The 144,179-nt window shown below is 44.5% G+C and overlaps 1 protein-coding gene and 1 long non-coding RNA gene across 2 annotated transcripts; one reads left to right on the forward strand and one right to left on the reverse strand.

Moving 5' to 3' along the window:
* Positions 1–3,509: 3,509 nt before the first annotated feature.
* LOC123651524 lies at positions 3,510–7,850 on the reverse strand. The gene is made up of 2 exons (XR_006740305.1): positions 7,714–7,850; positions 3,510–4,514 (listed from the first exon to the last, which is right to left on the reverse strand). It is a non-coding gene; the product is annotated as an uncharacterized LOC123651524 (long non-coding RNA).
* Positions 4,550–92,016, forward strand: KLHL14 (kelch like family member 14). Its single transcript, XM_036419316.2, has 9 exons — positions 4,550–5,214; positions 7,263–8,237; positions 36,213–36,334; positions 70,977–71,066; positions 75,019–75,097; positions 83,806–83,996; positions 84,078–84,236; positions 87,509–87,666; positions 89,933–92,016. The coding sequence occupies exons 2-9, from the start codon at positions 7,306–7,308 to the stop codon at positions 90,071–90,073; spliced, it is 1,872 nt and encodes a 623-aa protein (XP_036275209.1). The 5' UTR covers positions 4,550–5,214; positions 7,263–7,305; the 3' UTR covers positions 90,074–92,016.
* Positions 92,017–144,179: the final 52,163 nt, after the last annotated feature.

A 144,179-nucleotide genomic window follows, 5' to 3' on the forward strand; every position in this document is an offset into this window, starting at 1 on the left:
CTTCATTTTGCTCATTGGTGAAATTACACTTGTGCCAATCTTTATCAGCTTATTTTACTATGGAACAACTCACCCTCAAAACAAATGGCTTGAAACAGTAGGCATCTATTTAGCTCCGAGTTCTGTGGGTCAGTAATTCAAACTATGTTGGTTCTCCTGTCGGGGCCGGGCTCATTCAGACAACTGAGTACAGCTATGAGGTTAGCTGGGGAAGGGCTAACCTGGGCTTCCTCACACAGCAGCTGGCAGGGTCCAACGAGGGATAGTTGAATTGTCACGGCCTCTTGAGGCTCAGACTTGGAGTGGACACAAAGCCACTATTGGCACCTTCTATTGGTCCAAGCAAGTCACGGACCAGCTCACACTGGTAGGTTTGGGAAACAAGACTGTACTTTTGATGAGGAACATCAGCAAAACCATGTTACACTGGGGTGTTATCCCAAGAGGGATCGTTGACCATAATCTCACATAGGATTAGCAAGAGCACTAAGAAAATAAAACATCTAGCCCTAGCCGGTTTGGCTCAGAGGATAGAGCATCGGCCTGCAGACAGAAAGGTGCCAGGTTTGATTCTGGTCAAGGGCACATGAGCCCCGAGTTGTGGGCTCGATCCCCAGTGTAGGGTCTGCAGGAGGCAGACAATGTTTCTCTCTTATTATTGATGTCTCTATTTCTTTCTTCCTCTCTGAAATCAACAATATATTAAACACACACACACACACACACACACACACAAATAAATAAAATAAAACATCTAAAGGCTTTAGACCAGTGTCCACCACACAAGTAATGAGCTCAGAAAGGATTAACTAGTAATGTTCTGCTCGAGGCCGCCAGGGAAACTTTCTCAATGGAAATGGAAAGAAATCTTGAGAGACTGGTGGGGTTTTTATCTGTAGAGAAGCTAGGCCTCTCGAAAGGACACAACGGAAGCACAGACACTTGGGTGTGAACGTGGGTGCGGTTAGAAAACAGCTAACAACAGACTCCCCAGAAGAGCCAGAACCAGATCCCGCGAACCCAGACGTTTGCCACGAAACTTGGGCAACAGTAAACCACTGGCTTTTAACAAAAGGCTAGTTGATAGTTCCACTTCTTCTCTGTTATTGTTAGCTCAGATGTTTGTTCTTCAGTAAGCTCCTTGATGCTGACAGCTTTGTGATTGCTCTGGCCATGCCCCCCGAGATTTAAAATAAAACACTAGAAACTAGGAGTTTTGTCTGGGTTGGCCCACTCCCTGGATGTGAAGATGCTAGGAGGTCCTTCTTTACTTAAGTTTATTCCATCAGTAAAATGGGATCATGTTTCTCTTTATTCACCCATTTTATTTTATTTTTAAATATATTTTTATTGATTTCAGAGAGGAAGAGAGAGATAGAAACATCAATGATGAGAGGAAATCATTGATTGGCTGCCTCCTGCAGGCCCTACACTGAGGATGGAGCCCGCAACCTGGGTATGTGCCCTTGGCCGGAATTGAATCTGGGACCTTTCAGTTCGCAGGCCAATGCTCTATCTACTGAGCCAAACCAGTTAGGGCACATTCACCCTTTTTACATTGTTAACTATCCTAATGATTGGGCCACAAAGAGTAGGATTTACACAAGAAAAGAAACCCAGAGGAGGCCAGGCCCCTTCGTTTATGCTCCTGGGTCTTAAGCAGGCCAGTGCGGGATGGGGAAAATAAATTTTAAGGTGGCTGTCCTTACATGGTAGGCAACAAACACTGTAGAGCTTCCCTGAAGACCATCTCCAGTCCATCCAGACCAGTGGGATGGTCCTGAGCTCCTGAGCCACTGACCCGCCTGGTCCCTGCCCCCCGAAGGCGGAGCATACTGATCAGCCAGTGGCAGCCCTAGGTGTCTGCTCAGTGACCACTGTTTCAGCACCTTCCCACCGTCCACAGTTCAGATGCAGATTCACCAATGTGTCATTCTGATCGCCCCGCCCACAGAGGAAGGCTGCAGATTTAGATGACTACATGGGTGTATTTAATTTTTTGTGAGATAATTCTGGCTTCTCTCTGACAATGTGAGAGCCATCCTGCGGCAGGCCCTGGCCTACTTCACGTCCCTTCTGCCATTTTAAAAACAATCGCAGCCCAGAGGCGAGCTGCTGGCAGTGCTCAGCAGGACAGATCAAACGAGCGGATGCAATTTCTGTAGACGTGAAACAGCCAAGTAGGATAAAATTCAGACACTTACAATCGCTTAGGCGCTAGCATCTGATTCCTGCAAACGGGATTTATTATTGTAAACAGCGCCATGTCGTTTGTAAGTTCTGTAATAATTTCAGTCAAAACCAGTGCAAGATGTTGGACCTGTGTGAGATTTACGTGATATATATGCTAGCTTATGCACCGTTTATGTAGAGATTTTTTTTTTCAACTATCAATTTTTCTTTCATTGTTTTCAACATGGCCATAACTGTAATTTTTTTTTCCTCTGGAATTTTAAATATCCTCAAAAATGCAACTTTAAACCTCAGAAAAAAACAGTCCAGACACTTCATTCCTGCAGCTGTTTTGGAATTGCAAGGCCCTAGGCCCCTTTTCATCCCCATGAGGTTGTTAAATAAGCATTCAAGGGATAGGTACTGGTAGTCACATTTTTTGAAATGGGACTTTTTTATATTATTTGGAAACAACAAAGATCCTAATAGTCATAATCAGTGTTCGATATATCCTATTAGAAAAAAAAATTCAAAACTGGGACATTTTGAAGTCTACAAAACATACCTAAATTCCTTTACTATGAAAAGATGGTGATAATTTAAGAGATCAAAACTCTCATCCCCCTTTGGATTTAGTTCCAAATACTTCATTGGAAGCTCATACAAGATCAGCCTCAAAGCATACAATACAGACTGTGCTTTGCGTGTGTGAGAATGTGGTGACCTTCCTTCCACATACTTGGTAGCTTCAATTGCTGATGAACTGGAACCCCCAAACGGTGCTATATTATAGTTACACAATCTTCCTATTTAAGACCTGCATAAGGGCTTCAAAAAAGAAAAATCAAAACAAAGAGTGGGGCCTGTAGACTTGGTCTATACAAACAAACAAACAAACAAAAAATCCCTTTTTTTTTTAATTTCACCATATATTGGGGCCTTTCTACTGTCGATATGAATATGAGGATGTAGCATCTCAGCAAGATCTGAACCAAGAAGTCTGACTCTCAGATAATCTAGGACTTCATAGAAAAAGGCCTTTGTGAGGGGGAAATGCTTCAGAAGGATCGTTTCCATAAGAGGAAATATCCCATACGCATGTCGAGGCCTACCATTCTCAATGGGGAATTCCCTGGTTCTGAACCAAAGAATCTCAGTTCTCCCCGCCCTTCAGCAGGTGACTTTCCATCGCTCAAAACCACAGGGGAGGTGAAAAGCTGGCCTTTCGGGGTGCCCTGATGAGTACTTCAATCAGTTTACTAATCAGAGCACGTATGACTTAGAACGAGCTATGCTCATATATTTCATAGCAAACAGAACTCCACATTACTCCTGTCTAGCTTTCTTCCACGTTTATTTTGTTCAAGGGCGTACCTTCCTGTTTCTGCTTTTTTTCTTTCTTTCTTTCTTTCTTGGACACCTCCAACCCCCATTGACAGCCAAAATGCAGGGCCATAAACATAATGGCGCAGTACATCAGGGGGTAAGTCTAGGGAGCAGGGAGCCTGTCCTCCACCCACTGCACAGGAGCCTCTGGCCCAGCTGGGCCTGGGCCTCCCGCTGGGGTCGCTCTGCATGCTAAGCAGGGTCAGGAATGTGAGCCCTCCGCGGTTGACCTTATTTATCAGATGAACCTCAGAGTTGAAAGGTTACCTTTGTGAAATTGCAGCTGAGTTTCCTAGGGCTTGGTTCCAGCCCTTGTAAATCAAAAGACTCCTAATGGGAAGACAAATCTGACACTAAGATAATCTTCCAATAATAATTAAAAAAAAAAATGTGCCTTCTGAACCCTTATCTGTGGAGCTGACAGCGAAGTTCAGAGAGGGTTGTTGAATCACACAAAATGATGGAGGGAATGTTTCCCCAGGAGCTCCCAGGGCTTGGATGGTGCAGAGAAACAAATGGGAGCCAGTGCTGCCTCCCATCCCCCACCCCCTCAGGCAAGGGCCAGTGTCTTCAGACTCACACCCCAAATATGGGAGACATTGTCAAGTGGCACCTTGGCACCCTCTGAGCCAGGCAGTTTCTGCATTTCATGGTGTGTGTGTGTGGTGGGTGTGTGTGTGTGTGGGGGGGGGGGGGGGCGGCGAGCAGCCTACCACTACAGTGAAATCTGGAGACAACAGCTTACATACGGATACACAAAAAAAAGTTTGCATATTGCACGGAGCGCTTGAAGATCATAAATCTATGCATGAGAAAGATGTGGTGGAAATTTTGGGGGGGATTAGAGTTTATTTTTGTCATCTCTGTGAGACAGCTACTCATTCATCCAGATCACAGCTAAGAAAAAAGCTGGTCACAGAAATTAGCAGTTTCAGCTCAGCAGCGAAGTCGCCAGCCTGTGAAGGCAGAGAGAAATTGACTAATTAGCAATGCGCACTAAAACTTGACGGTTCTTTATAGAGAGAGGGAGAGAGAGAGAAAGAGAGGGAGAGGGAGGGAGGGAGGGGGCCCGCTTTCCCCCCCTTCTTTCTTCCAAAGATGTTTGAAATCGCAGTCATTTACGCTCGACAATTTTTACAATAGCCTTGAGCCATAATTTTGCGAGTCTCTCCAGCATCCATCCCCCTGTATGGTCTCTCTCCACCGGCCAAGCACGACCGTTTCTCTCCCCAACCGTGGATTTCCTATTACTCTCGTTACGACTCACTGAGCCCCAGGCCCAAGGATAATGATGTGTTGTTTCTTGGTAGCATAATTTGTCACACGTACATTTTTTCTTCTTCTTCTCTTGCAGAAAGCTCTGCACCCTCTCTCTCTCTCTCCCCCTCTCCTTCTCTCTCCCTCTCTCCCTCTCTCCTTCTCTCCCTCTCTCTTTCTCTCTTTTCTCCCTCTCCTACATTTTCTTGCTGTTGCTAATTCATGGTGATCAAATGATGTACGACAAAATAAATTGTAAAGAGTGACGGCCTGGAGTTGGGAGGCAGAAGGGTTTCTCCCCTCCCAAGGAGAGAGCAAACCTTTAAAAAGGAAGGACAATTGATTTTTTTTGGGGGGGAAGCTTAAGTGAGCCTTGACTTTGCAGCTGGTGGAAAGCAGGTAAGTTCTGGCCTGTGTCTGTCTGTGCCTGGCTGTGTGTGTGGCTGTCTTTGGGGCTGTTGGCAGGGGAAGGGGTGGGGAGGGAGTTTGGGGGCGGGGGGCGGGTAGTTGTGTGGCCAGCGCTCATAAAGATGAAAAGTATTGCAAGAAATAAGCAGACGAGGGGTGGGGGGCAGGCGAGGGAGAAGCAGAAGGGGAGCAGCAAAAGATGGGGGGGAGAGAGGGGAGAGACGACGAAGCGGAGAGAGGAGAGAGGTCTGACCAGGTCCACTTACACAGGAGGTTCTGGGGGACTGGTCAGGGGAGCCAGCGCTGTGGGGGCGAGTGTGAGGGGGTACGGGGGGGGGGAGCGAGCTCCGGGGAGAGGGGGCTAGGGTCCCCCTGGAACGGGATGGCGAAGTGCCTGCCCAGGAGCCCAGTCCGGTTCCAGCGGGAAGCCGGCGATCCGGGACCGCGCCGGGCGGCGGGCGGGCGGGCGGGCGGCGCCGGAGCCGCAGTGGAAGGGGCCGGACCGCGGGTCCCGCGGAGCCGGGGCCGGGGCGGCGGAGGCGGAGGAGGCTGAGGTCCCCGCGGGCAGCGGGCGGGCGCGGGCGGAGGTGGGGACAGAGAGGGTCCCCTTCCTTCCTTCCGCTCAGCCCTGGAAGGTGCAATTACAGGTTAAGGACCCGGCGTATCGATCCGCCTAGCCACCCCCCCCCCCCCCCCCCCACCCCCCGCCCCCTGCCTGCCTCGGCCGGGCTGCGGGAGGCTCAGACTTTGCAGAAGTCGTCCCAGGGCCGGGGAAGTGGGGTCCCCCCCCCAGTGTGTGTGTGCGTTGGAGGGGGGCGCTGGGGGGGTGCACGGGGGGGGGGCTCGAAGGGGACCCGAGGCTGTGGCGCCGAGAGGGGTGGTAGGCAGAGACCCCCCTGAGAGGCACGGCGCCCCCCACCCCCCTTTGCCCAGCCCCCGCCCCTCCCCCACACCTGCCGGTTCCCTTGAACTTCGCTCAGTTGCTGGAGTTAAAGCCCTCGCGCCCGGGGTCCCGGAAGGGGGCCATTGCCCGCCCCCCCATGCCTCCCGGTTCTGGTTCTACACCCACCCCAGTCACCCCACTTCCTCCCTCTCTTCCCCCTCCCTCTCCTCCCCCTCCTCCCCCTCCTCCCCCTCCTCGGTGCTGCCCCGCGGGGAAGGGGGACACCCCGTAGGAACTTCCGAGCCTTGAGCTGCGGGGGGCGGAGGAGGGGCCGGGGTGGGGGGCCGGCGGGGGTCTCCTGCCAGGTGGGGGGGCTCCTCTGGGCGGTCGGGACAGCCGAGCGGCCCGGGGAAGCCCGGGGTGCGGGGCGGGAGGCTGCGGGCCGGGCCGGGGGCCGGGATTGAGGGCAGCCCCCGCTGTGCGCGTCCGCTGCACCGCCCCGTGCCCCGCCCCGCACTTTCCGGGAGGAGAACGGGCCGCCCCTGCTCCCCGCACCATGCGCCCCGGAGTTTCTCGGGGCGGCACGGATCGCCGGGAGGGCTCCCCGCTTTCGGAAGGCGAAGACTCCTCGCCCACCCGCACGCTGGTCGGAGTCCCTTCCCGCCTCCCCCTGCCCCTGCCCCCCTAAAAAAGGGGGGGGGGACCAACTGCGAGACACAGAGCGTCCGGCACACGCTGACCTGGAAGCTCCGTCGGCGGCCCCTGCGCCCTGGGGGCTCCCCCTCCCGGCCCCCCACCCCCGGCTTTCCCGCGCCCGGCCCGGCATGGACCCCGGCCCCCGAGGCGCCCGGCCGGGGCGGGTGTAGGCCAGTGAGCGGCCTCGCGCGGGGGCAGCGGACCAGGGAGGGGCAGGAGCCGACGGGCGCCCGGACCCCGCGCCTTGGGGACCTTGGGGCGGCGCTCACGGGTCCCCCCCGGGAGTTGGGGGTCCGAGGCGCGCGGGGCAGGAACCGGGCGGAGCCCTGATCGCTGTTTTTTCGCCCTCCCCTCTCCTCCCCTCCCCTCCGCACCCATCCCCACCCCACCCCGCCACACCCCACCCCACCCCTCCGCTCCCCGCGCCTCTCCCTCCCCCGCCCCCGCCCCTGACTGCCAGGCTGGAGGAGGGTTTAAAGCCAGGTGCGCCCAGCCCGCTCGCCATGTCCAGATCAGGGGACCGGACCTCCACTTTCGACCCCAGCCACAGCGACAACCTGCTGCACGGCCTCAACCTGCTGTGGAGGAAGCAGCTGTTCTGCGACGTGACCCTGACGGCGCAGGGCCAGCAGTTCCACTGCCACAAGGCCGTGCTGGCCTCCTGCTCGCAGTACTTCCGCTCGCTCTTCTCCAGCCCCCCGCCTCTCGGGGGAGGGGGCGTCGGCCAGGACGGCCCGGGGGCCCCTAAGGACCCGCCGCAGCCGCCGCAGCAGCCGCCGCCGCCGCCGCAGGAGGAGCCCGGGACGCCCGCGTCCTCGCCCGACGACAAGCTGCTGGCCGGCCCGCGGGCCATCAACAACCTGGTGCTGCAGGGCTGCTCGTCCGTCGGGCTGCGCCTGGTGCTCGAGTACCTCTACACGGCCAACGTGACCCTGTCCCTGGACACGGCGGAGGAGGTGCTGTCGGTGAGCAAGATCCTGCACATCCCGCAGGTCACCAGGCTCTGCGTGCAGTTCCTCAACGACCAGATCTCGGTGCAGAACTACAAGCAGGTGTGCCGCATCGCCGCGCTGCACGGCCTGGAGGAGACCAAGAAGCTGGCCAACAAGTACCTGGTGGAGGACGTGCTGCTGCTCAACTTCGAGGAGCTGCGCGCCCTGCTGGACGCGCTGCCGCCGCCCGTGGAGTCGGAGCTGGCGCTCTTCCAGATGGCCGTGCTGTGGCTGGAGCACGACCGCGAGGCCCGCATGCCGCACGCGCCCGACCTCATGAAGCGCCTCCGCTTCGCGCTCATCCCCGCGCCCGAGCTGGTGGAGCGCGTGCAGCCGGTGGACTTCATGCGCAGCGACCCCGTCTGCCAGAAGCTGCTGCTGGACGCCATGAACTACCACCTGATGCCCTTCCGGCAGCACTGCCGGCAGAGCCTGGCCAGCAGGTAGGCGGCGGAGGGGAGAGTTGGGGAGGTGGGGGAGGAGAGGGAGGAAGAGGGTGAGAGGGATGCGCTGGCTGGGGGGCTCAGGCAGGCTGCAAACAGAGCAAACAAACAATCCAGAAGGCGGCGGGGAAAGTTGACTTCAGGGTGCCTAGAAGGTCCACAGGGGCGGGCCTGGAACAGCCTCCCCAGCCTCTGGGTGGCCAGGTCCTCCGCACACCCCCAGAGCGGGAAAACTGGGGCTCATGGACCCAAATGGGCAGGCAGGTGGGGCCAAGGCCAGGGCAGTGAGAGCGCAGCCTTGCAGCCCTCTCCATCCATCTCCATCCGGGAGGCACCTGGACCCAAATTGTCTTGGACCAGAAGTTCCCTCCGGGCTGCACCTCAGCGTCGCCCCGGCCCTGAGCCATGGGAAGCACCTGGCAGCTGGGGAGGGAAGCTAGCCTTCTTTCATCAGATGCTCAGGGGGGTTCCTGGTGTTGAGCGCCTTGGGGCTGCTCCCTGAGGAGGGGGGAGCCTCCAGGTGCTGTGTCTGTGAGGGTGGCTCCTGGAAACGCAGGCATGCCTGGCCCAGGCAAACTTTTCTGTCTTGTGGGGAGCCTTTCCCTGTCACTTTGAAAGGAGGGCAAAGCCAGAGATTTCGGGGTGTTGGTGGATCTTGCCCAGTGGCCCCTATCTCAAAGGGGGGTTAGTTGAGGATGGAGAGGTAGGCAGTCATCTGGCCCTGGCCGGTCTGTGTGCTGCCCAGGAGCCGCGGAGAGCCCGGGGAGCTGATGAGGCGGTTCTGCTCTCTGCAATCTGTCCCTGGCGTGTATTCCAATCGGATTTCGTGTCCAAGGGGAGAGAGAAAGGATGCCTTTGCACAGTGCTGCTGAGATGAAAACAAACAAAAACAGAAAAATACCCCGTAGGATCTGACAGTCATTTTTTACCGCCTCCTATTGTAAACCCTTTCTAATGAGCCCCAGACTAGAGACGCTGCCTCTTTTTTTCGAAAAGCGGCAGCAGTATCTGTTCTGTTTCCTGTGATGAAACATCAGGATCCCCGATGCCAGGCTACCCGAGTCTGATCCACCGAGGTGTTCCATGAGGGAACGCGGGGCGCAGGCGCCCATGAGGACACTTTCCCATTCAGAAGGATGTCCGGGGGCCGGGGTCCACTCCGAGCAGCCTGGGTGGGGCAACTCAGGGTTTGTTCTTCCCGGCTGGTGTTTCTGCCAGACACAGGTGACTGAAGTTTTAAGAAATGGAAGGTGTTCTCCGCAGATGCTGAGGCAGCCCCGGTGCTCGGGGAGGCCCACGGGAGGGATGGGAAACCTTGACGTTAGGAGCCTTGTAAGTCGATTTTTCTAGTATTTGTGAGAGATGAGTTAATAATCTGGGGTGGCAAGAGATGACAGGAAGACAATAACACAGGCAAGACTCCAAAGCCCTGTGCTTAAGCAGTGAACACGGCACCCACGTGAGACTAAGTCGATGCAATGGACATTTATTTTGTAGGGTTTTTTCCACGTGTTTAACGATCCAAATGGTAAGCTTAGTGTGATGGGCAAGTGTCATCGCACCGTGGGCACTGCTGATTAACATTATGTTATTTACGCTTTATAACTTCCTGCAGCATACTTAATTTAGCTTACATCATACAGATTCAAGGTTCACACGGCACAGCGGTAGTCCTGAATATACATGTGCCCATATTTAAAATAAAATAAAAAATGTACTCTCTAGTATACATTCAGAAAGCCAGAAGGATAATCAACTTAAGAGTTAGCTTGTCCGAAGAGGAATTTTTGGAAATGAGCTTTATACATTTGACCCAATAAATAATCTGTGAGGCCCTCCATGCACTTGTACCGAATAAGTATGTCCCAGGAGTCCGTGTTACAAGGGTTGACTTTCAAAATGCAAAATCCATCTCCCACTTTAGTCTGGCTGCAGCGCGCCAGCCAGGCCTGCCGGCTCTGTCCTGGTGGATGGCTGAGATACCGGGCTGCCGGCTCCATGGTGACAGGTCCCGGCTCCGCTGGGCCATGTCATTTGAAGGATATGTAGTGGTGTCTGACCACAGAATGCTTACAAGTGACATGGATGCTGCAAGCATCTAATACTTGTGCAGAGTGAGAAACTGTGTTTTCCTTTAAAAGAGAAAGATGCAGAAAATAGTTCATGGGAATCTATTGTTGATCTGCAAGAAATGTAATTGAGAGTCTGTTACATTATTGCTAACTATAACATTTTAATTTTAGGGACTAATGGCATTGTTCTCATTTTAATTCACTAAAAAAAAAGAAAGCAAGAATAAGCATCAGGTTACTAACTTTAATGTAGAAAATGCTCTGAGTTGCAGCCAATAGCATTATATCAGCCCATTTATTATAGTATCAACATAATATAAAAATGTTCTTTCAGCCTTGTGTGTGGGTTAACAGGGAAATAAATGCGTTAAACCATTGTTTTTGCAATTGCATCACTTTTATGGAAGAGGACTGAATGGAAGGGCATTCATTGTATTTATTAGTTTTTGTCCACCTGTAGTTCTTAGAGTCTAAATAGTTCCTTAAATTCAGAGCAGGTGGAAAATGGAAATTGACCAGTCTGTTGAAATAAGAACAAAATAGAATAACTTTAAAGAGAACTTACTTGTTAAGAATGTGTTATCTATAGAAAATAGGTCTATTAAAATAACAAATTTTAAACATGTTTGTAAATATTAAGTAATTTTGCATTTTTATTATGTCTAGAAAAATAAAGCAACCCAAGCTTAAATTTTTAAATTAAAAATTAACTTTTAATTTTTGCTCTAGTTGATTTGTTTTTTGAGTATGTCATTTATGGTCAGATTCATATTTTAGCAAACTAAGCATTTAGGGCAATAAATTTAAAAAATAAGAGATTTACTTTCTTTTTTTTTTAATATATTTTTATTGATTTTATACAGAGAGGAAGGGAGAAAGATAGAGAGTTAGAAACATCGATGAGAGAGAGTCATCAATCAGCTGCCTCTTGCACACCTCCTACTGGGGATATGCCCGCAACCAAGGTACATGCCCTTGACCGGAATTGAACCCAGGACCCTTCAGTCCCCAAGCCGACACTCTAACCATTGAGCCAAACCTGTCCCGGCAAGATTTATTTTCTTATATTCAAATATATACATAAGTAATTTAAGACAAGAAGTGAGTAGACAAAAATTAAAATACTTTGAAGTCTTCTTTCTTCACTATTTTGTTTTGTTTTCTTGCAAGGAATATAAAACTTAAGAAATAAGTTCTTGAAAAGTTTTGGAAAAGTCATTATTGAAGATTTCTAAAGCATAAAAATTTAATTTCGTAAAGGGACATGACATGTAATGTTTAGAACCATTAAGAAGTAAACAACAGGAGACTTATAATCTAAGTCTGTCTTAAGCAACCCAAAATTTCTTTTTTATTTTTTACATTTTAATGCAGAATTTAGCCATTGTCCCAAATAAATCCAATTGGGCTGGATTAATTGCTTTCTCTTTTGCATTTTCATTGCTCCTCCCACAATGGAAGCGTTAAATAAATGCTGATTGAAAGTTGGAGGAATAAGGTAATAGAATTAAAAAGCCTCAGCATTGCTCTTCACCAATACCATTCTCAGTGGATGTCACTATTGTACGTGACGAAAGCCACTTGACTTCCTCCAGAAACACCTGTAGCGGAAATGCGTTCGTGGGAATGGTCACATTTTTTAAACACTTGACCACCAGCAGGTGTTGCAGTCCCGTGTAGAGTTCTGTGTTAGTGTATAGTTTTCAAGATATTATATTTTATAGAAGATAGAAGACTACCCTATAAAGATTTCACTTCCTACAAAACATAGTCTATTTAAAGATTTCACATCAATGAATATAAAGCTCTAAACACCAGACGGACCATTTGCTATGATGACCTGCAATTATGAAAAAGCTGTGGATTTCCTAACCCCCAGTTTTGGTTCCTGGCGTGGTGTTGAGGATGTGTTTCTCTAAATGTGAGACACTGTTTTCTGTTGGCTCTCTTCTGAGAACTGATCACAACCTTCGCCAAACAAGCTAAGCTTGTCACTAGGCTTTCCACAAATTGTGCCTCTGCTTTATGCCAATTTGATATCCCCAGATTAGGAGTTGTTAAGTAGTTAGATTTTTGTATCAGAATTTACTCAACCATTCAGCATACAATTTGTTTATTATCTGAAACAAGGCCATTGATTGCAAAATTATGCCCCTGGTTTGGGAGACAAATAGTTACATCCTCCAATCAAAAAGCAATTAGAGGAGATATTAATGCATGTCATTGGCTTAGAGTGCATCCCGACAAAAGGGCGCATGTCCACGTTCTAATTCCTGCTTATCTTTTTTCCCATATTCAGAAACATGATGAGGTTTACATATGATCTTAACTACTTTCTAAGTATCTCCATTCTCTTGGCATAAACATGCAGTAAAAAATATGTTTATTTATAACACTCCTTCCTACCACGTTAATTGATGTAATGCTCATCATAGCCCTAAGTGATGGGTGCCATCATTAGCCTCGTTTTATAGGTAGGAGACGGATGCACAGAGAAGGTAAGCGTTTTGCTGATGGTTGCACAGCTGGTGGCGGGCGGAGCCCGTCTGAGTCCAGGTAATGGGGCCTTGGCGTCCGTGTCTCATCCAGGGTGTCTGCTTCTGCCGTGATCCTCAATGCCAGGATACGATCTGGCGATTGTTCTCAGAGGTTTACATAGACTAGACTTCCTTTCCAAAAAGAAATTTGTGAGGGTTAAATATTAATGTATCTGCCTTTAAAACAAGTTGAGAGGTCTTGTTCTAGTCCTGGGCCTGCATTCCCCCCTCCACCTCCCCCTCCACCCCCCTTCCCCCCCCCCCCTCCACCTCCCCCCCCCCACCTCCCTTTCCCCCCACCCCCTGCCCTCCTGTAAAAGGCCAAATAGTACTTATTTTTGGCTTGAAGGTTGGGGGGTGAGGCAAGTTGAAACCACTCCCCTCTTCTTTTGTGGCACAAAAACAGCCATAGACAACCCATCAATGAATGGGCGTGGCTGTGGGACAATAGCACTTCACTTGTAGACATGAAATTTCATGTTTCACATGTCATGCAATATTATTCTCCTTTTGATTTTTAAAAACCATTAACGACGGTAAAGCCCATGCTGTCTGCAGGGGCTGCACACTAACGGGAGGGAGGCTGGAGTTTCTCTGAGTCACCGCTGGCCAGTCCCCGCTCTGAGCACCTGGGAGCCATCGCTGAACAAAATGGACCCAGAATTCTGTCCTTATTCCAGTGGGAAGGTTCCCAGAGGTCTTTCTCCCTCCACTTGGAGATAATTCAAGTCTAAATAAATCCACCGTGCTAAGTTAAAATTTCAACTTTCCGTAGTAAGGCTTAAGAATTTCAATAGTGATTCCAGGGAGGTAGATAGTAATTAGTTAATCCATTTTGAAATGATATTTTGGTGTGTATTGTGTAAGGTAAGAGTTCAATTTTATTCTTATGCATTGGATATTCATTTTTTCCATCATCCTATATTAAAGAGACTATGCTTTTCCCATTGTACATTCTTGGCACCCTTGTTGAAAAACAGTTTTTTATATATGGCTGAATTTATTTCTGGGCTTTCTATATTGTTCCATTAGATTATATGTCTGTTTTTGTGCCAATGCCATTCTCTCTTGATTACAATAACTTTGTAGTATAATTTGAAATCAGGAAATGTGATGCCTAAAAACAAAAACAAAAAACAAAAAACAACAGTGAATGAGGTTCTCATTTTTTTCCCCCCAAACATATCTAAGGATAGTGAACCGACCACCATAAATTGGGCACTATTCAGAAGAGAGTTACATGTTATTTCTAAGGTATTTTAATAACTTCCACTTGGAAATTCAGGGACATTTAACCCTCTGCTCTCTGAGATTGACATGCGCGTATTCAGCCAACGAATCTAGGCACAGAAGTGAGCATGTGAACAGTTATTTTTCCAAATGCCAACCTGTATGTCCCCCTGCGTGGCGGAGGGCACGTGTGTTCAGCACTCCTGACTCTGTGTGAAGGAGCTGTATCCAGTACCATGTGCCTGTGGCAGCTCCGGCCTCGTCCGAAGTGGGCGACCTCTGGAGGGGCACGTGTGTCGTAGGTTCGGCCTCTGCGTCTGTCTCCCCCATTAGAGACGGTTCTGAGTATTTGTAATCAAAGCCCTTCACTCACCATCTGACCTCCATCCAAAAGCAGAAGTTCCAGATGAAATGGCATTTGTCTTCAACACAATTGGGGTCCACATTTAGGGTCAAGCTGGGTTTGGTGGGAGAGAAGAGCCGACTCCTTCCCCCCGGGGCCACCGCGCTTGGCCAGCAGTTCCCAGTGAACGGGCTCAAGAAGGAGCTGCTGAGAGGTGTCCCTGTGATGGAGACTTACTGACAAATGGGGGCGGGAGGTAACATATTGTACGCAAATCTATAAAAATGAGAACTTTTCATTAACCACGAGAACATGGCTGTGGAAGCAAAACAAACTAAAACAAGGCCTATGTTGCTTGGGTTTGGACCCAGAGGCCCCCGCCCCAGACGTCTGTGCATTGAGGTACCAGTGACCTCAGCCTCGTTTCCATGGGGACCAGGGAAAGCTATGCAGGTGAGGGATCCGTACAGGTGAGGAGTACAACGGGTAGCAGCCAGAAGGACTGAAGCACCTGTGTATTTTAATAACATGAAGCAAGATCACCCTAATTGGAAATGTATGCTGCTCATGTTTTGTTTCCAAGAAAACCAGTTGAACAATTGTTGTGCCATAAATGTTTATGCCTCCTGTTGTTCATGTAGAATTTCAGAAAATACATGTATTGCAATGTCCTTTCCATTCACTTCCCAGATGGCTCATGATGCATGAATTAGTACTGTTGAGTGCTTTAAAGCAAGCAAACAAGCAAAAACAACAAACACGTTCCGAAATGGGCAGGAGACTGAGTTAACCAGGGAAAGGACGCTCCGTTGTAACAGATGATACAGTGAATATGTCCGTTTTACTGTAAACAGTAGAAGGGCTTCCATATTCACCGTTGATATTAATGACAATAGGTTTAGGACTATTTACAACATTAAAAGCAGAAAGATAATCTTATAATAGTAAAAACAATGAAAATAGCAACTATTTATGATGTGAAGAAAGAAAGTAAATCACAGAGAAGAGAAAGAAGAAAAAGAGGTGTAAGGAAAATGCAAGAAAATAGGGAAAAACAAATTATGAAGAGATGTGTCGATGTAGATTCATCGATTGTAGCAGAAGTCCCACTCCCGTGGGGGGTTGAGGCTATGCATGGGTGGGAGCAGGGGTAGATGGGAAATCTCTGTGCCATCCTCTCAGTTTTGCTGTGAACCTAAAACTGCTCTAAAAAAAATAAAAGCCTTTAAAAAATAAATTAACATCATTATAAAAGGAGAGAGAAAGAGATAAGCCATCTGAAAAAGAAAGAAAAAAAATAAAACTTGCAGCAGAGAAGGATGGGCAAGGAAATTCTAGAATGTGGAGAGCAGCTGTTCAATATTTGTTGGACAAATAATTACCAATTCAGAAGCATTTAAATCACTGCATACCCAACTTATGTAACTTAAAGAGTTAAGTATGGAGTTCCATTAAAAAGCGAAAACGTCAGTCCTCCAAAAAAAAAAAAAAAAAAAAAAAAGTATTTCCCAAAGAAAAAAGGTCAATTGTGGTAACTTGACTCCCATAATCTGACTCAGTACAATTATTACATATTTGTAATTGAGGTTCATCAAGATGTGTAATAAGCAGCTCTTTGCTGCTGTGCTAAATGCAGGATTCTCAGAAGTGTCAGGGTTCAACAGAGGAGATGTGAAATATTACTGTGTTCTTTGTGACAATCTGAGTTCCCAGTGGAACTGGGACGGACAGCAGACGGATAAGCAAGGGGCCCTTCGCCGCCGCGAGCAGCTTTTCTGGGCCCGCGCCCATGACCCCGCCACACCCACGGATGCATTGCATTGACCACCCACAGGAAGTTCCGCTATGGAACAGCTCCCAGATTTGTACTGAGCATGTTGTGCTCCACACTCTGTGCTAGGGTGAGAGATCCATGGCTGAATAAGACAGACACGTTCCTGACTTCGTGTCGTTTACAGTATAAGGAGAAAGAGGAAATGATTACACAGGCGCCTTGTGCTGGGAGACCGGGTATCGGGGCTGCAGCCTTGACCCAATGGCCCAAGAAGACATTGTCCACAGAAGAGGGTAAGATGAGCCTTGGAAGTTTCCCTCTCCAGGTGAGGGGGAGCCGGGGGAAGACAGACAGCGTCCCACCTGCGTGAGCATCTGGCAGAAGAGTCCGGTGCCTTCCAGGAGCCGAGAGAAGGTGCCTGTGGCTAGAGATTGCGCAGGAAGTGTCCAGGTGGCAGAGCAAGCTGTGGGCTCTGCTCAGGATTAGCCAAGCCAGGGGCGACTTCCATAGTGGGACCCCAGCGCGTTTCCCACCGGAACCAAGAAAGCAGGCAGCACGGTCGTGGGAACGCTGCTGCCTTCGAAACCATGACCCTGCAGGTGTGTCTCCCTCCCTCCGCTGTAGCTGAGTCCCACACCAGCAAATGGGTTAATAATTACAGTGACACACACCGGCGTCTTGGTAACAATCAGCTGAGATGAGGAAGAAAGCTATGTAAACAGAAAATGCTCTTTGAAATTCAGTGATTATCGGTCCTAGGAGATCCATGAAGCAGAATGTACCTGGATGCATGTTTGGCAATCAGGAAAACCCTTGGACATGTCTGTGGTCCCACGGACGGCACAGAATTAATTCGTCAGGGACCTTTAACACAAGGAGAATGAGGTCCGAGGGGCCCCGAAGGCGAACACAAGGGCATCGGAGGGAAGTGGGGAGATCAGCATTTCTGATGGCTCTCCGCAGTGCATCCCATTTCACCCCTGAGAGGGGAAATGGGGCCTTTTTTAGCTACAGAAGTCTTTCTTTCCCTCTTCCTTTTCACCTCATGAACTCAAGCTCAGAGGCCCCCCTTTCTGCCGCCCTCCCACCCCCCTGGGCCTGGCTCTTGGCTCCCAGGGCGCTGCCTGCCTGCCTGCCAGGCCTGGTCCATTGCACCTGCGCAGGGACCGGAGCTTCCAGCTCAGCTGGGCCACCGTATGGAGCCTGGCTCACTGGAGGCCGCAGGGAAGTGAACTGGAGAATTACAGGCGGTTTCACTTCCCCGCCTTATGTGCCTTCAGGTGCCTCTGAGACAGGCGAGGCCAGTGAGATGGAGAGGAGGAGGAAGGGAGAAAGCACCAACGTTAGAGAATGAAAGAAGGAAGAGTCCTTTATGGAGAGGCATTGTTGGAACATGTGGGTAGATGTGTGTGTGTGTGTGTGTGTGTGTCGGAATATGTGAGTAGATGTGTGTGTGTGTGTCTGTTGGAACGTGGGTAGATGTGTGTGTGTGCAGTCAGCATGCACAGAATTAGGTTCCAGCTTTAAATATTCTGTCCAGTGACTTCTGAGGTGTGTGTTTTTTTGGTTTTTTGTTTTTGTTTTGTTGTGTTTTTTTTTTTATCAGATAAAGGTTTATTTTGAACATGAAGATGGGGGTGGGACAGTCAATTTTCTGTTCTGGCACTGAGTGAGGAATCCTTGGGTTTGGGAGAGCCATTTTTTGCCCAAAGAGAACGTAGTCACATTTATAAATCCTGCTTAGATGTCCCCGCCAGAATATCACGGGCAAAGGAAAGGGGTGAGGAGAGGGGTGTGCAATCTGTGAGGCAGAGTGGGAGACGTGGAAGGGAAAATGTAACGCTTTGAAGATGCACAGTAGGCCCGCAGCACTTTCTGTCTCATCTGCATTAACAAGGGCTCACTGAGACTGTGAGGGATCCCAGCCAACATTGGTGTATCCTAGAGGCAGAAGTGTGTGCCTCAGAGCACAGACCAATTTGGTGGATTGGTTACTATGACAACTGTACCACTACTGTCAGTGGCAATTCCTGTAGTCTCCCTGTTTTCACAAGTGTTCACTCCAAAATGATGTTTGTAGATAGAAACTGCAAAGAAACGCTAGAAAATATAGATATAGATGAGGATAGACATAAATGTAGATATAGATGTAGAGATAGAGATAGAGATATGAATGAGAGATAATATGGCATAGCAGGAGGAACAAATAAGAAGATTAGGTTATAATGCAAATATCTTAAATAGGTCCATTGCATGGTAATTAAGACCTAAAAGTCAGACAGATGCAGGTCAAACCCCACCTTGACAACTTATGAACTGGCTTGGTAATTCTCTTATTTTCAGATTGCTTATCTATAAAATGTACATAATAATATCCACTTTGTTAGGGCACTTCGGACTGTTGGGAGAATATGTGTATAACAGAACATAGTGTCTGGCTGTGAATGCTTAATAGCTTTTATTTTTATAGGCGTAGTTCTATTTATATCTAATTGCCTTCCTATTTGCCTGTTAAGACTTCCAATTCCATAGCATGCGTTCCTCCTAGAGCTGGATTCTCACAGCCTGAGTCCCCAGTGCTGCTCTGGATAGATAGTGTTTCTGCTGACTGCGTCCCTTCCACCCACCTTTGTCCCACAGCCTGGGCCACTGGCTTGATCCTCCATGTCAGAAACTGGAAAGGTTAGAAAGACTGTGCTGGATTCATATGAAACTTTTCATTGAGATGTAATTTATATATCATTCAATTCACCCAATTAAAGAGTAAAATCTGATGATTTTAATATATTCACAGTTATGCAGCCATCACCACAATTAATTTTAGACCATTTTACCACCCCCCAAAAGACCCGATACCTGTTAGCAATAAGCCTCCATTCTGTCCAACCCCACCCCCACAGCCTAGGCGAACACTAGCCTACTCTCTATCTCCATAGACGTATAGATTTGCTTATTCTGGACATTTTATATGAATGGAATCATACCACATGTGGTATTCTGATTGGCTTCTTTCATGTAGCATAATGTTTTCATAGTCCATCCATGTTGTAGCATGTAGTACTTCATTCCTTTTTATGGCTAAACAGTATTCCATTGTATGGATAGACCACATTTTATTTATTCATCGGTTGATGGACATTTGGGTTGTTCCCACTTTTTGCTATCTACACTAATAAAAGATAAATATGCAAATTGACTATACCTCCTCGATGCCCACCAGCCAATCAGGAATGAGTATGCAAATTAACACAACAAAGATGGTGGGTTGATTTGCATATGCAGGTGCAAGCTGCTGGGGGCAGAACGCTTGTGTCCTCATGTTCTACACTGCGCCACCCACCCAGGGGCTCTGGGCAGCATGGGAAGGCAAAAAGGTGGATCCAGCAGTCGGGGGAAAGAAAGCCCATTCTTGCATGAATCTTTGTGCATCGGGTTTCTAGTTATAAATAATACTGCCATGAGCATTCATGAGTTTTTGCATGGACATATGCTTTCATTTCTCTTGAGTATAGACCTAGGAGAGGAATTGCTGAGTCACGTAGTTCATGTTAACATTGTATACAGGTCTGACCTTTTGAGGAACTGACAGATTATTTTCCAAAGCAGCCACACCATTTGGAATTCTCACCAGCAGTATATAATGATTCTCATTTCTCCACATCCTTACCAACACTTGCTATCAGTCTTTTTTTTTTTTTTTTTTTTTTTTTTTTTACCATAGCCATTCTGATGGGAATGAGGTTACCACTCATTGTTATTGGTATGTCACTAATGGCAGATGTTATTGAGAGCATCTCTTCATGTGCTTATTGGCCACTTGTACTTTTCTTAAATGTCTAGTCAAATTCTTTGGTCATTTTTTTGTTGTGTTTTTTTCTTATTGAGTGGTGAGAGTCCTAAAGCATGTTTAGTAGGGCTTCTTGTGGTTCCTAGATCACAGCTGGCCCACCTTCTGTAGGAATTAGGGATTCTGTTTGACAAAAGTGAAAAGAAAATGCACCCAGATGGAAAGTGGAAAATTCTCAGATACTTCTAATTGACACATGTGTCTAGTATTTTAACATCTTGGTGTTTGCTGGTTGATTTTGGTGTCCTGTGACTGTGTGGGCCTTACGTTGACTTAGGCATGATATTTCTTAAGTGATAGTCTGGACTTGGTTTAGCAAATATTTTACTCAAAGAAAAAATAATCATTACTAAATTTATTTGCTTACATTTTCTCATAGGTATAAAAGGAATTTCTTATTTAAACTATATTTTTACAGCAATGTGTTTAGGGATATGAGTTAAAATTCTTTGACTGCCAAGACAGTGATAACTCATAAGATCCACTGCAGAAGAAGAACATGTTTTAAAAAGGCAAATCTATAAACCAGACACTCTCGGTTGAAAGAGAATGACAGTTCCTTATGAGATCAGCAGGAAACAGCCATCTTGGGATTGTCAGTGGAGGCTGAGATTCAACTGAGGGCTTCACTTCCTATATCATCCAGTCTTTCCTGACATGGGAAAGTTAATCATGATAATAACCAGTTCGGTTTCATCTTCCTTTGTTACAACCTCCCTGCAGTTCTCCTTAGCAACAACAACAACAACAACAACAAAATATGTGCTGCTCTTGCAAAGAAATTCCTTTTACCAATCTTAGTGGGACAGGTACTATTACTTCACTAACTGTTGGTTTGAGTGTGTGGATTTAGCAAACCTTTTTCCAAGCTTAATGTTTATGTTTCTGGATGGAACAATTACTATTTTGATTACGACCCTCTTTGAACAATCAAAGTCTGGATTTCTGTTAAAAGATTTACTTTTCTATTATATAACAAAAATGACTTCGGGCCGCCATCATAGATCCAAGTGAAAAAATGGTAGGAATTTGAACATGGATTTCTTTATGTGGATATTCAAGGGGTCAAAGTGTTATCAAAGGTATCTGGTAACTTTATGCCCAGGCGGCGTGGCTCAGTGGTTGAGCAGCAACCTATGAACCAGAAGGTCACAGTCTGATTCCCGGCCAGGGCACATGATCAGGTTGTGGGCTCCATCCCCAGTATGAGGTGTGCAGGAGGCAGCCAGTCAATGATTCTCTCTCATCATTGATGTTTCTCTCTTTCTCTCCCTCTCCCTTCATCTCTGAAATCAATAAATAAGGTATCTGATAATTTTATAGTTTTTAGTATGAACTACCAGTAGACGCCAAGAAAGCAGATAACCTCTCTAAATTGTGTGTGAGTGTGTGTGTGTAGAAGGCAAGCATCTTCCTCTTTTGGCAGAAGTCTCAGTGCCATAGGCAGTCACTTCAGAACCCCTGGAAGCCTAACAAACATCAGCTGTCACTCATTCTTATGTTCAAAATTTGGAAAGCGAAAAAGCAGACAAAGCAAAACTGAAATATTAACCACTGCTCAAATGCACTCAAATAAATCCAAGGCTTGCACTTTCTCCAGTTGGGGAGCAGCCGCCCTAACCAGCAGCTAGTGGTGCCGTTGAATCCATCCCACAGGGAATGCACAGAGGCACCCGGGCAGGAGGGATATGAGTTAAAATTATTTGACTGCCAAGATAGTGATAACTCATAAGATCCACTGGATGATAACTCATCAGATGCACAGAGCCCCCACCAGCCTTATCCCACTGAGCCCAGGTTCCAGGAAGATACAGTCTTGTTGACCTAGAAAGAATATCCTCACCTCAGAAAGATGTTTCTGCAGAAAGCTTCACACTTTCTATGACAAGGAAACTTTAGAGTGTCAGAGCATAAGAAGCACTGAAAATTTCTGGAAGCAGGAGGAGATTTATGGCTTTATGGCTGTAGCTTTAGAGACACTAATTAAAGTCTGCCACACAAGCTTCTGCAGAACTCTTCTCTCCACTTGGCCGTGTCTGTGCTGACCCCTCTGCTGCCCTTCCTCCACTGGACCATTGCTGTCATTAGCGTTCACCGCAGGTGGACAGTAGCTGGCCCCACCCAGCAGGTCAGGAGCTGCTCCCAGGTTCCACGTTCTCATTCCTGAGGCTGCTTTGACGTGCAACTGCTGTGGAGTGGAAACGAAGCGGCCCTGCAACTTGCACCATAGCAGCCTCCTTCCCAAGTGGCAATGCCCGAAAGTGGGTGTGAGACTCACTGGCCTTTTTCTGCCCTCGGTCCCTGTCCTTTCTGCCCTATGTTTCTTGTCAGTGGGATAGTTTTGGGAAGGAGGGCTGTATTCGTCAGCTGGAGCTGCCTTACTGGAATAACACAGACTGGGAGGCCTGGATAGCAGAAACGGGCTTTGTCACAGCTCTGGAGGCTGGAAGTCAGAGTGCCACCAGAGTTGGGTTTTGGTGATGGCTTTCTTCCTGGTTTGCAGACAGCCACCTTCCCCCGCTGTCCTCACACGGCCTCGCCTCTGTGTGCTCAGGGGGAGAAAGAGAGACAGAGAGAGACCCGGTGTCTCTTCCTCTTCTTATAAGGACTCTATAAATTGGTTTCCGCCTTATAAGACCCCATCCTTATAACCTCATTTAACCTTAATAACCTCCTAGTGGCCCTGTCTCCAAACATAGAGCGGGGGCTTAAGGCTTCCCCATGTGAATTGGGGGGAGACCCAATTCAATTCATAACAAGGGTCAAGAATAGGACACAAGGAATCAGAAAATAAGTTAGGGAAATTAACCGAGACACAAAGAATTAGAAACTAAGCTAGGGAAATTAACTGAGATGTTACTTTTCAACTGGATTTATACAGGCAAACTTATACAGGCAGTGGAGCAATTACCCGTCAGCAACCTATCAATAGCTCCTCCGGTAACACAGAGCTGGAAGAGAAAGAAAGGAAAGAAAGCATGGGGGCCTGCTTCCTAGCCCCCAAGAATCATGCCTAACTCGATTATTCTCTTGAGGATCAACCTTAGAGCTGGTGTGTGTGTGTGTGTGTGTGTGTGTGTGTGTGTGTGTGTTAAACAAAATAGATTTTCCCCAGCTCTCCCCCAGAGATTCTATGACCTGTAATGTGTGCCCAGGAACCTGCATATTTAGCTATGTCCCAGGAGGGTTTGCTGCCATTGGTTTTTAAACCACACTTTGGAAATCCTGGGACTAAGCAAACAATGGCTTGTTTTCCAATTTGCTACATACCAGTAGAAGATGGGGGGGAAACACTGATAGTGACTTACGGAAAGGTAAGTTTGTAGAAAATGCATCATAAAATTAAAAGAAATCTGACTAACTGACATGAAGGAGAAAAAAAGAAATGAGACGTAGGGAAAGTGATTGGAATTTCCAGACTTCACGATGATGGAATTTGGGAACCTAGAGAATTTTCAGGACGAGTCAAGCCACACAACATCGGGGTCACCATTCAGCTTCAGAGGATGCAGGACATTTCCCCACAATAATCATGGGAAGCTGATCATGGGAAGGGTGCTGTCACGGATTGGCTGAGTGTGCGGGGCTTGGTGGCCTTCGCACTGTCCTTTGGGTGATGGGTATTGGAGGTTATAGACCCTGCGGAGCCCGGAGCCAAGGTTTCCTTCAGCGCTTAGCCCCTCAGGGGTGGCGAAGCAGCGAAGAACAGAGAGGACTCCCGCCCCGCCCCGGGAGGGAGAGGAAGGGGCGGGCAGAGGGCTTCTCATTCCTCCCATAGCAGCAGGGTGGCCATGAGCAGGATCCCACAGGCCACACCTCATTGTCCCCTCTGCATGCCCCAGCCCTGCCTCAGTCCCTCTTCGATTATCTACCCAAAATAAGGAACCTTCCTCATTGGTCCTCACCCCGGGATGATGCCATAGACTTCTTCCCTAAAAGCAACCCTGGCCCATTTAGAAGCTGTCAGCTGAAACTCCCTTTTCTTGAAGACGGGAACCTATACTGGCCAGGAATCTTCCCAGCGGAGCCAGGAGTCATAGATGTGGTTACTGACTAGCTGTTCTCGCCGTGTCCGTGCATGGCCCCTCCTGCAGGGACTCCACCGGGAAACAGCCTGTGTGGCAGGGCCCGGCTGAGTCCCTCAGGACCTGTCTCCTGGTTTACCCCCCAGAAATCTCTCCCCAGAGCTAGAGTAATGGATAGACCCAGTCTCCAGGTGATCAGGATGGGATCTGGCCTGGGTTCCGGTCGGTCAGCGTCGTCATCCTGAATGGCTGAACTGCTTTCCTGGGATGTGGCTTCGTAAACATTCATTGTTACCATTACGTCCTAGGCATGAGGCAAGTCCTGTTGGGGGGATGTGCTGTCCTACACTTGACCTTTCAAAACTGTTCTGCATTCCTGTCTTTCTGTGTCTTTTCTTGGCAGCAGGGACCAAGGTTTCTTAGGTCAGGAAGTCACTCATCTCTTCCCAAAGCCAGCCAGATGGGAGGCAGAGAGAGAGGGGCCTCGGTAGTGAGGCTGGTTCTCAGGGGGCAGCACAGTCTAATAATCGGGCTTCATTGGGAATTGACACGCAGACGTCATGAGTTTATCACTTACACGGGAGGGACGCTGTGCCTCCTCTTGTCACGAGGCGAACGGCTGGGATGGCGCCTTCCGACCGGCTGCACAGAACGCCTGGGCCCTCTTGAATAGGAGAAGAAGGGCTTGCTCCCATCACACAGACATGGCTGGTCCCCGCCAGCTGGGTGGGCAGCGGGCTTATGTGCTCCTGAGCAGTGAGAGCCTGCATCCCACTTGCAGGAGGATTAGTCCAAGAGGTAATACTTGCCACGCAACTTCCTCCCAGGGATGTGGGGAGGGTTAGAGAGATGCTATTTCCACTGCAGTTTATGCTCCTCAGAAGAAAGGCACTAAGCACTAGGCATTGGAATTAGGGATTATGTAAGCAATCAAGCAAAGAAGATATTCCCCTGCTTTGTAGTTCCTAAAGGGAGTTTGAACCTGGGAGGTGGGGGAGGAGGGCAGCGCAGTGAGTGTGAGGTTGGCTGGGTGCCGTGGTCCCTCATGAAGCAAAGGACCAGGAATGACATGTGAAGGGCTTTGTCCAACATAGAGATAGTTCCGCTCTGGCCCTTGAGACTTAGGAGCGAAGTCTTGGGAAAGCTCACATGACATAGATGAAGGCTATTTTGTTATTTCTATCTCTGCCATCATTAGCCAGCCTACAGGCATGGCATCCAGAGGAATGTAGCAAAAGCATACATGAACTCCATATATGTACTGGAGGACACAGTAATATCCTGGATTAGTATATGTCAGGGAAGACCCTGGTGTGCTGTGAGGGGGTGGGGGAGGGGAGGTTGAGGAGCAAAGGGGCAGGAAGATGGTTAATTACAATTACAGCATGCAAAGCTGCAGTCAATAAAGATATGGATCTCGTAGTCAAACATAGAAGTGGCAGAATTGTAATGAACGAGGTTTTCAGGGGTTCAGATATTAAAATCCTGGTGTATTACAGGGGGCCCTACACTATGGTTTACCTCCCACTGGTAGGTTGTGAGACAATTTCAGATGGTGCACAAGAAGCCAGTTTTTAAATTTATGTAAATAGTTAGGTATTACTATATTGTACTGTAGTACTAGATTTTAACATGCATTAGAAATAAAACACAATTAACGCAGGAGGCCCATGATTCATAAACAAAGTTGCTCCGAACAGGGATTCTCAGATCAGTTGCCCATGAAAATCACACAGAAAGCTTTTTGCAAAGCCCACCAATGGTCAGACTCCCCCGACATCCTTAAATCAGGACCTTTGACAGCTGTCCTTATCCTCGATACATTTCATCAAGGCTCTCCCCGGTGACTCTAAAGAGAAGCCAGTAGAGGGAACCACAAGGATGGATTGGGATTAATCTTGTCTAGAGTGAGCAATTTTAAATAAAATGTTAAGTAATATAACACGTGGATATGGCAGATACTGTGAAGGTCCTATATCGTGCTAATCACTGAAATTCGGTAAACTTCCCTCTCTCAGGTATAGCTCCCCTTCATCCCAGGAAACAGCTCTGATCCTGAAGAACAAAGAGAAAAACAGAGATATCCGATAAAAACAAGGGGTGTGGTGGCATAGCAACAGCAAGGCTGACGGTCTGGGCTGCTCCTGTAGGGATGGAAGGCAGAGAGAGGGCTGGGGGCAGAGGAAAGGGAGCAGGTTAGATGGGGGTGAGGCAATAGGACTGTCCATGCCCCCCAGTTCAGAAAGGTGCCTGTTCCTTGTTCCCTTTTGCCTCCTCACACTTCCACGCTCACTGTTGTACCTTAAAACAGATTGGGGGGCGGAGGGAGAAAGATTATAAGAATTTCCAGTGACATGTTCCTGAATAATTCCTAAGATGATCAGTGACTTTGACTCTTTTTCACCCATTCATTTTTTTTTTTTTAATTTATCACTTCTCCATCACACAGAAAGCATTTACTGAGCACCTACCATACTGCATTTAAGTATAGTCAGAATTGCTCTAACCAGTTTGGCTTCGTGGATAGAGCGTTAGCCAGTGGACTCAAGGGTCCTAGGTTCGATTCCAGTCAAGGCATCTATCTTGGTTGTAGGCACATCCCCAGTAGGGAGTGTTCAGGAGGCAGCTGATTAATGTTTCTCTCTCATCAGTGTTTCTAACTCTCCCTCTCCCTTCCTCTCTATAAAAAAAAAAAAAAATCAATAAAATATATATATTTTTTAAAAGTATAGTCAGAATATTTCTCAGTGACCATGCATTGTCCTTATAACATGATCAAACCAATCTTAAAGTTACTTCCATTTTAGAAAAATTAAATAGTGCACGTGGCTGACCATTCTCCAGCCACAACACAGCCAGACTCAGAGCTGGAGAAGGGATGACTCCGATGTCAGGAGACAAGCAGCGAGGCTCTCCGTCACACCCAGGGGTCACAGAAAGGCCCCAGGGGTAGGTCCTCTGTGGCACGGAGGAGACAAACCTCATCCTGAGACACTGGGACGGGTGCCCGAGCCCCCTTCCCTTTCTTCTCTCACCTGTTAAATGGGGATAATGATGCTCTGTGCTTCCCTACCTCAGAGAGGCACTTCAGGGCTGTTTATAGGCTCTTGCCAGGAAAGCCGCTGTGTAATTACCAAGAACAGCTATGATAAAGAAACCCAAACACAACAGCCAGTCAGCTGCAACGGATTCTCAAGGGAGTTTGCTTCTCTGGAAAGGTTTAAGAAAAGGGGAGCAGTTCTCCTGCGGAGCCTTTGGGTACCATTTTGGCTGGGATTCAGGGGAGGTTGCCCGCTCTTCATAGTCTCCTCCTGGCTGATCACTTGGGAGCTTCTTTGCTTACTTCCCCCTGGTCAAGGTCAAGGTTGTTTCCATCTGAAGTTCCTCTCTCACATTTTTTCAGACCTTAACTCAGAAGCTCTCAAACCTGAAAAGATTCTCAAGTAAGGCATCTATCTATGAGAGAGCAAGAGACAGACAGAGGCAGAGAGAAAAGGAAGATTATAAATCTACTATATTCCCTATCTCCTACCATTTTATAAATGGTAGGGAATTCTTGAATTGTCTTGAAAAAGAAGATTGAATTCATTGATCACTGTTTTGCTGAAATTCATTAGGCAAGGTAGGTAGGTTAGAGGGAGCAGGATCCCAGATGGCCAGGACAGACCTGCTGGAACAGTCCGGGGCTAATGGCATGTGGTTGGGATGAAGAGATAGATCAATGGATCAAAGACACATCACAGGCCAGAATTCACAGGACTGGGCAAACATGAAATATAGCAAGAAAATGGGAGAAGAGTCAAGATTACCACCATAGCCCTAACTGGTTTGGCTTAGTGGATAGAGCATTAGCCTGCAGACTGAAGGGTCCCAGGTTCAATTCCAGTCAAGGACATATACCTTGGTTGCAGGCACATCCCCAGTATAGAGTGTGCAGGAGGCAGCTGATCGATGTTTCTCTCTCATCTATGTTTCTAACTCTCTATCCCTCTCCCTTCCTCTCTGTAAAAAAAAAAAAATCAATAAAATATATATTTTTAAAAAATGATTACCACCATAACACTCAGTGGCTTGGATATCATAAGGTCCAAGCAAGGACTTCCATAACAGAGAGAGAGATGGCAGTCAAGAGAGTGAATAAGTTGAATTTGTGAATGAGATCTGGGCCAGTACCACTGTAGGAAGTCTGGTGGGTTTATATTTTTGTGAAGCTTGTTTATGCTGTGACTACAGGGTGGGGCACAAAGAGGTTTACAGTCGTTCCTATGGAAAATAATACAATAGTTAATAAATAATAATACAAGACTAAACTCTGTTTTGAGTACTCACAATGGAAACCTCCTGTTGTCCCACCCTGTGTCCTGGCTATTTATAAAACAGTGCTGCGTATGGGACCTGCAAGGCTGCCAAGCAGAAAAAGAGAATGCCAAAATCCCAAAGACTGGTCTTCAAATGAGTGATTTTGTAAGGTTCATAGTTATCATGTGTCAATTGATTACTATGGTTAACTACATAAATGTTGTTCAGCCGGTGGTAACCATTGATTACTATGGTCTACTACATAAATAGATGTCAGCTGGTGGTTTTCCAGATCTGGTAAAGCTCTGAAAAATTTGTTATAAAACTCTACAACCACGTGGCCTATGGCAGTGCTCGGCAAACTCAGTCAACAGAGCCAAATATCAACAGCACAACGATTGAAATTTCTTTTGAGAGCTAAATTTTTTAAACAACTTCTAACACCACTTCTTCAAAATAGACTCACCCAGGCCGTGGTATTTTGTGGAAGAGCCACACTCAAGGGACCATAGAGCCACATGTGGCTCGCGAGCCGCAGTTTGCCGACCATGGGCCTATGGGAATCCCAAACCCATCTCTATTTCTGGGTGTCCCTGGGGTTTGATCTTCCTGGTGGTTCCTGCCTCCCATGTCACCCCTGTACCTCACTGCTGTCCCACCAGATGTGAAATCGCCCATCTGCTCACTGCGTGCATGAAACACTGAGCCTTCACAGGCTGAGTCAAGTCCGGTGGAATTGGGAAGTCGTAGGAAATAAGCATCACTTCTCCCAGTCTCCAGCCTCTCCCTGCTGGGGACATTGGGAGCCTAGCTTTTTCTCTCCCTCCGTTATGCAGGGAGGAACCATGGCTTTTTTTTTTTTTTTTAATATATTTTATTGATTTTTTACAGAGAGGAAAGGAGAGAGATAGAGGGCTAGAAACGTTGATGAGAGAGAACATCGACCAGCTGCCTCTTGCGCACCCCCTACCAGGGATGTGTCCGCAACCAAGGTACATGCCCCTGACCGGAATCGAACCAGGGACCTTTCAGTCCGCAGACCAACGCTGTACCACTGAGCCAAACCGGTTTCGGCAACCAGTGACTTTTATTTGTTGAAGAAGGTGGTTTACAAGTAGCCCATTTATTTTCCAATTACACTTAGGTGACTTCATGTAACATTCCCACTTTATGGAGAAGGCAACCGAGGCTTAATAAGGTTGACTGCTAGCCCAAAGATAAATGTCTGAAGTGGTAGGAAGAGAATTTTAATCCAGTTCTGGCTGACCCTTAACATGAACGTGGCCTTGGAAGGGTGGGATGACAATTATCCACCCCAGTTTTCTTTGCCACTTGAAAACTGCTTAGTTTTTTTCATCAAATCTTTATGTTTAAAAAAAAAAGGGGGGGGGGGGCCTATGCTTCTGCAGACCAGGTATGGGGGATTAGAGAGTAAAATCTTGGTGATTAAAGATTATTTCAGAGAGAAAGAGTTAGGATAATTAAACTATCTGAATAATAGAAATACAGTTGTATTATTTTTAAGTCATAAAACTTGGGTGGGGAGAGAGGCCACTTGATTGTCAAACCTGCAATCACACAAATGAATAATGTTGATGATGGTGGTAAGGATAGGGAGGAGGGTAGTGGTTATTTAGCCCTGTTATAAATGCTTTACATATACTTTTTCCTTTAATCCTGAAAGTTGGAAAAGCCTATGCCTTAGGTCTGTTGTTATTCCTATTTTACAAATGAGGTCAGAGAGGCTATGTCAAGGTCACTCGGTTCAGAAAAGCTGGAGCCGGCGTGTCCATTAGGTGTGTGGACAGCCAGGCTGTCCTACCTCAAGAATCGTGGTGTTTTCAATAGATTTGCCCAGCAGGATGGACGTGCCACCAGGAACAAGGAATTTATTTCTCTTGTTTCCACCAATACCTCCGGTGCTTAGCACAGTACCTGGCATACAGTAGGAACTTAATAATTGCTAAGGAATAAATGAATGAAAACAAAGTGTCTCAATCAGTAGAGAACATAAAACATTAAAAATAGTCATGCATTTGACATCTAAAAACTTTAGGAGAAAGATAGGCTAGGAAAACCTGGCTTAAAAACACTTGGGGTTTTATTTTTGTTTTTTAATTGGTATTTGTAGTGAGCTGGAAGCTAACAGAACCCAGCTCTGCCTCTGCACTGTGACTGATAAAAGACGATGGTGATTTAAAAAAAGCCAACCTTTAAAAATCACATGTCATATCACGTGTCACGTTTGTTATATTGTGTGCAGTTCTGGCCTTCGCATTTTTAGAGGGATAGATAGTGTAGAGAAGCTCAAAGGAGGTGAACTGTGTGATAAGGAAAGCGGAAGGGTTTTCAGAAAAAAAGTGGGGATTTGCAACCTGGGAAAGAGAAGGCATATGGCAGCTTCCCCAGTGTTTGAAGAGCTCCCGTGCCACAGAGATGGGACCTGCTCTTTTTCTCTGGAAGTTTTAGATACATGTTCAGCTCAGCATAAGGAGAAAGAGAGAAAAAAAAAAAAGAAAAAAATATATATATAATACACACACACACACACACACACACCCGTCCAACAACTTTCTTCAGTGGAGTGGATTTAAAAAACGGTGTATCTCATTATAAATTTTTAACGGATAAGAATAATTATTTTTGAAAAAAAAAACTTTTAAAAGGATTTCTACATTAAACAGAAAACCAGACTGAGGCTGGCCTTGTGTTCGAATCAGTGGGTAGGCTGTGCCACTGATGATTTTTAAGGCCTCATCCCCTTGGATCATCATCTCTGGAAATGGGGCCCCAAAATTGACACTAAGAATCTAAATGTTGTGATTCCCTCTGGGACCCTGGTGACCAGACTTGGGGTCCCTGAATGAGGTACTCCAAAGTTCTCTCCTAAGTCTCTGATTCCATGATGCTTAGAACATGGCAGGATATATTCTTTAATAAATGAGAATTACGTATAATTTGTCCAATGAATTTAGTCCAAATGTGTATTCGTGCCAGCAGGCCACCTGATTTCTTAAATAGCTTCAGAACATTTTCCTTTCCATCTGGTCAGTGAAAACTTACTTGTGTATCACGGAAAGAAAAACTTTATCTGGCTGTTTCCCAATTATCAAGGTTCCAAATCACTGAAATAAAAATAAATGAGACTTTGCTGCATTTAGAAAACCAGTACGATGAAAAATTTGTTTACACCAGGAGGTTTTAGGTCATCCTTCAGTCACTCAGCCAGGGAACCCAAGTGCGTGTGCGCAGGGTACACACACATACATATGCACGCACACACGCGCAGATGTGACACATGCTAAATGTTGGGCAATTACTGAGCCGGAATAAAGGAAGCTCAGGTTCCCTCTCCTTTTTAACCTTATATCTGTCTCTGCAAGAATCTAGGAACTCAAATCAAAGGCATCCAAATATTATTATTCATCATGACATACTCAGCTATTTAATTTTATCTAATTGCTTATCTTTCAATACATTACTTTGGTCAAAGTGGTACTAAGATACTGAGCAAAGAGAATTATTTTTAAAATATTAATATATTTGACGAGACCATACTAATCTTGGCTAAATTTTTCCCTATATAAAGAACTTCTAAAAAGCATTCTATGTTGCCATATGAAGGAACCCTATGGCAGTAGTGCTATTAATATGTTCGTAGATTTTGCCGAGTCTAAAATTAAACCTGCAAGGCTCTGCTGGAATTATTTAGGGAAGAATAACTGAAACCCACTTTAGCAAGTTAATTCGGATTCTCCTAATTTTACTTTTCTAGTTCACAAGGTACCTTTTATTTTTTTTCATGGTGTTTTCACATTGAAGCTCACATACATCATACAAATAGCATGATAATTAGAGTTTTCGATGTCCAATACACATCATTATTATCTGTCATTATTGTCATTGTCACTATTGTAATTGCAATTGTAAAAAGAATGGGAGCTTCTCTACAGGAATTATTCACATGCATTACTTTCTAGGAGTAATTGAATAGTTGACATTGCACTTATATCAATGTAAAATATGTTATGGTTTTTCTCATTTGTTTTGTTCTTAAGAAATGTGGAGTAATCTTTATTAGGTTCCATTATTTGGATCCAGGAAGGTTCATAGTTTTATATAATGCCCAAATGCATACTTTCTTGTAACAAGGTTCAAAAGATAGCCAATATAATTAAAGTAATAATTTTCTAAGAACATAATTATAAGATAACAACTGGTAATGAAGTCCTCTTAATTAGCTTGTATTTCTACACATAAACTCAATAAGAATCTCAGTGAAAAATATTACTTTTCTTTTTTAACTATTTAATAAAATTTGGCTTGTTGAAATAAAGCCCACATTATATTGTCAATATCTAAAGACTGGTTAATAATAATTTACTTTAGAGTTTACACAGAATTTTTCAGTTAATTGTTTTATACAGTCCTCATGACAATCTTTTGAGCGGGAGGGCTAGATATTATTTGTCTACTTAAAGCTAAGAAAACATGGTCTCTAAGAAGCCAGGTAATTTATATAAAGTCACTCTGATAAATAGCAAAATTAACACAGGAAGTTGGGTCTAAATTAGAAACTATAGTAAAGTAAATTTTAAAGAATAAATTTGAATTTTTAAAAAATGTTTTTATTGATTTTTAGAGAGGAAGGGAGCGGGATAGGGAGATAGAAACATTGATGGAAGAGAAATATTGATTGGATGCCTCCTGTATGCCCCCCGCTAGGGATCCAGCCTGCAAGGGGGCATGCGTCCTGACTGGGAATCGAACCGGTGACCTCTTAGTTCATGGGTTGACGCTTAGCCACTGACCACACTGGCTGGGCATAAATTTGAATTTTAAAAAGACATTGGCCCAGTAAAGGATCTGGACATTGTTTCTGCCTCTTGGTTTGACTATGGGAACTTTCTTGACTCTCTGTAGAATGGAGTTTTAATACCTACCACATAGGGCTGTCTTGAGAGTCTACAGAGAAAATAGTGAGAAAAACACCCAAATCTGTTTTGTTATTTTATGTGTTGCTTCTTCTGTACTGTGCTGCTTCTCCTGTGCTATCCTGTTTTTTGTTTTCTATGTGATCACCTTCACAAGGTAGAGTTTTAGACTTTAGAGTTAAATAACATCAAGAGTGGGTGACAAGCTTTAGAAACAAAATTCTCTCCTCGTAAAATGCCATAAGAGATTGAATGAATGCTGATATAAAAACAATGCAGAAGATGCAGTGTGTGTCATCCACCATGAAGAAGGCCACACATAATGCACTCACAGTCCTGGTCCTTCACAGACAACACAGCAGGAGGGCAGGTGGGACTTTCCTTCCTTACTCCATGCAATTCCCCATCGCACTCCCGGGGGGCCTGGATGGTTTAGAGATTTAACCTGGTTTGTGTAGAGCGTTTCCTTGCTGCTATGCTAGCTCACCCTTTGAAGCAGGTCATTATTGGTGGGCTAGGCGTTAGATTTGCCAACTGCTCGGTGGCTTTCATATTGGTAGTCTCAGTCCAGTTCTTAGAGGTCAGGTGGTAATGACTTGGGGCGGAGAAGACCAAGACTCTAGATTCTGTCTTCAGAGATGGTCCAGGTAAGTCAGGGTTGGAAATCACCAGAGGATTGGTCCAGGGAAGTTGGCCTGATCAATGAATAAAATGACCTTACACACACACTTGAGCCATGAAGTTATCTGCCTTTGTCACTGGTGAACCAAATTTTACAAGCAGCATATTAATTTAAATATTAAGATAAGGATTAAATGTTATTGCTCTGGTGGCACCATCACTTCGATGAGTCCTTTCCTTCATGTCTAACTGGCAGATATTGATCCATCTGCTCCTACCCATGTCTGGCAGCACATACATGTGTCATGCCATAGAATCATAACTTCCCATTGAACAGGTCTGTCTACACATGGCAACTGACAGCAACCTAAAAAAAGTATTCCTTGTCATCTTGGCTTCTCTTGTACTCACAGAGTGGCTGCTTATTTGAGCTAAAACTACAGTGATAAAAATAAAAAATAAAAATAAAAGTCTTATGTTAGTTCTGTAACCAAGCATTTAGATTATATGATACATCAATCATGTATGTATCACTTCAAAGTAAGTGATAATACTTACTACAATGAGTTTTCTTAACCCCTCTTGACAAGCCACCCCAATCATTGAAGCCCTCAAAATACGGCCCTCTTTGCTATTGAATTCTGTGTTCACCTCCCAACTACTGGTCTATAAGGGCACAAATCCAAAATACTTTAAATTCAAAGAAATTGAGGTGGTTTTTGTCTGTGGCCAAATTAACATTGCAAGCTGGCCCTCTGTTAGGCATTCTTCTGTAAGCGTGGCCCCTCCTACCCGTGAGTTCCTAATAGGAGTTTCTTCAGAGGTATTTTTCCTGCTGAGGCATCCGCGATGCGTTCAATGGCACCAGAGTTTCACTAAAGGAATTCTCTTGTTCCCTTCCTTCCCATGGGAACAGCATTAACTGTTTTAAGTTAACTCTCAGAATGTTAGGTTCTTAACCAACAAACAGTGCTTCTCCACAAGGGCATCCTTCTCCGAGCATCCTTGAATCTGAAGGACCTGCCGAACAGGGAACAATAGAATCGGAGCCACCCTGCAGGCTGGGGCTGGGATCTTACTTACCAGGAGCCCTTTTGTATTTGTTGACTTTTTCCTTCCATCATAGCTGTTCCCTTTCTTTCACGAACACCTTCAGCCTTTCAGGTGAATGAAAAGGTCAATTGTATGTAAAGCGCCCGTTAAACCAGCAGGCCCCTTGTAGGGGTCCAGGCTTCCCCTCCCAACTCCCCTGGCAAGTGTGCTCAGCCCATCCCTGCTCCCGAGGATGTACATCCATCCATCAGGCCTCGCTTGCCGGCCAGGGTGCCTCTTACAGCTTTTACTGCATATGAGACGTGGCAGGCCTGCTCCCAGGAACTGCCGGGCAGCCTGGGAATCACAGTCACGGCTAATAGCAGCGAATTGCCAGCTCTTGATGGGTGGGTAGTCACTCCTTTCGGTGGTTGCCCCCTGGGGGAGAAGGTAGAAAAACAGAGGGAGGGAATTAGAGTGACTTTGCACAGCTGAGCAGGTTCATGCGCTGGAGCAGTGGCAGGCACTGGCAGGGCTCCACCCTGGGGAGGCTCCAAACAGCCTCGCAGGCTCCTTTCTACCAATGGGGGCTGCTGTGTCACCAGCGGTGCCCAGGGATGGTGATGGCGGGGTGGCAGGCGGGGCAGAGAAGGGAGGGGCGCTGGGAAGGGGTAAAGAAAGGCTCAGCTAAGTTAAACAAATAAGAAGTCCCCATCCTACTGGTTAACCCACCCCAGGGAGCCCCATGCCGCTAATTGTACCAAACTTGTATTTTAAGTTCCCCCGGGGTGATTAAAGAGTTGGCTCACAAAGTCTCTGCATAACCTTAATTTTTTCAAGGTTCTTTGAGTGGAGAATGGCTTATCATAATGATTTTGACTAATACGATTTTTTGACATGCAACTCGAATGCTTAACCTTAGTACAACTCCGGAGCATTTCATGTGTACTCGGCTGTAAAGAGTGATGATTTAAAGGGATAATATAAGAAAAAGGTCGTTCTAGAATGAACTTCTAACAAATTGCATAAAGGGAGCTTATTATTCTGTGAGTATGGGGATATGGGTCTCTCCTGATCATTTTTCTGCTTGGTTCAAAAAAAAAAAAAAATCGTGGAGACATGAATGAGAGAAGAAACAGGAAAAAAATGAAATAGAAATCTTGCAGGCAGGGAACATCCTTCTGATGGTTATGATCCCGCTGCCACTCAGAAGGCTCTACGATAACCTAGTTCTTCCTCTCCTCTTTTGTTTTGGGTGAAGAATTCGCTCCAACAAGAAGATGCTGCTCTTGGTTGGAGGCTTGCCTCCCGGGCCGGACCGCCTCCCCAGCAACCTGGTTCAGTACTACGACGACGAAAAGAAGACTTGGAAAATTCTCACAAGTGAGTGCCCTTCTTTATCTGCTTACCCGCCTGCTTGTGTCGAGTTAGAGCTGTCTTGAGACTTGGAAACCCTGGCTAATCAAATTAGACATGTTATTGATTTGTTACCCTTCGGACGTCTGCTTGTGTGCATTAGGGCTTTGGCGTCAGAGACTAGATTAACACCGCGCGGGTGGCCACGGAGGTGGTCTGTGGTTGAGGGGCCCAGGTTAAACCCGGCCTCCCACCCTCGCGAGCATGTGTGCCCCTGTCTGTGCCCAGGCACCAGGGGAGGTGACCCCGATCTTCCAAAAAGTAGTTCTTCAGTGACGTTTTGCTCATCGGGAGGTGAAAGGTTGGCAGTAGCACTAGGAAACTTTCTCATTCCGTTTGTTGTCTCAGTCACTGGCATTCCTTTTGCTTTTTAGGCATTTTGCTCATTAATCTTTAGTTTGGGGCACTAGGTCTTTAGGAAAACACGCCTACCTCCCCCCTCCTGTCGCTCCCCAGTTTCGATGGACTGATATGGATGCAGCCCAAAGCCCATCCAATTGCGCCTTCAAACTTCCACCCAAGGTCCTGCCCCTCCCCCATCAAAGCACGATTGTGTGGTACCGCAGACCTCTCGCCTTGGGCACTGGGATCTGGAACTTATTGTTCAATTGGTTGCGATTCCCAATCTGACTCAGTCACGGAATCAAACTCATCGCTTCCGCGGGCAGCAGGCTGTGGGCACAGTCCCTCGTGGGCACATTGGCTGCGCTGGTCAATAAAACCACATTCTAACTGTCAGCGTGGCCTGGAGCCGGGGAGATAAAATAATGAAGGGGCGGTTGTGATCCATAAATCAAAGCCATACATTGAAAACCAACAAAAGTGAACGGTAGGCTTTGTTGCTGCTTGTATCTTTTAAGTAGCTGTATATTTTATCAGCTTTTTAAAAATAATTTCCTTTTACTGCAACTCCTTTAAAGTAGCAGAAACAGCACAGAAGATGAGGATCAAAGACATGTGAGATGGGGCTTGAAATAATGCATTTTGGAGCCGGCCTCCCCCCTGAGTCCGTGGTGGCCTTGTCCCGAGTCTGCAATGGGAAGGCCCCCCAACACCCAGCCACACGGTTGCCGTCAAGAAGTGGTGGAATAGCAGCAGTGAGATTAAGGGGAAGAGAGAAAGAAAACTAAGAGATGCCTTAAAATGGTCTTTCATCTCTTTTTTGACCAAAACAGTGACTTACATATGTATAAACGCATGGCCAAAGTCAGGCTAAAGTAAAACTGAATTCATTCGGTAACACTTGATCAACAGAGAAAGCCACACACAAGGAGACAGGACTATTAGGAGGAGGGGTGAGGAAGGGCCAAGGGGTCTCAAGGAGAGCTGACAGAGAGACAGGTGAGGGCTGGGGAAGATCAGGCCCTCGCAGTAAAGGGCACCTGTTTCCGCACACGTGCCTGGCCAGGTCCAATGTGCTCTTTGTTCGAAGGCCTTTGTTAAAGGAGTGAAGAGAGCTGAGTACCTGCTGGCTCATTGCGCCAATCTGAAATGGAAGGACACAGACATTCACGTGCAGGAAAGTTCTTGCCATGTGAACAGATTCAAAGATCTTGAACTTTCTCCTAGACGCAGGCACCATAGCTTTGAAATAAATGTCTGCTCTAGTCAGGTTCTTTATTGCCCTGTGACTTCTACTTGAAAAAATAGAGTTTATTACTTGCTGGGCTGTGACTGTGGGCCCACGCAAGGGCATAGTTTCCAGGTTTGTTGGAAAATATAGACGGTTTATCTGGGTGATTTCTGCTGTGGGCTTGAGGGTTTTTTGTGTGTGTGTGTTTTTTAATTAAGGCACTGCATTTGGCTACATTGACTAAATATTGAAAGATTTCCACACTATTTGGACCAGCTAGTGATAAATGAAGAAATACCTCTCATTGGAATAAGAAAATAGCCCAAATTCTCCCCAAATCCAGAGACGTACTATGTTGGCAGAGCTTCCAGTTGTCTCACCTTTGACCTGGAACAGCACTTCGCTAATTGGCAGGGAGGTAAGGGAGCCAGGTCCTGGTTTGGAGTCGGCTGAGTGGTTGAATGACCGGCTCCATAAAAAACTAAAAAATATGCTAACAAGCAAAATCCCCAATCCCGAGGTTAGCTAGAGCCTCAGAATCTTAGGGTCCTCTACCCACTTGTCCTGAGCATGCATTTCGCAGCCTGTCGCACAGACATGCTCCCTTAGAAAGAGGCGGGCCAGGCCCCCTATGGGACTGTGCTGTCCACACACAGGACAGAATTAAAAGGAAGGCCAGCCATCATTTCTTTCCCTTAAGTCTGATTCCATTTTGTTCCTTATATTTTAGAAACACTGTGATAATAATAAATGGTTAGATAACAATCAAGAATGGAGTAGAGGGGAATAGAAATGGGGGGAAAAAAATAGGTTTATATAATAGAAAGAAAGCAAAATTCAACCGTCAGCTAACCAGTGGTGTGATCCACCCGCACAGCGAGAGGAGCAGTCACTCACATGGAAAGGACTGCGTTGATAACATGCTGGCGCCGGCTGCATTGCTGTCCTCCTCTTAGGAAAAATCATTTAATAAAACATTATAAAATTAATCTCAAGAAGAGTGACAAAGCTCCCCAGTGTCTGTCAGAAAACACCATTGAAAAATACCATGGACAAGCGACTGGAAAGTCCTTTTGTAAAGGGAGTGCTGAGGGGTGACAAGGAAGTCGACGTTGTTGTTCCCTCGCCTGTCGAGAACAGACGGGAAGGAATGCCCTTCCATTCATTTCTCTCTCACAGGACGCTTCTCCTGTGTTTCCCACTCCTGCACGCAGACTCCGTTTCATTCCTAACTTAATAGAAAGCAGTGCGGGAGACAGGAATACTACAATGGCCAATGCAGGAAGCACGCCTCCTGCACGCTGCAGGCCCTACGTTCTTGATGCAAATATCAAGCCCAACCTCCCCCGCTCCTGCGCACTCTCTGTCCTGTGTTTCTTACGTAGCAAAGTTTCTAGGAAGCCCTCGTATGGGGGCAGCTTACCTTCCTCCCAAGGAGAGCACTACGAAGCTGTCATTTCGATTTGCTTTCTGAGTGTTTCCCAGGATCTGGATTCCTTTGTCCTGCATTTCAGATCAGAGACCTTACTTATTAGGCAGTGCTTCTTGCTTTCTGTGAGGCATGACAGGAAAAGAGATTTCAAAATAGAGGCTTATCCTTCCATGTGCCCATGATGTCCTCCCACTAACAACGTTGGGATGAAAATTGGGAGAGCTGTTAGAAGGGCATGGTCCTCCTTTGGACCTCGGTAAGTTCCCTCTGCTAGAGGCAGGGGAAATGCCTTCCCCTCTCCACCCCCCCCACTTCCTTTCCTTTGGTTTGTAATTCTGTCTTCTGTGGATGTGCAAGGACTTGACAACTGGTATTTTTAAGTCATAGAAAATAAAGGAGCCCAGCTGATGTGACTCAGTGGGTGAGCATCAACTTATAAATTAAGAGGTCACGGGTTCAACTCCTGGTCAGGGCAGGTGCCTGAGCTTTGAGCTCGATCCCTAGTAGGGGGTGTGCAGGAGGCAGCCAATCAATGATGTTTCTCTCACATGGAGGTTTCTATATCTCAATCTCTCTCCCTTCCTCTCTATCTCTAAAATAAATTAATAAAAACATTTTTTAAAGAAAATAAAGGAAACCAATTTTTATTTTATTTGTATCCTCTAACTCGGGGAGGACCTTTAACTTGATCACCTCCGTTTAGGAAAGGTCCTGGAGCTGGGGGGTCATTGATTGGTTGTAAGAGAGTCACAAAGATCAGAGGCTGGCCCTAGCTGGTTTGGCTCAGTGGATAGAACATCGGCCTGCAGACAGAAGGGTCCCAGGTTTGGTTCTGGCCAAGGGCACATGCCTGGGGTGAGGGCTCGATATCCAGTAGAGGATGTGCAGGGAGACAGCTGATCAATGATTCTCTGTCATCATTGATGTTTCTAACTCTCTCTCCCTTCCTCTGTGATACACACACACACACACACACACACACACACACACACAGATATATATATATATCTCAGAGGCTGGTGGGCTTTTCACATTTTTTAAAAAATATACTTTCCATAAGTTTTAAATGAAAAACACAGAGAAAGCAAATCTTACATAAGAAATTGAGCTTCAGTTCCAAAAGCTAAGAATAGGTTTTATCATATCCAATATTTGAGCGATGGAGAATGTTTTAACTGCTGCTGACTCAGGGTATAAAAACCTGCACATTAACACGTTCACCTGGACTTCTTTTCTTGGTCCTTCTGTTTCTTGATTTCATTTGCTGTTCTTTGAGGTTATATTAGGGGACAAGTCAAGTTCATCAAAAATTAATAATCCTCTCTCATGATTATTTGTTTAGAAGGAAATAAAAAGTAAGTTCAATAGAGGTTTTTATACCTGTGGGTTTCCTTTGCTCATATTATCTTAATTAACAAGAACCAAAACCCACAAATCATTTGATTTCATTTAATTTCTAGGCAGATGGATATAGCCCATAAGCAGTGTATTTCTCTTTGCAGAAGAACCTCAGGAAGCAGGAAGGCTCTTCCAGAATGACTCTGAACATGCCTGGGCAGGATTCCACCTTATTGACAGGCCGCATTCCTGCACGTAGCAAACAGTTACTGAATACCCCGCTGTGCGGGAGGGTAGAGCATGCATATGATCATCTCTCTTCTTAGGAACCTAACAAGTCCATTGCAATGCAGTGTGCTAAGGGATAGATGGGGTGGGGGTGGGGGAGGGTTCATACTAAAGGAATATGTAAAGGGGCCCTTATCTGGGAGGGCAGGGAACTTTCCTAGCAGTGACCTCCTGTAAAGCTAAAAATAAAAAATAAAAATGGATAGGAATTGTCGAGGTGAAGAGGTGGCTGAGAAAGTATTTTAGTTACAGAGACTGGTACTAGGAATGCCAAAAGGCAAGAGAAAACTGTTGCCTTCTAGAAACTAAAGTGAAATTGTGCATCAATACTCAGAGGTTGGGGAAGTATGTGGTGGGGCTGGAGAGTTAACCAAGAACCATGTTTATGGGACTTTTTAAAGGAATTGTTAGGATAGGTTCAAGGATTAAGAATTGAAAGTGGAGATTACCCATCTGCTAGTGAAAACACAGCGATCAAAAGAACTGTTCGCAACAGCATGATAGTTGCTCTCTCTTAGCTTGGAACTTTTTATTTTAGTTCCTGGAGTAATTGTTTTCATGACTTTGGACAAAGAAAAAGGAGAAAGAAGTGTGTTTGGACTTTTTAAGCATGTTAGCATCTAATTTTACCTTCAATGAGCTCAGTTCTAATTTGAGATACATGGCTACACATTGCTATATTTCTTGAATTATTTGCTGCTATGTATTCATGCACCAGTGCATTAGTGGATTCTTCATAGATTTTTTTTAAATATGTGTGCTGGTCATTCCAAATACTGTATTTTAAATAGTTTGGTACCTAGAAAAACCAGTTGACTTTATTTCTGATTTTCATCTCCCTTGAATATAGCAATTTCCTTTTCTCCAAAGGAAAGCATGTCTACAAATAATTGTGATGCCTCCTTTATACACAAGCTGTGTTATTTGCTACTGAGTCTGGTGTGAAGGAGATATGAGTTATATGGGCTGCTTAAATATGCTCCGTGTCATTCTTAGGTAAATTGCAGACTAAGTCTGGCAAATCATTCAATGTAAGTACTGAAAGATTAAATTATTTCCTTGCCCAACCTTCTCACTTTACAGATTTCATTCATTCAACAAATATAATTGATATATTCTAGGTAACAGGCATTGTTCTAATTATAGATAATTTAGTGCTGAGTCAAAGCAAATATTATATCTCTATTAAGCTCAAAGTTTATGAAGGAACCAGCATTAATAAACAATTCCAGATAGCAATTCTATATAATAAAAGGCTAATATGCAAATAGTCATTATGATGTGCACTGACCACCAGGGTCTGCCCCCACTACAGGCCTAAGCCATCAATCAGACATCTCCTGAGGGCTCTCAGACTGCAAGAGGGTACAGGCTGGGCTGTGGTACCCTCCCCCTCCCCTGCTGAGTGCATGAATTTTGTGCACCAGGCCTCTAGTATATAATAACAAAATCCAATAGTACTCTGAAGAAGGGATACAGAATATATAAGATATTGAAATGAAGGAACCTGCCCTAGTTTAGGAGTCATGGAGAACATCACCAATGCATGACATTTAAGCTGAGAACTTAAGGTTGAGAAGGAGTTAGCCAGGTGCATGTGTCCTGCCTGGGAATTGAACTGTGGACCTCTTGGTTCATGGGTTGACATTCATCCACTGAGTCACACCAGCTGAGCAGAAGATTGAATCTTATCATCAGTAGTTTGAGAAAGAAGACATACTTTTGATTCAGAATGAAATTTCTATTTCTGGCATGGAGTTTATGTGTATTAGGATGGGTTAGGTTATGCTATGGTAACAAACAACTCCAAAATCCCAAGGGCTTAAACCAACAAAAGATGGATCTCTCCTTCATGCTACAGGTCCAGGGCAGGTTGTCAGAGGGCGTCTGTTTGTCAGAGTCATTCAGGAATCCAGGCCAATGAAGTGCTATCTTCACCTGTATTTCACCTGTCATGAAACTGGGATAAGACTGTGCGGCGGCATCTTGCACTGGCAATTATAAGTGACATGTGTCAGTACTGCTCAATTACAGGACCACACCCCATTTCAAGGGGGCTGGGAACTATACACTTACCAGGTTCAGGGGGAAGAGAATGGCGAGTATTTGGTGGACAACACGCCGTGCCTGCCGTAATCTGTCCCACTGGACGTCAGATGTTCCCAGTCCTCTCGAGGCCATGCTCAAAGGACACTCCCTCCTACTCCTGTGGGGAGCTCATCCCTAATCATTGGGCTCCATGTCCATCTCTGGGTGATGGATCATTATCCCAGTATCAGGTCCATTTGATCTAGAAACAAGCTAAAACACATATTGTCTGGTCCCCTCACACGGGCTGCACAGTGGCGGGTTGAGGGCAGGATCAGCACAATAAACACTTTAATTTGGAAAGAACATAGCAATTTAGCAATTCCTCTCCACTTTGAAGAGTGCCCGTGCAAGGTTGGCTGGGACCCTCCGTAGTTCTGCTCACTGCCCTTGGTCCGCCATAGTTCCTGGTTCCACCTTGCAGGACATTCTTCTGCCGTTAGCCTCCTTGGCTGTATCTGGAGTGAACCTGGAACTTCATTCTTCCTGGGAGTAGGAGGGTTTTCTAAGAACATGTCATGTCTGTAGACACTGTGGGGACAATGGTTAAGTCTATTAGTCCAGGCTAGGGGGTCTTTTGGCAGTTAAACCTCTGCTTTTCAGGACACTCTGGCCAGTTAGAAATGATGGCTTTGTTCCTCACCCCCAAACCTGAGTCCATTCCTGGGGAATGGCCACGCTCTGACCACACCTTCCTGTGTATTCATCATATTGCTCCGGACGGACCAAACAGTTGTGCTTCACTAAAGATGCCTTAAGAGCCTGGCCACGTTAGCTGGCCTTCAGGAGGCTTTGGGAAAGGGCAGTGCCGAGCAGACTCTTCTTATTCTCTGTCCGGATGTCAAGGCCAACTACCGCTTCTTACAGGGTGTGCTAATTATTAGTCCTCCTGGCACGCTTTCTTTGCTCATTAAGTCCTCATTTAAAAAAAAAAAAATATATATATATATATATATATATATATATATATATATATGACATTGAATTCCAGTTATTTAGCTAGAACAATAACCATTGTGAGCTTCAAAGACCGAAATCTTCCCACATTTTTATGTGGAGAAGGCAAAGCGCTTTCCGAAAACCCCACTGCTAAGGCAATGATGTATCCCTTTCACTTTCATTATATGTTTTTAATCAGAGCGTGACTTCACACTAGACAAAGCGATGCTTTATGCATGGTCTCCCTTGTTTTTGCTAAAATCCTTTGACATGATTAATTTTACTTTAATGCTTTTGTCTTGTTGTAATGGTAAGGATGATGGGTATAAACCAGGCAAAAATACATGCTTTTCCATTATAATGCCTCTGAGCATTAAAAATATCTCAGATGAAAAGGGAAAAAAATCACAGGAGACTGGTCCGACTGGAATTAAATTTCTTGCTACCTGAACACAGAGTACATGAGATTAAGAAAAAAATGATTCAGTCATTGTTTTTAGTTTTATTTTTGGTATTTTTTATAGCAATTTATTCATCTGTATGATTAGATCTGAAGAGGAGGAGAGACTGTAGCTCACGGATTTCTTGATCTCATTTGTCGCTTTGTAGCGTTTACCTCCTTCTCTGTATTAAGGGACCAAAGTATTAACCAATTCCATCCGGGCTGTATCTCAGCCAGATCAAGGTAAAGCCAGCCACACCTCTCCACGGCAGTGCCTGGCATTGGATATAGGTTAGTTTTCAGCGGTTCTAATTCTCAGTCTACGAGATTTGAATGCAATACCCTTTGTCCAACGGACAGAAAAGCAGTGATGGAGGTGATGTGAAGAAGAAAATAATGACCACTCAACAAGTGAGACCTGCCATGGGAGCAGCTGTCGAGGGTCAGTTCTCCTATAATTCGCTCTTTCTTTTTCTTTAAATAAATGATGGAGCTGCTTGCCCACGTCACAAGAGTAGGAGACCTTCCTATTGTCTACACCACCTGTCTGTCTGTTTCACTTGCCTCCTGAATAAACCCTTTCACAATGAGAAGGTCCCCTAGCACCGCCCAGTTGATCCGCAAGCAGTGATGGGGTGTTCTGTATCTGCACCTCGCAGTGGGCCAGGTGTGGCTTGTAGGAGAGAAGTGGATTCCTAATTTTATTTCATTGCCATAAATTTACATGTCAACAGCCCTCTATGACAAGTGGCTTCTGATTTAACAGCACAGCTCTCCATCGCACAAAGCTGTGGTGTGTACATGATCGCTTATGTCCTAAGTCTTAGGAGGACCATCTGCCACCCCAACCCTTCTGCCCAGACCCGGCCCCACATCAGCCAGGAAGAAAATAGGTGACCCCGTGAAATAATTAAACTCCAAGAACACCCCATGAGCCACTCGGAAGGCCTCTCATAGGTTCTAGGGTTTCTCCTTTTGCTTTCTCATTCTCTCCTTCCACAAATCCCCATAGTTGACCCGATGTGTGCATTTTCTGTGGCTGCCATGACAAAGTAGCAAAGACTTGGTGGCTTAAAACAAGAAAAATGTACTCTCTCACAGTTCTGGAGGCTGGATGTTCAAAACCAACGTGTCAGCAGGGCCACTAGCCCTCCCAAGACCCCGAGGGGGAATGCCTCCTTCGTCTCCCTCGCTTCTGTGGACCCCTGGCCACCCCCGGGCTTCCTTGGCTCGGATCTTCATCACTCCAGTCTCTGACTTGTCTGCACTGCATCTGTTTCAAAATCTTCCTCTCGTTTCTGTTATAAAGACATCCGCCACTGGCGTTAGAACCCACCCTAATCCGATAGGATGTCATCTTAATTTGAGTCCATCTGCAAAGATCCCGTTTCCAAATAAATTCCCATTCACGGGACCTGGGGGTGAGGATTTAAACAATTTTTTTTGGGGGGGGGCGGGCACAGTTCAGCTCACCACACCTAGCACATGGGACACACAAGGGGAAGGAACATAATAAAACCAACAGCTCTGAGACACTGTATGGGGCACACATTCAAGGCCCTTTGCTTGCATTTATTCATTTAATTATTATAACAACACTCTGTGGTATTAGGGACTCTGGTTATTTCTACCCCAGATGAAGAAATGGAGACACAGAGACATTAAGTAATTTGCTCAAGGTCACACAGATGGTAAACGACAGAGCCAAAATGTGCACCCAAATGAAGCGCCAGAGCCTGCCACCCTATCTGCATCTCATGACCACATTAACAGCGCATGCATTGTAAGCGGAGTCAAAAGTAGAGCAGGACTAGGCAGACTCCTTCAGCTTTTTATGCAGAATAAATGGAATATTCTCTGCACAGACGGAATGTATTCATGTCTTACTATGCGTAGTTTTTGGTTGCACCTTGAGCTAGCCCCTTTGTTATTAATTGAAGATGAAAGGAAGAGTATTGTATTGGGTTATATGTAGATGAAAATTATTTTAGAATGATGGTTCTTGCAAATCCTGCCACTGCTTTCTGTGTGTGCCTCCTTACTTACAAAAAAAATCATAATTGTAAAATCTGTGGGCCAAGACGCGATGTTTTTAAAGGGGGAAAAGCCGAGTATTTATGTCCTCCTGGTCGCCTGTTTTCTCTTGTACTGATACTGCCAAGGTAACTCCTCTGTCTGTGGTGTCTGGGTGAACCTCACACCTCTGTTCCCTGTTCATTCATAAATTCACCTGAAGCTTCTCATTACCATAACCATTGACTTTACCGAACATCACTGGCTGCTCTGGTGTGTGCTTAACCATTTCCTGGGATTCAATCATTTCTTCCACTTTACAGCTTTCATGTTTAAAGTGATAAAGCATTCTTTTTGTCTTTTTTCTTGTCACACACCCATCATTTTCCCACCTGATTAATAATCAAAAAGCGTATGTGCAGATGAGTTAAAGTTTCATTTCTGGAAGGAGGGGGAGGGCTGGATTGACCTGTGGTTTTAGGCTGTGGTTTGCCAACCCTCGCACTCTCACCTAAGGGCACATCCATTTTCTTCACAAGTCGCGCCCTCTGGTAGTAAAACACGACTTATTTTGGTCATCATGCTAACACTTAGGACGCTGGCTAAGCCCCGGGCAGGTGTTTGCTCACTTAATCCGCACAGCGATCATCTGTTGCAAGTTCTACAGGAACCCCGTTTTAGAGAAGAAGGACCGAGGCACCAAGAGCTAAAGCTACGAGTCCAAGGCCCAGAGGCAGAAGCAAAGCCAAGATGCCAACTCAGGGGGTCTCACTTTAGGGATCCGATCTCGGGGTGCTTTGTGACCTGTCCTCTTTGACATGAGACAGGCTCTGTCCTAACATAAACGCACGCTTTCTCTGCCAGCAGCAAGGGCCAGGCGTCCTATCTCCCCGCTGACTAACCACACCCGCCAGCCTGACTCACAGGACACACCCCGCAGACGCTGGACACATACCAGAGCAGGGGTTTGCTTACAGGCCTGCCAGAGCCAACAGGCCAGTACCCAAGGGAACACCCTTAGCCATGGGATCCTACAAGAGGCTAGCTACTGCTTGTGCTGAGACAGTGTCATCCTTGCAAAGACAGGCCCAGCCCTTAAATGGGTGTAGCTCGATTTTTCTGCTTATCCTACTTTTCTGTCTTTGAACTTGCAAATATCTTTACCATAAACCAGCCTCTTGGCAGACGATGCATTGCAAAAGAAGTGAGGGAGAAAAGACAAAGAAGGGAGCTTTTGCGTTTAGCAACACCAAATGGCAATGACATCTTAAGTGAGTGGTTATTGTGTGACCAGCATTGTGTTTAACATGTTATACGTGTCTTATTTAATGCTTACAATATCCTATCTTGTATTTTAACTCACGTGTAACTACACTGATTTTTAAAACTAAGGCTTAGGGCCATCTGGTGTGGCACAGTGGTTGAGCATCGACTTATGAATCAGGAGGTCTCGGTTCCATTCCCCATGGGGACACATGCCCAGGTTGCGGGCTCGATCCCCAGTAGGGGGCATGCAAGAGGCAGCTGATCAATGATTCTCTCTCATCATTGATGTTTCTATCTCTCCCTCTCCTTTCCTCTCTGAAATCAATAAAAATATATATTTTTAAAAACAAAGACTCAGGAAAACTTATAGTTAGTAAATATGTGAGTCTTTGATTCCAAGGCATGAGTCTTTGACTCCCAAAGCCACATGTTGAGCCCCTGCACACCAGTGTCTTCCTGGAGGTGCTCTCTCCCCTTCTAGGGCTGGAGGCGAACACAGATGGAGAACTCTTCTATGTACGGACACTGTCTGTGAACCTTACCCGGCTCAGCTCATTAAGGACGGAGCGTCGCAGTGTGAGGTTGAGATCAGTATTATCTCCGTTCTGTTGTTAACCAAGGTCAGGAAGTGTTTCCAAACTAGTTTGTGGTGGAGCCAGATGGCAAACCCAAGCAGTTGGCTTCAGCGCCTTCCTCTTAAACTTGACATTGCACTGCTTGCATTTGTCCCTGCGATTGTCAGGAAAAGAGTGGATGTGCACTGAGGGCTCTCTAGGATAATGGGGCCTCACATGTTTGTTTACTGGGTACATTTTAGCCTCATGACCATGCTGGGTAATATCCTTATCTACTGCTTGCAACTTTCAAGTCCATCATTCACTGGGTCCCCCCCGAATAGCCCCGTGAGATAAATAGGTCAGCTATTACGATCTCTCTGACATATGAGGACACTAAAGTTCAGAGCGGTTAAGTGACTTGTCAAGGTCATGCAATAATTGATGAATTTGTGACTCACGCCGGTGCCTTCTGACCTAATGTAGCTCCGTGTTCTTTCTATTAAGCCGTGTTCTGTGGAACCTTATTAGGAATTCTTTGACCTGTAACTGACATTATTTGATCTCTTTCTAATATGGTATTTTTTTTTCCCCCAACTGGATTATTTAGAGAAGTGTGCATTAGAAGCTTCCAATTCACCTGAGCCATTTGGAGGGGGAAATCATCAGCTCTTTGTTTTCCTGTCACACAGAGGTGAGAACTCACAAGGTGCCACATGAAAGCCGGAGTATATTCAGTGAGCAACGCAGGATTGCAACAGCAAACAGATGACCCTCCTTAATAAGAAAGTCACCTACAGAGATGTGGGCAAGGGCTGAGGACACCCCCAGAACAAGGCACCGCCCTTCCCCGTCCCCCAGGGCTGATCACAGTGGCACTGTTACCACCCCTAGGCCTGCAAAGGGAGGGACCAAAGACAGAGAAGGCTGTTATTGAGGGAACCATTTTGAAAGGACCTTACTCAAACAGGAAAGGCAGCCCACACTGACCCAGGAGAAGGAAGCCAGGTCAGGAAATACCTTGACCTTCCTCTCCTGAAACCAAACCCAGCCAGAACCCAGAAGAAAGGGAACCCTCGATGTTTTGATTAGTGACACTAGTGCCAGAGGACCGAGCAGGGCTGCTGGGGGTAGAGAGTGGGTCTGTGGGGCCATCGGCAGATGCCTAGCATTCACCACTCATGCAGCTGCCTTTTATTAGAGACCCCAAATCTATGACTAAACATGTCCAAATCCAGGTACCCTTTCAGTTCTTTGGGAGTGGAGTATCTACTTTGGCTTACCCGAGCTCCTTGATACCTGACCTATTTTCTATTTTCTGTTGGGTCCAACTGGCCCACTACCAAGTAAACAAAGTGGAGGGGAGGCAGATAGGAAGGACACAGTGGCATTGATGCCATTAGGCCTGCCCACCAGTTACAAGTCAAGTCTGTATTCAGTATTATCCTGAACCCTGAGTGAATGTTGGTTTGACTTTTAAAAATGAATTACTTTTCTTCTTCCTCATGATTCTCTTGACAACTGAAGACCGTCTCCATGGGGCAGCATTGTGCTTTGCACACATTGATATTACAGAGTAAAAGCCAGTAGTCTGGCTCCCCTTTATCAGAAAACACAAGGGGGTTTGTGCTGAGAAGTTAGACCACTGTCTTCCATCCAGTAGATCCATGTTGGTCTCTGGAAGTTCCTTCTCCATTTTCCCAGGTCCCTTTTGAGTCTCTTTCTCTCTCTCTCTCTGTCTCTGTCTCTCTCTCATTGTTCAGATCACATGAGACTTGAGGCTCTATTTTTGATACAGAAGAGGCCCCAATATCTGAGAGATGGTGTGCTGGTAGTTGGGCTGGGGGTCTCCAGTGAATGCTGAAGGAAAAGCCATTGCTGTGACGGTCCTGTGGGAGGGTCACCCTGTCTTTTCTTCAAGGTCAAAAGGATATTTGTGGATTTCAATGGGTTGACTTGGGCAAATGGATTCACTGTGCTTGAGACTATTGGAGAAGGCTTCCTAGCGCTGTGTATGTGTAAGAATTAATTTTTCTAACTTTTTTTTTTTTTTTTTTTTACCACATAAAGGTCTTCAGATTGGTAACTGAGGAAGGCCAGTCATGTGCAAATGAAGTTTGATTAATTAGCATTTTAAAAGGAATGTTTCAATGTTGTGGTAAAGCAGGGATGGGAGCCTTTTTCTGCCAAGGGCCATTTGGATATTTATAACATCATTCACAGGCCATACAAAATTATCAACTTAAAAATTAACCTGCTGTATTTGGTCAAACATTTAATTAACACTAATGCCTTGGCAGGGCCAGACTGAATGATTTCTCAGGCCTTACATGGCCCTCGGGTTGGACATTCCCACCCCTGAGGTAGAGGAACCCTTCTCTTGAGGGAACAGAGTGCAGGTAAACATGTAAATTTCATGAGAATCAAGCCTGAGCAAATGCTCCACGAATGTAGTGTCCATAGTGAATCTTTTTTAATAGGTATTATTATCAATAGAAATCTAGTTTGAAAATCATTGTTTTCCTTATTTAAAAAAAAAATTCCCATTAAAAGGAGTTTACATCTTATCTCCACAAGTTATTGTGACCCGTGGCACCAGGGCAGCAGGCTGGCAGACACACTCCCCTCTGCCTCTCTAAGCTGCCCAAGGTATGTCACTGCAAACTATGAAGAAGTGCCCAGGTCTCCTCTCAGCAGGATTTGAAATGTGCACTTTGCCACTTTTGTTGTCACCTGCCTCTGAATGTTATCAAAGGCCCAGAGGCATGGAATTGAGGGTATAATTGTTGGAGTGGCTTAAAAATTGCCAGCCTCGGAGCACTAGCCCACTCCTGGCCCACGTTCGAGTCAAGAGCCTTGTCTTTGGAGAACATACTTTGTTCTCAGCTGCACTTTTCATCTGGCCCCTGTGCCATCTCACCACCTTCTCCCATTTTCATTTGAGAAGAGCAATGTGAAGAGGATAATCTTCAAATTCTTGCGCTTTCAAGACAGGAAAACTTGAGGAAGAGGAGAGGGATGATGATGTTTACAACCTGTGAGGCAATTTGGTGGGTCTGGTCATGAAATCATGTGGAACGTAGAGTTTTATTTGGTAATGGTTTCTGATCCAGAGAGAATCCGTTCTGTATAACTAGTATTTCTTATATATTCTTCATCTCAATAAAAGTTGTATTTATCTGGCTAAGTCATCTTCTTACTACGAAAATGTAGCTATGCAGAAACATTCTTTCTTAGGTACCCTCCTGGACATCTCATTCAGGACCAGCATCTGGCAGAAGGTTATCCATGGTTCTTTCCTCATCCTAAACACCTGTAGCATCCATGCAGTTGATGATGGACCACTGATCGGTGCTTCCCTCCCTGACCTCTCTCTTAAAACCTACTTCTCTGTATTTCTAATGATCTCCTGAGCATCTCCATTTGGCCTTAAATTTCTTATTTTGCCTTCAAATCCATTGCCTTTGCTCTCTATTCCAGCAAATGGCATCTCTATCCCCCTAGCTTGAAAACCTGACTGTCATCCCAGACTTGTTCCTGTCCTCTGAGCCCTCTGCAACCTGTCAGCAGTGCTGTCATCATTACTTCTGTATCCATGTCAATCATTTCTTCATCTCCACTCACACTGTCCATCCCTCGCATACAATCTCCAGTGAGTCCCCAAACCACACAAGATGAAATCCAGCTTCTCCACACACTTCTAATGTTGCCTCTCAGGTTCACTTTTTGCTGTTTCCTTCATTCCATTCCTTTCCCCCATCTTTTCCAAATTATATACATGCAGATCTCTGAAATGTGGTCCCGTTACCTAGGCCATTGCTCAGGTACTTCCTTCTGCATGGAATGCTCTTCAATTCTGTCTAATTCCACACTCCATTGTGTAACACTTGCTGGATTTCAGGCTTTGTGCTAGGAAATTGAGATACAAGTAAGACGTGGCCCATATTATTAAGGCCTACGCAGTTTTCACAGGAAACAGAAATGAATCAGTTCTGTAGAAAGGGATAGGCCAAGATGAAAGTAGGTGCAGGTTGCTAAGGGAGCACATGGCGTTACACCCACCTGGTCATGAACCTCCTCCTGACCCAGCTCTAGCAAAGGCTGGCGGCCCCCTCTGTGTTGTCAAAGTGGCCTTCCCACACTTACCTTGGGAAGTCTATCATTTCATAATGTATTTGTGTAAGTCTGCCTTCCTATACTGAAAGCAAGAATAATGTGCTAATGTGCCTTCGTTATCTTTAGAGCCACTGTGTCAAACACACGTAGTAATTATTGAAGAACTGAAGGAGTAGTACCTAAACCACAATAGCAGCTTTGGGAACCTTGGCAATCAATAAACTAACATATCACAGCCAGTTTACCTTCACATTTTATTTATACAGTGATCAGTGTGGATGAGCATTGCATCAAACTGTTTGTTATCTATAATAATAAAAGCATAATATGCTAATTAATTGGTCGTCCTTCCAGATGAAGAAGGAGCTGTGAGGGAAGCCCGGGTCCTAGGTGCTGGAGGGAAGGAAGCTGGTGCTGGCAGCAGGTGGCGGGGAGGGGAGGCCTACTCTTGCACGAATTCCATGCATTGGGCTTCTAGTACGCATATAAAAGGTTATGTAGTGAGGTCCCAAAGTTGTTAAAGAAAAAAAATCTCCAATTCATCTTGATTTTTGAATCATGGATTTATGGGCTATGAACATACCTTATTTAGAGTCCAAGTTAAAAAATTGTGGGAAAGCTTTGAAAATGTATTCTCTCATGAACTTTTATGAAGTACCTAATATAGTTGCACAAAATAGATACTAGCTAAATGTCTGTTGAAATGGTGTATTTCTATCAAATTGTAACACAGCATACTATAAATTTTGATGACACTAGCAGGTTTTATTTTTACAAAATGTTCATGAATTCTTGACTACCAATATTGTGAGTATATGTATATTACTAAAGATACACAAAGATTAAAAACAGGATGGAGTTTATCACAGTGACTATAAAATATTGAAATTATTTTCAAACTAGGATTAGTGCTATAAACTCAAAGATATGTGGAATTTAAGATTTGCCTTTCTGAATACTGATAAATTATGAGTACTGATAGAAACCTACCTTCCAAATTCATTTTATTCTCTAAAAATGCTACCCTTCAATCTAATTTGGTTTTTCATTTGTTTGTGGGGGGGTTTTTTGGAGCTAGTGCCCATTGATGTTCAGTATCTAGGCTCTTTTACTAATCATAAGACCCTCTGTAAATCATTTACATGTTCAGAGCCTTGGTTCTTTTTATTTTTATTCTGGGGAATAATCCTTGCCTACCTCACAGAAGGAGAATGGGAAAGTTCCTTGTAATCTGGTAAATAACCTACAAACGTGATGAGTTCTTATTATTCCAGGCAGAGAGAGAACAACGTGAACAAACGTAGAGTGTGACATTGCATCTTAAATTTAGGAAATTGCACGAGCTGGGGACTGCCCAAAGGTGGGTTGAGATTTATATTTGATTCTATAGTCAGTGGGGAGTCACCAAAAATCTTTGAGCAGGGAAACAACATAATTAAATCTAGGGTTTAAAAGCTAACTAAGGGTGAGTTGGTACAGGAGATATTGGCGACAGGGTAACCATGTATTACATAATCTAGGCAGGGGATAATAGGACCTGATTTACAGCCATAGCTGTGAAAACAAGGAAGAAATGGCAAAATGAAAACTCATTTGATAAATGGAATTAAACATCTGGGTAGTAGGAGGTAAGGAATAGTCAGGCTAGTTGGTCAACTTGAGCTGAAGCCTTTGCTCAAAAGAGGAAACAAAGAAGAAGATGCAAATGTAGAAAAGGATGAAATACATTTAGTCTGAAAGATGCCAAGTTGTGGTATGTATAGGCGTTATGTCCTGCCTTGTGCCTGGCCAATTGTAAGTGTTCAATAAATATTTGATGAATGCATCAGTGGGGAATGAAGAATTAAAGGTTGGGAGACATTTAAGGGGAGCTATTCAGAAAGGATTGGAAAAATATTGTTCTACAGAGAGGAAAAGAGTCTAGAAATAGAAATTCTGAAGTCAGCAGGTAAGCAAACAGTGTCTTTGAGATCTGTAAAAAGATTAAATGAAAGAGAACTGACTCAACTCTAAGAGAATAAGATTATGTATATGGCACAGAGTAGAGCTCAATAAATAAATATTTGTTGAATACATGAATGAAGGAATGCCATTTTCAGGAGTAGACGAAGAACAGCTGGGCATCTTGTAATAGCTCTTTGTTTTGTCCCAAGTGTTTTATCTGAATCACAGACTAAGTCTGCAATTCATCATCTGGCTCCCAGGAGAAGAGTGAGTTATGTGGCTTAAATGTAAAGCAACCCCAAGGATTTCTTCCCCTTGTCACTCTCACTTCCATGCGTTTCTTTGTCCAGTTCAGTTTTCTCACTTAAACCTATCATAAAACTGCAGTTATAACAAATCACTCTTCCTTTAAGACTGCCTATACTATGCCCAGGTAATGTGGCTCAGTGGTTGAGCATCAACCTATGAACCAGGAGGTCATAGTTTGTTTACTGATCAGGGCACATGCCCAGGTTGTGGGCTTGATCCCCAGAAGCGGGCATGCTGGAGGCAGCCAATCAATGATTCTCTCTCATCATTAATGTTTTTTTTTTCTCTCTCTCTCCCTCCCTTCCTCTCCAGAAAAAAAAAAAAAAAAAATGTCCAGAAGATGGCCAGTCAACCTGGCCTAATTAGCATATTACCTTTTTATTAGTATTGGTAGGATCTAGGTGAATATGACAAGAAAAAAGTAAAAGAAATTCTTGAATTGGCTTAATAAAAAAAGATCATCCATAGTTTAAATGCATTTGTTATTTGTAAAAATCTGGGAGGTAAGGAAGAGGACTCTTTATTCTCTCAACTTCTTCAGTAAAACATTATTTTATGAAAGTAGTTTACTGTTTTAAAAGTGGATTCAGTGAAGAGTAAAATATGTGTTAAAGCTTCTAAATAAAATGTCATTCATAGTTAAGTGCCTTTGTATTTATAAAAACCTAAGAGAAAATCTTAAGGAAAGGAAGAGAACTTTATTTTTTCAACTTTTCTAAAATGTTTGCTTATTAATGCAACTTTCAATTTAAAAATGTTTGGAATAATTGATGTGTGGAATTAGTCCCTAAAAAGCAAAGAAAATCGGGCCTACATGGTATATGGAAATAGAGTTTACATTGATGCATGGGTCAAAGTTGCGTATAGACAAAAAGAAGCAGTAAATTCTAGTGCATTACATCTCTGCCACAGATAATGTAGAACTTCAAGTTTTTAGGAAATCTGGCCTATTGTAAAACTCTGTCTTTAATAATATTAGCACATTGCATATGCAATATTAGCAAACTCAGCATTTGTCCATCTGAGTTTCTAAAAGAGGAAATAAACTATTTATGTGGCCTTCTGCACTGAGGTATGAAATTCAAAAGAGGTTAACGTGAATAACTAAGAATCAGAGATAGATTTTGGTCCAGCTCAAATATTTGGAATTCCCTAGGAATTGAGTAAAGAAAATAATATCGATATTATCCTCCAACTCGGCATTATCTGCTTCCAAAAGAAACAAAACAAAAAACATCAGAGTTTTAAAGAGGCCCTCCCTCCTCCAATGTGTGTCTTCCTGTTGCAGTTTTCCTCTTTGCTTTTGTTGGCCTTCCTTAGGCAGGAACCCCATCTCTAAGCTTAGTTCTTGATGTTTTTTTCTGGGGGGCCAGCAAAGGACAGTGTACACCATCTAGTGGCTCTTCTAGGAACTGCAGCTGCCCCGGCAAGGCGCCTTGGACCAGGATGTAGCCTGGGCCTCTGCACCCCCAGCAATGAACAGACTCAGTTCTCCCTTCAGCCCTTCTTCACGTGCCTGAGCGGCGCTGAAGTGGTTGCCACAAATTCCAGAGGGAAGGCCTCACAGCACATAGGAGATTCCATCTAGGAGGTTGATTTCAATAGCTCACCGTTAGAACCCCACTTTGTCCTGACTACGTGTCTATAATTACTCAGCTTTAATGAGAAGGGGTTACGTGCCTGCTTAGTACCAGAAATAATATGAATGCTGTAACAGTTGGTTATGTCATGAAGTGAGCGACTATGATGGAGGAGGAAGTAGGTTCCATATGCTAAGGGCATCGCTTCTCTACATCGTCATGGACAGTCCTCTGCCAGGCTGAGAAAGCGAGGAGAGCCGGGGGCTGTGGCTAAGGGTCCCTGAATCCCCTGTCACCAGGCACATCCTCTGTGAACTGAATATATGATGTCTTCTATATACATTGGATTCGTAACTACCATTCAGATGTCATTAGTAAAAGAAAATTACTAAATTATCGGTAGTTTATTTGTTGTATAATGTTCAACTAACAAATATTAATATATCCCTGTCCTCTTGGAATCTGGGAAAATGTATTTATATTATAGATTTATATGTAAATTACATAAAAATATATGTTTAAGAAACATAAGGATCCAGATTTCAGCAGTTCTCTCTTATAGAAATTTGCTGTAAGATGGTAATCTTTCATATTTTTTTAAGATAACTATCCTTACAGAGACAATAAAGCAACAAACAGACTGTCAAATTACAGCAGGAAGGTTAGGGAGATATGAAGGAGATAAGAAATCAACTGAAGGACTTGTATGCATGCATATAAGCATAACCAATGGACACAAAACTCTGGGGGGGGGGGTGAGGGCATGTACAGGAATGGGGGGGCAATGGTAAGATATGTACACATATAATACCCTAATTAAAAAATGGGGGGAAAAATAAAGATATCTATCTTGGTATTGTTTACCACAATAATTAATTGGAACCAAATTTGTGTTTGACAATTAGGGATTGTTGAACAAGTTTTAGTTTGCCCATAGTGGAAAAAAAAAAAAAAAGGCATACCACTATTTTAAAAAATTAATCAATATCTGTATTTATTGAAATGGAAGTAGGTTATCACATATTTACAGGTAAAAAGAGCAGGTTGGAAAAGCATATATATTATAATCCATTTTTATATATGTATGTGTGTAGACACAGAAAAAGTCTAAAAGCATATCTTTCATCCTGAGAGGGTAAAATAAAAAAATTTTACCAAGCATACTAGAAGAGAAAGTGCAAGGATAGATAGCGTTGGCACTGACTTAGGTGGGAAGGTGTTTGGGGGAAAGCGGGACTCTCTCTGGGGGCATGTGGAGCTGGAGAGCCCACCTGATGTCCAGGTGGACCTGGCAAGTCATGTGACTGGAAGATCACTGGGAGGGAGTGTGGGTAGAGGTGAAAGGGGGCAAGCACGTGGGACAGGCTGAGTTTACAGACTGAGGTGATGGCAAGCAACCAGCAAGTGTGCAGACCAGGGAACAGCCAGGCAGGCTGGAGGAGGGCCCAGAGAGCTTGGTCCCCCGGAAGGACACCGGTGAAGGAGAGAGCTGTGGACTATGTCAGTGATGGACCCGGTGAGCACACACTGAGAAGGACATCCTGCTTAGCAATGTGGACGTCAACAACAGCTGTGTCAGTGGAAGGAGGAAGCTAAAGTACAATGAGAAAGGGCTTAGGTGACCACGGAAGGGGAAAATCGGACATTTTGAGTGGAGACAACTTTTTCAAGGATTATTTATGGAAAAGAAACAAAGAAATGGAATAGGTGGGAAGAAGAGTATAGTGAGCCAAGATTTTTTTTTTTTTTAAGGTGGCAATGTAACAGCTTGTTTCTCTGCTGATGGGAGCCATCTGATATGGGGGAGGGGGGGAGAATTAATGATGCAAGATGTGATAACATTTCTGGAAAAAATATCCTTGAGTAGTACAGAGGAAATGGAACCCAGCACACAGATGGAGGTCTTGACTTTGGAAATAAGCATGGACAGTCATCTGTCCTTGGTAACAAAAGAAAACAGAAAGAAAGGCCGAGAATGGCTAAGTATGCCGGTGAAGGTAGTTTGGTACATACATTCGGGAAGCCTGGAGGGGTTCTTTTTTAAATGTTCCTATTTTCTTCATGAAATAGGAAACAAGGTTATAAGCTAAAAGTACACCGGAAAAGCAGATGTTAGAGAGTGGAGAAGAGGATGTAAAATGGTCATTTAGGACAGGTCAGGAAACGTTCTGTAAAGGTCAAGATAGTGCATATTCTGCCCTTTGCGTCTGTCACAACTATTCAACTCTGTCCTTATAGCAAGAAAGCAGCCACATAGCTCATGCAACGCGACTCAGTGATTGAGCATTGACTTATGAACCAGGAGGTCGCAGTTCGATTCTCAGGCCACATGCCTGTGTTTTGGGCTAAATCCCCAGTGTGGGGCATGCAGGAGGCAGCCAATTAAGGATTCTCTCTCATCGTTGATGATGTTTCTCCCTCTCCCTTCCTCTCTTAAATCAATAAAAATATACTTTTTTTTTTTTTTTTAAAGAAAGTAGCCACATAGATGGTGCATAAGCTGATGAATGTGACTGTGTGTATGTGACTATGTTTCAGTGGAACTTTATTTACAAAAACAGGTGGTAGGCCAGATTTAGTCCACGGGCCATAGTGTGTTAACCCTTGATCTAGAACAATAGGATAATGAGTGGTGTAGGGAAACACAGTGGAAATTTCAGGCAACAATAACATGAATTTCATTCACACGACCTAGCCACATTCAAGTTGCCTTGGTGCTGATATGGGGCTGGATACAACCAAGATTTGGTTTTGTTGTGCAGGCAGGAAGAATAGAGAAAAGAGCAGGAGAGATGAAGTGTATGCCAGGCAATTGTTGCAAAGATGGGCATTACAATCTAAGCTGAGTCAAGAGGGGCATAAGAACATGAGGGGTGGGGGTGTAAGGGAGAGTGAAAGGAGGTGTTAATGGATTCAGACCTTGTTACTAGCCTTTGATGCTCACATCCTTTTTTTGGAGGAAAAAGGACAATTCATTAGCTAATTTATTGAAGAGTAAGAGCCAACTAGTGACTGCAATGATGTCACTTTGTTGAGTGACAATGTATGGAGTGGCCATCCTTGTGTGGGAGAGAGATAATGTGACTCCCCATTTTGTCAACCTGAAGGGAAAGAGAATCCACATTCAAGTGGAAATGGTGTTTGAATGATAGTCTTGCTCACAACAATGTCTAGATTCTGGCTTAGGAGGATGAAACTTAACTCCCTCTCTTCATCCCCTCTATTATATTTTAAATTTTTTCTTGTCTCCTCTCTCTCCACAAATAATACATATACACATTGTCATTTTTAGTTAATGGACTTTCTGTTTTTCTTTTGATGTCTCCCTCTAACCCCCTTTATTTTATTTTATTTTATTTTATTTTATTTTATTTTATTTTATTTTTTCTTTTCTTTGCCTCTTAGGCTTTATATGTATCCATGTTTTTCTGGAGTTGACTCTTGATGGAGTTTATATTTTTCACATTTTCCCCATATGGATCTTTCCTCTTTTGTTGGATTATTGGTCTGTAAGATGATGGCTTTTAATTTTAGCCTAAACATGCCCATGTGATGAGAGGATGTTAGCAAGATCAAAGGACAGGCTCTATGCCCTGGTCAGACCATTCATGCTCTACTCCACTTCTTAAACCTTCAAGGCCTCTCCGCTGAGAGCAATAGACGCTTTCGTATTCAGGGACCTCCATGACCTCATCTCCTACTATTTTTCCAGTTTTACATCCCATTGCTCCTTAAGCCTTACTTCACTCTCCAGCCCCACAGAGCTGCTCACAGTTCCCCAGCCACCGAGCCATTGTGCACACAGATGCATTGACGAGAACTCCCTGAGCCCCTCTCCAGCGGTCCATTTCCCACCCTCCCTTCAAGGACCAACACAAATCCACCTGGAGCTATTATTTTTGAGACAACTAAAACAAAATTACTCTTCATTTGCCTCACCTTCCTCTACCCTTTGGATTTCTATCCCATCATAACCTTCCATCTGCTTAGCATTTCATTTTTGTGTGCATGTAAATCCACACCCCCCCCACCCTTGCTCTGGCTGGTGTTGCTCAGTGGTGTGGCTCTCTCTCTAAAAAATTCAATAAAAATATATTTTTAGTTTCCTCTATTGGATGTGAGCCATTTAGTCAGGCACTATGCTTATAGTCATCCTTCTTTCATACACAGCACATAGTAGATGTCTAATATATATGAACTAAATATGAAATGAAATAACATCCTTCTCATGCAATGTGCATTGTTAGAATCTGAGTTTATGCCACTAAGCATCACCAATATAACTCTTGAAAATTTGGGGGCCTGTCACTTCATTCTATCCACATATCCAGATGTAATCACCTTTTGAGAACCATAAATTCCTATTCAACTAAGCAAAAACTGTGTTTTAAGTTAATTCTATATCAAATCCATGCCTTAACAATGTCATGCTTTTATTAATTAGTTAGCTGTTCACGTGAAGGAAAGTGACTTGTTTAGAGATGTTTTCTTCTTAGTAAAATTAAACAATGTAAGAATATTTGGTGGAGGAACTAAAGAGGACAATAAAAGAATTAACTTTTATAGTTTGCCTGTAATAAGCCTGGTGTTTTATGTAAGTTATGCAATTTAATCAAATTCTCACAATAACCCTGTGAGATGGATAGTATAATCCACATCTTACTGATGAAGGAAATCGAGGCTTCTAAACTCACACAGTTAAGTGATCAAAAATGTAGACCTGTATGACACTATCTTCCATTTTAAATGGTAAATTGCAGTAAGTCTCCAATATTGAACAAAGTAGCTAAAACCATATGCTTTTTATATTATTGTTTCAGTTTAACCAAATAATTTTTGCCATCTGAAATTTCAAAGTATTGCTTACAAGTTACAGAACTCAACATTACAAACTATTTTGCCATTAATTTAACACATATTTATCAGGTGCCTACTGTGTGCAAGACATTTCTCTGAGCACTCAGAGTTCATTGGTGAGCCAGATAGTCAATCATACATCTACACAGCTAACCTATTATTATCGCCTACTTATGTAGCTAATATGCTAATAGAGAAATAGTGTATAAACAAATAAAAACCTGAATAATGATAGACATCATTAAGTGCATTAAGAACTCCGAAGTGGGGCACCGGATGGTGAATGACAGGGGAGGCCTTTTGAAGCGGGATTGTCAGACAAAGTCTCTCTTTCTAGCAGACACCTGAAGGAAGGGACGGAGCGAGCCGTGAGAATGCACAAAGGAAGAACGAATGCACGTGGGAATGTGTTTGTGGTGCTGGGGAGATGGAGAGGAAGCCAGCATGGCTTGAATTCGAGTGGAGGCCTGGCTTCTGGATTGTCTGAGGGGAGCGAGCTCCAAAGGGAAATGGGGTTGGGGAGTGGGCCAGCTCCTTCCTTTTACCAGCGCCCATGCTCCCCAAACGCATTTTCTCTGGCTCCCACAAAATGGTTAACATCGCAATCATCCGATTATGAGGTGGAGAATGTTTTGGAAAGGAACCTAATTTTAATCATCAATGTTTATAAGATAATTAAAATAATGTCACTAGGGCCTAGCCCAAGCTTTGGCACAGAGTCATAGTAGGAACTCAGGATTTGTTAAATCCATGTTTCTTTTACTGACCGTGACTTTTGCGGCTGGGACTATCTGGAAAACATTCTTTTAGTCTTATGATTTAGCTTAGGCCTTTCTTTCTCTCGGAAGTTTTAGTGACTCCCTGCCTGGTGCTTCTGGCGCTTGCCCTATAGCATTGCCTGTCCTGCCTGCGGTTCATGGATCCTCTGTCTTTCTGTGCTGTGAGCTCTGGACGGCAAGAACAGCGCCCAAGTGATCTTTCTATGCTCAGAGCTTAGTACAATAACCAGTAGTTCCTCAAATGCATATTTGTGAATGGAATGAGTGAATGAAGAATGAATGAGTTGGTAGACAGATGCTTCCTCAATGTACCTTTCGCTATCTCATGGGTTATAAAGCATAACTAGAGTTTACATTTCCACATCGAGTGTGTGTGATCTTTATCAGAATCCACTTCCTAATGAATTCCCATGAGGTAGACCTCACCCGTTTCCTTCCTCCTCCCCTCAATAAGTTGGAACAACTGTGGGGCCAGCCTCTAAGGGAGCGGAAGCGATTTCACAGACGTTGGTGCTGTCCTCTTGCTAGTTCATCCACAGTTTCCATAGCGCTGGCTCCCCCGACCTTTGCCAAGGATTTTATATTCACGAGTTTAAATAACATGTGTTGCTTTACTAGGTTAACCCATTTACAGAGTTGACTGGAATAGATTGTAGCTTTTATTCCCAAAGGTGGTTTTACTTTCCAAAAGTGAAAATAAAACTATTTTTAATGTCTAAACTAACATACCAGGAAGTACCCAAAATAAAATAGCTGATGTTATCATGACAACCACAATTTAGGGTTGGTCAGTGAAAATATCCTAATTAAAATAAAAATGAGCTGTTTTTGCTTTAATAGCGAACAGAAGGGCTATTTTATTTAAGTCTCACTGGTTGTTGGCTCCCCACCCCACATACAGGGCTCAGACTCTAACTGTAAGTCAATGAGGACCTGTTAGAAAGCTTGGCTGGCACAAGCAGGCCTGGGATAGTTCCTAATGAAATATATCACAGCCTTTGGAGAACTTGCAAGTCCCCCTGCGTTTAAAGCTAACATGTGCACTGCACAGAGGGTGACATCTATCCCAGAAGCCCAGGAATCCTGATCTAAGGCACCCCTTCCTCCTCTCTCCCCTTTTCTTCATTCAGTTCTTCCCTCAGGCATATTTCCGGTTCCCATCACATGTTCTTCAAATTCCAGAGACGTGAATTCCAGTCTCCCTTAGCTGGCTAGCATTCACTCATTTATGCTACTAATATTATTGTTTCCCTAATATCTGTAATTCTTGTGTTGGGTATAAAGGCTATAGCAGTACAGGGGTCTGACCCAGCCTTAGGTTCTGAGCACAATGCTGGGCAGAAACCTATAAAGATGGCATGGTCTGGCCTCAAGGACCTCACAGACCTTATGGGGATGATACTCAAAGACACTGGTGGTTAGCTGTGTCATGATTTGGCAAGTGAATAGTGAAGGTAGGCCTTCCGTACAGTGCTGGGCGGGGGGGGGGGGGGGGGGGGGGGGGGCGGGGGGGGGGGCGGGGAGGGTGACAAAGCAGCACTGGCTGTCGGGACACACTCCCATAGATACAGTGTTGAGCCAGGACAGAGAAAAAGCTCTCTTGGGTTTTGCACAGCCTCCAAAACTTAGCACGCGTGCACGTGTTTTTTGTTTGTTTGTTTTCAGATGTATGCATCTTGAACTCACTTCAAAGACTTTGTCTGCAGTGGGACGGTGGGCACCCGGCCCATTGTGTGCAGAGCAAGTTGGGGCCCGGGGAGGAAGTGTTGACAAGCTTTGGGTTAATTCAGAGCCTCCACCAGCTCAGCACTGGAATCAGACCATGTGAACTTCCTGCGGGATTTAATTTTCCAGATGAACTGTCCGTGCTGATCAAGTCCTCCCCGATGCAAAGCGCATTGCCGTTTATTAGTCGTTTGCAGAGATAGGACAACCCAAATGTGGCAGGAAAAAGGGGCGGAGCCTGTGCTGGGGATGATCAGTAATCTCCATCCCGCACTGCCCGCTGCCAGATGTTTGATCATTTGTCCACTTCTATCTGAGTAGCATCGGCCACATCGCTAGACCTTCGCAGGTGGAGGGATTAAACTAATGAGGGCATTTTAAACAGTTTTGTTTCTAAGTTACACTGACTGTAAAATTGAAAAGAAAAGAAAAAGTAGTAAAGCAAACAAACAAAACCTCTACAATCCCATGGCAAGGAATGCTCATTGAATATTGTTAAAGTGAGGCATCCTTCTTTCAGGTTTATATATTTTTTTTCAACAGCATGTAATTGCTATTTAAATTTACTCCAATGAGTAAATATTTTCACAAATAGGTATTCTAGCAATGCCATGCTTTCAAAAGAGCGTTTATTTTGCCAGTTAAGATAACTCCATAGAAAAGCACTTTACAGACAGAAATAAAAGAAGTACAGGTAGCATAAATTATGACATCAGGAAATGAAAATCCAGCAGAAAAAAAAATCTGTAAAACAAAGATGGATTTTAAACATGAAGGGGTGCTGGACCTGTATCATAATTAAATCAATGCAGATTTGAATGTTAACTAGATCCCAGTGGTTCACCTGCCATATGGGCAAAGGGACAGGTGCGAAAAGGGGTTCAGTGTGATGATATCCAAGAAAATGCACTCATCCCGTAGCCCAGAGCTTCACGTGGGGGGATCAATTCTACAGATAAACTCCTGGGGGGAGGGGTGTGGTGTAACCAGAACAGCTGTCAGCATGTGTCCCCTTCTCTCCATCCCGAGACCCCTTCCTGATCCAGCATCCATCATCTCTCACCCATGCTGCCCTCTCTGGTCCCCCTCTCTTCCCTTTTCTACCCACATCTTAATCTTTATAAACATAAACCAGATTATGTCAGTCTACTGCTTCAACCCCCTCCAGTGTCCCCATCAAGCTAAAAATAAAATCCACACACCTCTCCTGGTTTATCAACACCCACCATGCCAGCCTCCGCCCGCCTCCCGACTTCCCCTCCCCCACCTTTGGCCCTCGCCTCTGCCCCAGGCACGGAGGCTTCTCCAGGCTTCTGGGGCACACCCAGTTCATTCCACTTCAGTGTCTCCGCATGGGTTCCTTCCCCTTATTTTCTCACGCTGGCTCCTTCTCACCCCTCCCATCCTCCCTTAAGTACCATTCCCCAGTGAGGCCTTCCCCTGGCCACCCAGCCAGAGTCCTATCCAGACACTCCCACTCGAATGCCATGACCCGTTTTGTTTCTTTGTAGATCACGTCACTGCCTGGCTGTGTTCCCATGTGTCCCGAGTCTATTTGTTTATGTTCTGTCCCTGTAATGTACGCACTGCGAGAATAGGGACACCATCAGCGGACTTCCGGTATATTCTCAGCAAACGCCTAGTGAATGTTTGTAAGGTGTGTTGAAGGAGTTGATACATGGCCGTCAGAAGGCATGGAACACACTGCAGCATACCCCTCCCATGGAACTCTGTGCGGCTGTTGCAAGAACATAATCCAAGGTTGTGCTGTGGCCAGGACTGCACCATGCACCTTGTAGTGCCCTGGGTTTCCCCTCGACCTCATCTCAGACCCCACTGCTCCTGGTCTTCCTGCTGCTCTTGATTCTCCCCGCACCAGGGCCTCTGGGCCTTTGCACTTACTGTTCCTGCATCTCCGTCCTTCCCTGCGCGGTTCCCTCAATCTTCTACTCAAAAGCCACCCACACAGAAAGGCTTTCCCTGACCGCTCTCGAAGTCCTGCCCCCTGTCCTTCCCTGTCCTCTGACCCTGCTTTACTTCTCTTCATGCTCTTTGTCCTTAAAAACAGTGCCTGTCTAGCTGTGTACATGTTGCCTAGGTGCTTCTCCTGACCGGAACATTCCTGTTCCTCTTCCTCACAACCTCCCCAGCAGGTAGAATGTCGCCTGGCGTAGGGTAGCCGCTGAAAACAACAGCTGGTTGGTGGGGAGTAAATAAATGAATGGATTCTTGAATGCAACAAAGCGAAGCCCTAAGCATTGTGCCCATTGAACACTACTGCCACTTGTGTGAAAGGAAATGACTCCTCCGCATAATCTCTCTGGAAGGTAAACCAAGAACATGGTGCCAGTGATGGCCTCTGGGGCAGAGAGCCGAAAGGCTGAGGCTCAGGAATAGGGAGGAAGACTTAATGGCCCTCCATACCTTATTTCTTATAAGATAGTGTTTTTTACCATGAACACTAGTTATCTTTTCAAAACAAGGTAGACGTATGTCACATTTGACAGTTTTACAAGTTTATGCGTTTAAGGCCAAGAGCAAATCAAGGCCCTTATAAATGTGACATCAACGTGATAAATACCCGGTCATCCGTTATTTAGTGATTTTATGACGTTGGCATGGCCAGATGACCTGTGGGTTGGGTGTCCGTGGACATTCTGTGGTTGTGGAGGGTTTCCGTGACTGTCTCAGGGGAGGAAGGCTTTCCGCAGCGATGACCAGGGGAGGGAGGGGAAGTGTCGGGATAAGGCCTTCGAACACACAAGCCCCTGCCCAGTGCACATGCCAGGCAAAGCGTCTCTGTGCCTGAGTCTCGGTGAACCCGCTCAGAGGTTGAAACAGGTGCTCATTGCTTACAACGCTGCCAGTGGACCCTCCCCCCCTTCCCTGGCATGATTGCTCCCTGTTTTCCTTGCTTCTTCAAACAAATGTATCCCACTTTAAGAAAACCCACTATTTGAATATTGGATTTCCAGAAGAACAACAACAACAAGAAAAACACTTTAAAGGAGTGCCCACTTGCTTTAATTAGGATTCCTTTAAATATGAAAATAATAGACATTTAAAATAAGATTTAACACACAAAAATGATAGGGAATTTCAGGAATACCATCACTGAAGACACAGGTGCTGGTCATGACTCGCTGGTTGGGTGCACACACCTACTGGGAGTCGGTAGAGTGACATGGGTAGGAGCACGGGTGGGGGTCCAGAGAGCCCTGTGTTTGGGTCCTTCCTGCCACTCATTAGCTGAGTCTGACCTTCCACAAGTGACGTGACCTCTTAAAACCTCAGTATTTCTTAAAGAAATAAAACGAGTGCATGATGCCTCCCTTGTAGTTAGCTGTATTAAATGAAAAACATAGGTAAATACAGATAGATCAGATAGAGGTGTATTTTATCCTGTATTATATCTTACCATACATTATAATATCACATATATTTCCTTCATTTCTGCTTGCCTGAATGGGAGCAAATGAGTGGCAAGAATAAAACATGTTATTATATTTTCAGCAATATAATATAGGTACCTACATGTAAATATAAGTGTGTGTGTGTGAGTGTGTGTGTGTGAGTGTGTGTGTGTGTGTGTGTGTGCGTGTGTGTGTGTGTGAAAATATAGATATAGCACCAGCATAGTTCCTGGAACATGGTAGACATTTGGTCAATGGTGGTTACTGTTGTGAAAAGTAACACAAAATGCTCTTCACAAAGACTAACTTTATGCATAACACTCCAGGCTATTTTACCGCACTGGTACAGAGAGGAGGGAAAGCCTGGATAACTGATAGCTCCATGGCCTCAAAATGATGGGGAAACAATTAGCAGGCACATACGTGACTGGTTGCTGAGATTCAACCTGTAGCCATTGCTGACATCTACTGAGCGTGGGATGGCTGGCCCCTCCGCAGAGTCAGTGCTGGGACTCCACAGCCTTCCCTCGTTTGCCGTAGGGTACCACCTGTTCTTGCTTTCTTCATGAAAAACACCCCATGCAAACCTTTTATTTCCCTTCCCAGGCAAAGATGGCATTTCCCTCCGAGTGAGAAGGGCAAAAATGATACACATGGCTTCCAATTTCGAGACTACATGAGTGCATTCCCACAGGTGACCAAAGCTCTCTTCTTTTCCCGTGTTCTGGCCTCCCCGCCTCCCCCTTTCCTTCCAGCGCTTGTCGCTGGTTTAATAAAAGTTGAGAATCCTCACCCAGGGCCCCGCAGCCACGTGTGAGGAGACGCTGAGTCTGGTCTGAAGGCGCCTCTCTCCTGCTCCCTGCGAGTAAAGTGACCTTTCTAAGCGGAGGGAAGTGGGCTCCGATGACAGTCGTGATGGATGCGGTCATGTTCACTCAATAAAATAAGGCCCAGTGCATTTGAGGATAAATCAGGGGAATGTGCAGCCCCACCTGTCTGTCTCCATCACTCATTTCCACTGTCACTTTCACAGCGGCTGATGGATCACAGTTGCTGTAAAATTAGACAGCCTTTAATCTCATTTCATCCTGATTAGCTTCTCTTTACCCTTTCCCTCCGACTCACTGACTGACACGCTAAAAACGCGCACGGGGCCGCCCGCGAGCGCGGAGCACGGACTTCTCCCCCCGCACCTGCGCGTGAGGGCGCGGCGAGGGCCCACCTCCCGGGAAGCCCGGGGAGGGTCCGGCCGGTCTGCTTCGCTATGTGAAAGGTGATCCGTAAGGGCAGGGCCTCCTGCCTCTTGGAACAGGTGTTTGCCCTTGCTCGCTGCCCCTGTTGATTTCACTTCCCTTCAGGTTCGATCAGAAACCAGAGAAAGCAGGTCTTTTGCAAAACGCCAACCTTGATTTAATTTAGATTCTCTCCTAATAAACTCGGAGCCTGTTACATCCAGAAGAATTCCAAAGAGCTCTTGGGTGTGTTTATAGCCTCTCCATTCATGGTGGTAATTCAAAAGAGACAATAATTCAGGAATGAGAATATAGAAATATTCTGCCAACAAAGATAGCATAGGAGGTTTAAAAAAGTGTCGATAAAGAGGAATATCTTCAAGTAGCCTTTACTTCAGTCACCTCCTCCCTCATTTCAAAGGTGTCAGTGGTTAGCCTAGTGCAATCGTTTCGTTTGTTTGCATGAAGCATAACAGGAGGAGTAATCACATGAAAAGGGGGCTTCAGAATAAGTCATCTATTACTTCCTTCACTTCATTTCTGCTGCCCAAGTGAGAGCAAGTGAATGGCAAGAACAAAATACAAGCATGGCTGTATTTTCAGGGACAGTGCTGTAATATAAAGCTGGCCTTCCGGTTACAAAGAAGAGAATACCATTTGTATTGCTCATAAGATGCGGGCCTTGAACGGGCCAAAAATTATAAGTAAACGTTGGAAGAGGGTCTGCCATCGGCGAGTTGGCTGTAGCCGGTGGCCTCTGTTTTTCCGCCCATTTCTTCCGTGAGCCGATGGCCATCGAGGCTAAGAGTTGGCGCTGACCAGCTGACAGGATGATGGACGGAGTCACATCAGGCCGTTCATGAGACACATAATGTATATATGGGTAGCGTCGTTGGTTGTTGGTGTTTTGGAACCATCCTCATAATCCAGACAATGACGAGTTCATTTGAAAAAGAAAAAAGCAAGGATGTTCAAAACCTATCCAATCTTAGTTGCTCAATGAACCCAACATCCACTCTGCTCCAAATGGATTCTAAGAAGCAAAGCTGCAGAATCTATCTATCTGGTTGAAAGCTTTTCCCAAAGAGATAACTGAGGGTTGAGGAGGAGGGGGAGAAGGGGGAGGGAGGGACATTCCCAAGATGACCCTCTGTGTCCATCGACCTAATTAATGGACCTCCCAGACCAAGGGCACCCCCAGTTCCTCCTCCATTATCCCCGAAATCAGGGCTTTACATAGCAGTGCCTTCTCCCTCTTGGCTGTCGGCTCAAAGGACAATGAATGGTCACAGCAAAAATAAAAACGTGATCAAATCATCAGAACTCCTAGAATCCTGGAGTAAAATGCTCCAACAAAATGGTTTGCTCTTTCAGAAACTGCATTAGAGGTTTCAAAGCTTTGCCTAGGAATTCCTTTTAGTTGCATACCTTAGCCTGCCTAAGCACATTCTGAAAATAATAATAATAACAACAACAACAATAAAAACAAAATAAGATGAGAGAGGGATGTCCTCCAAAATGCATCGGGTGTCAGACAGGGGCCCTCTCTTTCCCTCCCCCCCCCCCCCCCCCACCCCCGTTGGAGGGAGCGCCAGAGGCAGAGCTGGCCTTGGCGCATATTGATTTCCCAGCGCACTGGTTCCTTAAGTGCTCTGCTGATCCGTGTCAGGCAATACGTTCCCTGCCCGAGCGTGCACATCGCCTCCCTCTCCCCGCACCTAGATTTAAGGTGCCCATATGATGAGCCGAACAAGGACATCATTCTACTCCGGGTGTCGCCCGGGCCGAGCCACCGCGCGTGTGATAACTGATGCTCGGCCGGTCACATTTACCATGGGAGATGACACGGCAGAGGTCAACACCGCACTGCACGTCGGGGGGGAAAGGGGTGACGGGGAGGGGGACACGGGCGTCCTGTTCTGGTTGCCTGTGTCTCCCAAATGAAAATGTAAATGAGAACCAACCCCGAGAAGCCTGGCTTTCACGGGCTCCTGGCTGCCGCCCCCTCTCCCCCCGCAGCCCGCGCACTGGGGCAGGGCAGCGGGATGGATATCCGTGATGTTCCGGTGGGTTTTATCTTTGTTCCAGAAGAGTTCCTAAGCGGAGAGCTAGGCAGTGTGTGATGGTGCTGCTAATGACATTGTACAGGAAATTGAGCGTGTGCCTTTGGAGGAGGCATTAAATCAGCAGGACCTTAATTTAAAAGCTGAACACTGTATGGAAAGCCGGCCCGCTGGGTGCTGGGGGACAGACAGCCACCCAGCACCCCCAGTGTGTTCACGGAGGGATCGCCAGCAAACTGAGGGGGGCGGGGCCTCTGAATGCCCGCCCCTCCCACCCCCCTTGTGTGCAGAGTTAGCTCCTCCAGGAGGGAGCCCGCCCTGACCATTGGGAGCCCCAGTCCCTGCTTCAGAGCGAAAGCCCCACCCGCAGGCCAGGGCGGGCAGGCTGAAGGCCTGCAAGCAGCAGTGACAGGCTGTTCTTGACTAATTCATGGGCGAACTTGATGTAAAATTCATCCAGAGGGGCCGGGCCTGCCGGCTGGGCACGGCCCCCTGAGCCCCTGAGGTGGGCGGGCTCCCTGCTCTGCTGCTGGCTCGCTCCTTCCCAGGGACTTCGTCTCACGTTCTCTACCCTTTGGTGGAAGCAAATGCCTAGTGAGCCACGGGCTGGAGCCAAGATGGCGAAGGTCATGCATCTGTGTTTTCTTCTTCGTTCCAGTCATGCCCTACAACAGCGCCCACCACTGCGTCGTGGAGGTGGAGAACTTCCTGTTCGTGCTGGGCGGAGAGGACCAGTGGAACCCTAATGGTAACTAAATGTGTTTTCTATTTTTTAGATATATTTTTGTTTATTTCAGAGAGGGAGAGAGAGAGGAACATCAATGATGAGAGAGGATCATTGGTTGGCTGCCTCCTGCATTCCCACTGGGGATGGAGCCTGACTCCCCAGCATGTGCCATGACCGAGAATCGAACCGTGACCTCCTAGGTCAACGTTCAACCACTGAGCCACTCCAGCGGGGCCTGATGGTAACTATTTTTATTTTTTTATTTTTTATGATGGTAACTACTGAACAACGCAGTAGCAGCTGGCCCATGAGTCTGTGTGCCAGGAAAGGCCCTGGTGGCTACAGCATCTTGACCGTGGGAAATGTGTGTCTATGCCAGTGACCGGGGAGGAGTCAGTGAGGTGGCTGTGCAGGGAAGGAAGGTCAGGCCTGAGGTGGCAGAGGATGGCCACAGGGCGCTCATCACAGGCTGCCTGGGGCTCAGCTCTGAGCTGGCACTGGGCCCCTCTCCTCACCGGCCCTCGAGGGATGGGTGCCAGGCCCCTGGCCTCCCCAGAACAGGGGCCAGCAACAGCGCTGAGAATTCCCCCCCGCCCCCATCTCCACCACGGCCTCCCACCCACAGCGTGATCTGCCGTCGCACTCACAACGCGTTCGCTGAGCTGCTTTGCAGCTTCTATTCCTGGGAACCCATTGGAGGTGGCTCACCTTTCGCTGGCTCCTTCCACAGCTCCCCGCCACCCCGCCTGTGGGTGTGGGTATGGGCGCTTCAGACATTCCCCGCGGAGAAACGAAGCCTTTTGACACATCTCCCGGGGCCGAACACGAGGGGGACCTGGGCCTGGCAGAACACGCACCAGGTCGGGGGGGGAGGGGGGAGCTTGCACGTGGAGGGGGAGCTGTGGCTGGACCTTCCGTGTAACAGGGATGCTTATGGCCGAGAAACCACAGAACAGCTGGCAGGTACACGTTTTCACTTTAAAACGCCGAACATCCCGATGAGATGACTCGGGCAGCGTGCGTCTATTTTAGCTCGGATGCTCTCTCAGCATCTGCACCAGGCGGATTATGGAGAATGGGCACATCTGTTCACGCTGGAATGTCTTAAAGGAGTGCCACCCAGCCACCTCCGGGAGCGTTTCTCCGAAGCCAGGGCACATTCTTCCCGAGACCTGCCGCCTGCTGGTTCCCGGCTCTCCTTGCTGGAAAGGGGACAGTCCTGGGCCTTGAGAGAACAGGAGCGAAAATGATAGGTCATCTCTCTCCTCCAAGTTTCCTTTGAAATGACGGCTTTGATGGTACAAAGCCTCCCGCTTCCCCCCCACCCTCATACCCCCAGCAAGCGCCCCAATTGCTGCCTAACCCGTCCTTCCTCGCCAGTGATTTCTGCTGACCGGAGCGTCTATAAGGGAACGTGCTGTCACTAGCATCAGGCTGATCTGAGCAGTGTCTGCAGAACCTTCTTTTTAAAAGCCAGGTCAAAGCTACTTCCTGACCCAAGGCCCGGCTGCAGCTCCCGTTTCAATTGTCCTGATCAGCACTTTCTCCCACCCTCAGGCTTAACTGCTCCACACCTTCTCTCTCAACTGCCTTTCTCCACAGCCTCCCTCCTCACTCAGTGTGCAGCCTCTCTTCTTAGTCCAATCGCAACAGAAGCAATCGAGGATAAACATCTGTATCTTGCTCCTACCAAGTCTATGCACATGTATCTGTGGCTACCCATGTATCCTGTCTTTTCTCCTATGACTGTCTCTGCCCCTATCGAAGGCCTGTTCTTCACTCCCTCTTGCTTGCTCAATCACTTTTGCAATATATTTCCAAACCAAATAGAAGCTTCTTGAGGAGGTATGTCCTCCAGCTCTAATCATCTTCTTTTTATGGCAGCAGTTCTAAAAAGCATTCTCCTACCCTCTTTTCCCCGATTTCTCATATGTTAGTCTCCTGGAGTGGTCCCCACTCAGGCTTCCATCCCCACCCGTCCACGGAAGCCGTACTCTCCAGGCCACCACCATCCTCCCTGTGGTCAAATCGAATGGTTAGTTCTCCGATGCTCACTCCTCATTCTGAAACACTGCTTGACACGGCTTCCAAAATGCTACACTTTTCCTCCTATCTCTGACAATGTCTTTCCTTGTCTGGTTTTCCTTCTTCTGACCCAGGGCTAATTCCCAGGATTTGTATTACCTTCCATGGTCATACCCTCTGCCTAAAGGGGTTTCCTTCTGTTCGATGACTTTACATAATATTTCTGGAATAATAATGCCATGATTTGCACCTACCGCCTCATTTAGCCAGTGGTCTGCCAGGTGCTTCCACTTTGAGATCTCAAGGTCAAGTCCAAAGCAGCAGAACCCTTGACTTCTCTCCTCAACCCCCAAACTACCCCTGCTGGTTTTCCCCACCTCAGCAAATCGCATGGCCTTCTGTCCAGCTACTCAGGCTAAAAAAACCTGGAAACCGTCCTTCATTATCTCCTCTTTATCTCAAACTAACAATCAGAAAATTTTATTGGCCGTTTCCATGCAATAGATCCCAAACCTGACCACGTCTCACTGCCTGAACCTTCCTTCAGTGGCCTATTGATAGCTCTGCTGCTTCAAGAGCGGCGCCTCTACAGTCTGTTCTTCACACAGCAGCCAGAGAAGTCTTTGTAAGAGACACATTAGGCCCTATTCCTTGCTTACTCAATACCCCCACAGGCCTGTCTTCATTTTTTATGGACTCCTACACTAGTCCACAAAGCACACTGCTCTGGGCCTTGACACCCCTCCGACTTCTGTCCCTGTCGTTCCAGCGTTCCTGCTGGGTTTGAATTCATGAGCAGCTCAGGAGTTTCTGCTCCATACCCCACGGCCTGAGAGGCTCACGCTGCACATATTTGCATGGCTTGCAAAAGGCATCTGTGACGTTCTACCTAAGCTGGCCTCCCCTCTACCAATCCCCGCCTTCATCTACTTGATGATATAGTCTATATTAGTTTATTCATTTATCAAAATAGGAACTTGGCCTTCCCTCCCCCCATTATATCCTCAGAATCTAGAACACAAAAGACACATAATAAGTACTCAATAGATAACTGCAGTTAGTAATTGGGTTTTGTATACATGCCTATGTGGAAACATGCATGTACATGCACGCATGCACACAGGCACACATACATGCACATGCATCTCAGATGATTGTCATTTCAGGTGCTCCACAGAAAATGGAATACACTCCTTTGCTTCCATTTCCTGGTGACAATCTGTGTGTAAAGTAAGAATAATGTTAATACCTCAGAGGCATTGCTGTGCTTATTGGGTTCAGCAGAGGGGATAAGCTGGTTAACCAGCTCCAAAGGTTCATGTTCCCCATTCAGCCCGTGTACCTGCGAGAGGGCACAGCAACTGTGCTTCCCTCAAACACACACACACACACACACACACACACACAACGTATAGATTAAAACTGACTTCTTTAAACCTCGTATTGTGGCGATCGCTACTATTTCCACAGGGAGAGAGGTTCTCCCACTCCTGGAATTCTGGGGTCATTTGAAGAAGAAAAAAAGCAAAAAAAAAAAAAAAAAAAAAAAAAAAAAGCTCTAGCTGGAGATACCACACAGGGCAGTCTTGGAACTGATGCTTTATAGGCGATAACTCCCTGTTTTTAAAGCATAAAAACACCAAAGCCTAGAGTGTTTTACCCTAACTTTGGGATGAAACTGGTTTGACAAACATATTTGCTCTCATTATTAGGGTTCATTTATTTTTATCAGAACTCATTAAAAGGGGAGCAAAAAGGGAGGGAAAGGGAAAACCAATGGAGGTGGCTCGTTTTTTCTTCTACTGACTCCACTTCCCAAACCCTGTTAGGGAGTCCCTCTGCTTCGTGCATCTGTTTGGTAAGCCTGAGAGCAGAGCTGTCTTATAAAATACTGTTAAATGTGGAAAACCACAGTGGAATGAATCCAGGTTTTGTGTGTATTTTGCAGGAAAACACAGTACCAATTTTGTCAGTCGATACGACCCCCGCTTTAATAGCTGGATACAGCTCCCACCCATGCAGGAGAGGTAAGTGTTTGTTTCTCGTGTTGGAAACGCCGTGGTGGCTGCACAGGAGGTCTGGGTGTGGAAGGCCTGCCCGGATGAGGCATGCTCAGGGGAACAGGGAAAGGTATTTGAGGCAACATACAAACCTTGGGCCGGCCAATGTGGATGAGCTGCCTTGGCAACTCAATGGAGAAAAATAATCAAGTCAATGATTTATCCTCGCGTAGGAAGAAAAACAGTTTTCTGGCTGTCCTTCCTTTCCCACATTGCATTGGCTTTGGGGCAAGCAGAGCTCCACTCTCACTGGCTGCCCCACTCTCCTGGGCTGTGATATATTTATTTATTTTAAATATATTTTATTGATTTTCCACAGAGAGGAAGGGAGAGGGACAGAGAGCTAGAAACATCGATGAGAGAGAAATATTGATCAGCTGCCTTCTGCACACCCCCCACCGGGGATGTGCCCACAACCAATGTACATGCCCTTGACCGGAATCGAACTTGGGCCCTTGCAGTCCGCAGACGGATGCTCTGTCCACTGAGCCAAACTGGTTTTTTCCGTGGCTGTGATATATTTAAATCCTAATGGAAATATAAAACATCGTGTTTACAGTGATGTGCGTTTTGATGCTCAGATTTCAATATTAAACTTTTCAAGTCACACTGATTCAAGTCCTTCCCATTTGCCTCCTCAACTGTCTTTCCATCATACATTCAAGAGCCTGTCACTTGTTAGCTTTGAACTAAACAGTTTTGTGAGGGGTCCTCTCATTTTTTATATACCGTGTTTATCTCGCTCAGTTCTTGTGCCAGAGGACATGAATGACAACTCCACTTCCACCTCCTGGGCTCTCCTGGCTGTCCCTTAGGCATGAGGCCGTGACTCAGTGCGCCTATGCAAGTTCGCAAGCTAAATTTTCCGCACTTGGTTCTTTTCAAATAACATCTCCACATCCTCTTGAGCAAATTCCTCAGTCTAATTGTAACAAGAATCAACAACCTATTTTCTCGATTGAATTATTTAAGGAATAATTTCTTATTTCTTTCATGACCCTTCAAACGGTTCCTTTTTTTTATTTTTAAAGCATTCAATCAGATTGCACTGAGATCACATTAGATCCTTCATCATATATTCCAAGTTAAAAAGAAATTTTCAGGCCTAGCTGGTTTGGCTCAATGCATAGAGCATAGGCCTGTGGACCAAAGGGTCCCAAGTTCAATTCCAGTCTAAGGCATGAACCTCGGTTGCAGGCTCCTCCCTAGCCTGGGCCCTGGTCAGGGCTCTTGCAGGAGGCAACCAATCGATGTGTTTGTTTCTCTCACATCAATATTTCTCTCTGTCTTTCCCTCTCTCTTTTCCACTTTCTAAAAATCAATGAACAAATATTCTTGGGTGAGGATTTTTTTTTTTTTTAAATAAAGGAACTTTCAGATTATGCCATTCATTAAAAAATGGACATTACTACAGAAAGACTATAAAGAAACTTACTTTCTATCCCACGTACACATGTTAAGACTTTCTTATAAGAGACTAAGAGCTACACACTGAAAATAACGAGGCACATTATGTGGAAAGGATCTCAGACACGTTTAGGAACGTCTAATCAAAAGGTACGTCCACAGATGACTCTAAGCCAGCTGATGCACTGCCATGCCACTCAGCCTTCCCGTCCCTATGCCGGGGCACATGCTAGTAAAAGCCTCCGGGGGGTCTTTCTTCTTGTGTCTCACACGTGGGGCTTCTCTCCTGGTTGCTGTTATCATGGCCCCATCACTTCATCCACACCCTTTCATCCACACCATTCAAAAAAAGTCTCACTGAAGCCATATTTTTAAAGTGAGCATCAAGACCGTATTTGAGATGTCAGCATCTCCCCACCCTGGTCCCCTTCGCTGGGGGCTGGGCGCCACGATCGTTAACCTTCACGCCGAGACTTCGGGAGGCATCACTCATGTCGCGGTCAATTATCTCGCCGTGGAGCCCCTCGGGATGAGAAGTGTTGCTGCAAAAACCTAATTAGTAATTTTTTCAAATGTGCATTGTTTACTTGATCCTCGATAATGACTTCCTCGGAGGCACTCTGGCCTCTCCTGGCGGGGTCCGACGAAGACGGTTCTGAGCAGCTCATTGACCTGATAAAAGGGCCCTCCACGGTCCGTCGGCCCCCGCCAGCCGCCGATGACAGGATGGACGGTCTAACGTTTCTCCGCGAGTCATTATGGTACATCATGTCAGGGCCCTGGTAAGAGGGTTGTTGTTTTTGTTTTTTGTTTTTTTTTACATTGAGAACAATCAACTCGACAGAGCAAATAGAGAGCTCCTGGCCAAGCGGAGGGGCACAGGCAGCGCCCACGGATGCCCGTCTGTCTTCCAGCTCCGCGTCTCCTATGGGTTGGCTGACCCGAGCAGCTGCCCACAACTGACAGGGAGATCTTTCTGTCTTCGCTGCCACTCAGAATAGCAAGAACGGCCACTTATCCGCATGTTCTAATTGGTGATTAAACAAAGAGGGAGAAAACCAGAACATATGAGACACAGGCTACACATCAGAAGAGAATTTCCTTGAATGTTGGAGTGAGTTCATTCGCATTGTATATAGATCATGAATCAAACCACCCACCAGAAGTTTCCCAGGCCACCCCACTCTGTTAGCTGCCACCAGACTGCTAATTAAGTTGCCAAACGAGCTGAGGAGAATAGAAACGAGTTGGAAAACACTCCGGGGTAACCCGTTCTCTGAATCACAGGGCTGGCGGGACTGGACGCCTAGGCCAGCTTTCCTCATTAGCGCATCCAGAAGAGTATGACCCAATGCAGAATGCCACCCCATGTCCCCGGGGAAATGGGCACACAGCCTCAGTCAGGGCTTCTCCAGCACAGGTCCGCTCCTGGACTGCATGCTGCTGCCTGTGAATTTCCTGACGGAAATGATTAAACAAAAGTATAAATTTAAATGTCGTGCAGAAGGGTTGTTTTGGTCTCGGATTTGGGATTTGGTTCTTCAGAAAAGATGAGGGCAAAATATGAAAACTTGACTCAATTGAAACATTTTGGCGGCTTTAAGGTTTTTTTTTGTTGTTGTTGTTTTGTTTTTTGTTTGTTTGTTTTATAAAAATAGACATTTTAGGTACTATTCTTATGGAGATCTTATTCCCTAGCTAGTGGGGGGAGGGGAGAGAGAGGGGAGTCCCACCACCAAAGCTTGAATAGAGGGTTTGCATACTTATCATGACTGATGGGAAGAAAAAGAAAAAGCCAGTTTGGAGAACAGAAACAAAGCATGTGTTTCACAGAGCAAGTGAAATTTAGCAGCAAATACATCAGAAATTTCCCAAATTTAACTCTGTTTCTGGAAGCCTTACAAGAGACAATATTCTGTTTGAAAATCTATTGTTGCTTTAAGCTGATGATGAAATTCAAAAATGCAAGCTGAGATGAGGTGGTGATTATTATTCCGTCTCAGGCTGTAGATATAAACTGACCACCTCAAGGGTCAGAAGGACACAGGAAAACTAGTACAATATTCGGGATTTGATGCATGTTTGTAAATGTTACCGTTGTCCTTTGTAACTTATCTCAATCCTTTGAGCATTAGCTGTGGCGATGGAGTAAGGAGGATCTTGTAGCGGGGAGAGATGATCAATTCAAAATACACTGTAATCCCACTAAGGAATCTTTAATCATCTAACTTTTCCAAAAAGAGCTAAATCACCCACGCCAGGTAGGAAGAGGCAGGGCAGGGAGCACACCCAGGAGGCAGATTTGCACCTGGAGCAAAAGCTCACAGTGGCTGGCAGGCCCTGACCCAGTGTGTCTGTGACCTGTGTTGTGAAGGCTGACTCTGGGCACGCAAGGGATGGAGTCAGAGACTCTGCGTCCTCGCTGCCGGAAATGCTAACAGGAATACGCACTTTTCGCCAGGGAGGGAAACCTATGGGCTGTTGTTTCCCATTTAGATCCTAACAGTGACACTGTGTGGATGAAGCCAGGAGTACACACGGAGCATCCAATCAGGAACACCTCGGCTGAAAGAGCCAGTCCTGGCAGGCTGCTCAGGGCCTCCGTGGAGAAGGAAAGGGAAGCGAGAACTTTGAAATGTAGACGATAAAAAGGATATCACGCTCCCAAAGAGGGATCTTCCGAGTATGCTCCACTACCAGCGCTTGCATGGAGCGTTTGCCTACTTGTCATGATTGATGGGCATTTTTTCTTAGACCAACATACTAGTATAGTGCATAGAAGAACTCACCACCTTACTGCCCACAGAGTCCAAATTCCTTTTAAATGGCAGAGTAGTGAAATTAGTAAACTAATTATTTCAGAGGCTCCAAGACCTGTCACAGGCTCATCTGGGAAAGGAACCCTGTTCTATCCTGTTTCAATGGTGCAAAGATATATCAATGTCCACATTTTTATAGACATGTGTCAGTTTTCTCAATGAATCGTTTTAACTGAGGAGGTAAAATCATCTTGACTTATCCTATTTCATAAGAGAGCAGTAGAAATCTGGCCAGAGACATGAAAAGATTCATCTTACAACTGAAACTGGGTACCCTTTGACCAACCACTTCCCCACCTAGATGCACTTAATTTTGTAATTGTTTTTAAACCTAATTTTATACTTCAATGAGTTTTTACTCCTCTATCCCAGAAAACTCTAGTTTTTTTAGGTTTGTGTTCCTTTGAAAATACAATTCAATCTTCCTCCAAAACCTTTCTCCATATTCTTTCCCAAAAATGCACATACGCAAAACACATTTTAGAACAATTTCAAAAGAGCTTTCTGGACTCCTCAGAAAACACAGCCGGGGTTAACCACCCTTACTTTGTGAAATCTGTCCCTCCTGCTCTTCATTCTCCTCCCTACATCCTTTTTCCATCATTGTTGTTCATCCTCCTCCTGAATTTTCCCCAGCACGTATGTGGGTTTTTTTTTAAGCATCAAGAAAAATATAGGAAAGCTGAAACTGGTTTGGCTCAGTGGTAGAGCGTCGGTCTACGAACTGAAAGGTCCCGGGTTTGATTCCGGCCAAGGGCATGTACCTGGGTTGCGGGCACATCCCTAGTAAGGGGTGTGCAAGAGGCAGCTGTCTATGTTTCTCTCTCATCGACGTTTCTAGCTCTCTATATCTCTCCCTTCCTCTCTGTAAAAAATCAATAAAATATATTTAAAAAAAAATATATATATAGGGGGGAAAAAACAAATATAGCCAAAATACTACTTTGAGACGGTGAAGAATAGCCGAACCATATGATCCCACAATCCCACTTCTGTACATATGTCCGAAGGAACCAAAGTCAGTATCTTGAAGAGATTTCTGTACTCTCATGTTCATTGTAGCATTATTCACTATAGCTAAGATGTGGGAACAACCTTGTCTGTCCACAGAGAAGTGGGTAAAGAAAACAAAGGTGTATGCATAAAATAGAATATTATTCAGACATAGAATTGAAGGACATCCTGCCATTTGAAACGGTAAGTCATTATGCTGAGTGAAACAAGCCAGATGGAGAAAGACAAACACTGTATGATGTCACTTATATGTGGAATCTTAAAAATGTTGAGCTTAATGGAAACAGACTAGAATGGTGATTGCCCGGGGGCTGAGTGGGAGTGGTCGGTTGAAGGGTACACAATTTTAGTGGTGAGATGAATAAGTTCTGAGGATCTGATGTCTGCTGACTATAGTGAATAGTGGGTTATACACTTGAAATTTGCTAAGGGAGTAGATCTTAAGTGTTCTCATAAAATAAAAATGGAGAGTAACCATGTCAGGTGATAGCTGTGTTAATTAACTTCATAGTAGATACCCTTTTACAATGTATGCATGTATTAAATCATCACATTTTACATTTTATATATGTTATAATTTTATTTGTCAATTTTACTTCAATAAAGCTGGAAATAAAATAAAACTGAATACATCACCATATATAGCATTTATCATACCTATATGGTAATAAGTCATCTATACAAATAAAGAATTTAGTTGTCACTTAAAATGTAGGGGTGGGCAAAAGAAGGTTTACAGTTGTGAGAAAGCAAAACAGGATTTATATTATTATTTATTATTGTATTGTTTACTTGTATTTGTTTTATTATTATTTCATATCCTTACTTATGATTTATCTTTTAGGTAATGATGGATGATAATTTAACCAATGAGCAACAAAAGTGGATACTGTAAACCTACTTTTGCCTCACCCCTGTGTGAGAAAAATATATATGCAAATATTTTTAAATTTTATTTTTCAATTACATTTAACATTATTTTGCATTGGTTTCAGGTATACAGAATAGCATTTAGGCAATCATATACGTTACAAAATGTCATCCCCAATATTTCAAGTAACCACCTGCCACCATACATAGTTATTACAATATTGTTGTGCATATTCCTTCTGCTTTACATCTTGGTGACTATTTTATAACTACAATACCAATTAATACTTCTTAATCCCTTCACCTTTTTCACCCAGTCCTTCAACCCCTCACCTCTTACAGCTGTCAGTCTTTTCTATTTTGTTTGTTTATTTTGTTCTTTAGATTCCACATATAACTGAATTCACTTGGTATTTGTCTTCCTCTGTCTGACTCATTTCCCTTAGCATAATACCTTCTAGGTCCATCCATGCTGTTGCAAATGGTAAGATTTTATTATTTTTTATGGCCAAATAATATTCCATGGTACATGTACCACAGCTTTTTTATCCACTCATGTATTGATGGGCACTTGGGTTGCTTCCAAATCTTACCTATTGTAAATAATGTTGCAAATAAACATAAGGGTGCTTTTAAATTAGTGTTTGGGGTTTCTTCAGATATATACCCAGAAGTGGAATCACTGGGTCATAAGGCAGTTCCATTTTTTATTTTTTGAGGAACCTTCACACATCTTGATGGCTGATTTTGAGAAATATATTCAGGTAATATTGACTGATGGGTCCTGAGCATGAACCACACACTGGGCACTGTAACGAGCATTTTACATGTGTATTTGCAAATAAAGCGTAAGAAAGGTACCATCACCAACTCCATGTTACAGATCTAAGTCTCAGAGTGGTTAAGTAGAGTATCAAAGGCCACACACCCAGTAAGTCGTAGAGCCAGGCAATCTTATTCCAGAGACCAAACATTTCATCAAGATGCTACAAAGAGGTTTGGGCTCTTTGTAAACAGAACTTGGAAAATCTCCAAATCTTATAGGTGTACCTGATAAAAACTTCTGGGACTTCTCATTTTCCTGTTGACATTGCCCAAGAGGCTTAGCATCAATTTTTTATGAAGATCATAATTCATCACACATAAATTATACTCTCTCTAAGAGGCTCGGCATTTAACAATTGTACTTTGTCAATATGGGACCACCTGTTATCCTTCTGAAGATACTAGAGGCCTGATGCACAAAATTTGTGCAAGAGCAGGCCTTTCTTCCCCTGGCTGCCAGCACCAGCTTCCCTCTGGCACCTGGGACCGGGGCTTCCCTCCCAACCCCAGCTTCGTTTGGAAGGTCGTCCAGAAAGACTTCCGGTCTAATTAACATATTATGCTTTTATTATTATAGATAATTCTAGAAGCATCAGTGAGAAAAAGAAGCAAAGGATCCAGGATTTCAATTTAATTTTCCTAATCTTTATTCCCCCTCAGTCCTCATATCTTTTTTTTTTTTTTTTTTTAATATATTTGTATTTATTTCAGAGAGGAAGGGAGAGGGAGAGAAAGGTAGAAGCATCAATGAAGAGAGAATCATTGACTGGCTGCCTCCTGCACACCTCTACTGAGGAATGGAGCCCACAACCCTGGTATGTACCCTATCTGGGAATCGAACTGTAACCTCCTGGTTCAATAGGTCGATGCTCCACCACTGAGCCACACCAGGTGGGCGGCTCTCATATCTTATTAGTTACCAAGTCTTGCATCTTTCTTTAAAATACCTTTTTTTTCACCCTTGTTCATGTCTTCTACTAAAATTCTGGTTTACACCTTTAACACCTCATTCCTGGATTATGGTCTGCCTCCCATGGGTCCTTTTGTCTCCGATCCTTTTGACACAGCTTGCATCTTATGCTTTTGGTGACATAATGAGACACACTAATAGAGGCTCTCTAGAAAAGAGACTAAAGCATATCCCAAAGCTTTGTAAGAATCAACACCAAATATTACACAGATGTAATTCCTGCAATGGGTTATATAACAGCAACTTTTCAACACTACATTCAGTTCACAAAAGTTTCTCTATTTGCCATAGTACTGGGTGGTGGGGGGAGGGAGAAAAAAGTGATAATTGAAGAAAAATTTTGATGATGTAGTTCTCTTATAAATTGGGAACAATGACCCTTGAAGGACCATAAAGAAAGTGAATGTCAAGATAATTTATTATTGTTATATTATCTACCTCATTTTTCACTTTGTCTTACTGAGCTGTGATATCCTTCCAGGGTACCAAATACCCCAAACATTAGGGAACACTTTTCCCAGTGTCTGAAGTAAGATAAAAAGGGCTCCAACAAAGAGTTAGTGAATTGCCCCTCTGCTGTTACTTTCATATCAGAAATGTTCATGGGAATGGGCCATGCATGTGGTCCCTGTGGAAGGTCTCGGATCGAGAAGGTTGCTATCTGTGTGGTTTCCAAAGGATTACAACCCTTTCTGAAGCTGAATGCACCTCCTTTTCCCGACCCCTGGGCTCCTTGTGTGATTTACGGTGGGTTGTTGTTTCCATCGTAGAAGAGCCAGTTTCTACGCGTGTCGGCTGGACAAACATTTATACGTTATTGGTGGGAGGAATGAAACCGGCTATTTGTCCAGCGTGGAGTGCTACAACCTGGAAACAAACGAATGGCGTTATGTGTCCTCTCTGCCACAGCCTCTGGCAGCTCACGCAGGAGCAGTGCACAATGGGAAAATCTACATTTCAGGCAAGTCCTCCCCCCACTTCCTGCTGCCAAGTTCAGTTCCCAGGCACTTTCCTGACTGGTGTATATGTGTTTAATTCACAGGGGGAGTACACAATGGAGAATACGTCCCGTGGCTATATTGCTATGACCCTGTGATGGACGTCTGGGCTCGCAAACAAGACATGAACACAAAACGCGCCATCCACACGTTGGCTGTCATGAATGATCGCTTGTATGCAATTGGAGGAAATCATTTGAAAGGTCTTTTTTTAAGAAATCATAATAACACTTGCATTTCACGTTTCTCGCTAAGGGGGGTGGGGAAGGTGTCTCATCAGATAAACATAGTTCATTTACCAGTAGCACTGGGCAAGCATCTATTTTGGCTCCTCTACAAGATAGGATTATTTTTAATTTACCACACATATTAAGGAAATGAATAATAATGTCTACAGAAAACTTAAAAACGAAAGCATTAATAACTGAAAAAGCACAAACAATGTGTAGTAACAATGAATTCAGTAAAAATAAATTATTCCTTATCAACTAAGTTATAGTAATGGATTTTGTCCACAAAATTGTTTTCTCTAGTAATCATAAAAACTTTAGTCATAGCTGTGCAAAGAAGCTAGTGTGTGATTTTTCTTAGGGAAAACACTTAGAATTTCATGTCTAAATTTAAATTTAGAATTATCTCTTTTAAGGCCCATCTATGATTCTCAAAGTTTTCCTATTTGCTTTTTTTTTTTTTTTTTTTTTTTTTTTTTTTTTTTTTTTTTAATAAAAGCACCTGCTTAAAGCACAGCATTTTTAGAGCCATGTCTTGGTTCCTCTCCTCCTCCTCATGTGTGCACGACTACATATTTTGTAGTGTATGCGCACATATGTAACTTTATGTGCAGTTCTATGACATTGAACTTGATAGGAAAGCAGAGAGATGAATACTATTAAGATTGTTATTGCTTTGGGCCTCAGTTTCCTCATCTGAAAATTAAGAAACTGATCCTTGAAATTGAACGAAATGAGAACGAGGCCATCTGGGTCTGGTAGATAAGGCCCATCTGAGCACTTATGTTTCAATTAGATAGACAGCTTTTAAAAAATGGCTTAGACATAGACTTTTTCTATTTTTCTACATACATATTTACCCCTAAAGATAATAAAGACCAGACAAGTATAACTTTAATGTGAATATATCCAAGTTCATATTGAATCAGAAGTGTCATTTCCTGATCTCTGCTGCTCATCTTAGAGGTCTCCCGATGGAGGAGGATTGTAGTTACTGCTGCTACGCTCCCCCTTCATTTTTCTCCTTTGCTGGCACTCCTTCATGTCAGCACACACTTCCTGGCCCATACATCCATGCGTTTTATATTAACTCAGTAGTTGCCTGCATTAAAACTTGATTTCTACTAATTTCTTTGCACAAGAATTCTTCTTTTAGGAACTTTTCATATTTATGTTTATACTTAATATAAGTATGTTTTATACTTATAAGGAAAGATTTGAGTAATGACAACTTAAATGAAAAATAGCACACACACATCAAATTAGGCTGGCTCAGGGAAGCCTGTGGCTTAGAGGAAAGGGTGTGGACATTGCATCTAAGCTTAGATTTGAATTCCAGTTGTGCACTTAAGTTGTGTAAGACACTCTCCCTCACATCTGTAAATGGGATAGTGATCCTTTCTTTGGTAGTTGTGAAGAGTAGAGTCTATAAATTTAGTTGGTACAGAGAAGGCACACACATTCTCATACGATGCCTCTAGGGCCTTAGAACCAGGAATTTGCCCAAACCTTCATTCCCAGTATGTATGCTTCAAAAACTGTCACCAATTATCTTAATGGTAAAGGAAAGAAAATATGCCACAGAGTTGCAATAAGCACATTACTCTGTTCCCAAATCTATGTGATTTCTTTTATGTAAAAAATTGGTAGCTTGAAATACTCTGTCAGCCTTTTCAAGAATGAAAACTATTCTACTTTTTGGCCTACCTTGTCAATTAATTTGAAGAGTCCAGTATGTCAATTTATTTATATTGTGTGCATTAGAATGGTCAGCTAGCAAATATCCATACCATACATTTAACTAGGAAAAAAATTCATTAAGATTTAGTTTGCTCAATGACCACAATACTCCCACTAGGGATTTTTTGACTGCCTACATTAAAGATCCAATAGAGTCCCGTAACCTAAGTTGTTCTCTGTGACCTAGTGGTGTCCCAGCCACTGAGAAACTTTATCAGAAGTGCCGGGAGAAGCCCTTCAGTGGGAGTTAGCCCCCTACTCGAAAGGAGGAGGAGCAGCTCAATGAGGACGTTCCATGCTCCAGCTGTAGCCTCCCACGATTCCTTAGTAGATATGGAACCGGTTCACATTGTCATGGCTGTTTATAAACATAGAGAGGCTGCCAAAAAGGTAAAATATGCTGAACAACAAATTTTAATTAGTTAAACATTTTGAGAAGTTTAAAGATTCATTTAAGAAAAGCAATATAGCCAGGACCAGTTTAGCTCAGTGGATAGAGCGTCGGCCTGCAGACTGAAGGGTCCCAGGTTCAATTCCGGGCAAGGGCATGTACCTTGGTTGCAGGCACAACCCCAGTGGGGGGGGGGGTGCAGGAGGCAGCTGATCGATGATTCGCTCTCATCGATGTCTTTAACTCTCTCCCTCTCTCTTCCTCTCTGTGAAAAATCAATAAAATATATTTTTTTTAAAAAAGCCATATAGCCCAGCCTGCGTGGCCCAGTGGTTGAGCATCAACCTATGAACCAGGAGGTCATGGTTCAGTTTCAGTCAGGGCATATTCCTGGGTTGCAGGCTGGATTCCCAGTAGGGGGCATGCAGGAGGTGGCTGATAAATGGTTCTCTTTCATCATTGATGTTTCTCCCTCCCTCTCTTTACTCTCTGAAATCAATAAAAATATATTTTTTAAAAGCAATATAGTTTAGTCTATAAAAGTGAGGGAGTTTAGACTATAAAACTGTAAAGCCTGTTCACTTAGATTCAAATCTCAGTCTATCTACTTATGGTCATCTGACTTACTCAAGTCATTAACTCTCTCTGTCCCTCAGTTTTCGCATCTATAAAATAAATATAATGGTATCACTATCTCATAGGATGACTGATGGGATTAAATTAGTTCATTTGTAGAAAGTGCTATAATAAGCTAGTTGTTTAGCTTATAAAAGCACTCTATAAAATGCTTACTTTATTATTAGTTTAAGCCTTTTTAAAAAGTTTCAATAAACCATTTTGAATAAAATCTACCCCCATATAATCAACCAAGGATATCTAGTCAGGTATTCTCACTTTCAGTCAATCTGGAACACCCAGAGTCTGGTTGTTTGTGTGCTGTTTGTTTGTTTTAGGTCTTTCTGACACTTCTAATTTCACCGTGAATGTAAGCATGCATGCCTTCAAGACCGATTATCTGCTTCTGCCTCTAGACCTTTTCTGAAAAGAAGCCCTGGCCTTCGGGTGGGACTGTGAGAGTTTGTCTTTTGTGATTCCATTCTGCTGTGTCCCTCAGGCTTCTCCCACCTCGATGTCATGCTGGTGGAATGTTATGACCCAAAAGGTGACCAGTGGAACATTCTCCAAACTCCCATCTTGGAGGGCCGCAGCGGCCCTGGCTGCGCAGTGCTTGACGACAGCATTTACCTCGTGGGAGGCTACAGCTGGAGCATGGTACGTCCTCCTGCTCCTCCTCCTCCTGGTTTATGCTTACTTCTTTGTAAATTTCATTTCAGCTTTTTTCTTTCCATCTTTATTGCTGAAAGAATTCATATGCCCCCCTTCTCCCCGCACTGACCTCTTTTTGCCCGCCCCTGCCCCCCACCATGCCTTCACCACCCTATTGTCTGTGTCCTTGGGTTACACATACAGTTATGCATAAATGCATACAAGTTCTTTGGTTGTTTCCCTCAAAATGTGTTACCACCCATGCATGTACCTTTTAAGAGCATCATGCTAAAAGAAAGAAAGAAAGAAAAAAAAAAGAAAGAAAGAAAGAAAGAAAGAAAGAAAGAAAGAAAGAAAGAAGTAATAATAATAATAAAGAGTATCGTGCTTAGATGCCAACAGTCAATTACTTTAGTAATGGAGTCAGTGTGGTTGCAGTAGAGCTGGCTTGCTCTTTGATCAGCTGTGTTATAAATGGGTTAGCTCTCTGGTTCTCTCCTTCCCCATGCTTTGCAATTCTGGCTTTCCAAGGAAAAGTCAGACTAAAGTGGCTACATCAATGTTCTGTTGAAATTGTTGGGATAGGAGAGTCTGAAAAGTTTCTGCCCAGTGAGGCATGAAAACAGAAATCCATTGTTTAATATCCACAGGTTCTGTGGAGGATGTGTCATTTGCCATTGTGCTTCACTTTCCCCCCTTTGTCAATCAATTTCCAAATGCACCCAACATTCAGAGTCCAGTGGGCCCTCATTAACACACCATCCAACTTCAACATCCGTCCACATTTCGCCACACTTACCTCATTTATCCTTCAAAATTGTTTTACTGAAGCAATTGGTAGCAAATTCTAGACATCACATTATTTTATTCTAAACGTGTCAGTATTTAACCTTTTAAAAGTATTCATTTATCTAAACACAGTCCCTATCACACCCAACAAAATCAACAATAATTGCTTTATATCCAAAATAATATTCTCATGAATATTCTCCTATTCATTTTTTAAACATGTATTTTTCAAATTCTGTGTTAAAAGGTGTCTCACGTGTAGTAGTTGCTAGCTCTTACACATCTACAAGGTGCAGCCTTGCCTCTCTCCCACTCTTGTTCGATGCCTCTGGCCAGCTGGGAAAACAGGGTCTATTACATAGACCATCTCGCATTCTACAGCTAGCCGACGTCATTTAAAAATCATCGTGTGTCCCTATTCCCTGTAGACTGGAAGTTAGAGATAAAGGCTTAGTTAAATTCAGCTCTTCTTTAAAAAAAAATTTTTTTTCTGTTATTTATTTTTGGCAAAAACAAGTGAGGCTCCGTAATTCAACCAACATCACATCAGGCATCTACCATCACTTTTTAAAAGATGACTTTGCATCTTTTTCTGTTTCTATGTGTTGGTTTTGTAAGATTAATTCGGGGTTATAACCATATGAGTTTACTTCTTTTTGCCTCTAACAAGGGAGTCACGTGAAGTTGTGGGGGGGAGCGTTAAGAAGATATTAGTTACACGGAGGCACATGTGTATTGCCACACATAACTAGATAGCAGTGCATGTGCCTGTTTGCCAGTGCCAGTGGCTAGCCACCGGAGTCCCCGGATTTGGAACCAGGCTTCCCTCTCAGAAGGTGATGGTGAGGTTGGTGGGGACTTTTGTCTGTCTGTTCCCTGTGACACAAAGAAAGCTGCTTCGGTCTGGGAAGGGAAATGTTCCACAGGCACTAACCCCGGAGGTTGACAAAGGGAACAAGCTTAGTGTTTGTTCCCCACGTGGCCTCTTGAAAGCGAACCAGTGGATGTGCGAAGAGATCAGCACGCTGTCGCCTGCAGCTCATTTTAACCCGGTTCTGAATCCCGGCGCTAATCCCTTCGACAGCAGTGACATAAAAATGGAAATGTGAGCAACGATCTAAAATCCAATTTACTGTAATCATTTGACTATTTCAGGTGAAATTTTTTAAATGTAACCCAGCAGGATAATTCCTTTTTTTTTTTTTTTTTGTGGTCAATTATTTTAAGGGATTTGTTGATTATCCAGGATGTTCTAGGTACTTAACTTTTCTTATTAGTTACACACGCATAAAAACCGATTTTAAAAATTGGTCCACCTCAAATTTCCCATTGGATTAAAACAGTGGCAGACCCGCTGCTTTCATGCCGAGGTTTTGAAACAAGAGCGGAGAACGGGCCTTTGCTTGGCGGGGTACCTGTGATCGATGAGCTGCCCTGGCAGGCTTCCGAGCCGGCGCCCTAAGTGCTCTGTTCTGCCTTGCAGGGGGCCTACAAGTCGTCCACCATCTGCTACTGTCCCGAGAAAGGCAGCTGGACGGAGCTGGAGGGAGACGTGGCAGAGCCCCTGGCAGGCCCAGCCTGCGCCCCGGTCATCCTGCCCGCCTGCGTCCCTTACAACAAATGACGCCAGGAAGCCCCGGAGTGACAGCGCCCCGCTCCGGGACACGGCGACAGGTGACATCGCGGCTAGAACTAGGAACGATGCATTCGAACCGTTGCAAAAGGAAAAAGACCTGCTCCCGAGCAGATACTGTGTCTGTGACTCAGATCACCACCCACTCCCGGCGGTGACAGACTCTTCCATTTCAGACTGGTTTGAACTTGTCCCAGCTTGACGGAAACACCTCCCCGTGGATCTGAACTTCCCAAAGGAGGAAGGAAACACACAGGCGAGCGCCCGAGAGACGGGCGATCAGTGTTGTGCGTTGTAGTCTACCTGCATGTGGTCTTTGTTGACGTTTTTGGGGATATCGTGTTCATGAATGACTCAGAATGGGACCCACTAAAATCCGCACCCTGCATTCCAGGAGTTGCCACTTGATTCCGTGTTCCTAACCTGTGGCTCCGTCACAGACTCCCTAGGCAACACGGTTGTAGAAAACCCTGGCAGGTTCAAGAGCAGCACTTCTGTTCCTGTAGAACCTGATCTATGCCGTCTGCCCCTTCCAGCCTCGGGGATGAGAGAGGAGTAGGAGGCTGGCTCTGGTGGCAATTGCTCTCTGCCCTGGAGGCCCCATGCTAGCCAAAGTCATCGTTTCTGTGTCCTCAATTTTGTCTGAAAGATTAAAAGAAAATACACTATGTCACTATTCGGTCCATGGAGTCTTGCTCTTTTTATTTATTTATTTATTTATTGTTTTACAGAATATAAGCCAGTAGTGAACACCCGATATTTGCTCCCAACGGTAGGATTGGCAGGCAAGTCATCCATGTTGTGTATTCTGTTGGGTAACATATCTGACCCAAACTTAACCCACAGGAAAACTGGGAGATAGCTTTCAGGAATTCAGGAGCAAAAAGAAAGAATAATTTCTGTTACGACAGTCCCAGATGTCTCTCTGTCCCTAACACACGACCTACGAGAGCCACAGGAGCAAACGATGGCTCCTAACAAACAGGTCCCCCTCGTCCTCACTGTGGCTCTACAAATGGCTCTAGATTTGGCTCTAGAAAAGCACATGACTCACCCTGGTCATTCCCCCAACTCATCCTCCACATTTGTCACCAGCAGAGGCGCCCGAGCTCAGCGTGGTGGGCAGTTGCTGGGTTTTCCGGAGCCCAGGGAGGAAGGCAGGAGGGCAGGGGATGGTCTCCATGGGGCCAAACCAACAAAACTGGCAGCAACAGGAGTTGGATGTTCAATCTCTTCGGATCTGGAAAACATCTGATAGGTGTCAATAAAAGCCTAAAGTGTTTTTTTAGTCACCCAGAGATGTCTGCGAGCCCCTTTAGCACATGTGGCATTCAGGACAGCAGCCTGGGAAGCCACGGATGGAAACGGCCTGGCGCTGAGCTCTCCCCTCGGACACGCCCAGGCGGACAGGTGTACCGGAATCTGCTGCGCCTCTACAGTCAAGTGCAATCTTCGTTGTTTTTGTATTTATTTGTATGTTCAGATCCAAAGGATCCGTTGTAAAATATATATAAATATATACCCAGTGCAATCAGCCTTCATGTCCTTTTCCTTGAAAGCATCTGAAAATATAGAAAGCAAGAAAAGGTACAGTGTTCTGTGGGAAAGTCCCAGCTGACGCCCTGAAGAGAACTAGGTCTGCTCCGAACCTTTCGCAGTCACCTGTCACCACCCCGTCTGAATGTCACCGTTTATACTCAGATTTTTGCTTTCCTTACACGTGTTCTTCATTTATGTTTTATTTCTGACTAAAATAAATAAAAAGCATTTATGAGGACAATAAATAAAGCTTTCTGTACTTCAGAAGGACACAAATTATTAGTGGGAAATAAATAATTAAGTCACAGAGGATGTAAATTTTGTACAATATTAGAATGTGTAAATGAAGCTTGCTTGGAAGGGGGGAAACTTGAAATAAAAGCTTTATGTACTAATTCAATTGTCTCTATCTTCCTACTTATAAAGCCTATGTATAAATCTCTACATTGAATTGTTTAAATGTTTGTAACATATAAATGCCTAAGTGTTTTTTATTCTGCAGTACACTTTACAAGTGGATTTATATACTTCCTGGCAGTATATAAATGTACACAGTATGGACAATGCTAAAAAATATGGAATGTGTCAGGAAAATGTTGAGTTAAAAATAATGAGTCGAATCAGGTTTTCTAACTGTTCGAGTGTTACAATGAGGCATGACTTACCCAAGATCTAACAACTAAATATTTATAGAAAGTATTGTAGTAGAAGCACCATATGTATTAAACAGTATTTGCACACTTTCTAAAATAAACCACACATTGAATTAGATATATTCTCTAAATATATACTATTTCATTTTATTTTTTTTTAAATCTGAAAAAGAAATTGTGCAGGGCAAGGAAAGAGGCTGAGGCAGACCATAGGGGAAACTTAGGCATGTATCTGCAGGAAGAAGGTGGGCAACCTTCCAGGGAAAGAATTCTGAAGGGTCGGAAGCTACTTCCTGAAGCTTCCAAGCCAGAAAGAATTTACTTCCATGCTTCCTAGCTGAATCTACCATTCTTAGGGGTCAAACTCACAATTCAAGGGTTATTTGATCTTCCTGGTATTCCATGAAATCCATGGTGGGTTCTGTCTCCTTCTTTCTCCTGGCCCTTCCCCTCTGCACCCTGGCGTACCAGACCGGAAAGAGCCTCTCTCTAGGATAGCCTCCGTTACCATCTCCTTTAGACCCAGTGGCTCCTTTCAGCAGGGCTTCTTCCAAATGCCCCGAATCCTAATTCAAAGCTATTATATCAACAATTAGAGGCCCGATTCACAGAGATTCGTGCCAGAATGGGCCTTCCTTCCCCTGGCTGCCAGCACCACCTTTGCTCTGGCCAGAACTGCCTTTCTCCAACCCGGAGCCGCCTTTCTGCCTTCCCACACTGTCCAGAGGCCTGGAGCAGCTGGAGTAGGTGCTGTCACCATGGGGACGATGCAAGCATCCCTCAACATCCCCCGGGCTGCTTGGTGCCTGTGTATGCAAATTAACCTGCCATCTTTTTTGGTTAATTTGCATACTCCTGATTGGTGGGCATCATGAAGGTATGGTCAATTAGCATGTTACTCTTTTATTAGGTAAATATTGTATAATACTAGTAGCCCTGTGCACGAATCCGTATGCCAGTAGCTCTCTGCAGGGCCTGGCCATTCCTTGCCTGCTGCCCAGAGGATCTCTATGGCCCAGAGGCCATCCATGGCCGGGCATGAAATGCTGCATCAACGCTGCTTGTCTGATGAGAATGCTGCTCATGCTGCCCGCTCTCAGCGGCCACCTCCCACCCAAGACTGGGGGGACTCCGGAGGGGCTGAGGGAGGACTGGGCACTGCCATCTTATGGCTATGGGTGCTGCCATCTTTGTTATGGGGTGATGATTAATTTTCATATTACCCTTTTATTAGCTAGGATTTCCACTAATGAAATGCTTACTGAGTCAGGCACTATGCTGGGCATTTTATTTGTGTTTTCTGTTTACTCTGAACAGCTCTGTAAGGTAAATATTATTCATCTTAAAGGTAAGGACACATGCCCAGAATAGATAAGCTATTTTAGTAAAGTGTAACAGCTGAGAAGTAGCAGATTCACACCAAGGTGTTAACCTAAGGTCCTCCTCCAATCACCATACTCCTTCCTGCCCACAAAGAAATTTCTTAAATCAACCACTTGAAGTCATGTGGGAATTCCTAGTAGATTGGCTGCTTTTCCCACATAGGAAAAGAATGTGCTGGAGGAAAAAGTGCACACTTAATGCTGATGTGTTCCGGTTAATTCGATATTGATGGTGAGGATGAACTGCTGGGAAGCACAGGCGTGGGCAGAACCAGCAGGAGCCTGCTCTGTGACCTTGAGAGGTTCCAGTTGTGTTGTCTGTTTTGGAGTGATCATCTTTTCTTCAAATGACTATTGTGAAAATCACGTGTAAAGACACTATTCCTCATAAACTCTGAAGTAAAATACACATCTCTTAGGATGCGATGACCAAGTTCAATTGTTAGCCTGGCGTGGGAGAGACCCTCAAGTCTGGCCTCAGCCTCACTTTTAAGTCACATTTTTCTTTTCTAGTCTGTTCCTTAAGCAACGTGCATCCCTGCTTTTCCACACGCACAGCTATGCTCTTCCATTGTGCCTTTTGCTTGTGGGTGTTCTCCACTGGGAATGCATTTCAGGCTCCACACTACCTAGTAAGACCCTGTCCTTCAAGGTCCCCGTTCAGACTCCACTGCCTTCCTTAAGGTTTCGAGATCACAAGTCTCCGGTGATATGTTTCATCTGACTTCCTATGGCTCTCTTCTTTTGTCCATTTAGTGCTATTCGTCAGATTTCGTGTCTTACCCTCTTACTAGAACCAGGGTTCTTTGAGGGTAGGAATAATGTGCAATATGACTTGAATAAACCATAAAGCCATGAAATATTTGTTGAATAAAATACTTTATTTAATGTGTAATGTAATCAATTATAAACATTTTGGGAAATACAGCGGGGTTGGGGGGGGGGGAATTACCTTGACTTCACCAACAACAGAATAACTTTTACTTTTGTAGGGATATTTGCACTTTTTGCATTGTATACAACTGAGTTTACATCTTGGCATCTTCACGTTTTAGCATTTCACAAGCATGTTTCCATGAAACTAGGTGGTCTTTACAGGCATTGTTAACAATTTCACAGGATGCTGGTGCACATTTCAACAATGGCCACTTTTGACTGATGTCCTGGTGTCACTCACAATCCTCAGACAGCATACTGATTTTTTACAGAAAGGAAGGGAGAGGGATAGAGAGTTAGAAACATCGATAAAAGAGAAACATCAATCAGCTGCCTCCTGCACACCTCCTACTGAGGATGTACCCGCAACCAAGGTACATGCCCTTGACTGAAATTGAACCCCAGGACCCTTTAGTCCACAGGCTGACACTCTATCCACTGAGCCAAACCGGTTAGGACTGGACAGGATTGCTATGTGTCCTTTCTGACTCCCTCCCAGCAATTTCCCTCCACAGATCATGTTCTACCCAACTGCCACTATTGTTTCACCGTAACAAACAAGTCAAAATATATGAAGCTCCTAGCTCTCCAGAATTATGGCGCATTCAGTTCATCTCTGGCCATTTTCCTCACCTCACATTTCTGACGAGAAATGCTCCAACTCCAAGCCCTTTCCGGATAGTTGTGGTGAGTTTTACTTTCCTTGTGAATGGACCTGGACCACCAAGACTCCACTTCAGGCCACATGGTGCTCATAGACTTTGGCAGGAAGTTCTTTTCTTGTCTTACAGTCTTGTCTTAAAAGCAACGCAGACAATTAAAACCAGCTGGGATGGAATGCCACACAAAATGTATTCATTTATTTCCCAACATGATTTGCCAATGTTAATCCAACTTTCAGGAAAGAAGGAAAAGAAAGAGCTTTAAAGCCAAACAGCCCTGGGGGCTACACATCTGATGGGAAAATGTAACCCACATCTCTAGGTAGCCATCCTTAGGGCGGTCATCTCCTCCTCTGAATTCTTAGAATGTTGCCTGCCTATCCTGTTCATATAACACCTCTCATGTTTTATTATATAGACAGTGTTTTACTGTATTCTTATGCCTTATTTTCACTAATCCCCTTGCTATAGAATGGACAATGCCTAAAATGTGCTTTTCCCACAATGTTTTGCCCATTGTGGAACTCAACAAATGGACATTGGATTCTAGAGGCATACAGAACTCCTAAAGTAGCACAGTCATTTCGGACTCAGAATTCTATGCTCGGAATCTTGAAAATGTAAGTTGTACAATACATGGATTTTCTCAAAGACAAATCTGACTGCTGCCCATATGACAAACCCTGTCTCTGTGTGCAAGATAGTTGCCTTTGTTAAATTAACCATGTGTTCCCTATTTAGTGACTGTGAAAACCAGAATTTTAATGCAAAAACCCTTGTTCGGTTGTATAAAAGCCCTGCTTTTATGAAAATCTTGGCCCAGTAAAATAAATGGGGTAGTAGTTGTGAAATTCTGGCATCCAGCTCAGAAAATACAAGTGGTGAGGATGAGTATGTAATAAATCTCTTGGTATCCCCAAGCAATATATTCAGTATTATACTATCAGTCTTTCATTCACTTATTCCTTCTACCCTGGGCAAAGCTGTATGATATGCCCTGTTGAGAACATAAATATCTATAAGTCACTGTAATGCAAGGTACATGGCATAAAGAAATACAAACAAGGTGACGTGGGAATTCTCGAAATGATGAATTTATGTCCGACTAGGGAATCTGGGAAGGCAGGGCCAGAGAAAGTATACAAGGTCAGTCCTGAAAAATAGGTAGAAAAAAATTCTTCTACTAATGTTTGTAAGATAATCCTTGAAAATAAAGTAAATAACAAAACCAGTTTCATATGGAAAACTACTAGGTAAGATATTCTAATCATCTCCAGTTTAGTATATTACATGCTGGTATAATTAATGGAGAAAATGAAAAAGTGTGAGGGCAAGGACTTTTCATGTTTAGCTAGAACAAGGCAAATCTGCAGTAGGGCAAGGGCAATTCAAAGCTATTAAAGTAATTAGGGTTTGATGAACTACAGTTCCACAGAGAGAGATAGTGTTTGGAGGTGAGCTGATGATGGCCAGTAACTTTTTTCTCTGGGACATTTCTAAGTCCTGGCCACAAGTTGTCCAACCTTGGCCCGTTCAGAGGACCTACACTGTAGGAACCAGAAATTGGCCAACTCTTAGCTGTCACACAGAACTGGAGTGACAAAATGAAAACCTGAGGGAGCCCTACTCATGCAGCCAATTTCCCCTGAAGGAAATCTCTGGAGTTCTGGTGTTACACAGAACAATGGGGAACTAGGCCCCAAAACTTCTAGAAGGCAAGAAAACGTTTCCACCATTTCACAGTGCTTCTGAACGAAAGACTTGCCAGGTGGGGAGATCAACTTCAAATACATGGCTGCTCATTTGCAGATTGGAAAGTTGTATGAGTTAGGAGGAGAAAGAGTTAACCTGAAAACCACAGAAGGGAAGAAGAGTTGAGTCTTCAGACTTCAAGAATGAGAAGGAAAGACCAGACTCTCAGCCAAAAAGCCCAAGAGAACCTGCCCTAGGATTAAGGACAGACCAACAATGGACTGAGAAATATTGAAATGAGCCCCAGCCAAGCTCAGTCCCTGGTGGAATAATCCCCTTCATGCTCCATCTGCATAACAGAGAAAGGCAGAAACCTCTGATAGAAGATAAGATTATATGGAGCCACTACAGTTCTTTTATACATAAACAGTATATTCAGTCAAAAATTACCAGACAAGAAAAATAATAAAACAAAGAGTCGAAATAGGCCCACTGCTGATCCAGAGTTGTGAGTTAGCAAACAAATAACTATGACTGACACGTTAAAATGAAGAAAAAGTAGACAAATAAGTGAAAGGATGGAGAATTGCACCAAAGAATTAGACCTTTTAAAGGTCAAATGGTTATCTTAAAATTTAAAAAGAAAGAATTTGTTAAATTAAAAACTCAGTGAATGGAGTTAATAGTAAATTAGACACAGCCAAACACAGGATTGGTAGACTGGAAGAGAAGTTAATAGAAAACAACTAAAAATGAAGTCCAGAGAGAAAACAAAGTAGAAAATTATAGTAAAAGAGACTTCTGGGACATGCTCCAAATGTCTACCATTTCATCATTATCATTCCAGAAAGAAAGAAGAGAGAGGATGGTAAATCCATATTCTAAGCAATATTGGCCAAGAATTTTCCAAAATTGTTAAAGGATATCAACCCACAACCCCAAGCTGAATAAAGATAAAATCACAATATATCATAGTAAAATTCATAAAAACCAAAGGCAAAGAATAAAAAGTCAAATTATTTTTAAAGGAACAATTACACTTTCAACTTAGTTTTCAACAGAAATGATGGAAGCCAAAAGACATTATTATGTGCTGAAAGAAAATAAAAGTCAACTTGGAATTTATATCTGTTGAAAAAATTCTCTGAAATCTGAAAGAGGTCTTCAGGGGGAAAAAAATTATCATAAATAGAAACATGAAAAAAATAAAAGAAAAGAAAAAAAAGAAAGAAAGAAACAGGAGGGAATTGAGAACACAGAAAGGATTAATATTTAGGTAATGATAAAAGAGGAGTATTGGCCATACGAAAAGTAATTATGGTTTCTTGTACCATTATAACAATGATATAGCAGACCAATTCAAAGGACAGGAGGGCGGGGAAGAGTTTAAATGTTCTAAGTTCCTATCACTGGTAGGAAAGAGATAAAAGTAAGAATTTGTAATAAATTAAGGAGGCATATAGTGATCTCTAGGTAAAATGGTAATCATTAAATGAATAATAAAAAGGTAAAATTAACAAATGAAGAAGAGAAAAATAGAATAATAAAAACATTTAATTCAAGAAAAAGCAAGCAAGGAGAGAAAAGAATACAAAACAGACAAAATAAAAAAAATAATAAGATGAGAAATATTAAACAAAATGTTCATAATTTTATTAAAGATAAATGGACTAAATATTTGTAGTCAAAAAATAAGATTGTCAAACTGGTTTGAAAAAAAAAACACCATATGATGCTTAAAGGAGACAAAATTTAAATATAAGAATAGACATAAAGAAAGCTAATGTGCTATAATACCATTTGATATAGTATAGAGACAGAATAAAGTCCACCAAAATGGGCATGATTTATTAAAAGCCTAGCAACTCTGAGTTGGTAATATTTTGGCATATTAGATGCTGTTTTGCATGTTATATGTCAGTTGTAGGTAATAAATGTTTTAAGAAATAATTTTTTAGTTAAGTTTATTTGACATGAAAGAAAAAAGAAAAGATAAAAAAGATGATATTATAAATAGATGATAAGTGATTAAATAAATAGGTGACAGATGATGATGATGATAGATAGATAGATAGATAGATAGATGATAGAAAAATAATCTTGCATATTTATTATAAACTCTCCTAGAATTTACATCTATTGCTTATATTACCTCTGATATCAATTAAACACTCGGATTCAGATCTTACTCTTTAAAATGCAGCTAAGGCAGGTTAGAGAGATTGTGTGAGAAGGGAGTAGTTAATGGGAGAGGCAGATAGTGTTAATCAGTTTCAAAAGGCTTGTTCCGTCAAAAAAAAGATTCCGCTCATCCGCAGGAGCCGAAGTCACAGGCCCTCAGAGCCGCATTCTGTGAGTGTCAGCGTTCCACACCAGTTACACATTTCTGAAGTGCCATCAGAGCAAAACTCTGCCCTTAATGTGTAAGCCGACGCTGCTGTGACTAAGACTGCAATTGGACTGGGACAAATCTCTGTGATCTTGATATATGAAAATCCAAATGGATGGTTTCCATAGAAATGAATAAAAACCTTTCCCAATTACTTATTTGGAATTAATCCACCGCAGCTCCACAAAGCAAACACCTTTGATTAGGCTCAGGAAAGCAACCAATGAAAAATAAACGGAAACTGTCCAATAAGGTGCGGTGGCTGCCGTCACTAACAGAAAGTCTTCAGCTAAGGGAACACCACAGTCCGCAGCAGGAGCTCTGGGATCACACAGGCTGGGTTCAAATCCTGACCAAGCCGCTGCAGACCCATGACCTGAGGCTGGGCCTGAGGTTTCAATGCTATTCTACCAGGTTTCCTGCCAGGCGGGGAGGTCATGGGCGTAGCGCCCAGGCAGGTCAGGGATCTGCACAGGAGCCCCAGAAACACTCACACCCGGGGCCCCCGGGGTAATGAGCTCTGGCAGCTGAAGCCTCCATCTCGCATGGTGGCCCACCTGGTGCCCAAGACCTGCAACCCCTTCTTTACCCCCACCCCAGGAGGTCCCAGGCGCTAGGAAGTCAAGAAGGGGTTGACTGGTCGTTGAGGCTTTGACTTCATGTTGGACTCACACCTCCACGGTGAGCACCACACTCTTCCACCCCACACCTTCCTCTGTGACACGTCTGTGACACCCCAAACGCCTGACCGAAGTTGGGTCAGTGCTTGCTAGACAGTGGAGGGAGCTCAGGAGCAGCTCTCCCAGTTTCTGCTCCATCCTCACGTGTCTTTGGCTCACGCTGGCTCTAGATGGGCCATCTGTGAGTTCTGTGTCTCACCCCCCTGCTGTCCCTTGCCGGTGGCCAGCACCCAGTGGTTTTCCCCATGAACCGAGATGATGCCAGAGTACTCCAGGTCTAAGATTTTACAGGTATTTTCAGTTTGTTTTTTTTCCTTCTTTTTTCAAATACTTTACAGTTATCTCCCACTTGGGTCTAATTCAACAGTATTTTTTAAAGCAACTCTCTGGTTCTCTCCTAAAGAATCATAAAAATGAAATTACTGCCCCCGCCATGCCTCCCCAGGGGTATTCTCTCACTGTGTTACAGACCCGCTAGTGCAGGTCCAATCCCAATGGATTTGTCAACTGACGTGAATATTTAGGTGAGATTATTTGCATTTTTTCTATAAAGTTTGTGTTACTTTGTAATAAAAACAATATGTTGTTGGAAAAAAAATAAGTGATTAATCTTCTTATAATTCAAAAATCAGGTAAATAAGTTCCTGTTTTGTGATTTTAAAAAAAAATTAATGTTTCAGTGTTTCTTAGCCCCCTTTCTACCACCACAAAAAAAAAAAAAAAAAAAAAAAAAAAATAGACATCTTGGCCAAGGCTATGTTTTTATTCACCTCATTTTCCCATTGCACTCAGTACAATCCTGGACCAACTTCTTCCAGTTTCAGGTAGTATTTAGGCTCAGGAAACACAAATCTTCACCATCAATGAGAATAAAGTATAACTGAAATTGGGAAATTTGCTGTGTAAGTTTTACAAAACAAGTACATTTTTGGAGAACATTCTAAATCCAATTGTGAGGGTCTGAGATATTGAGCTCTGTTGTCCGGGTACATATTCAGCTGGTGGAGTCAGTTCATTCATGAAACAACGTGCCAGGCATTTTCTCTCACCTGGAGAGGTAGCCCAGTAGTTGAGTAATTGCTATCCTGTTTCATGGTAAGCAGGTTGCCTGGGTTTTGAGAATACTATTTATGATTACCTTGGACCTCTGTCCTGCCAAATTCAATCACACACCTGCACAGCTGTAGAGAGATCTGGTAACAAAAGTGTGTGTGTGTGTGTGTGTGTGTGTGTGTGTGTGTGTGTGAAAGAAACAGAAGTATTTAAAAAATGTGTACACCCTGAAGTAAAAGCATTGTGCCTTTGTATATAAGAGACTGCTCCTCATCTATATGCTTGCATGCTCACCCATGTGGAGAAGCCTACAGCTTTTGATTGTATTCTAAGCCAAGGAGATATTAAGTAGATATCACAGACCACATGACATGCCAGAAAGGACACGGGAGGGGAACTTGGGAGACCACCCACAGGCTCCATCACTGACAATCCAATTTCTGCACTTGACTTTGGCTCCCTGCTTAGAGCGCCAGTGGCTGTGCTAGCAAACTACCTGGAGACGATGATTTCTCAGAGGACCCTGCAAGGAAAGAGAAACCTGCTGGAAGGGAAAGGAGTGCACTCAGGATGAACCCCACAAGGGAAATTTTTCTGGTAATGGCACAATTCTGCTCTCAAGTGAGTCCCTCTTTGCTTCACTTTATTTTGTACGTGTTATCTCCAAGACGTGATTTCTTAATATATAATGATCTTACGACGTAATTTAGATCTTCGTGTATAGCAGTGCGATATGCCCTACACCAACCGTCTGGTGCTACATTGTTTAGCCGGGGTAGGTCTTCTCATTCGCACTTTTCCATATCTCTGTTCAGAGCCCGACTTGGTGATGCAGGGAGAATGCAGCCTGCGTGATAACGGTTGTTTCAAATATCCCAACAAGCCCCCACACAGCAGCTGCGTCAAAGGGCTGGTACTACTCATCAGATGTACGCTTCTTTCTACCAAAAGAAGTGTGAAGTACCTCATCCTATTCCCCACATAAAAGCTGATAGGTAGAAAGAGCACGATGATGGGTATCAGGCAGAGCCGCAGCAGGAGGGAGGAAAAGGGGGAAATGGACCGGAAGAGGTGGAAGAGAAACAGGAAGTAAAAAGTGCAGGAAATGGGCAGGACCTGGAAAAAGCAAATGTGGACAGAATCAGGACAGCCCATTCTTTAGTCATCATCATGACTATGAGATATAACCCATTGCTTTTCTGCTTGGTCCTCTCAATCTTTGTTTCCATGGTTTAGTTCGGGTGTTTAACCATGTGACAGGTGCTCAAAAGAAAGGAAGGAGAGGAGGGAAGGAAGAAGGAAGAAAAGGAAAGAGGGAAGGAGGGAAGAAGGGATGGAGGGAACGAGAGATGGGGGAGGGACGGAGGAAAGAAAATTTGGTGATGCATCTTGTCTGTGTTTGGTGGGAGGAGGACTCTTCTATAGGGGAAAAAAAAATTTATTATCTGGAGAACGTCTTCCTCTGGGTCTCCAGATAAAAACATCACAAAAAAGATTCTCCTCTCCTTATCATTTGTAAATTTTATGGGAAAGTTTGCCCTTGTTTGAGGTCATGCTCTCATCAGAGACGTCCAATATTTGTCCACTGATGATGTGGTTGCACCTGAACCTTTATTAACCTGTTCCTACTTTGCCTGTGAATCACTTTGGGAAACAAAATGGGCAGCAGGTTCTAAGCAATGAACTGGCCCAAATTGCAAGTTTGGATACAGCCTTCTGGCATCATCCAAAAGTGTCTAACATTGAAATTCCAGCTTCAGCGAAGTGTACGAAAGCATATTTTAATTAATACAAACCATGAGGTCTAGCTATGTGGTGCAAACATTCCCTTTAAAGAGAAAAATAATTGCAGAAGGATACAGGGATTTAACCACACTTACAATTTTCAAAAAATTTATTTCTAATGAATAAAGGAATGTCACTTTACCTGAAAATTAAATTTAGTTAGTGACTATGAGAAAATTATAGAATGGATTATGCCAGTAAAGAGGAAAAAGTCAAAACATTGAAGGCAATATAATATTAAGAATTTCTTGCAGAATACTATCCATATAGGATTTTAACAGAAGGATTTCTTGTATTTTTAACTCTTAACTTTTATCTGAAATTCAGCACAATATTTGTACATAATAGGATGCTATTTCAAAAGGTATTTGATTCCAACAGAAATGTGGATGCCTTTAAAAACTCATAGACAACACTTTATAGTAAAAGTAATTCAAAAGATACAAAAATAAAAGATGCAAATCTGAAAAACAAAACAAAAAGATTTTCAACAGAAATAAATACAAACAGATAATGTTATATTGCAGCTATAAATACCACTCCCCCAAATTTTAGTGACTTAACAAAAATTTGTGTTTCACTCAAACTCCACTGTGCGTCAAGGTGACCCTCAGGAGTCTCCTTTGGACACTGAGGAAGGTCACTGTGAAGCAGGGGCCCCATCCTCCTGCAGCTGAGCCCTCTGGAGCACATGATCTCCTGGTTCAATAGAACAAAGAAGAGTGTGGAGAATAGCACACCAACATTTACGTGCCACTGCCCAATACTCTTCTGTTCACATGTCATTGGCCAAAGCAGATCCCATGGCTCTGTCTTCGGGATAAGGAAATTTCATCTTTCCTGGGAATGGAGAGGGGATCAAATATATTGGCGAACAAGAACAGTGTCTAGCACTGAGAGTAAGAGCAGGTTGTGGAGGAGAACTCAAGCTTTCTGACTATTTTTTAGGATGACTTCATGCCAGGGATTGCTTCAGGCATAACCTGATGAGTGGGACTAATGTCTGGAGACAAGGAAATCATCTGCATCTTTTTACCATTCTGCTGTGCCACCTGACTGCTCTCCTCTTTCCATGTGGAACCCTCTGGTACTTCTGATTCACCTCCACTCTTATTTAAAACATTCACTGCTCCTGGGAACCAAAATCAATCCTCCTGGACCAGGTAGAGAACCCTCTTCTGTGATTTCATACCATCCTGTAGTCACTCCTCTCTACGGGTGTGTACACATACAGACAACATGTTTTGATGCATGTAAAATGCCATGTACTTGACACCTGGTAAATGCTCTCACCTGAAATGCCATCATCATCATCATCATTATCATGGCACCTAGCACTTTGCATTTATTAATTTAACAGATCACAAGCCTGAGATCCCAAAACCCTGCCTCTTAACTGAGGACACAAACCACACCAGGTAACTCTGTTCCCACTCAGCTCATACCAGCCTTAACTGCTGACCTGGAACTGGGCCCCTCACAGCCTCTGCTTTTCAATGGTTCCATGCACCGCCTTTTCCACTAACCCCCACATTCCTTTGTGTTCACCTTTTCCCATATTTCTTCTTGGACTGTCACAGTATGCGTAAGCTCTGTGCCTTTTAGTAACACAGACACACATTAGTAAGTGGTTTTATTTGCAATGAAATCGATATTAGGACATCATAATAGATACATGAAAGAAGCAAATGTTCGAAAATGGTCTCTGTCCACTTCCATGCCCATTAATAAAGTACCGTCTCCTCCCTCCCATTCTAGAGAATCCTTTTTCCCACACCCCACACAGCCATCATGTGGTGTGGATGGTTACATTTCAAATCCTATTTTTCTAATATTTTTCCACTTTGATTTTCTACTAATTCCACAAAGCTGATTCACTGACAGACATCGGAAGTTATTCCATCATTACATAAGAATTTGCACATATAATATAAATATGCATATGCACTTCTGTACATGTATTATGTCGTTCGGCCAGCCATATACCATTTTAAACGTTCTCTTTTAAGAACTACATTCAAATTAGTGCATTGTATGAGAATAACCAACGCCAACTATAGCATAAATTCGCCCATTGTTATGTGCCTTATTAACATTCATTCCAGAAATAGGTTTATTGAGATATTCTATAATATACACCTGGTTTTCCTGAGAATCGCTCGTTGCTTCTCTGGGGTCAGAGTGTCTTCTCCCTGCAGGATAAAAACTCTGACCTTCTCATCAGTGCCAGCCATGAATAATTTTACAGCCTCTGCAGTGGGTTATGTGCTTTGGAATTTGTCATTGGCCTGTGGAAAATTTATTATATTCTGTGAACTTATTACGCATGCTGTAAAACGTGGGAAAGCTATGGCCCCTATCCGGTACCCTCTTCATCCCAACAGCACAAGCAAGCAAATAAAAATCATGCGTCACAAAGATCGCTTTCAATTTCCTTCATTTCTTTGGAGGATTATGATGTCATTTTTCAAAAACCATGTCCTGGAGCTCCGGTCTAAGGAGAGCCTGTGGTCATATGAGATTAGAGGATGGTTCACCAAAGAAATGAGTTTTGAGCAAGACCCACTGGAGCAGAATTGGGGCCATACATCAGAAGGAAGGCTGAAATGGAGCTTAGCATAAAAGAACTGTAACACCGGCTCTTTAGGCAGAAGCATCCACTAGATAAAACTCTAATTTCGGAGTAAAGAAATGGTTAAGTGCCTGGTCCTTGCTCTTAACAGCGATGAAGCCTGTGACCTCGGGCAAATGACTTCACCTCCACAAACTTCTGTTTCCCAGGGTGTGAATAGGGTGAACGCTCTGTTCTGTGCTGCCTGCAGGGATGCTGGGAGTACCTGGAATAAGATACGCAGTGAGCATCTGAGATCTTAGTTGTAGGACCCTGAGCACTTTGCTGACACCGACCTGCAGAGCTGCCAGGATCTTGCACAGGCCCAAGTCCTGGGATTTTCTTGTTCAGCACATGCAGGAGAGCAATGCTCCCTTTGCTTCTCACCTACATCATCTTCCATTCCATGGAGAGAGTGAACATCCCTGCAGTCAATGCAGGGGGTCTGGAAAGAGATGATGAATTCCAGGCATTTGGTGTTGAAATAAAGTATGAAAGTTGGCCTCGCAGGAGAGGGTTAGGCATGGACAAGACACCCAGGTTTTCAGTCTTTGTACCCGGCATCAAGTCATTCCATCCCAGAGTCAGCAACAAAGGCCCCACAAGGAGAGAAAAGATCCACAGAACAGAAGGGTTGCACTTGGGTGAGAAGGAAACAGATCACCTTCGCGGGCAGACTCTCCAGGTAGCAGCACTGCCCGCAAGCTCCAGAGCTGTGCTTTCCAGCACGGGAGCCACTAGCTATGTGTAAATCAATAAAAATTGAATAAAATTCCATTTTAATTTCTCAAGCTTACTAGCCATCTCCACATTTCAACTGCCCAATGGCACTTGTGCTTTGTGGCTCCCATTTTGAACAGAAAAGACTCAAAGAACATGTCAATCATCAGAGAAGGTTCTAAGGGACAGTTGGCTAAGATGTAGGTTAAAATTAAGAAAGATTAAAGCTCATAAGGTATTTCCTAAAGGAATATTTGTTACTTCCTGCTCTGTGGACTATACACAAGTAATGTATTTGCTATGCAAGTAAAAAGGAGTAAAACTGTGTAATGGGGTTAAATATTGGAATATCAGGTTTCATATAAAGACAAGTGAGTAGGAAATTAAAGAGTGCTGGTACAAGAATCATTTAATTGCCCAATCTAAGGGACCGAGGCCAGGCAAGATCTTAATTGAAGCCAAAAATGAGAACAAATGGATTTTGAGAAGTAGGAGTGGTAGAAGGATTTGAGATCTGGATGTTGGTCAGCGATGAATACAGTAGGGGGATAAGGTAGAACTAAGGAAAGTGGAAATTGAGTCCAGCTCCTGAGTCAGGGATCTCGCTTGATCTTGAAGTAGAGCATGTTGCCTCACCCGTGGCAGCTGAAATGGAGCTGAAGACCACATTCAGGAACTACAAGACTAGGATTTTGTAAGGGCCATCAACATGGATTGTTCTGACTTTTTGTTATAAATATTTCCAAGCTTATATGAAAGTAGAAAAATAGAATGAGCCCTGGCATACTTTTAACCCACCCATTGACAATTAATTACTCGTGGTCAATCTTATTGATGTGGATTTTAATGTCACCAAGTCATTGGAAGGTCTTGGTGTAGAAAAAGGAAAGTGAGGGTGGGTAGTAATAAATGAAAAAGGATGGGACCCCATCCTCCTCACGGTCAACACTGGTGACTAAGAAGAAGAGGTAAGATTCAAAAGAGGAGCAGTGCGATGTTCACTCCTGCAAACAATGGAAAGCAGCAAGCACAGCATCTGGCGTGTAGGAGAGACTCAATAAATAAGAGGGCAGAGAGGCATGGACAGCGGGGAGAGCCAGGAGTACCCTGTCCTCATGTCCCTGCATCTGCGGGGGATTAAAGCAGCAGGAAACAGATACCATGAAAGGATAACCCCTTTGGGGAAAACTTCAAATGTTAAAATATTTAGGTTGCAGCCATGGATACAGTTCCCATAGATGATAATTCTAATAACCCAGCCAAGCCACATCACATTCATAAAACGTTGAGCAAAAACAACTCAGCAGGAAAGTTAGCTCCCTGCTGGTATTTGAAAATTAAATGCAGCTACAAGGACCGGCCTGTGTTCCTGTGACTCCAGCTGGCTCCCATCACCCTTTGCAGTCTGTCCTGATGGGACCTTGTCAGCCTTGCCTCTGCACTGCGCCCTGGATAAGCACATGAGGGCTGCCCGGGCCAGGCCCCGGCTATGTGCAAGGCCCTGCACGCCTCCCACCCACTGCTGCCCACGGTCTGCATTGCAATGGAATCTACAAGTGACAGAAGCCCACAATCACGTCCACAGCTGCCTTCAAGGTTGGCCTCTTGAGGTGTTCTTTGTCCTCCACATCTAAGTGCCACACACAAAAGCACGGCGTTGGTATTCCTGGGCATTTAGAGCCAAGATCCTAAATGTTCCTTCCTTTTCCCAGAGGAAAGCACGCCCAAGCCTCCAGGCACCAAGAAGTCCAATGTGTAGGTTTCGTCAGACATTTTCCTGCTTCGTTTTCAGTCTGCGAGTGTGTGGAGCCGGTCGGGTGGGTCCCGCTAATACATGTGGTTTACATTAATGCTATTCATGATGCTCATCCCGGCTCCGCAGGAGGCGGCTCGCCATATGGTATGCATGTTCGCGTGTTGCTGAAAAACACTCAGAATCCCCATTTTTAAGAAGAATGCCTCGATTGCGACGTAAATAAAACACATGCCTCTGCATTTGTGCCGGGAAAGGCCATTTTGAACCGGATGAGCAATGCTGCAACCGTGCCCTCAACATCAAAGGCTGAAATCCAGCGCCTTCCCAGCCAGCACTGTGATGGGGGGCGGCTGCCACCTGCAGACCGGGCGGGCGCCCAGGAGGGGGAGTCTCCAGTGGGTGAGAGTGTGGCGGCTACTAGGAGGAGAGTGAGAGATTAAGTGCAAAAAAAGGGTGAATTTCCCCAGCACCTCCCTCGCTGAGGACACGGCGCTCATCTCGGGCGGATACCAAGCGATGCGGTAAAGCAGCAAATTAGAAGAATGTAAATTCTTCAGCAGGAATTGCACGCAGGGGAGACATGCCTCCTAATGCTCATATTTGTTTTCATGTAAATAATGTACACTCTTCCTAAAATCGGGCCAGGAAGGCTTGAGTAAGATATCGAAGTCCAAGATGCATCATGTGCCGGACCCCCAGCCAGCAGGGCCCGGCCAGCCTGCCCTGTGGCTCCGCTCCGTGCTGGGACCCCACAGGCTCCATCTCTTGCTCCCTCTCCTGTTCTTGGCGGGCACGTGTGTTCATGTGCTCATTCTCTCTTCCTCCCTCTCTCTGACTTCTTATTACACCAAATTGTGTGCTAATTGCTGGAGCGATCCCAGATGATATCATTTCTATTTTAATTGGTGTGACTGCTATTGTCATTCCTTCCCTGGCCCTCCGTTTGTCACCCATTTGTCGCCCATGCAGGGATCTGGTGATGCCCAGAGCTCTCTCTGAGGTGAAGGGGGATCCCACTTTCCTGCAGACCAGGGCCCGTCAGATCATCAGGGTGCATCTTAGTGGCCTGGGTTCTCCCCCACATTCTCTTAAGACCCAGAGACTTAGGACCAGGGCACATCTCCCCATCTCCCAAATGTTCTTCATTGGCTTTCTGTGAGCATCCTCCTCCATCTCATACCCCTAACGGCTTTCGGCACATGTGGCCCATCTCAACAGTTAGCGCCTGGTGGTCTCCACTGGGGACACTGTTCTCGCCTTTGCCTCCAAAAGAAACTAAGGCTGCACGGGGAATAAGTGCCCCCACTGTGTGCTGCCTGCTGCTGTGTGCTGGCAATTAGGAAAGCCCAGCCCCAGCTCTGGAGGAGATCCTGGCCGACCGAGGGGCCAGACAAAGAGGTTAGAGGGCTTATAGTCCAGCGCTCAGAGGCAGTCAGCACAGAATGGGTTCGATGTCCCAGGAGGTCCCTGTATCACTGACGTCTAGGACAGGACAGACGGGATGAGGAGCAGGTCACAGGAAGAGCTGGGACAGAACCCTCTCGGCAGAGAAGAAAGAGCAGTGCATGTGTGGGTGTTGGGAGATACGGGGGAGCCGCTGGGGAGGCCAGCAGAGATGGGACAACAAAGGCCACATACTCACAGACGCTCCAGGACTGTGTTTTTAGGTTGAAGCATGTGACATCACCTTAACCAGAAACTTCTGGCCTAAAAACAGCACTTTCATATGTTACAAGAATAACATTACATTCCTCTGTGTTTCCCAGGCATGCTACCAATAGTTCCTTTAAAACACTTGGCACCCCCTTACCCCCATAGACAGTGTGTCAGGTAGTTTCATCTGTGGGAGGGAGGGGTCAGGCCCTCGCTGAGGCCACTCCTCCCAGGCGGTTAAAAATGAAAGCTCTAATGGAAACTTCCCGCCACATGAGGCTCTCGAAACACTTGAGCTGTCTTTATGGCCGATCGACTCCGGAGACTTCCTTTGTCAGAGTAAGAAGTCAGGAGTGGCTTTTCACTGGTGAGATGAGTGGTGATGGAGATGAGGGTATCGACAGGCGGGTGAGGACCGGCGAGCCCCAGGCTGTGCGGGTAGGAGTGGCGCCTGAGGCTGGCTGCGGAAATTGTCCCGGGCCCTGCTGCTGACTCGGGGTTCTCCTCATCTGCATCTGGGAGATGCCAGCTGGATCCTGCAGCTCAGTGACTGCCTCTTTGCCTTCAGTGAACCGCCCCGGCGAGGAGCTTGGGAGCACCTTAGGGGCTGGAGCCAGGATGCCATCAAGCTTACAGGGCAAGTCATATGACTCCTTTGTGTCTCCTCCGGCGGGGCCTGGGAATCTGCATATGTATGTCCCAGTCTGAGAGAGCTATCCCCTTACCAGCTTTCAGGTGCTGGAAGTTACTAGTACTTTCCCCAGAAAGCTTCATGAGACTGATTGGGCTGGTACAAGCCAGTTCCCATCATCCCTCTAGCACAGTGCCTGGCACAGCAATAGGCACAAAATGAGAAGGCAGCTGAGCCCTTAGTTAAATTAAGGTTTGGGCACAGGCAGAGATAAGTAGGAATATGGTTGCATACTGGCTAAGAAGAGAAAGTGAGTGATACATGAGGGAAGGCACTTTCCTTCTCCCAAACAAGGGAGAGCACAGCCACTGGCTCTCTCAGAGGTGGTGCCGTGTCAGAATAAAGGCCGGCCCTGGGAATTAGGGTCTGGCTTCCACAGTAAAGAATGTTTCATGAATGGGCCCTGGAATTCTTCTGGTAAAAGAGTTTCCATCGAGAGAAGGACGGTTCAGAAATCTTCCCTTCCGATCCCCTTGGTTGATAGACAGGGAATCGGAGGCCTCGTCGTCTCTCTGATCATCTGACAGTTGGTGGTACCATCTAGGTTTTCTCATTTCTACCGTGTTCATTCCACCAGACAGCGGCCTTCAAACTGGTTTGTGTGCTCATCACAATCCCCCAGATGGCTTGTTAAAATACAGATGTAGGGAGCACCCCGAGAATGTCTACAGGGCTGGGCGGAGCCTGAGAACTCGCATTTCAGATGGGCTGATGTGGCTGGCCCAAGAACCACACTTTGAGAACCCCTGTATGACTCTAGATTCCCTTCTTGCTTTGTGACTATTCCACATGCCACCTTCCAAATATGCCAGCTTCTTACAGTCTGGGTCAGCTCCACGCACGTGACCTCCAGCTTCAAGCTGAACCGATGTACCCACAGCAGCCCTCCATCTTCTCGTGGCGAGAAGCTCGAGGCCCTGCATTCTTCCAGGTTTAGCAACATCCCCCTTCAGGGAACTTCCAGGATGTGCTTTGTTTTCTTCTTGAAATGCTGGGCTTCTGTGTGGAAGAACAGCAGGTTGAGTTGGGTTCATATCCAACTGGGTCTGGAAGAGCAGGTCAAGGCTGAAGGCAACCAGTTGGACCCAGTTTCACGGCTTTGACTTCTGCATCCTGAGAAACCACGTAAGCCTGGGAAGACCTGGAAAGCATGGGGTTTGACTGGGCACTTCAGATGACAGAACCCAGAGATTGCCTCGCCATACATGTGCTCCCATGCTTTACGCCCAGGACCAGGCAGACAAAATAACACCGTCTCCCAGACCCTCCTGATCTCCTGAAGGGGAAAGAGTGGGAGACAATCCATTATCTCATGGCGGCAGGTCCTCCAATAGCACAGGTTCACTCAACATCGTTTCGTTGCATTCTAGTTGAGATATAAGAAATGAACTCTTGTTCATATCCATAAGTCGATGGTAAAATTGGTTGTATCCTATGGATTTCGCTTAGTCACAGAAGCCATAGACAACAGTAAGTGACATGTACTTCAATCAAAGGCGTTTCTGCGCTGGAGTGAGAGGAATGGAGTTGTGCTTGAGAAATATTGGGGGGGAGGGGGCGGGGAAGCAGCTTGAGGGAAGGGAAAACATGTGGGTTTCAAGGCAGTTTTCTTGCGATAGGGTTGCTATGGATGCCCACAGGCAAAGGGTCGGGAAGAAACACTGAGGAGAGAGAACAGTTCCTGCCTGAGGAGGGAAGAAGGAAGCAGAGCCGGTGGAACTGCCTGAGAGGGTGTGGCTTGCTTTTCCTTCCACTTCTCATCCCCTCTGCAGCCCTCCTGGTGGTCACAGGTACAGAGAAACACCAGGGGGAAAGGAGAAGGGGCTGCTTGAGAGAGATGGTCCCGGAAGAGGCAGGAGGAGGGAGTATCAAGGCATCAAGGAGTTAAAGGAGATGCTCGTCTTTCTCAGAGACCTGAAGATGGAAAGTGCCTCTTTGATGTCCCTCATCTCCCTGTTTGATGCCTTTGAAAGTCAAGCGCCCAGTGCTCTCCCTCCTTGAATCCCAGATCCATCCCATTCCTGCTAAGTAAACGTGAAGAAATCATCTAACTTCCCTATTTATAAAAGAGAGAAAGCAATGCCTACTTCAGCAAGACTCGTGAAAATCAAGTGAGAGAAGATAAGTCAGAAACAGTACCTAATGTATTATATATTAGGTGCTCCTTAAATAATTTCATTTCTTTCATTCATGTCTTTTCCCCTCTACCCCATGAACGGTCTCACCTGAAGGTCCTTCTTTCTCTTACCTGTGATTATATAACACCTTCGGAGTTTAAAACCCCCCTAAGAAAGCTACATTTTCCTCCAGAAAAAGTGCTTTTTCCCTTTCGCCTACCTTTCAGGGAGCTGACTGGCCATTTGAGCCCATCTGTGAGTTTCCTCGGGTGTGGAAGTTCAGTGTTAGAGGAGAAATCTATGAAGCAGGATTTGCCACCCAATCCATTGGGGGCTAAAGGAGAATGTATAATTTATATACATTTATGTTTTCACTGTTAGCTTTGCATGGGTCCAATGTATATAATGTTGGTACTGTAATACACATATATTTTAAAATACATATACGCTTATTTGGGGTCCTCATATTGACTGAAGGTCACTCTTCAATTACAACCCACTCAGAGGGACATCAATATTTTAAGTAACCCAAGTATGAATAATAGAAGAACAGAAGAACGTAAGGACATTTCAGAGTGACCAGGATGGACAAGGCACTCTGGCAGACAGGAAGGAGCCGGGCCTTCCTGGAGGTCTTCGTGGTCATCCCTGAGTCACCCCACCCCTACTTTTGTCTGCAAGGCGAGCCCCGAGAGCAAGGAAGGGAGAGAATGACTGCTATCCTCCGAGCCCACAAAGACAAAGAGAGAGGATTTATTGCTGCTCAACACTCCAGGCCTCCCTCGCCCGCCATCCCCCACTCCCCCTTAAACAAATGCTGCTTGTCATCGCGATGATGATGATGATTGCAATGCAGACCAGATCCTCTGACGAATCGGAGCTGATGAAGCCTCCTCTCAAGTCGAGAGAGACTGCACTATTCCCAGGCGGCCTGATTTATTCCTGGGAAGTGGTGACTTTCCAAGTGGAACTCTGATCCCCGCAGAGCATCCCCATGGTGCAGGGGTGGAAAGTTAACCCTCAGAGCACACGTCCCTGGAGCAGGAGTGCAGGGATGGACCCAGGTGTGCACACAGGTGGCCAAAGGCGGGCACGCAGCAGCTCCCACAGCATCTTCTACACGACAGCACGTCCCGAAACTCAGATGTGCCTACCAATCTGCTTGAGAGCATGAGACATGGTTCCTGGCCCGTCTCCAGAGATTTACATGCCCTGGTTGGGGCGGGGCCAATGGAAGTGCCTTCTAACAGGCTCCCCAGGGACAGCTGGGCTGTGGGAGGTGGTGGCCATTGCCTTCACCCTCCCAGGGACAGCAGGCACCCTGGTCAGAGTCCCGGCCTTCAGTCCTCCTCCTCGTGGGTCTCTTTCTCTCTGTGCTCCCTGCTTCAGCCTCTTTGGCTTCTAGAATGAGCTTTCTAAAACCTGAGTGGATCTGTCATCCCTCCACTCAAATCAAGGCTGACTGGGAACTTCCATTAACTCTGCGAATAGAACCCAGATGGCTTCACGTGGCGCAGGAAAGCAGAGTTAGTAGGTCTGCTTTGTTTTGTGTTCACCCCCGGTAGCACCCGTGGGGGGAGCACACACCGTCTCCCCTGATCCTGTGAGTGTAGGTAGCTGGATATTCCTAAAGCCCTGGGGGCAAAAGGAATGGCCTGGTACAAAGCCCAATAAACTGGGAAGCGGAATCCAATACTGGGCTTGCTTCACGAGGAAGCTACCACTTCCCACGCCTCAGGGGACCTCTGTGTCCTGAGTCAGGCAGGAAGGATTGCTTGGCGGTCATTGCCAAGGGCAGATGAGAACCAGCAGGGGAAATTCTCCGCTGGGCACGTGCCCAGTAAAGGCCAAGATGGCACAAGGGGAGATGCTGCTACCATGAGGCAGTTGTAGTAGGAATTAAAGTGATGACCTTAAAGGGGGGTGAGGTGGGGGAGGGTCTAGCCCTGGGAAAGGACCAGATTGGATAAGGGACACAAAACCCCGGAAGATCTAGGAAGTATAATATATTGGTTAGGGGGCAAACCTATCAGACGCCTGAGAAGATTGGGAAGTTGATTGGTTAGTTGGGAAAGGGCACCTGGCCTTCCCCAGTCCAAGATAATATTCACCCAGACTTCTCCAAGCGCCCTCTCTCTGCCTGGTGCGCCAATGGCATTTGCTCACAGGTTCTCTCTCAGAGCCAGGCAGGCCTCACAGCGCCAGCGGGATTCACCCAGGAGCAGAAGCTAAGCCAGCGGAAGGGCATAGGGACATGGACTGAACCGAAGGTGAGAAATGTCTGGCCCTGGCTCTATTTCTGGGTCTGAGGAAGACAAGGCTGAACTTCTCCCACCAAGGCTGGAAGGAGACGTGCCTTGGGGACCTGGGGACTGCCTCCCACTTCCCCCCAAATAACCCTTACCCTCAGACTGCATCCTCTCACGCATGGGTCTCCAGATGCTCTTCTTGGGCTCCGTGGAAGGGCTCCGCTTCCACCAGGCCCCAGGCTCTCCTTCTTCCTGGCGGAAAGCCTGAAGGCACGCAGGGCCAGGCCACGTCCTCCCAGGAGGTCAGCTCGGTGACACTCACCCCGTGCCTCCTGGTTCCCCTCCCCTGAGCCCAACACCTTGCACTCAATTTTTTTCCTTCTCTTACTTGCTTTGGATGAAATGAAAGTCCTCCTTTCATAAGAACAGTGTGGAAGGAAGATAATAGAGGGAGGAAGGAAGAAACGCATTTCCTAATCACGCCCTCTGTGGAAGCGAAGCCCTGTGTTCTCAGTGTGGCTGTGCTGAGAGAATCGGCGGCACGTGGTGACCTGGTGTTGTGGTCACAGCCTCCCTGGCACCTCTTCTCTTGGGTTTTCCTGGTCAGGAGGCATCAGTGACCCCAACTGGTTATCCCGTTACCCATCCTCTGCGCTGGGGGTGGGAGAAGCGGGCACTCGGTCTCAGCTGTGAAGAGCAAAGACCCCTGCAGACTTCTCTCTGGGTAAGTGCCGCTGAGGGCAGGCCGCGCGGGGGCTGTAAACAGGCAGCTGGGACAGTGGAGTCTCCTGGGACAGCCTGAGAGGGCCTTGCTAGGACATCCTTCTCCAGAAAGCAGGCCAGACCCCTGACATGTCCCAAACTGAGCTCCAGTCCTGCCTCAGAATTTGCCTCCACCATGCTGGGCCCTCTACTGACAACCCCAAACCACAACTTTCAAACAAAAGGCATTCAATTCTTGAGTTTTAGAATTTTTATTTCAAATAAAAATTGTCAATGGGCTTCCGTTAAGAAACACATTTATCTGATTCAGTATCTCAAAAACCTAAGTTTATTGCAGGATTTATTTACATGTTTATTAGAGAAAGACCAAGATATGAAAACTGGACCTTCCATACACATATGTCTATAGATATAGATATAGATATAGACATAGACATAGACATAGACATAGACATAGACATAGACATAGACATAGACATAGACATAGACATAGACATAGACACACACAACATACACAAAACTTAATTTGCTTGGGATGCTAACAGCCTCATGGGTACTGTTACCTTATAAGAACTGGATGGTTGGCTGCCTTTATGGCCTCGTTTAGCATCTCAGAATGGGAACTACTTTGGTGAGAAGGGTTACTGCATGACTCAGCCACTTAGTCAACCTGACTAATTAGCATTCTGCCTCCCATTAACAGCATTAAAAACAACAACCGGGGCCCCACCTACTTCTCTGATTTCCAAACAGCCCTTTTCAGTGTCAAGGACAGTTGCTGCCCCCTGACCTTGGTGAACTTTTGGCCTCGTTCACGCCCTGAAGAAGCCCTCCTGCCACCTGTAATAGAGAAGGCATCATTTTCATCGGCCTCCTGAATTGTCAGCCTCCCAAATGGTACTTCCAGAAATACAATCCCAAATTAAAATTCTGTGTCAGGAGGAAAACATTAACCGAATTGCAACCGTTCTTATGAGCTTCATTTAACTCAGGTGCATAAAGTTGAGAAAGCAAATTTGCATAAAGCTTGTTTTGAGTTTTAATGTTTCTCTTTTCTTGGGGGGTGGGGAGTTTATATATATATATATATATATATATATATATATATATATATATATATATAAACATTCATACCTGTGTAAGGGCTACTGCTAAAAATTAGATAAAAACCACAAAATTAAAATTCAGCATTTGCTCCAGGGCAGTGCTGAGGAAAAAGGAGAAAGCCAGCTAAATATTGAGAAAGCATAACTGTGTGGATTGCGTGCTATGCAAACTTATCAGGTTTTCTTTTACTCAAAGGAAGAAACGTCAACAGCAGGTGCCTTGAATGAAAGTGGACTCACATTGCCCAGGAAACAAAGCAATGTCTTTAGTCTTCTTAAGTTTTCATTTTCCGCTCTCTTTTGCTGTAAAAATGAGGGGAGGAGCGAGTCCCTGCGTTATCTCGGGGAAATGTTGACAGTCATGCAGTCATTTGATAAGCATGTTTGTGCCCTTTGTCCTGCTTCTGTGCTGATGATATCACCAAGATAGACATGCTCTCTGACAATGACCACCATCGGGGGAGACAGCTACAAAAAGAGTGACAGAATGGAAGTTACTAGACAGGACCAGAGCGAAGGGATGACCTGTGTGTAGGCAAAAGGGTTGGTCAGGGAATGTGTTCCAGAAGAAATCACTCAGAATGTGGGCCTTGGGCCTGACCAGTATGGCTCAGTGGTTGAGCATTGACCTATGAACATGGAGGTCATCATCTGATTCCTGGTTAGGGAACATGCCTGGGTTCTGGGCTCTATCCCAGTGTGGGGTGTACAGGAGGCAGTTGATCATTGGTTCTATCTCATCATTGATGTTTCTATCCCTCTCCCTCTTTCTTCCTCTCTGAAATCAATTATTCTATATAATAAAAGCCCAATAAAAGCCCAGTGACCAAATGGCAGAACGACCGCAGCAGGCCAACTGGACCTCCACTAGTGCATGAATTTGTACACCTGGCCTCTAGTATATATGTATATAAAATAAACTTAAAAAACAAAATCAGGCCTGAGTTTTTTCTCTACTTCCTTTTAGAGCCAGGCAAGCACTTCCTTTATATTAATAGGTCTGGAGATTTCCTTCTTCTTTAAGTTACTGAGTAGTGGCTAGGTTTCAGATACTGAACTAAGTATGTTCTATGCGTTTTCTCAATTCTTCTTCCAAGACCGATGTGCAATAGGTTTCAAATTACCCTCTTTGTTATGAGCTGAATTGTGTCACCACAAAATGCATAATGAAGGCCCCCATCCAGTACCTCAGATGGTGACTATTTTTATAGATGGGGGCCTTTAAAGAGGTAATTAAGTTCAAATGGAGTCATTAGGGTGGGCCCTACTTCAATATTTCTGGTATGTTTATAAGAAGAGGTGACTAGAACACACAGACAGAGGGACGAGCATGTGAGGACACAGCCAGAAGTGGTCTGCGAGCAAAGGAGCGAGGCCTCAGAAGAAACCAACCCTGCCAACGCCCTGAACTTGGATCTCTAGTCTCCAAAACTGTGAGAACGTTCGTCTCTATTATCTAGCCACCCGGATCGGTGGCATTGTGTGATGGCAGCCCCAGCAAACTAAGGCACTGTTGTTGTTGTTGTTGTGCAGATAAGGAAATGGAGACTTAGAATCGTTACTGAGTTACACAGAATGTGCCAGAGACAGGATTTGAGATGGGGTCTATCTGACTCAGGGCTCCCTTTAAACTCCCAAGTGTGACTGCATCCTGGGAGCCCCTGCCTGAATCCCAAAGGGAATGATTCCCTTTGCACTGCTGCCCATCCCTCCACAATCCCCTTCCTCAGCTTTCCTACCTCATTCACCACAAACTTCCACCTGCGGCATATTCACTTCCGAGTGGGACCCAGAATCAGAGCCGATCCCATGGGAGATGAAAAATAGACACCAAGGCAGTTAAAATAGCAATCCCAGGACCATGTGAATGACAAATGACAGTGCAGATGACAAAGAAACGGCTGTCTGCCTCTCGGCCCCACACCCCTTTCTCCCTTGCCACTTGGCCCCTGCAGCCTGGCTTCTGTACCCATGGCTAATCTGAAACTGCTCTTGCCAAAGTCTCTTAGTTCCCAAATCCAATGTACACTATTTAGTTTTTATCTCATGTGACATATTTGTACATCATTGGCCATGTCCTTCCTTCTTAGAACATGCTTTTTCCCTGGTGTTCTTGGCCTGACTCTCTGGTTCTCCCAGTTCTTGCTATTCTTTTTCAATCTTTGCTGGCTCCTTTTCTTTATTTGACATTTCCATATTGGTGAAACCTGGATTCTGTTCTCAGTTCATCTTCTTTCTCCCTACATACTCAACCTTTATGATGGCAGTCATTCCAAGGATGTAAACCCCCACCTATCACTCCTAAATCTTTATCTCCATTCCACACCTAGTTTTGAAGCTCTAGGCCACATGTGTCAAACACAAGGCCCGCGGGCCAAATCCGTCCCGCCAGGCCTTGCAATGTGGCCCGCACCGCGCTGTCATCACTGCACTCCGCTGCGTTTCCATCACAATGACAGTTTATGACTGTTCAGTAAACCATTCGGCCCGCGATTTAGGCTGGATTTTAGATTTTGGCCCCTTCTCTGATTGATTTCGACACCCCTACTCTAGGCTCATAAATACAATTCAGCAATTTCCCCCAAATCTATTCCTTCTCAATTGCTATTCTTGGTGAATTGTACCCAGTTCCCCAAGCCCCCTGGTCCGCAAACTGCAGCTCTCGAGGCACATGCGGCTCTTTGGCCCCTTGCGTATGGCTCTTCCACAAAATACCAAGACCTGGGCGAGTCTATTTTGAAGAAATGGCGTTAGAAGAAGTTTAAGTTTAAAAAATTTGGCTCTCAAAAGGAACTCCAATCATTGTCCTGTTGATCTTTGGCTCTGTTGACTAATGAGTTTGCCGACCACTGTGCCAAGCCAAACACATAGAGTGCATTAGTTTAGGAAGTTTAGGGTTGTGGAATCATGGGCATCTTCATTTACATTCAAGTTCCATTATCTCTTACTTCATTCCTTTGAGCTTCAGTGTCCTCAGCCATAAAAATGAAAGTAATAATAATAACTACCTAAGTGGCTTTTATGAATATGCAATTCCAGTGTCCCCCAAGACCATCCTAGGATCCCAAGGTGGGCTAGACCAACTCACAGCCAGTAAACGCACAGTCACAGTGGAAGATACAGGCTAAAGCCAACACACAGAACAGGGCGCAGGGCAGAGTCCAGGGAAGACCAGGCGTGCAGCTTCCAGTAGCCTCTCCAGGAGAGCCATGCAGAGAGCACTTCCTGCTCAGCAGCAATACGTGGGAAACGCAGGCAGTACAGCCAGGAGCCCCCGAGCCTTGGCATCCGGAGATTGCAATGGGATTTGGTCACATAGACATGGTTGGCCACTCACATGGCTGACCTTCCTCTCCAGCCTCTTCAGAGGTCAAGTTGACACTGTGAGGCCCAAAGCCCAATAAATCCTATTGTTAGCATAGACTGTTTGCATGACTCAGGGCCTTTCAGTAAACAAAGCTATTCTTTTTTTTTCTTTTTTTCTTTTTTTTTTAGATTTTAAAATTTATTCTCAGAAGTGTAAAAGTTTATTAATTAAAAAAAAAAAAAAAGGAAACTGAAAAACCTGATGTACAATACCAGCTGTTGATTGTAGCAGAGTCGGCAATATGGGAGGGGAGTGGACTGACCATTCTCAGGGAAAGGGGAATGGTGGATGCGGGAAGAGACTGAACACAAACTGTGCACCTATGGATGATCAGACACTATACGTATCAGGCTAGCGGCTACTCCCCTGAAACTGTCCAGGGCCAAATCTTTTACTACATGCAGAATGAATGAATTCATGCAGGGAACATGTCTAGCACAGTGCCAAACACATGTCAAGTGCACAGTAAATGTTAGTTGTTGTTAATATTGTGTTTCCCAGAAAATAAGACATCCTCCAAAAATAAGACCTAGCGCATGGAAAGATAAGACATCCCCTGAAAATAAGACCTAGCGCAACTTAGGGAGAAAAAAATTAATATAAGACTCTGTCTTATTTTCGGGGAAACAGGGTAGTTATATCCTGTGTTCTTTTTTCTTTACTTCCCACGTTTAGTCAGTTAACAAGTCCTGCTAACGCTATGTCTTCTTTTCCTTAATTATCTTCTCTTCTTTTCATACCACTGACTTTATGTAGAGTGGAGGAAATATCGAAATGATATAATAGGAAAATATGCTTTCACAAAAAGGTGAATTTGGGGGGGAAATGCCAAATAAAACATCTCAAAAAGTACTTTTGAAATTAAGAATTCAATGGATGTCATAAGCATCATATTAAACACAGATAAAACAAGAAAATTTTCATTTTTAATTATATCCTAAATTTTTGCACATTTTAATAAGGAAACATGCAAACGGAACTATTCAGCACTATTTGAAGTAGTGAAAAATTAGTCAATATGAAAGTGTATGAGAAATAATGATGTATTTTTACAATGGAATGCTATTCAGAAGTTAAAATAAATGAACTAGTAGTACAAAGAGTAAGCTACAAAGAGTAAGCTACAAAAAAATGAAGCCATTTATGTAAATTGCTCAAACTCAAATATAACGCTCTGCAATGTATGTTCAATGTGTAAGTATGGGTCAAAAGGCTCCACACTGGCTATAGAATGTCCTTTTATCTAGGAGATAAGGAAGTAAAGAAAGGGATTGTAAGAGCTTCAACTGCATCAGTTGTTCTATCTTTAAAAAAACACCTTTTTAAAAATATATTTTTATTGACTTCAGAGAGGAAGGGAGAGGAAGAGAGAGAAACAGCAATGATGAGAGGAAATCATTAATTGACCGCCTCCTGCACATTGGACTGAGCCCACCACCCAGCCTGTGGCTTTTTGGTCTGCAGGCTAATGCTCTACCCACTGAGCCAAACCAGCTAGGGCTAAAAAAAAACAACAAACAAACAAAAAAACATTTAACTGGATCAAATACAGCAAACAATCACCATGGATTACTTTCAGTCCTGCAAATGGGTCATGTTCAACATATTGCTTAGAATTACCATATGATCCAACAATTTCCCTCTAGGTATATACCCAAAGAAACTGAAAACAGACACTCAAACAGATATTTGTGTGCCCATGTTAACAGAAGCATTATTCACAATAGAAACAACCCAAGACAGAAATAACCTAAGTCCCCATCAACTGATGACTAGATAAGTAAAATGTGGGTTATACATACAACAAAATAATATTATTCAGCCTTAAAAAGAAATGAAATACTACTATTTGCTACAATATGGATAAACTTGGAAAATTTATGGTCAGTGCATAAGCCAGACACAAAAGGACAAGTATTTTATGAGTCCATTACATGAAATGTCTAGAATAGGAAAACTCATAGAAACAGCAGGTCGATTAGAGGTTAGTGGGGCTGGAGAGAAGGGGAGAATAGGGAGTTATTGTTGAATGGTTAGCGTTTCCATTTGATATTATGGAAAAGTTTGGAAATAATGGTGATGGTTGCCCAACATTGTAAATGGAATAAATGCCATTGAACTGTACACATAAAATGACTAAAACAGCAAATTATATGTTATACATATTTTACTACAATTAAAAAAATTAATATTGTAATAGAAAACCATTGAACTGTTATTTTAAGTGGGTTAATTATAGGGTATGAGAATCATATCTCAATAAAGCTGTTTGAGAGATTTATTGCAAGAAATTGACTTAACACACTTGTGAAGGCTGAGTAGGCAAGTTGGAAATCTGTGGGGTGGGCCTTTGGGGAGGGCTGGCTGAGTGCCGGTGGGGGGTCCAGCCAGCCAGCCCTCCCCAAAGGGGGTCGGGGTAGAGGAATTCTTCTTCCTCAGAGAAGCATCAGAACCACCCAGGCTGTATAAAGCAATCTTCCTTTCTGGAAGTGCCTGACTATACATTCCAGTCACATCTACAAAATGTCTTCCCAGCAACAAAGGCTAAGTGTGTGACTGAATAACTGGCTGTGCCCTAGTCAAAGCGACATCTAAAATGGACCATCACATTGTGGTTTATAGTAGGGGTGCATCTTCTTCCTGTCCTTGACATTGACATGCATTCAAAGTCAAGTACTTCAATAGAGTTCAAAAGTATCCAAGAGTACTATCGAAGCATTTTGAAATATATAAATTATTTTAATGTGTGATAGGAAAATTGTTAGTGTTATAATTACTCAGTGGCTTTTAATATCTCCTAACAAAAGATGAGGATTAATGGATTTTTAAGTGTCTGCCATAAAATCTGCATCTACCCTTTAAAATAGTCTATGAACCAGGCAGTGAGCTTAGATTGAGAATATTAACATTAACTGGAGACCCAGTGGATGATATTTGTGCATGGGGAAGGGGGGTCCCCTCAGCCCAGCCTGCACCCTCTCCAATCCGGGACCCCTAGGGGGATGTCTGACTGCCAGATAGGGATAGGGCCTAAACCGGCAATTGGACACCCCTCTCACAATCTGGGATCACTGGCTCCTAACTGCTCACCTGCCTGCCTGATCGCCCCTAACTGAATCTCCTGCTGGCCTGGTCCCCCTACTTACCCCCACACACCGACTATCATCCCTTACTGCCCCTCCATTGGCCTGGTCACCCTCAACTGCCCCCCTGCCGGCCTGGTCATCCCATGCAGCCTGCTGTTCAGTCGTTTGATCATCCCTCACTGCCCTCCCGCCCCCCACCAGTCTGGTCACCCCCAACTTTCCCCCCTAACCCCCCTGCCAGCCTGGTCACCCCATGCAGCCTGCCGTTCCGTCATCTGTCTGTTTTGGTAGTGATGGAACCTGGCTTTTTATATATTAAATAAGGCCCAACACCTAGCCTCAGAGAGTTCCTTCTCTCTCCTATTTATACAGCAATGAGATATGGTCCTTCCACAATCACTAGATAATGGATCCCACAGGCAGCCCACCCTGGCTCAGCTGTCTATGCAAATACCCTCTACTCATGGGCTTCAGAACCTCAGGTGTTGGAGTGTACAAGTTGGAAAACAATAAGAAACAAAAACACCTCCTGTTCTTTCAGAAAGATCAGAGCCATTTCTTTGTGGTATAATTCTTTTCATGACAAGCTTCCCAAACCAAAACTATGCCAAAGAAGCAGAGGCTAGACAGTAGTTTCTGAGGTGTGAGAAAGCAATGGTGCCAGCACCTGAGGTAGTTGATGAACCCTATCCCCCACCCCCACTATTACTGGGTGTATCTGTCCTCATCCCTTCTCCACATTCTTGCTCTGAGCTTCTTTTCCACTCTTCCTCTCTTCCTTCTCTCCTGCCTTTGCATGCCTGGGGCCCCTTCATTGTGTCCTTGGCCATTGTTAAGCCCCATCATGGCACTCAGTTAAAGAAAATGCCACAGGCCATTTCTAACCTGTTGGTAGAGAGATGAGGAAAATAAGAGGGGGGAAGAAAAACTCTGCTTAAGATGAAATGGTAAGAAATGGGAAATCTAAAGTTTAGTTTTCCTTAAATTTCATTAACGATGTAATTTTTTAGCAATGTTCCATAATTATTTCATGTGTTTTTTTATTGTGGTTTTTTTTGTGTGTGTGTGTGTGTGTGTGTTTTAGGTTAAGAGGGATTTTTTATTTGGAAAGCCTCATTTGAGGACTATACATAAAAATGGGAAGGATTGTATAATATATTAAAAATAAAAAAATGGTAAATAAAAAGGTAAGGTCACACCTGCTTACCTGTCCTTTATCTGTTGCAACCATTGGAGAATTATTTCATGTTGATGACCATAATGAACTATCAATGACTTTGTTCTTTTAAGAAACTTTATTTCATGAAAATACAACCACTACTACGATGCGGCAGCACATTCTTTTCTACATCTTTGGGGTACTTGTCCCCATTTTTGCTGCCTTTCAGTATTGAACGTCTTTTGAAAAAGGAAAATCAATACTGAAACTGTACAGTCTCCACCTTTATTGAGCATCAGGCAGCATGCGGCCATGCGTGTCAACTTAATTGTGAACAAATAATTCAGAATTCTATGAAAATTAATTTAATTACACTCTCAATATTCTTCTATTGACGGAATGCGCATGGAACTCCTTTAGGACAATGGCATGGCTTATGAAGTCTAATTCATATGAGTCAAGGGGTTTGTTGTTGTTTAAATCACTAAATGTCTTATTTCTCCCAAAAACCATTGTGTCCAAGGGAGTGTTTCAGTGCTGTTTGAGAGGAGAAACTGGGGCGAATATACTAGTAAGTCAGAGGGTTCCTCCTGAACATGATAACATGTTCCAGTGTCATCTGCCTTCCGGCATCAGGACCTCAGCGCCATGTTGGATGCTGGTAGGCAGCACACACCCCCAGCATGGTGTGTCCCCTGGCATTTCAGCTGAACCAATACCCAAAGGACCCTCCCAGATGGATGTCACCAGGCTCTGGGCAATTCGTGTCCAAAGTCACATTAATGTTGTCTTCCTGCGGCTGCACCTTGACAGCCTGATAAACAGAGGCCCTGAGAGAGGTGTGAACGTCCACCATTTATCTCAATGGGCTGTTAACTTTGAAGCCTAATTATGATCACTTAAATGCCAACACTGTTAATCATCTCCCTGCTGATCAGTGTACCAGAAACATGGCCACAGCAACACTCTCGCTCTTCCCAGGCTGCTGGACTCAGCGGTCAGGTCCCTATAAGGTTCTCCCTCCTCCCAACTGGTGGGCGGAGCTATGACATTGCTGGCACCTGTCACAGAAACATCCCCAAGACATTGAGCCATCGATCAGCACCTGCCAAAGTGTCCTGGAGCCCACCCCTTCCTGTTCTGCCCTGGGTCCAACCCTCTCCTGTTCCTCCCCTTAAAAAGACCCCCAGACCAGCCACGTGCTGCTGATCCTCCATGTCCAGGTTGCAGCCCGGCTGGGTTCATCCCCACTCCTCAACTCCTTCAATTCTGACTTCTCTACCTCCATAATGAGTCCCACTCATTACTGGGGAATAAACTTTACTTTGAAACTCCTTGGTGGTCAGTTTCCTGCGCCTCAAACCTTACAGTCCCGAGGGCTTTTTCGGGATGTCCCCTCGTTAGGAAGGTCAGCCGTGGATTGCTCAAATGGGTACATCCAGCCCTTGAGCGGGCAAAGCACCTATTACTGTGTTGAAAACACAGAAGAGAAATCGATATCTGTTTTCATTTTATTTGTTGGCTTTTAAACACAACAATTGAGTTTTCTTTGTGGTCATTTCTTAATGATGGTTGAACCAATATTCAAAAAGCACCAAACCGACGGGAAAGTTGCCCTACTTCAAAATCACAAGATAACATTAAATGGGGGGGAACTATAAAAGACCACTACTTGTTTCTAGATTACAAACATTTAACTCCATAAATTACATGATTGAGAAACTCAGCCCTGTGTTATTGTGTTGTTGTTGTTGTTGTTAAGTTGAATATGATTCAAAGTTGAGTATGATTCAATGTTTTGCAAAAAGTAAGCTGTGGAGGTCGTTACATACCAGGCTATGGGGCTGGAAGTCTGATCTATTTTGCAGATTTCAACTGAACTTAAATACTAGAATTCTGTGGGCAGGGGAGCCGTACCCAGTACTCCTGGCCACTGCCTGTTCTGATACACCCACATTTTCTGAGTGACGTTTGGCAGCAGTTCCCTTGCATTGAGCTGGAGCAACTTGAAACAGAATGCCTTTAAGAGGGGCTCCACTGGTACCATTAGTCACTGGAGAACCAGAAGGCACCTTCGGCCCCTCCAAGGCTGGGTGCTCTCCAGGCCTACATCCCTATCCCCGCCCTCCCCCACCCCGCCCCACACACACACATACACATCCTGCTCCCGCTCAAGAGCTATCTTATATTCTCCAATGATTAAACAATTTCATTGAAGAAATTAAATTACATTTAAATTATTGACATTTAAAAAGACTTCATGTTAATAATATCAAAGAGGAGAAAGAGAAAAGGACATACTTAAAAACCAATTATCCTGACTGAACTCAATCTTCCCATTTGCCTGCAATTCATAAAATGATTCCAGCTGTGTGTCTGTGGGTTTTGCTGCCAGGAGTCCTTCAGTGAATAGTCCCCAAACCAACCCTATGTCTTTCTTGATTCCCCTCAGGAATCTTTACAGTAAGCGCTTCTGTTTTTCCTCTTGGGAACTTCAGGATGATCACATGATCAATTAAAAGGCTGTGGAACTTTTGTTAGAAGTGCAGAGGGCAATGGCCCTGAATCTCCCCTCTGAGTTTGGAAGTGCTGACTGCAGAGCCCTAAGCCTGAGGTTGCCTTGCCTGCCTTCCCCAGCCATAAATTCTTCCGACTTTCCTTCCTCGGTGCCTGCTCCCCATCTTGCCTGCGGCATCTCTGAGCTCTCCTGCCGGTAACCATGGGCTCTGATGTACCCTGGACTCAGGGACAACCTCCTCTTCGTCCCAGGGGATTTGGGACACTTTCTGGCAGCACTGGGATTCAGCGTTAATGCAGCCTGACTTCCATCCCTCCAAGCACCTTGTTCCTGAGTAACTGAGTTTCTGATTCTAGAAGACCCATGCTCTAGGACAGTCTAGTCTCTCTTAGGTTCCCTGCTCCCGAATCCCTTTCCTCGCAGCCTGCCCACCTCCTCAGTTCCTCTTGAACTGGGACCTGTTTTATTTGACAGCTCATCACCAGCTCCTCAAAGGGAACTGCACTTCTCCCTCTGGACTCACAGAAGTGGTGGGAGGTATAGGACTATGACCTGCTTCCTGCTACAGTCTGAGCTCCACCTACACCCAGCGAATTTATTCTTTGTTTATTGATGTAACCAGTGGGTGTTTTGTTTTTTTTAATATATATTTTTATTGATTTCAGAGAAGAAGAGAGAAGGAGGGAGACGTAGAAACATCAATGATCAGCTGTCTCCTGCACAACCTGGGTGTGTGCCCTGACAAGGAATCAAACTGTAACCTCCTGGTTCGTAGATCAACCCTCAACCAGTAACCCACACTGGCTGAGCACCAGTGGCTTCTTCATCACCAAATTCAGAAGATTATCCTTAATTCTCATTTTATTCCACCTTTTCTCCAGTATTTAACATTGTTGAACACTCTTTCATGATCCTCTCTCCCACCACTGAAAATTCAGTGTCTTTCATATAAAAACTAAAGGCCCGGTGCATGACATTTGTGCACTGGGGGGGAGGGGAAGGGGAAGGCGCCCTCAGCCCAGGCTGTGCCCTTTCATATTCTGGAAGCCCTCGGGGGATGTCTAACTGATGGCTTAGGTCACTGCGCTCACCAGCCGTCAGCCAGGATTGTGGCTGAGCAGAGCTTCCTATGTGGGAGCACACTGACCACTAAGTGTCAGCTCCTGCATTGAGCATATGCCTCCTGGTGGTCAGTGTGCATCATAGCAATTGATCATTCTGTCGATTTGCATTCTAATCCTTTTATTAGATAGGATTCCGTTTTGCAGTTAATAGCAACATCTTTCTCCTCAGAACCCATTAAAAATCTGAAACTTCCAAAAATCCCTTCCATCTCCTCTGTCCCCAAATTCCACTGTCCCAAATCCTGCTGATCCTGCACCATAAGAGCCTATGTCTCACGTTCACCTCTGCCATGGCCTTAGCTCAGGGCTCAGCATCTCTCAGGCCTTTGGAGAGACCCTGCCCAGCCTCTCCCCTCCTCTCATCCTCCACCTCCTTGTCAGGGAGAGCTTTCTAAGTTGCAGGTCATGCTAGAAGCAGGTCCAGGTGTGTGGATCCTGAAGATCACCCCATTTAGAAGGCCTTCTGTAAAAGGAAGAATTTATCTTTCAAATTTTGCAAAAGCATAGGACCATTAGCACATTGCTCAGGATCTTCCCTGGTCTGATGAAAGCATTCGATGGCTCCCTACCAGTTAGAGGGTGGTTGTAAATATTTCAGCATGTATTCTCATAATCACAAGACTATTATCACACACTTGGCACTAATTCCATGTATATATATAGTCCATCTTGTAATCCCACAATTATTGCCCAAATATCTTTTTATAGCTCTTTAAACATTTGTCCATCTGATTTATGACAAAGTTGCAAAAACAGTTCTATGATGCTGGTGCAATTGCACATCTGTAGGTGAAAATGGATATGGAAACAAATCTCAGATCTCTACAAAATTAACTTATACTGCATAAGTGACTTAAACAGAAAACAAGAAACGGTAAAAAATAATTACAGAATGATGAAGTCTAAACATTTTGCATTAGAACTCTAAATTACATTTGTTTATTCTCTGCTTGATTCCATAAAAATTTTAAGGCTGCTAACATGATGGGAGAAATTTAATTATTTTTTTCATATATTTTTATTGATTTCAGAGAGGAAGGGAGAGATAGTGATAGAAACATCACTGATGAGAGAGAATCATTGATAGGCTGCCTCCTGCACACTTCACAAAGGAGATCGAGCCCACAACTCGGGCATGTGAGCTGACTGGGAATGGAACCATCATTCTGGTTGATAGGTCGATGCTCAACCACTCAGCCACACTGGCTGGGTGGTAGGAGAAATTTTGAAGGAGAGATGGTGTCCCTTACATTTTGGGGTAACCTTTGCTGGTAAAAGCTTTCATTTGAAAGCAAATGAGCTTTTCATAGTTCAGCTTTCATTATTATCTTTTTTAAGATCTTAGTTTTCTTTCTTCAAAATGTTCAGGCAAATTCTTCAAAATAATGTGCAGCCTTGTATGGGTCATTTTTTGTTTTTGTGACTTGCCTCTTTGAGAGCATCTAGTCCTGAGCAGTGAAATCTCTCCTCTCATCACCAACTCCAGGCCCATCTCAGAACTCATGTCATGGCTGGCCGGCGGGCTGAGGGCCCTGCAGGCACATTGCTTCCCAAGAGCCTGTTCGAGCAGCAGGCCTCCTGGGACACTCAGGAGCACTCACAGTCTGGGTGGTAAGAAAAGTAATGGTGAAACTTGCACAGAATCCATTTAGGATGTGCTTGCTTCACTCCAGCTTTCCAAGCCAAAGAGCCAGATCTTACCAGTTGAGTGCAAAATGCATGTCAATTAATAGGAATGTGCTAAGAGATCACAGTTGCTTTTAAAAACCCTTGTGCAGAGCAAGGAAATGTACCAAAAGGCTTACAATTGTATCTTCAATTGAATTTACAGAGATAAGCATAAAGAATTTAAAAAGACAGCAAAGACCAGGGATGTTTCTCTAGCTTGAACATCATGTAGTCAACCAGAGGACTTTGTCACTATGTACCACGAGGATTCCACGCTTCTGGCACAGTCCCAGTGCAATACTGGAACCTTCCTCTGAGTAGATACTCCTAAACAAATACATATAACAGTTTAACTATGATAATCAGGAGCAGTTTTACTAGCAGCTATTTTATATTGATGATCAATGCAAACTGCTGTTTATTTCAAACTAGAGACCTGGTGCACGACATTTGTGCACTGGGGCGGGGGGTGGGGGTGTACCTCAGCATGACCTGTGCCCTCTCACAGTCCAGGACCCCTCAGGGGATATGTGCCTGATGGCTGAGGTCCAGTCTCTGTGGGGAGAGGGCCTAAACCGGCAGTCAGACATCCTCTGAGGAGGTTCTTAGCACTGCTGCAGAGGTGGGAGATGCTCCATCCACGGCCACTGTGCTCTCCAGTGGTGAGCCAAGCTTCTGGCTTAGCAGCACTCCCCCTGTGCGAGAGCACTGACTAGTAGGGAGCAGCTCCTGCATTAAGCATCTGCCCCCTGGTGATCAGTGTATGTCATAGCAAATGATTATTCTGCCATGTGATCGATTTGCATATTAGGGTTTTATTATAGAGGATTTTTCTTTAGGATTTTACACTTTGATACTTTCCTACACTGCTGTATTTTGGCTTCATACATATTTTGGAGATAAAATTCACAGCACCACATTTAAGTTGTGCAAATCTGTCCAGTTGAAGTCACAGTAAAGATATTTATTTGATAGGCATTTAAATTAACCTATAAAGCAGTGGGATGTGTGTGTGTGTGTGTGTGTGTGTGTGTGTGTGTGTAAAGCAAGAGCAGGAAGATGAATAATAACACCATTTATAAAACTCTGCATTAAGTGTTTGACATTCATCTCATTGAATCTCAAGTTTATCTTCAGTAAGCAAATAGACTTAGAGAGGCAAAATTTCTTACCCAATAATTTGGGCACATATTGACACAGCCCATGAAAGGCCATGTGGAGAATCCGGATGCCCTAAGCCAGTCTCCTGGGAGCCCCAGACAGGGCAAGCTGACATTCCTTCCAATGGCTACTGTCTATTCTTTGCATGCTCTTTAGGATTATACAGGTCAAAGAATCATTGGTTCTCAAATGTTTTTATGCAAATATAGCTGGGTCCACAGATCAAGCAGTGAGAGACCCAATCTTCATCAATATATATCATACAAATCAATTCCCCTGACGGAACTTGAGGTAAGAACCAGAGAAATAATCTTGTTTATGGGAAAACCAATCAATGGACAGAAATCAGAGGTGATTGTCCTCCATCTTTTTTTTTTTTTTTTTTTACCAAAATACTTTCCTCAGAGTATATGTTTTACTCTATATGTTCTATTCCAGGCAGTTTGGAATCATTTCCCCTGTTACAGTTACCTTTGATTCTAGTATAGTTTACAGTTATATAACAGCACATGTGCAGAGCAACAAAAAATGTTACTGACCCAAACCACATGATCCTACCTGGGGTCACACAGGAAAATGTACAGTGCTGTCTAGTGTTCTGAGGTGAAAGAAGGCTGTGATTTACCTTAAAGGGAAAAATACACGTTAGAGAATTTTTGTTCAACAATGAGTTACAAGTGTTGGTTGGTCATGAGTTCAATGTTTATGACCCAACAATATCTAGTAAATAAGTTGTCTAATAAAATGCACATATAACACAAGGGTGTGTGCTGATTGGTTGACAAAATATGTTGTGGCCAGAGGCTCACAGGAACCTAACCCTGAATTTCCCCTAGGAGCAGTGGATTAGTACTCACTAATTCAGTGTTTTTGGTAACTCTAGACCTAACTGCTGCAGATAATGGGAATCGGCTGCTAACATGATGGGAGAAATCTTTGGGTTGGCACACAGTTCACACATCAGAGAAAGCAAGGCCCTGTTTGTTTTCTCTGCCAACACATGAGTTTCATTTTTTTTAAAGATGGGATAGGAGGAAGGAATAAATACTAGTGAGGAGGAATAGGGGAAATTATGGTTGGAAATAGCCTTTGAATTTTCCCAAGTTCTTATTAAAAACTAGAGGTGCGGCCCTAACCAGTTTGGCTCAGGGGATAGAGCATCGGCCTGTGGACTCAAGGGTCCCAGGTTTGATTCTGGTCAAGGGCATGTACCTTGGTTGCGGGCACATCCCCAGTGGGGAAGGTGCAGGAGGCAGCTGATCAATGTTTCTCTCTCATGGATGTTTCTAACTCTCTATCCCTCTCCCTTCCTTTCTGTAAAAAATCAATAATATATATATTTTTTAATATTTTTATTGAATATCCCCCAGCCTGCATGCTGCGATCAGAGCCTGTGGGCTGGAAGATGGAAGGAGGAACCAAGAGATCAATGCCACCTGCTTGCCAGCCAGTCCCCAGTCCCACCCTGCCACCACCCACCCAGTTCCCTGCAGTTCCCCATTCACCATGCTATAATTGAAACTGGGCTTGGAGGGGGGGGAGGAAGGAGGGGGACAAAGAGGTGAGGCAGAATTCCACCCGCTCACCAGTTCCTCCCACCCACTTCCCTGTAGCTCCCATTCACCATGCTGTGATGGAAGGAGGGCCAGGGGATGGAAGGAGGGACCGAGAGGTGCTCAATGCACCTCATAACAACTGGTCCAGCAGTTGTTCGGTTCGTTATGGTCACTGGCCTTTTATTATACAGGATACCAAGGATTTCTCTCAGAGCGTGAGAGTCAGAAAAGAATAAGACAAAGGGCATTCCAATAGCAACTGTCCTAACCATCAAAGATTATATACTTTTCATTTTACAAAGTTTTGTTTTTATTGTTTTCATATGTTTTTATTGTTGATAGTTCGACAGACATCTCCCATTTCCTTCTCCTTCAACCCCTTCCACTCATTAGCTGCTCCATTGGCTGTCCAGCCCTACAATGAAGTGGTTCTAAAGAGATGAGGCCATAGTAGATTTCCAAAGCCCAGCGATCCGATGCTCAGGATAGCCCTGTACACACACACACACACACACACACACACACACACATATACACACTACACACACACACACACACACACACACACACAAACATATACACACTACACACACATACACACACACATACACACTCCACACACACACACACACACACACACACCCTTCAGAGAAAAACCTCCCAAATTCTGGAGAAGTCGCGGGCATCTTGTAAAATTATCCCAGGACACTGTTTTTTTGCTTAGCTGAGGGATCGGGGGAAGGGGAGGAAGGAGAAAAATATTTTTGAAAGATTGCAAATCTGTCCTCAGGTCACATACAAATAGACAGACCACATGGTTCACATGTTCCTTCTGTAAACTGGAGGCGGAGAAAGCCTGAAAGACAAGTAAAGCCCTTCACTGTACAATCTGCACTGAGGCCGTGAGGCGGGCAGCGCACCACAGCACGTAGGTCCTGCTGGCAGGGGCTCAGGGGCACCGAAGAGGGGTTCAGGCCCAAGGTGGACACTGGGTAAGGCAATGCCAGGCTCTAGGGAAGCAGGGAAGAGGCGGGCCCAGGCAGCAGGCATGTTCACTGTGCTCCCATCGTGGAGAGACATGGACTCTATTCGGAATGAGCTGCTGGTTTCAAGAGCAGGCACACAGGAAGGCCTCTCCCCTCCGTTCCTGGTCTCCCCCGGGCAGCTGAGGATGGAGGCAGCCCGCCCTTCTGGAGGGAATACACTTGCTGCTGCTGCTGCTGCTGCTACTACTACTGTCATTAGTGCGGTTCTGAGCAGTCTACTTCCTTCACACGGGAAACATGTATTGATGGACTTAGTCACCTGATCAAAACCCTTCCGGATCTCCCAGCGCCATCAAGAAATAATTGGGGGGGTGACCTGTGGCATCTGCAGTGCTCACCACGTGTCACCAAGAGACATGAGGTTTGTAATTTACATAGGAATCCCCCTGGGCCTGCAGGTCTGCCCCTCGCGGGGAGGGGGGTGGTGAGCGGCAGGTCCCTCACTCTCGCCTTCCCGGCAGGAGGTGGCATTTATCCTGACCACTCTGTCTGATGCCAGAGACTCTCGTGTCTTTACAAAATATTTTTCTATTCTGCGGGATCGGGCGGCACAGCTCCAATACGTCTTCCTCCGTGGCTGCCTTTCACAGCCCGTGCCTTCACGAGGCTTAGATGAGGTTCGGGTGATTCATGGCGCTTAAACTTCTCGGAGCACTTTTTCAATTGGAAAATTCTCCCAAACTGGATGCACCATCAGCGCGGCTGTCCATGCATAAACGAACTAGAAGCAAAACAATGAGCACCATTTTTTAAAGCCTACGCTTAAGCCAAGAAAAACAGTTATATCACAAAATGGTAAAAGGCCGTATTTTTCAGTTTCCAGGAGTCTCTCATGGGGAACGTGGCCCATCTTTGTCTAAGAGTCCCCTTTTTCCGGGCGCTGTAAATTGCAAACAAAAGAAATAGTTTATATGCAGTTTAGCTTGTTTTCAAGTTATTAACATGATATATAACGACCTAAGTAATGCCACCTGCTGTGTTTATGGAAAACGGATCACCCCTCAAACCACATTAATCCTTTTCTCCATTCTTTGGAGGAATGCTTGGAAAGTTTTTGTATGTTAGGTGGTTTTCTCATTATTTATATATTTTTAAAATATATTTTATTGTTTTTTTTTTACAGAGAGGAAGGGAGAGGGATAAAGAGTTAGAAACATCCATGAGAGAGAAACATTGATCACCTGCCTCCTGCACACCCCCCACTGGGGATGTGCCCACAACCACGGTAGATGCCCTTGACCAGAATCGAACCCGGGACCCTTGAGTCCGCAGAACGACGCTCTATCCACTGAGCCAAACCGGTTAGGGCTCATTATTTATATTTTTATTTGTTAAATAGGATGATAGTTCTTTAACTTGTTATGATGGAGAAAATGATCCCTAAAATAATGGCCTCTAGTTTCAATCCATAGGTAAGCACTGGGTAATGGAAAGAGTCCCCCAGTAGGCCTCAAGAGAGGCTGGCTTTAACCGAAACCGGTTTGGCTCAGCGGTAGAGCGTCGGTCTGCGGACTGAAAGGTCCCAGGTTCGATTCCGGTCAAGGGCATGTACCTTGGTTGCGGGCACATCCCCAGTAGGGGGTGTGCAAGAGGCAGCTGGTCGATGTTTCTCTCTCATGGACGTTTCGAGCTCTCTATCTCTCTCCCTTCCTCTCTGTAAAAAATCAATAAAATATAAGTAAATAAAAGAGAGAGAGAGGCTGGCTTTAGTTCCTCTCAGTGCTGCCTCAGTCTCCCCAAATGTAAAATGGACACCCCAAAAGTTTCCCATTCTGCCCTGGCCAGTATGACTCAGTTGGTTGGATGTCGCCCTGGGCACCAAGAGGTTTCTGGCTCAATTCCCGGTCAGGCACTTGCTCAGGTTGCAGGCTCCATCCCCGATAGGGGACGTGCAGGAGGCAGCCAGTAGATGCTCCATTCTCGAATCAATCTCTCTCTCTCTCTCTCTCTCTCTCTCTCTCTCTCTCTCTCTCTCTCTCTTCCTCTTTCTCTAAAAAGAAATTTACAAAAAAGTTTCCCATCCCAGTGTCAGAGCTATTTATGCTTTCGTCTACCAAGCACTTATTGAACACAACTGAAAATCAGGAAAAGCAGCGAGGGCCTTGTTAAGAGTCAGGCCTTGTAGGCCTGATGCATTATGAACGTGGGTCCACTTCTCCATCTATAAAATGCTACCCCTCCTTGTGGTCCCGGGGGTTCCAGCTTCCAGGAGGCTCTCCTGATTGCGGCCCACCTTGGGTGAGCCCTGATTTCAGCAGAGGTGTTGGTATTCCTTTAAAGGGCTTGCCTTGTGCATACTCAGGACGAACTGTCACTTGCATGATATAAATTAAAGGGCCACAGAATGTCCCCTGACCCCAAACCATAGGAGTAAAGTGCTTGCCAACCCACTTTCTTCACTTGTGAGATTTAGTCCTTTGGGCTATTCCTTTCTAAGCAGCCATCTGTAAAATTCCTCAGGAGATAAGATAGATTGGGGCATTGACTCCTAGAGTAAACCAAGGAACCACACAGCAGCATCTTCAGAAATAGCAAATGTCCCGGGGCTACCTGAGAATGCCAATGTCCATAGGGCTCGGGAAGAGGAGGTGGGAGCGGGGACAGTAAAGGAAATGACCATCCTCTACAGTTCTATTTCTGACGCAAAATAAGTTCGGCTGGAGCATGGCCAGGTGTTTCTGCTTGAGTTAGATTTATCAGTATAAAAGTAGCTGACTGTATGTAATTTTTCCAGGTTCTTTTCAGTTTGATTACTATGGGGAGCACATATTTATTTCAGGAGGTAGGTAGTTGCTTTATCTTTCAATACTTCTCATGGCAGATCAACCAAAGGACTTGTATGTGTGCATATAAGCTTAACCGATGGACACAGACACCAGGTGGGTGAGGGCATGAGTGAAGGGGGCTGGGAGAGGGGGGGCAATGGGAGATTAAGGACACATATGTAATACCTTAATCAATAAAGAAAAAAAAAATACTTCTCATAGCTTGTGGCTCACCCATAAAGTAACATTTAACTTTTAGCAAAATCTAGCCGCCATCTTATGTTACTGGGGCTGTTCGGTTGGAACAGGCTTGTGGGGGATACTTTCATTTTAGAAGGTTTTCCTGCCCCCACCCCCCCTTTGACAATAGGCATAACTCAAGACTATTCCCAAGAGATTTCGTGTTGTAATATGCTTTACAGTCTTAGAACATTGGGGAATAACCCTTGACTACGAATGAGATGTCATAGTCAAGACAGCCAGATTTCCAAAAGCAACCGCTTCCTGAATTACCCATGAAAACATCTTAATTGGGAATGAAGCTATAAGATAGATAAAGCTACGTAACTTGGCTGAGTCCCTAAACCCCGTGGTCGGCAAACTGTGGCTCTCCAGCCACATGCGGCTCTTTGGCCCCTTGAGGGTGGCTCTTCCACAAGATACCACGGCCTGGGCAAGCCTATTTTGAAGAAGTGGCGTTAGAAGAAGTTTAAGTTTAAAATATGTGGCTCTCCAAAGAGAAATTTCAATCGTTGTCCTGTTGATCTTTGGCTCTGTGCACTGATGAGTTTGCCCACCACGGCCTGGTTAATGCCTCCCACCCTGGGGTCCCGGAACCTGGAGACACAGGGTCCAGGAATCCGGAGTGATCCAAGTCAGACCGTGGGGCACGCCCTTTCTCCCAGGTGTTAGCGCGCATGGATGCTGTCAAAAAAGCTGAAACACAAATCCATTCAAAGCACGGTGACTGACTCTACAAATGTCACAGGGCCCTGCCTTCCCTAACATGGGAAGGAGCCCTGGCGCTCCGCAGCTGGGAGCGCGGGTCCGGATGCAGTGCCTGCAGGGTTTGGGGAGATGAATCTGACAGCCGGGGAGCCAGATCCATGCCGCGGGGACACCTCCAGGCGGAGCGGTGCGGACCGGCCCACCCCCAAAGCTGAGCGATTTCTCCGCAGCATCTCCAGGCCCGGCCAGACCTGCAAGGCGCGGTGCTGAGCCGCCCGCCGCAGGGACAGCAGCCTCTTCCTCTGGCAGCTCCTCTCCCGGTTCCCTGGCCACGCAATCGGCTCCCGCATCAGCACCAAGGGACCCGCTCAGCGGGCACAGCCGCATGGCATCCTTTCCAAAGTGCCCGGCCCTTCCCGCCTCTGCGGGGAGCAGCCCGCAGCGCCCTGCGCACGGGGGCCCCCTGGCGGGGCTGCAGGGGCTCACGCTGAAGCAGATCCTCCACACAAAAAAAAATACAAAGCACAGGAGGTGACCCTCAGGAGGGCCTGAGATGCAAGGAAATGTTCTCTATCCAAACCCCTTCATGCAAAACACATGCAAACACCGACAAAGCACGCTCAACAAGCTCAGGCAATGACACCGAAAAGAGGAATGGAATATAGGGACAGGAGGGAACATAAAATAAAAATACAGCGTCCACCTAGGAAGCAGGGGGTCAGGGTTCCATTCCAGGTCAGGGCACAGGCCTGGTTGCAGGTTCCCACCCTCCCGGAGAGGGGGTGGGGGGGGGGGGGAGAGACACGTGCAGGAGGCAGCTGATTGATTCTTGCTCATCGTTTATGGTTTTCTTTCTCCCTCCCTCTCTGAGGTCAATAAAATAGGAAAGAACTGAAGCCTAGAGGTTAGCTGAATTGTCCAAGGATGCACAGTGAGCCAACCAGGTGTTAGCGCTCCGCCACACACGGTCCCCCTGGTCCCTTCACACTGCGGCCTGTACTGTCAGCGGCACATGAACTTGAAGTTCTCTTGTCTGCGGCGCCACTCCCAGCATGCTTTGGGAAATGTCTCTCGTGGCCTGACATACTGTGTTCAGATCTCTCTTCATCACAGGGGACAATATCACACCTGTATTTAAGAGCACTGTCTTACATACTTAGCATGTAAAACAGGTAGATCTCATATTAAATATGTTTACTATAATAAAATAATGTTCTTAGTTGACAAATACAGAGTGATGGAAAAGTAGGTTTACAGTTGTGAGCATGCAAAACACAGATTTTATTCTTGTATTATTATTGTTCATTAATTATTGTGTTATTTTCCATACAAATAATTATAATCCTACTTTTGCCCCTCCCTGCATATAAAAAAATTTTCATCCAAATAGGAATTACATGAGTCATAGGAGCCACCCTTTTTACCACACAAACTCAACCACTTACACAATTTCAAACCAAGCCCAAATAATTCTTAGATAAAAGAGGAAATCAAAACTGAACTGCAATTCATTTGGGTATTAACAAAATAAAGCCACTATAGATACAAATATATAGGATGGGGACAAAGAGAACAGTGTACAGACTTAAGTAAATTTGTTAGAAAATAAGAGTTGAAAATAAATAAATTAAACATTCAGTCTAAAAAATTAGAAAGAGAATTACAAAATAACCCTGAAGAAAGTAAAAGGAAGGAATTAATAGTAAGGAGGTAAATAAATAATATAGACTTTAAAAGTAAATGATCAAAACTATCAAAAGCAGGTTCTTTGAAAAGAGCAGTTATGTGTGGCCTTTAACACATATATTTGCATTATTAAGGAAAAAAGAAAGAAGATACAAGTTGGAAAAGACAATAGGGATAAGAAAGAATAAGTAGGTATAGATATAAAGAAAAGTTTAAAATTACAAAGGAAGATGCACAGGTGCATACAGAAAATTAGAAAATTTACATAAAAGACACCATTTTTAAAGAAAATATAAACCAACAATTCAAAATGCACCATAAAGCTCAATAGATCAACAGAGAAGAAATGTTAGGTCAGTCACATTTTTATTCCTACAAAAATGCAAACGTCTTGGCTGACTTTATAGGTAATTTCTACCAATATTCTTATTTAAAAAACCATAATTCCTATATCATTTAAATTGTTCCAACACATAGGAAACTACACTTTATTTAATGAATTATCAAGTATTAATTATTAACAGTCATTAATGAAGTATTCACAATAATGAAAATGTTAACAATATTTGTGTTCCACACTTGCTCCCCCCACCCCCCAATATTCCAATGTTTATTCGTAAGGAGACAATAGTATCATTATGCCGACAATATAATTACCCTTCTAAAAATATATAAAATGATTAAGTAAACAGTTATTAAAATGAGCAAATATGGCTTAATAAGGTGTAGAGAGAACACTGACTTTACCGGTGCCCACCCTCCCGCTGACACACCAATGGGAGTTTCTGAGTTCCGTGTCTGAACCCTGAGCTCTCATAATTAGCTGATTTAATAAATGCCATATTGACTGTCTCCTGGGAGTAGACTCTTTAGGGAAGACATATGAACGATTGATTGATACTTTGAATTTTTAGTATTAATTACATAATGGTTGCTTTCATATTAAGAAACAAGCTGCAGATATTTTCAGAATCGTAATCAATGCCTGTTTATGATGCTTGAGGGGAGGTTTTTTTGAAGAACATGGGAGATTTTTATCTGAAATCAGTGAGCTGTCTTGATGTTTCTTATTTTTTGCTGTTTCCTGACCAGTTATGAAAATTGCTTGAAATGTCATATAAAGACGAAGAACTCAGGCATGCAATGGATATTGACTTGTATATTTTTCACTAACATTTGCTGACCTTTTAGGTCAATATGTTTTGAAGTTTACTTAACAAGTCAATAGAATTTATTTTAGTTTAGACTTCAATTGCCAGAATTTCCCCCTTTTGTTGTAAATAGAAAACCACTGCCAGACTCTATTGACATAAGTGTTAAAAACTAGTTTCTTTGTAAATTATAAGCACCCTGCAATAGTGCAGTGTTTTTTATTTTTTCAACCTGAAGCATATTTAAGATGACCCTTTGTCTTTTGCCCCTTCATCTCATGTGCCCTTATTCCCTTTAAAGAGCTATAATGTCTGGGTAAAGCTGTACAAACAATTAAGCTAAATCATTTTATAAGCAGTTCTATGAAATGCAAGACTGGTTTTTTTTCTTAAGGTCCAAATGTGTAGCTCAGCTTACATGAGCATATAAGCATATTTTGCTTAAATTACATTTCCATCTGACAATATTAATTTCATCAAAGAAGCTTAGTATAAAATTAATTGTAGCTATCGCTTATGTTATTTCATCTCGCCCCTTTCATTGAAGCTTCAATGAGAATTCATCAACTGAAGGGCATGATTCACATTTTAACAACAATCAGAATGGAAATAACCCAAACTACTTTTCCCCCCTCCTACTAGAACTCCGTGACTAAAGACTTATCTCTGAATGTCGTTGGAATTGTAATAATATATTGTGAGGATCGGGGGGAAATGCTCTCAATGTCTGTAATGAGAGCACATCCAGTCAGATTCTCCTGCTGACAGAGAACATTTCTGTTTCATTGACTTTGGGGAATAACCTCCCGCAATTGTCTGAGAAACAAGTTCCAAGAACAAATCGGAACAAGTGTGCAAATGCCATGCTGTTGAGCATGAAGACAAGGGTATCTGCTTTTACTCACTCGCCAATTCCAGAACATTCTGCTCTATAAGCAAAGTGACCTCCACAGTCCAGCCATCTTCTCCCTGCCCCGCTTCCCAGGCGCCCACTGCTGGCAATGAAGTTGGCCCTTCTAGGTACTGGCCCTGGGGGGCATCCAGGTTGCAGGAAGCAACCACAGAGCAGGTAAAAGATGGCATGGACCTCAGGCATCTAACTAAGGAGAGAGACTTCTCAGGACAGTCCGCCTTTCTGCGGTGTCCATGGGCCAGGATCGTTGTAAGGAAATGGATTCCATGCCCTGAGCTTCCAGCAGTGTGTGTTTTCCTCAAGCTGACCTGCCTGAGGACCTGGGAGGGTGGCCCTGGTTCTCCTGCCCCACCTCCCTTCACAGTTACCCTGCCCTGTGGGGCTCCACTTCCGGAATGAAAGTTGTGGGGTGTTTCTCTCTTTTCTGCGTCTAGCACGGAAAAGGATCAGGTCTGGTTCCTGAGTGGAGGAGCTGAGGATTAAGAAATAAAAGAAAGAGCCGAAACCGGTTTGGCTCAGCGGTAGAGCATCGGTCTGTGGACTGAAAGGTCCTGGGTTCGATTCCAGTCAGGGGCATGTACATTGGTTGTGGGCACATCCCCGGTGAGGGGTGTGCAAGAGGCAGCTGGTCGATGTTACTCTCTCATCGACGTTTCTAGCTCTCTATCTCTCACCCTTTCTTTCTGTAAAACATCAATAAAATATATTTAAAAAGAAAGAAAGAAAGAAAGAAAGAAAGAAAGAAAGAAAGAAAGAAAGAAAGAAAGAAAGAAAGAAAGAAAGAAAGAATTAAAAGAAAGGAAGAGACCAGATAGAAAGATAGAAACAAAACTGGTAGCTGAGTGGGATGACATCCTCAATGATGGAGAGGCAGAGACCCTGAGCCACGCAGTGTATTTATTTTATACCCCCCAGATATCAGGAAGTATCACTAAAACTTAGGATCAAAGGAGCATATTTGCATTCTCGAGTGGGCCCGAGCATATCTGGTGCTTGACTGGATTTACATATCTAGACCCACTCCTGACACCTGGACAAATGAAAAAGCCAGTACTGATAGCACTTCCCGCCTTCTTGGGGAATGTGTATTTGAGACCCAGCTCTGCCAGCCGCCTCGAACTCAGCTGACAACAATTTAGAGAATGTCCACGTGCCTTCCCGGGCGCCCTCTACAAAAGTCTTACCTGAATGGAGCTCTGGTGAAAAAACTTCCAGGAGGACACAGAACAGAAAGATTCCAATCATGGATGGAGGCCAGGCCTCCCTCACTCATTGTACTCATGTAAGGGATGGGGAGGCAGGCGTGAGGACTAGTCTCACCTCCCGCACCCCAGAAGGAGCACTCTGAGGGAGGGTCAGGGGAAAGCCAATGTGGGTGGGAACTGGAGGAGCAGTGCTGGAGGAAGCACAGGCCGGAGTGTCTCGGTTGCATGTTTTGCACGATTCTAAAAGAAGGAAACATTTCCATGGTTATTTCTACTACATGGCAGTATATCTTTAAGTAAAAGGAACACAGGGGGAATAGGTAAATTAATGTCTTATATTTTCTTATGGTATTTACCCAAGTAGAAAAAGCATTGCATTAACCTATGTTTTGCATTAACCTTCGCATTACGTTAGCTGCTGTAAACACATATTCATTTTTAACCAACCTCTCACTTGTCTGCATTTGCCTCTATTCATTTATTCCAGAAACTTTAAAGCTGAATTAGAAGTAGGTTATGTTATAGAATTCTACTGTAAGTCATGCATTTAGGCCTAATATTTAATTCATCTCTTAATTTGATGCATCTTTAAATTTAATGTGGCATTTATATACCCTACAATTGATATTGTCCATATAGTTTTTTGTGACAATTTTTATAAAAATATAAACCTATAGTCTTAAAAAATACCATCCTCTTACATGTAGATGTCAGACAAAATGTTTCTAAAGTGTATTGTAGGGTATGATATCTTAAATTCTAGAAAGCCAGTTTCATTTCATTTGCATAGGTTCCTCTTGTGCAGATTCAAATCTATTTTAATTATGTCAAATATATAGTTATAAAAATTATATTTCATTATGAAATAAAATTAGAATTTATTTATACATAGTAATTATTAAGTATCATAACATTAAAAACTGTAAGATGACTCCCAAGATATTTTAAATTTGGCATTGATATCTAGATCTGTGTTCATAAATGATGGGTAAATTCCTAAAGTACAAAAGTCCAATTACACAGAGTTATTTTTTATCTCAGTTTTATATAATTTTGGCTCCATAAACAAGAGATCTCTAAGTTAAAAATTAATAGGCATAACTGATAAATTATATTAAAGTCTTTTTAATATACTGTCCAGATCCTTTTGCAAATCAGATCATTTTCAATTCTTTTCTTTTACAAAATTAAAAATCATTATGATGTCATCAGATGTAAAATAATTAAAAACATTTTTTACTATAGATTGCTATATTCTTTTGGCATGCAACTTAGAATTTCAAATAACTGGGTGCTATTCCTATATCAAAATTATTTTCCAACTTCTTACCAACTTTGTCAGCAAATTTTTTCAGTACTTACATCTAGATTAAGAGAGAAAGGAAGAGAGGAGAGGTGGGGAGGAGGCAGAGTAGGGGAGAGGAAAGGAGAAGGGAGAGGATGGGAGAGAGAGAAACTTGAAGTTGAACTCTGTCATGTTCTAGTGATAAATTACAATATATTCATCTATAGATTCATAAACTGATGGGGCAGGGGAGAACTGCTTGATCCATCACAATATCAGATACATTTTCAACAGACTTTACATTTTACATTTAATAATTGTAAATTTTTATAATACACTGAGGCCCAGTGCATGGATTCATGCACTGGTGGGGTCCCTCAGCCTGTCCTGCAGGGATCAGGCAGAAATCATCATTGACAGGCATGCATTCTTCTCCATCCTTGGGCCACTCAAAAGCCCACTTAGATGTGTGTCCGTCTAATCATTTGTAGCTTATTTGCTGGTGACACCCACCCACGCATATATTTTTCTCTTACTGTTACAGAAGTGAGGTATGCCTTCTTGTGCATTAAACTAAAACAAATAAAAAGGTTATATTAAGAATCATTACTTTTGCCCTAAGTGAGTCCATCTCTCATGGGGTCTAGAGTAGATAGAAGTCCTATACTTAAAGAATAATAACACTTTGTATGACTTTGCCATTACCACAGATTGGTTTCTTGAGTTTTAGGAATTCTTTTAGGAATGTGGAAGCAATCAAGCTACATTATCTGAAACACCATTGTCTAAATGCACAGCTGACTTAAATATTGTTTTTAAAAACCACGACTTTCAATGTGATTTTCATGGAAACTATGAAAAACAATTATCTGAATTTAGCTTTCGGCAAATAAATAAATAAATAAATAAACCGTTAGCCTTTTCATTTCATTGCTTCTATATCTTTAAAAGTAATTTTAATTTTACGAATTTCAAATTCTCTTTTTAACATGTCATTTTAACAGTGACAATTTTAGAGCAATCCATTTATCCTGTAGTCCATGCTATTTCTTACGCTAAGCA

The sequence above is a fragment of the Pipistrellus kuhlii genome, unplaced genomic scaffold (genome assembly GCF_014108245.1).
Source record: "Pipistrellus kuhlii isolate mPipKuh1 unplaced genomic scaffold, mPipKuh1.p scaffold_m20_p_6, whole genome shotgun sequence".
NCBI lineage: Eukaryota > Metazoa > Chordata > Mammalia > Chiroptera > Vespertilionidae > Pipistrellus > Pipistrellus kuhlii.

Bases quoted from the DNA above. Each gene is read 5' to 3' on its own strand.
- KLHL14 (XM_036419316.2), top strand. From the start codon at position 7,306: ATGTCCAGATCAGGGGACCGGACCTCCACTTTCGACCCCAGCCACAGC. The intron at 36,335-70,976 runs GTGAGTGCCCTT...TCTTCGTTCCAG, and splicing joins GACTTGGAAAATTCTCACAA to TCATGCCCTACAACAGCGCC. The intron at 83,997-84,077 runs GCAAGTCCTCCC...TTTAATTCACAG, and splicing joins TGGGAAAATCTACATTTCAG to GGGGAGTACACAATGGAGAA.